This window comes from Anabas testudineus, chromosome 23 (assembly GCF_900324465.2).
Source record: "Anabas testudineus chromosome 23, fAnaTes1.2, whole genome shotgun sequence".
Classification (NCBI taxonomy): domain Eukaryota; kingdom Metazoa; phylum Chordata; class Actinopteri; order Anabantiformes; family Anabantidae; genus Anabas; species Anabas testudineus.
The window spans coordinates 14,870,853-15,012,884 of NC_046631.1; the positions used below are offsets into that span (position 1 = coordinate 14,870,853).

At 43.3% G+C, this 142,032-nt stretch overlaps 8 protein-coding genes across 25 annotated transcripts in view; 4 read left to right on the forward strand and 4 right to left on the reverse strand.

Moving 5' to 3' along the window:
* The window catches only part of ptpro (protein tyrosine phosphatase receptor type O), a 29,322-nt gene extending 21,190 nt beyond the window's left edge, over positions 1-8,132 (reverse strand). For 3 of the 4 annotated variants that reach the window (XM_026363117.2, XM_026363116.2, XM_026363115.2), the window contains exon 1: positions 7,806-8,132. In XM_026363117.2, coding sequence (XP_026218902.1) covers positions 7,806-7,856 — 51 coding nt within the window. In that variant the 5' untranslated portion in view covers positions 7,857-8,132. The remainder of the gene's footprint in view (positions 1-7,805) is intronic. The other variant, XM_026363118.2, reaches the window with a different exon arrangement.
* A 2,469-nt stretch (positions 8,133-10,601) lies between these two features.
* cradd (CASP2 and RIPK1 domain containing adaptor with death domain) lies at positions 10,602-15,639 on the reverse strand. The gene is made up of 2 exons (XM_026361342.1): positions 15,185-15,639; positions 10,602-11,452 (listed from the first exon to the last, which is right to left on the reverse strand). Exons 1-2 carry the CDS (start codon positions 15,480-15,482, stop codon positions 11,157-11,159), a joined length of 594 nt encoding a protein of 197 aa, XP_026217127.1. The 5' UTR covers positions 15,483-15,639; the 3' UTR covers positions 10,602-11,156.
* A 3,552-nt stretch (positions 15,640-19,191) lies between these two features.
* Positions 19,192-22,650, reverse strand: socs2 (suppressor of cytokine signaling 2). 2 transcript variants are annotated; one of them, XM_026361529.1, is made up of 4 exons: positions 22,229-22,650; positions 21,397-21,505; positions 20,401-20,653; positions 19,192-20,216 (listed from the first exon to the last, which is right to left on the reverse strand). In XM_026361529.1, exons 3-4 carry the CDS (start codon positions 20,525-20,527, stop codon positions 19,744-19,746), a joined length of 600 nt encoding a protein of 199 aa, XP_026217314.1. In that variant the 5' UTR covers positions 20,528-20,653; positions 21,397-21,505; positions 22,229-22,650; the 3' UTR covers positions 19,192-19,743. The 2 variants fall into 2 exon arrangements, with proteins under 2 accessions (XP_026217314.1, XP_026217315.1); XM_026361530.1 differs by having other exon boundaries at positions 20,401-20,761.
* Positions 22,651-24,041: 1,391 nt separating this feature from the next.
* Positions 24,042-31,630, forward strand: ncaph2 (non-SMC condensin II complex, subunit H2). 2 transcript variants are annotated; one of them, XM_026361524.1, is made up of 20 exons: positions 24,042-24,256; positions 25,001-25,121; positions 25,473-25,574; positions 25,650-25,711; positions 25,821-25,905; positions 26,038-26,094; positions 26,451-26,530; positions 26,654-26,814; positions 27,383-27,510; positions 27,726-27,803; positions 28,006-28,069; positions 28,142-28,243; positions 28,330-28,374; positions 29,050-29,120; positions 29,617-29,722; positions 29,883-29,975; positions 30,421-30,470; positions 30,693-30,794; positions 30,879-31,028; positions 31,344-31,630. In XM_026361524.1, the coding sequence occupies exons 2-20, from the start codon at positions 25,014-25,016 to the stop codon at positions 31,470-31,472; spliced, it is 1,773 nt and encodes a 590-aa protein (XP_026217309.1). In that variant the 5' UTR covers positions 24,042-24,256; positions 25,001-25,013; the 3' UTR covers positions 31,473-31,630. The 2 variants fall into 2 exon arrangements, with proteins under 2 accessions (XP_026217309.1, XP_026217307.1); XM_026361522.1 differs by having other exon boundaries at positions 25,004-25,121.
* On the reverse strand, positions 30,953-34,026 carry LOC113163161 (protein SCO2 homolog, mitochondrial). 2 transcript variants are annotated; one of them, XR_003298879.1, is made up of 4 exons: positions 33,910-34,026; positions 32,763-33,142; positions 31,929-32,567; positions 30,953-31,082 (listed from the first exon to the last, which is right to left on the reverse strand). XR_003298879.1 is itself a non-coding variant. In XM_026361528.1 (3 exons), the coding sequence occupies exons 1-3, from the start codon at positions 33,994-33,996 to the stop codon at positions 32,102-32,104; spliced, it is 933 nt and encodes a 310-aa protein (XP_026217313.1). In that variant the 5' UTR covers positions 33,997-34,026; the 3' UTR covers positions 31,627-32,101. The 2 variants fall into 2 exon arrangements, 1 of the variants encoding a protein (XP_026217313.1); XM_026361528.1 differs by lacking the exon at positions 30,953-31,082 and having other exon boundaries at positions 31,627-32,567.
* On the forward strand, positions 33,112-52,409 carry LOC113163160 (coiled-coil domain-containing protein 136-like). 3 transcript variants are annotated; one of them, XM_026361525.1, is made up of 11 exons: positions 33,112-33,177; positions 39,398-39,525; positions 40,680-40,927; positions 41,332-41,640; positions 42,034-42,108; positions 42,280-42,579; positions 42,977-43,094; positions 43,523-43,742; positions 44,370-44,504; positions 46,167-46,281; positions 47,261-52,409. In XM_026361525.1, exons 3-10 carry the CDS (start codon positions 40,876-40,878, stop codon positions 46,269-46,271), a joined length of 1,314 nt encoding a protein of 437 aa, XP_026217310.1. In that variant the 5' UTR covers positions 33,112-33,177; positions 39,398-39,525; positions 40,680-40,875; the 3' UTR covers positions 46,272-46,281; positions 47,261-52,409. The 3 variants fall into 3 exon arrangements, with proteins under 3 accessions (XP_026217310.1, XP_026217312.1, XP_026217311.1); XM_026361527.1 differs by lacking the exon at positions 46,167-46,281; XM_026361526.1 differs by lacking the exons at positions 33,112-33,177; positions 39,398-39,525 and adding an exon at positions 39,712-39,866.
* Positions 52,410-53,519: 1,110 nt separating this feature from the next.
* On the forward strand, positions 53,520-93,124 carry flncb (filamin C, gamma b (actin binding protein 280)). Of its 9 annotated transcripts, none has more exons than XM_026362670.1 (49): positions 53,520-54,416; positions 62,942-63,190; positions 63,450-63,547; positions 64,706-64,856; positions 65,131-65,249; positions 65,337-65,414; positions 65,599-65,761; positions 65,888-66,088; positions 66,984-67,106; positions 68,474-68,611; positions 68,687-68,813; positions 69,138-69,274; positions 69,519-69,712; positions 69,796-69,909; positions 70,003-70,146; positions 70,350-70,473; positions 70,656-70,816; positions 70,907-70,997; positions 71,179-71,348; positions 71,432-71,549; positions 71,684-71,946; positions 72,472-73,069; positions 77,495-77,668; positions 78,367-78,529; positions 78,613-78,773; positions 78,868-79,035; positions 79,227-79,350; positions 79,657-79,813; positions 81,775-81,964; positions 82,055-82,078; positions 82,642-82,889; positions 83,174-83,266; positions 83,892-83,991; positions 84,589-84,729; positions 84,803-84,931; positions 85,125-85,298; positions 85,648-85,809; positions 86,071-86,274; positions 86,546-86,698; positions 87,102-87,224; positions 87,333-87,578; positions 88,485-88,754; positions 88,907-89,044; positions 89,308-89,423; positions 89,794-89,926; positions 90,776-90,952; positions 91,037-91,255; positions 91,586-91,792; positions 91,884-93,124. In XM_026362670.1, the coding sequence occupies exons 1-49, from the start codon at positions 54,035-54,037 to the stop codon at positions 92,069-92,071; spliced, it is 8,325 nt and encodes a 2,774-aa protein (XP_026218455.1). In that variant the 5' UTR covers positions 53,520-54,034; the 3' UTR covers positions 92,072-93,124. The 9 variants fall into 9 exon arrangements, with proteins under 9 accessions (XP_026218455.1, XP_026218464.1, XP_026218463.1 ...); XM_026362671.1 differs by having other exon boundaries at positions 54,035-54,416; positions 87,333-87,515; XM_026362672.1 differs by lacking the exon at positions 83,174-83,266 and having other exon boundaries at positions 54,035-54,416.
* Positions 93,125-141,516: 48,392 nt separating this feature from the next.
* kcnd2 (potassium voltage-gated channel, Shal-related subfamily, member 2) overlaps positions 141,517-142,032 on the forward strand; it is a 43,423-nt gene continuing 42,907 nt past the window's right edge. The window contains exon 1 of one of the 2 annotated variants that reach the window (XM_026363948.1): positions 141,517-142,032. This exon is cut by the window's right edge and continues 1,355 nt beyond it. The gene's annotated coding sequence lies outside the window, so the exon portion shown is untranslated. The other variant, XM_026363947.1, reaches the window with a different exon arrangement.

The following is a 142,032-nucleotide window of genomic DNA, read 5'->3' on the forward strand; positions in this document are numbered from 1 at the left end:
GGGTCCTGTCCTTAAATCCATTTAAAAGTCAGCTGAATATTAATCCTGACAGTTCACTTGAGTTTACAGTCAATTCGTTTTTCTGGGGCCTGTTATTTGGTGTTGTTAACATGTGACGTACGAAGCAGATTGACGGGACATAAAGACGCCGCTAAAGCAAACAAAGAGTTTCTATCAACTCGTACTCTGCTCACCAGCAGATAATCCATCTGCTGAGATTCTGACCCACATTTCTAATCTGAGCGTCCTAGAGTCACCAAACCCGTGCTGCAGGGAGGGAGGACGGCGTGACCCCCACACTGTTCGATGTCTCTTCAGAAACGGAGAAAATATACTCATTTCACTGAATTTCCAGAGGACATCATGAAAACGGAGGCTTCTCTAACAAATGTGTTACAGTGATAATAACCGAAGGCACAAACAAGACACGCTCTTTGTTCGGCACAGAAAATACACTGTTGCATGAGTTGATCTGATAAAGAAATATATTTCAGCTCTGTCAACAGAGCAGCTGAATTCGTCTTTTTGTGAATGTAGTTCTGTATCTGGAACACGAGCAAAAGACCAGAAACAGATGGTTTGGAAGCAAAGAAACGTTTAAAGTATCTTCCCAATCCATTCATCTGTGATTTCCTTTGACATATTGGACTATTTTTACCACAGTGATCTTGTTATTATTAACACACACACACACGGTGCTGGACATGTGTGTGTCACAGGCCCATCTGGGTCTGCTCCCTGACGGTCTCACAGGTCCTGTAGTAAACAAGCTCATCACAACGATATCACACGATTCCCGTCAACGTCAGAACAACTCAAACAGCTGTTCCAGTAAAATGAAGGAGCAGAGACCAGAGCAAGCGTCATCTCACTGAAACACACGGAAACCTCCTCTGATGACGGCACACGTCAGTATGATCGATGCTGGTGAAGTTTGTGTCTGAAATCATCTTTTCAGCTCCAGTAAAATGAAATGATTTGTCAGGACATAAAGGGTAAAGATCAGCTCTACTTTAATAACCAATAGTTAGAACGTAACCTTAATAATATGAAGTCATAATATCGTCATCTGTAAATAAGGAATCCTGATTTATAAGGATTCCTTTTGTGTGTCTTGAGCTCACTGTGTCGCCTCCTTCTCTCAACAAGATGCCTCCATATTTGATTTTTGCTGGATTTTATACTTTTTTATACTTTTTAGTATAAAAGATGGATCATCTCCTCTTTGGCCTTTTAAAATGACGTGTGACCACTCTGCTGGTTTAATATCAGAGTGGTGGCATCTGGAGGGAAGAGGTCGTGAAACGGGAAGTGTGGAAGGAGATCAGGGTCGTCTACAGACGTATTACTGGATTTACAGGCTGGAATGAAACCAACGGCCGTGATGGTTCGTTTACAGGGAGAACGACTGCACATTTTCTCCACACGGCTCAGAAGAATGGTTTCCAACCATTTGATTTAAAAGTCAGACGTTGGTATACGTTGACTTATTTCCCAAATCTACAATCCACAGATGAAAAATGCAAATGACAACAAACGTATTGGAGAAAGAAAGAAATGATTCCATTTAGAATGAAAATACAAAGTTCTGTTAAGCTCTATTAACTAACCTAAACCATTTAACCTACATGAACCTGGAAGTAGGGAACTATATGATGACGTATCTGAAATCATTCCATCGGAATGGAGCTGTAGGGTAGAACTGAGCCAGGCTGCGAGCAGGAGTTCAAAACACTAACGAGTCATGTCCTTTATTATCTATTTCTCTTATTTGTTCGTTAGTTTGTTTTACATTTGATTTACCATTATTCAACCATTTAAAATGCTGAATGATGGACCAGCGTGTTTATGACCAGCGTTTAAATGCATTTTCCTGAAAAGTCAAACAGCAGAAAGGTCAGGAGAAGTAGAGACATGCTAACATCAGCTGTTCAGACTGGTCATAAACAAAAGCACAGGGCACATTAAATGTTGACCTGATGAAAATAATCCAATCCAACCATCCTCAGTAATACACCTGACAGTAACACACAGGTGGAATATGTTGGGAACTATTTGCAACAGCGGATCAATCAAAGTACCAGCATCACGGCGCCCTCTCGGTAAAAAAGATACCGACGGACGTGAACACCTTTATTCCAATAAGCAACAGGTCAAACAGACTCAGCAGCAGCAGGCTGTCGCTCACACATCATCCTGGGGGGGGTCACATATCCATACCGAGTCATTCAATTGGTTCCTGTTCGGTAGTCACCATGGCAACAGAGATGAAAGGAGAGACACATTTGGGGTGGGAGGAGATGCTCATTATGTCTGAATCCAGGATTACCATGGACACGGTGCAGAGCCTCAAGGGCAGCACAGACTGAATGCTAATGTTCTCCTGCACCATGCACCGTTTATTTACAGAAGCTGCACACGGCTGATTCGCCGCACCGGAAATATCCACACAGACTGAAATGACCCGAATACAGGAGTGGAACTAGAACAAGGTTAGACCACAGTAAAGAAACATCTTTTATTTTTGTTTCACGTTGACCTGAAATTCCAACTTTTACTTCTAGGATAAAAAAAACTAGACCTCACCTAACCTGAGCTGCTTTTGAGTCATTTTAATTCGACTTGACAAACGTTTTAATCTTTCATTTGTGCATCCTATAAAAAAGCTTTATTGATGCACATGGTATTGAGATTAATGTGATGAACACAATCAATAGATATTGATATTGATATTGTGAAGTGGTCTTAGTGAGGCTCACCCGTCTAACCAATCAGACGATTTGAAAGCATCTTCTTACTTAGTGTAATTACATGAAGACGACGAGCAGCGCAGCAGCTTTTACTGTAGCTTAACGTGAAAATCTGAGGACCTGAAGTTTGTTCTCTCATCAAATCAATCAAACTGTGCTGAAACCGACCGGTTTCATGTTTATTAGGATCAAAGCTGCCACTTAATGTTCTGTACTTGTCTTAGCGAATAAAAAACAGGAGAGAAACTGTGGGACAGAAAATCATGTAAGTCCGGCTGTGTTAATATGTCAACGTCAGACTTTATCTCATCATGAAGAAATTTCAGTCCTGACACAGGAACAAGAGGAGAGACGCACACTACTACATACTACTACACACTACTACACACTACTATGGACACACCAGAAGCACGCAGCCGTTCTTCCGTGAAAGACTCGAGTGTGTGACCTGTGAATGAGCAGTGAACGCTGGGGTCAGGAGCCGTCACCCTCGGGCAGCTGCCACCATTATCATGCAAACCTCCAGAGTTTTTGTGTCTTCTTCTGTGTGGGAGGGTTTGCGGGGGCTGCAGGACCTCTGACAGCTCCAACCAGGACTGGACCCCGACGCCCAGAGTCCATTAGACTATGAATGAGAGTGAAGAGATCCACACCGATGGCATTTCACAAAGTTCCTGTCCTGCTTTTAGGCTCAGTGGCAGCAGAGCTAAATGTTCTCTTTTCTCAATGAAGTCTGGTGAGATGGGCCTCACGCATTATCCTTTACAACTCATGAGTGACAGCTCTCTCTGGAATTTAGACAACAGGAACAGATCACTTACTGCATCCTTCTTATGCAGAGATCTCAGATCCCAGCTGTGAATTAGACCCATAGATAGTTAATTATTTCACTAGAGTCTGACTCAGTACTTCCTCCATTTACCTGAATTTCCTTTCGAATTAAATTTATCTTATTATTATTCAGACAAATAACGTGACACGACTTTCTAGAAGAGTCTGTTCCTAAACAACCTTAACTCAACATCTACTCACTTTTTTTTAGAATCACAGTTTTTGAACCAGACTTCAGTTTGGAACGATCAATTTTTAACTTTAGTCTTCACAGAATCACAGATTCGTTGCACGTGCGCGTTTTCGTTTCACAGACTAAAAGATAAGAAATGAAAAGATCCCTCGTCTCTATCTCACATCAATAGTCAACACATTGCTTCTCAGTGGCAGTGCAGCAAACAAAGAAATCCCCAAAGTTGTGGGTGTTTCTGTGGTGAAACAATAGCTGCTGCAACATCTGTAATGTAAAGGGAGTCCGTCATCGTCCTAATCCTGCTCTAAGCCTCTTAACACTGTAGCATATAAAGTGGAAAATCTGTCTGAACAACAGCGTGACACTCTGTGGACAGTGTTCAAATGTACAGACAAGCTGATTCCACAATGCTGCGATACATGTGAGGACAACAGCAGCAGTTCAAAGTGCTGCTGGGATTATCAGTGTCAGGCCTGATCCCCATATGTGAAAGTGCACTAATAATCTGAGGCGTGAGTTCACGGAGCCGAGTTTAATCGGAGCGAATCAGACGCACAGACAAAAACACAGCGGTTCTCCTGAGGATCCAAACTGAGAGACGAGCACAAGAACAAAACCAGAGCAGCAGCGACATCAACACAGTTTAAAGCAACGACGTGCAGAGAGAGCGCTCGTTCGTTCCATGACACAGAAATGAACCAAAGGTGAAGGAGGAATCTGATTGGTGCATTTATAGTAAGCAGGAGAATGGGTTCCCTGAGAGACCGGTAATCCGGTAAGGGCATGAAGACACGGACCTTATACCAGGACCACTGAGGACGAAAGTGTCCGACACCCCACAGGATTCATTCATGTTGAGGTTTGGGAACAGAGCAGGACCTCGAGCCCCCGGGGAAACCGGAGCCCGGGTTCTTCGGTAGGTGCTGGTTCTGGTTCTGCACATTTTCTACATTTGTCCTCGTCAGGACGAAACAGGAACAAACAGCCTTAATGAATGAAAACAGGGAGAGAATTAAAGGGAAAACACTGCTGTGATGACCCCCCCTGGCATTTAATCAAAGTAAACAAAGAGCAGCCAGCAGCAGCTGGGGGGGCCACCTGCTGGCCCACCAACCCAACGGGGGCAGGAACAACGGCTGCTTATCCAACCCCCCCATAGTGGAAAGAAATGAGGAACAGGAGACGGAGCCTTAAAGGACCACAGCAGGAAGCCGGGAGCCAATCAACCCCTACAGAACGGTCCGGCTCCAGGTCCAGGTCCCTCGAGGTGTCGGGCTGCGGGTCAGAAAATGTGCAGCAGCAGAGAGGAACCAGGAAACGGCTCCTTTCATCTAGCTGTGAATCAACACTGATGATGTCTGAACGTAGTTTTGTTCAGAACCAGAGAGCTTCACGGTTAATGGTACCAACCAGCTCTGAGCTTGGCCCACGTCGGACACCTTCAATATGCCAGGCGGGATAATGAGCCCAGAACATGAAGCTGGGAGAGAACATGCTTTATACACAGAACCCAGCAGAACCCGACGTGTCACCCTGCACCTTTCCGCCTCTGTTCTAGCTGACGCCCAAACGTTCCTGCTCAGGCTCAGATTTTCCATCTCATCGTCTCGTCCTCAGAAATGTGCTGAGAGGCGTTTAATGGCCTTCTGTATTTTCCACATGCAGATGGAAAGCCTGCAGCACTAATCAGCTCGCATGATGTCACTCAGGTCATGATCACACTGATCACCACGAACAGAACCTCAACAAACCCGACACGACCGCCTTTCAAATCCCTCTTGTTTAAAACTGCACAAGCACAGAGTCTAGGTCAGATCAGGATGACCTGGACCCACTTCAGTCCTCCGGTCCAAGGTCAACTCAACACGGCAGAGCTCCTGCTTCAGGTAGAGTGACAGGTGGGGAGGGAGGGATGGTTCTGGTCAAACCGCCTCGTTAAGCTCCACACCAACTTTTACTGAAGCTTTTATTCTCAGCACTATCTCCTCAGAAAAGACACACAGAAACTCAGTAGACCGGACCTGACAGAACCGGACTGGTCCAGACACATCTGAGACCAAGTGATGAGGTCACAGGCACAGTAACGGTAAAGTTACTGCAAAATTGGAGAAAACTGAGGAAACTGGGAGAAAACTGAGAGGAAACTGGGAGAAAACTGAGGAAACTGGGAGAAAACTGAGAGAAAACTGAGGAAACTGGGAGAAAACTGAGGAAACTGAGAGAAAACTGAGGAAACTGAGAGAAAACTGAGGAAACTGAGAGAAAACTGAGGAAACTGAGAGAAAACTGAGAGAAAACTGAGGAAACTGGGAGAAAACTGAGAGAAAACTGAGGAAACTGAGAGAAAACTGAGAGAAAACTGAGGAAACTGAGAGAAAACTGAGGAAACTGAGAGAAAACTGAGGAAACTGGGAGAAAACTGAGGAAACTGGGAGAAAACTGAGAGAAAACTCAGGAAACTGGGAGAAAACTCAGGAAACTGGGAGAAAACTGAGAGAAAACTGAGGAAACTGGGAGAAAACTGAGGAAACTGGGAGAAAACTGAGAGAAAACTGAGGAAACTGGGAGAAAACTGAGGAAACTGGGAGAAAACTGAGGAAACTGGGAGAAAACTGAGGAAACTGGGAGAAAACTGAGAGAAAACTGAGGAAACTGAGAGAAAACTGAGAGAAAACTGAGGAAACTGGGAGAAAACTGAGGAAACTGGGAGAAAACTGAGGAAACTGGGAGAAAACTGAGAGAAAACTGAGAGAAAACTGAGGAAACTGGGAGAAAACTGAGGAAACTGGGAGAAAACTGAGGAAACTGGGAGAAAACTGAGAGAAAACTGAGGAAACTGAGAGAAAACTGAGAGAAAACTGAGGAAACTGGGAGAAAACTGAGGAAACTGGGAGAAAACTGAGGAAACTGGGAGGTAAACTGGGAGAAAACTGAGGAAACTGGGAGAAAACTGAGGAAACTGGGAGGTAAACTGGGAGAAAACTGGGAGAAAACTGAGGAAACTGGGAGAAAACTGAGGAAACTGGGAGGTAAACTGGGAGAAAACTGGGAGAAAACTGAGGAAACTGGGAGAAAACTGAGGAAACTGGGAGGTAAACTGGGAGAAAACTGAGAGAAAACTGAGGAAACTGGGAGAAAACTGAGGAAACTGGGAGGTAAACTGGGAGGACAGTGATTGGAAAGAAACTCGTTCTCCAGTCCTGTGGGGCTCTTGAAGAGCAGCAGATCCTCAGTTTCACCAAGTCCCAGACGCTGCAGCCGATACCGTGAACAGGAAATTGAAACTGGAAGCATCAGATAAAGTGAACAGAGCTCAGACTGAAGATTCATCAAACTTTATTAATCCCACAGGGAAACAGTTTAAAGGTCGTCTGTCGTCACAGGTGACGGTGAAACCTGCAGCCAGACTCACATCCACCGAGCTGAATCTCTGACTGAGGTTTGGACCCGTGAACCAGGTTCAGATCTGAGTCTGTGAGATCCCTCAGGGGGTCCCGAGCCCCATGTTGAGAACCATCCGGGCTACATGAGCCACTGAAAGTCATCTGAGAAGCTGGAACCTTGATTCTGATCATTTATTACAGGTTTATTATTATGGGATGTTTCAATGCTGCAGATGGACTGAAGCAGATCAGGGCGGCGCACCTGTGCAGGTAATGAAACCTTCGTGAGGCCATGCAGATGAGCCGCAGCTGTGTGTGCGTGTGTGCGTGCGTGCGTGCGTGTTGTGCAGACATGCAGGGAACCAGTGAGGCTGCAGCCGACTGACCCACTTTCTGCAGGACACAACGAGCTGCTCGCCGCCTCACAGCCCGAGCTGCGCTGCCACAGCGCGTCCATCTCACGGCTCCAGCACCGACACATGCTCCTGTGAGCAGCAGCCGCCTCCTGCAGAACTTCTCCGGTCCACTAAACCCGGTCTCTGCGGGTTTCACCGAACAAAGCCACACAAGCTGCTGTTCCCCACATCCAGACAGGCGGCAGCGGCGGCGCCGAACACTCAACATTTAGCCGAAAAAACGGCTCCTTACCTGGATAAAGCAGTGCACACAGACCGCCAGGAGAAGCAGCGGTGTGGACATGGTGTCTCTCAGCCCAACACGATCACTAAAGTCCGGGTTTTTCCTCTCAGGCTGCTGCGCATCCAAACAATGGCGATTTTCTGCTGCATCGGAGCGCGATGCTCCCGCTCCGCGCACGGTTCGTTTCCGCTCCGCAGCTCTAGCTGCACACCACCATCATCTTCATCTTCATCACCGTCACCCGAATGGACCGCAGCTCGAACCGCACCCGCTGTGATTCAGAGGAAACAGGCCGGGCTCCGGGCTCCATGCCGCGGCCTGGAGACGAGCAGGAGGTCGGTGTCGGTGAGCGGTGATGAAGCTGCTGCTGCGCGGCGTCGCCCCGCCCTGCGCTCCGGAGGCTGCATGGAGACACACACAGCCCCCCGCCCCCTTCGTCCTCCTCCTCCTCCTCCTCCTCCCCATGTTCCTCAGCATTACAGCATGTGCTCACAGGGTCCAGGTGTTTTCATCTGAGCTGCACCTGAAGAAAACACAGCACCTGGTTCAGCCTCTGGAACCATGCTGAACCATGCTGAACCATGCTGAACCAGGCTGAACCAGGCTGAACCAGGCTGAACCAGGCCTCTGGGCACTGAGATGATGTTGTTTGCAGATTCGTGTGATGAGTGGTGCAGCTGATGGAGTTTGGAGGTGTTTCTATGTTGGACACGAGCCGGTTCCCAGTAGCCTACTAAATAAAGCAGGTGGTCTGGTCATGGCTGCTGGTTTCTGCCCCAGGGCTCCTGGAGTCCAGAGTCTGAGCCACTTCTGATTCTGCTCATGTGACCTGTGCCTCAGAGAAAGGATCTCAGGACAGATGATTTAGTTGATCATGCAGCACCGTGAGGTACGGTGGATCCGGGTCTTTGCTGCCTCTGGACCCGGACTGAAAAAGACTTCCTCAGGGACTCGTACTCGACGGCGTCTGACTGTGAGCTGGAGCTGAGAAGAAGCTGGTGATGAATAAATCTACCACACAACAGAAGCTCTGAGTCTGATCCACAGCTGCAGGAAGCTGCTTCACGTGTTGTTTCACACATACGTGAACATGTTGTATTTAGTAACAACGGTTTCTGAGTCACTCCGCGTCCAGGCTCGTGGGTGAACCTGCAGATTCTCTGTTTGCTCAGGACGTTCCTGAGCCTGTGACCCCCCCTGCTGTTAAAGCTGCTGCTGCAACACAGATTTTCTCTGTTTTCTCAATCAGTCAAAGAAAATTCAGTTTAAACTCAAAACACAGACGACAAAGACGTTGCCAACACATCTGGAATTCAAATGACTTCTATTTATCCCTCATGTCCCAGACTGGTGTGTACACACAAGTTTACTACATGAAGCTGACACCACCCGTGTACTTTGACTCCATATAAGGAGTTTCCTGTCCCCTCACCATCTGACCTCATGACCTCACACGTGTCCATGTGGTTAAACCACAGATGTGTTTACTCCAACGTCACATGATCCACACAAACACAAGCGAAGTGAAATCAAAATGTGGAGTCCAACCCAGGTGAACCCAGAGGGTTTTCAGCCGCTTCACTGCTGCGACTGTTGAAAATCAGTTCTGAGAAACAAGCAGGACGTTTTTCTCTTTGAGTCTCTTTGAGTCACAGACACTTTAACATCAGGGTCTGAACAAGCCGACGTCTGCCTCTTCTTTAAGGGTAGAGACACTGAGAGAAGAACCCTCCCTGGTTCCGTCCACTTTCTCCAGTAGTCGGCAGCTGCAGCTTTAAATGTTTCCGGGTTCCTGGAAGGAGTGATGACGTGAAGCTCCGGCTTTCTGAGAAACTCACAGGACTCACATGAGGACCAGAGTCTTTGTCAGAAACCCTGAATTTCTTCACTACGGCAACTTTAACTCTTTAAAAGTCTGAGAACGAAAGACGAAACCCCAAGTTCTTATTTGTTCTTTCTTTATATCGTTCCAGTCAGAACTAAAATCATCTAATGACTCCAACCAAAACTCAGCTGACAACATTTCCAATCAGAAAATGATTTTATGCTATTTTAGTTTTACAGTCAACTTCTGCTTCTTGTTTTTAACTGAAGGATCAAACTTTTAGTTCCGGATTTCAGACCTTTAATCTCTAAATTCACACTTTTAATCCCAGATTTTTAATCTAAGATAACAGTCATACATCCGTCACCACAGTGCTGGAACAACCTAAAACCTTTTATTCTAACTTTGCTGACATTTTTCTCTAAATTCACACTTTTAATCCCAGATTTCTGAGAATATCTCAGAAAACATGTAGGCTGAATATAAATCAGCTCATTTTTTAACCTCTGTCTGAAGAAGAAACGCTGAAATAGTGAAATAATAATAAATAATTCAATAATAAAACTTTTTCACACTGAAAACATTTCTGATCAGATCTGACAACATGACTAAAATGATCAATTCTGATTTCAAATCACATGTTTAGACAACAGGCGGCGCAGGGAACCCATCCTACTTCTAGTCAGTCCACCTTAAATCACAGAGCGAACAGACACAGTTCTGCAGACTGTTGAGGAATTAACAGCAGAGCAGTGAGAGCAGCCTTTGTTTGTGTGTTTCTGTGTATTTAGTGGTTTCCAGGCACAAACGGCTCGTTGAAGGTGTTTCTCTGACAAACACTAATCACTGTGCTCAAAAGAAATTCAGGACGTTCCAGGAAAATGTGGGAAAATCGGCTCAGGCCTCAGTTGAGGAGTGAACATGTGGAGGAGCTCAACACAAAAAATAAAGTGATAAAAAGGAGAAACTCGAGTGAAAGTTGGTCTTAAAGAACTAATACGACAAAATAAAAGTTGATATTTAATCGTTTTTAATAGACGTCCAAAATGTTATCTATCAACATTCAGCTTTTAATGTGAAAAATCTGATTTCAGCATCTGAATTCAGAATCCTTTCACCCTGAACTTTGTCACATGAAATCCTGTTGATTGTTGATTTACTTTCTCAAGTTTCCAAATTTATTTCCCCAGAACCGCAGTTTAATCTCTGCTTAATCTCAAAATTGCCTTTTAATCTGAAAGTTTTATCTCAAATCTCTATTCTAAAAATATTTTTGTCTCTAAAACTCAAACTAATTCTAATCTCATCTTCTTGCTTTTTGATTTACATTTCTTGCGTTTGAATCTGAATTTGAAAGCATCTGACAAATACAGGTTTAAGAGAGTTTCATCAAGCTGCCACTGTCGAGGTGTAGTTTCTGAGTGTAACTGGTCCTGGACCAAAGTCTCAGTGTGGGACTCAGGATTAATGCTTTGTTGTTTGGGATATGTGTTGATCATTTGCTGGTTCTGTACATTTGAACTTAAATCTGCTCGTCACGTCAGGACGTCGTCGAGTACAGATGGGTGGATGCCAGCAGCCTGCAGACTCTGCATCAGTCTCTGCACGGTGGCTTTCTTCCCTTCAGAGCGTCTCCACTGAACCAGACCGGCCAGCACCGCTCCGTGAGTACTGAGAGAGTGATCGGACCGGCAGCGAAACAAAGCCTCCGCAGACAAACCCAGATCCATCAACACCGACTCCCATTCAGAACCGAGACGAGATGCCAACCGGGACAACTCCCGATCTGACGGAACCCTCTGGAGAATTGAGTCGGGAAGCGTGCAGACGTCTGCAAAAATACAGAGGTGGAAGAACGGAGTTTAATGTTGGCTCCAAAATCAGAGCTTAAAATGAAATTAAATTACGTCTTTATGTCAAAACTATTATTTATTGAACAGAACATTAATTAATCAAATAACGTGTAGAATTGATCTTTTATTTAAAATGTCTTGATTTTATTTGTACAATTTTTATTTCTGTGTTTTCAAACTGAGTCCCTAATATTTATCTCTTCAGTGAGAGGTTTTTATCCTCAGTGACTTTTGAGCTGAGTCTTAATTCCTGACTGTTAACTCACTTTTTATCTGTTTTCTTTTATCCACATTTTGATGTCGACATTCTTCCAGAATCTCAGGATTATGACATGATCATAAAGACCAGTCCTTCATCTTGAATGTTCAATGTTAACCTTTACCTCCTCGGTCAGATTTCAATCCTGTTTCTATCCCACTGTTCGGATTTCTGTTTGACAGGTTTTCAGGTTGTTTCTCTGAACAGGTCGGAATAACAACCGGACGTGATCCCTCTCTGCTGTATTCTCAGTATCTGGGAGTTGTACTGTTTGGTGTCTGTTCATTGGACGGCAGCATCAACACAAACAACAGAAAAAAATTACTACCAGTTCTTCTAAAGTCAACATGTGTTGAAATCAGTTTGCTCTCATTCTGTTTTCTTTTAGGTCACTGTGACACAGGAAACTGCGCTCGCTCATCGTTTGTAACCTTGCTCGGTGTTTTTGTTCTGCAGCATGTGGACGCTCACGTTAACTGGACTTTTACTAAAAACTCAGTGACCTGCAGGTTGAGTAACAACACAACACAGACAGAGGTGGTACAAGTACACAAAGCCAATACTTCAAATACTAAACAATGAAGTACCACTCAAATGAAGTTCAAAAGCTGTAGCCGTACTGCAGTAACAGAGATTTCAGATCAAAATAATACTTTAATAGCACAGTTAAAAATAACATGATAACATGAATGTCTGAGTCTGGTCCAGATTTGTTCCACATGTGTCTCATAAATCAGGTTCTTGTCCAGTTTAATTCATGAACAGATTCAAGCGGAGCGTTTGTGTCCTCACATAAACGTACAGTTTCTAATAACTGCTGTAAGGTGGTGCTTTCGACTCTGAACCAGGTTTACAGATCTGGGATTTAACTGGTCTCTTGTCAGGACCTAACTCTGTATTTACTGCCCATCATCCAACTCTATAAAGCCTCAGTGATTTCTTATGTGATGTTTTTGCATGTTGTAATATTTGGTTTGAACACTAAGCCGTGTCTGGAGCCACAGTTGCTCTTGTTGGATGGAAAACTGTGATTTAACATCAGGACTGAGGTTTGTGTTGTGGTCAGGAGAGTCATTGAAAGCAGATGGACTCTGAAACACTGCTCCGTGTCTCAGAACAGCTGAATTCCTGCTCATTTCAGGAGAAAAACAAACTCTGCTGAGGTGTGTGCAGGCGGGGGTGTTAGTATGGATTGGGAGCATGTGATGAATGTGAAGGCAAACATCTGCCACTGCAGCTTTAACACACAGACTGCTGCTGCTGCAGGTTTCCTGGAAAGCAGGAGGCAGACAATAAAAGACTGAGGAGGAGGAGGAGGAGTGGAAAACCACCACCCACTTCTCCACCTCCATCAGCAGCTCAAAGCTTTGTGAAACCCAACGTTTCCCGCTGCTCCCTCAGAAAACCTCCACCCCCTTCACTTTTGACTGAGCTGTGAATTTCATTCAACATGATTCCAATTCCTAATTTAATTTAATTTAATTTAATTTAATTTCCTAATTTACTTCTGTGTAGACCACCAAGTCGCCCCCGGTGAGTCAGGTCAGCTGCAGCAGCGCTGCCATCGCTGTGTGAATGTGTGTGTGCTTGTGTGTGTGAATGGGTGAATGAGACGCAGTGTAACGCGCTTTGAGTACCAACTAGGTAAAAAAGCGCTATTTAAGTGCAGAACATTTACCATTTACCAAATGATTCCAGCTCAGAGGCATCTTGGTTTTGCCTTCTACAGGATTTGAGCAGTTTAACACAGTCCTCGTCCCACAACCTCCCAGAACCTCCAGACTGGATCTTCAGGTCTCTGCACAGATGTTCTGTGCAGTTTAAGTCTGGACTTTGTTTGGGCCACTTGAGGACAATAGGAGATTTGTCCTGAAAGATGAACCAGATGGTCTGAGACCTGGTCTCAGGTCTCTCACGCGCTGCGTTCTCGACAACTTTTACTGTGTGAATGTGAGCGATGATCTGGTTTGTGGGTGGAAAATGTCCACAGAGCAGCTCAGAACATCGACCCATGTTAATTCAATTAGAACTGAAACGTGCTGCTGTCAGACTTCATCTGTAGCCAAAGATTGGAGATGGAGCTGAGAGGTATCACTCTGTCACACCTCTACGGGAGAGAGGGTCTGCCTGAAACACCACCTGCATTTTCTACCACCCCTGCCAGAGCGCACGTATCCTTTAGTACAGGTGTAAACTCCACCTGTAAGCTGAACGGTTTTATTGCTGCAGGAATCTCACGTTACTGTTGCAGCCTGAGATTCAGCAGCTGCTTCCAGGAACCACCAGTGTGACTCTGCTCTCTGTTTACACTGAGACATTTAACTTTCCCTCCTGCATAAAAACGTCTCTGCAGGATGTTATTTAATCGTTTCGTGAGTCTCCGACTCTTATTTTCTTAAAACAAACCAGACTTTTTCCAAGAATTTACACACTGCAGTGATTCTGTGTCTTGTTTAAAGATGCTGACACAGTTTTCCAAGAAAATGTGTGAAACTCTGAAGCAGTTCTGGGAAATGCTCAGATAATAGGTGCGAAGTTTCTGCCCAGCTGCTGTAAATCTGATTATTCTCCTCATGTCTCTAACTTCAACTTAATCTCAACACGTTGGTCTCAAACACTTCAGTCCAAAAATGTTCAATCAATTTTGATTCATCATTTTATTGCGTTTCTGAATATTGAGACTCTTCCATTCATTGTGGTTTATTTGTCTTGTTTCTTCCAGGAAAATCTTAAACTCTCGTCCGTTCTGAGAATCTTCAGACCCCACTCGTATGTTTTTGTAGTCACTCCCTTTTATGGCTGCAGATTATCGAGCCCTGTGTTAAAGCTCCAAAATCCTCCTACAGAGGAGACTGGACACGACACGGTTGTGTTGGTTGGACTGAGTTTTGTGGTCACTTTGCGGCTCTGGTTGGTGGTTTCCTGTCTCTCTGTGGTCGCTTCACGTCTCTTTGACCAGTCAAAGCGTCTCGTTTCATTTTCCATCTGTTTTGTGTCATTTCTGATTCTTTCTACAGTTGTTTGATTGAACCTTAATTCACTTCAATCTGGGGACTGGACTCCAGGTCACAAATAAAACAGGTCTCCGTGATCTCTGTCGGACCACATAAGACTACAACGTAAAGTGGTTCTACAGCTACACCCAGTCTTATGTGGTCTAATGGTAATAATAGAATAGTATATTTTATTGATCCCCTTGGGGAAGTTGTGGTTTGGAGATCATCAGCAGCACAGGCGCTACTGTGGGGTGTCGGAGACATGTAGTCAGGAGGAACCAGGAATCGAACCAGCAACCCTGGGGTTTAGAGACGACTGCTCTGAGGTGGGGGTTTTAGAGACGGACCTGAGCCTTTGTCTGCTTTTACTCACAGAACAACATCGGACATGGATTTTAAACTTGTGGTTTTACATGTTTTAAAACTTTAGGTGAGTCTTTCCTCCCTGTTCTCACCTGTGGACCCGGGTCCAGGTGGACTCTGGAGTTCCTGCTGCAGTCGGTCTCTGACCCAGCTGAAGTCCTCCAGAGAGCGCAGGAACGAGTCGAAGGCCCGGGGCCCGCGGCTCGGCAGGATGTCGAGCAGCTTCAGGGTTTTCTGTGTGTCTGTGGGCTGAGAGTCGACGTCCTCCACCTGAGCGTCCGTCAACACGTCCTCCTGGTACAGGAACGGAACGATGGTGTCGCTGACCAGCAGCTGCCCGGACAGGTACAGCCGGAGCTTCCGCAGCACAGCTTTATGCGCCGGCTCCATTTTCCCTGGTCGCCACGACTGTTTCTATAAATCATAGTATTTCATTCAAACCTCATTAAAGTCTTCATCTAATTATTTCTCGGGGAAATTAGCCGCGCTACAGCTACTGTCCCGGGCGACGACGTTTTGCGCAATGTTATTGTGTCCGACTGGAAACATGAAGGCGGAACCAACGTTTTGCTAACTGCAACCATTCCGTTTGTCGTTTCTACAAATCTTTGAAGTTATCTAAGAAAAACCTTTAAGAATTGTTCAGCTCATTTCATTATTAATGTATTATTGACCCACTTTAACTTAGGCATTCATCTAATTACCAAGCAACACTAACTTTATGAAATGATCAAAGTTTTTAGCAAACAGCTGTTTTATTAGAAAGATGCTCGTTTAACTTATAACGTTTACTGAAATATGAACAACTGAAATTTTACATCTTTATTCTGGAAATTACAACTAAACCTAGACCTCTTTCTGTGTGATGGACTCTTGAAATTAATGTTTAATGAATTCATGAAGAATTCACGGAGTAAGGTTTTGTTCAATTAGTTAGTTTCATGTAGATATGGTGTAAGTCAGAGATATTATCAGCCAATAAATGAAATTATAAAATGAGGAAACAGATAAGCGCTGAGTAAACAGAGAGATGAGCTGTGCAATAGTAAAAACACATGACAAAGCACCATATAAAGGTTTTATTGATGGTTTATAACATTACAGAGGCAGAAGTGCTGCACTGGAACAACACATGCTTTCAGAGGCTGTGCAGCTTCTTTACAAACACAATGTACCAGAAAACACAGCGTGACACAATTAATAAATATGCTTTAAAAAAAATCAAGCAGGCTGAGAGCTGCAGGGCTCCGTCCCACAGCCGTGATATGTACAAACTGCAGAGTCACTGTGGTTCATGTTCAGTAATCAAGATTCATGTAAAGAGAGGAGCAGAACAGAGCAGGAGACTGGTGTTAGACATCAAACCTGAAGGAAACTAATTGCCCTCCATACAAAAATAAATACAAAAAGCAATAAGAAATTTACAGAAACCTCACGTAGAGGCGACAGCATCAAGCTGTGCACAAACGTGTGTCTAGTCCCATTTACCTGAGTGACCACGTCACCATTTATTCAAACGGCGACCTCAACAGTCACTCTTAACCTGATTAACACTGGAAGTGTAACATCAAGCTTTAATGAGTCAGAGAGAAATCAACAAGGTAAATTATGAAGAGCAGTGTGCTGCAATGTGGCTGAATTTTAGAGGAAAACAATCAGAATTATTTGACTAGTTGAAGAAATCAAACAAGGCTGATACAAATAAGTTTTCACAGACCTATTTATTTATTTATTTCATGTTGCACCAGGAGTTTGTAGCTAATAACCAACAAGGAATCTTCAAAATGTAAGATTCTTAAGTAGAGTTTGGTTAAATGGGAACGAAAAAAGGGAAGTAAATGAATGAAGCAGAAGTTATTTTTAAATTAAAATGTTTTCTTGAAATTTGGGGCCATTTAATTAATCAAATATTAAATTCATTTCAATTTTAAATGTGTCACAAGGATTTCTAAAATAAGATTTTTAAGTAGAGTATGATGAGTCAGCGTAACTGGTTACAATATTTCTGTACTGATAATGTGATGGATTCATAGAACTGTAGTAACGCTGTGTTTCCTCAATTGAAAACAGAACCAGTTTTATTTAATGGATTAAATAGAAGCTAAATTAACTAAAAGACCAGAGGTTTTCTAAGAGACTTGTTTATGTTCCTGCTTTTGCAGATTAAAACAATGATTCAAATTTAGTTTAGTTTTTGAGGACATATTCACAACCAGGTAAATTTACCTGTTTTTGTTTTTACTGGTTTAATAAAAAAAAAAAAAAAAAAAAAAGCTGTGGTGCAGCTGGACCAGCAGGTCCTGAGTGATCCCGGTCTTTGTTTTTTAGAGCTGCAGCGGGTCCAAAGTCTAACAAAGCTCAAACAGCAACTTATTAAAGTCTGACGTGTGTTCAGATGGAAACGATCAACAACAGAGGACGTGTTTGTTTTCTGCTCATCGATCAGGAAGCTGAGAGTGTTTGGTGGTGAATCGGCCAATCAGACGGCTTCATTTCCTGTGGTTAAAGGTGGGAACAACAAGAAAGACTGATGCTTCTGAAAGTGAAATTTTCTGGGTCGATAACGAGCTAGTTTCTGTCAGTTTTTGGTTCATTTCCACTTAATTCATGTTTGGGCAACAAGTCATTGTGCAGTCACTTTCTAAGAACTCTGAAAATGAACTCCATTCAAAAATGTGTCGATTTAAGACAATTTTGTTCATTACGAAGAATACAGACCTCAGTTTGTGTATAAAATATTGTGGAAGAAGTACTCACATACTTTACTTAAGTGAAAGTATTAATACCACAGTGGAGAAATGCTCTGCCACAAGTGCAAGTTACTTACATGAAGTACAAAAGAATTAGCATCAAAATGTACTTGAAGTATGTGAATTGAAAGTATTTACTGTGCATTATCAAGTACTGAAGCTTTCTTACTTTATACACTGCTGTAACTAAACTTTCTAAATCTTTTCACTGCTGATATTTAATATGAATCCTCTTCTTTAGTAACACGTTATGAAGGCTACATAAATTATCATCAGTTCATCATGTAATACATCCAGGACTTAACTGTATGTCGTGTGTTGATACAGCAGCACGTTACCGATGTCTGATGTCCACCAGCTGCTGCTGATGTTATTAGTTAAATACCGTTATTAATTTGCTGAACTCAACAAACCTGTGGAGTATTACATGATGAAGTAACTTAAGTTATCAAATAAATATAGTGCAAACAAATATAGTGCAGTAAAAAGTACAAGTACCTCAGTAAATGTACTACTGCAGTAAACTAAATGTCTGAGTTTTGGACATTTACAGTCAAAATGAAAATGGGGACCAGCTCCAGTTCTTTGTTGAGATGAAACTGAATTAAGGTGAAGAAAAAGTTGGATGTCTTATTTTAACCTGGTCAACGATCTTTAGATTCGACTCCTGGTCAGGGTCCTGATCCTCGGCTTGGGAAACTCTGAAGTGAATGAAGTAGCTTTGTGGGGTTTGGAGATTAGCGATGGCTGTAAAGACATTTTACTTTTGGTTCAAACACAAGCAGCATGAAAACGTTTCTCCTGCTTCAAAGACTATAATCTGAGGAAGCCGTTCGTCGCAGCTCTACACGAGCTGCTGCTGCTGCCTCTTTGTGTTTATCACAGCAGCTAAAACTGACACTGGCGTCTGGGGGATAATGACAAATGACATTTTCCTCACTGGGCAGTTAAGAAGAAGACAACTAGTAACAGGTGAACAGGGATCAGATGTGGTTTAACTGATAATGCAGTTTTCTTATTAGTGTGTGTAAAGCACCTTAACAACATTTGTTTTCCCAGTGGACCCGGTCTCTGTGTCTCCACAGCTTCTGCCTTTCAACCACTCACATGTGCAGACATCTGTATTTTACGACGTTCACATTTCATGTTGGCGTCTCAGTCGTTCTGACTTCACTGTGGATTCACTCTGTCTGCAACGCGTTGAAATGAAAATAAAGCTTCTTGAGTAATGAAATGTTTCTAAAATCTCTTCGGCAACGATTCAGTTTGAGTTGAGTTCCGCATGTTCTGGTTCTGCTGGACTACAACAGTCAGGTTATTCTGACTAGAATCTGCATTGGCTTTCTGGATTTTTACAGTGCAAACCTTTATTATGTTTCACATTGTCTAACGTTAAAATCAACAGGTCATAACGTTTCTCTAACCTGCAGGTTCTGATCCACAGTCACAAATAATTCAACACTGTTTCTTTAGGAACATTTACCTTTTGTTTCTGAAGACCGGTTCATGTCTGTCTCACCCTGAAACGTCCTGATTCCTGATCCGTACTGTAATTACAGATAAACTTTAAAGATCCAGACTGAACAATCTGACCTGAAGAACTCCTTGATCTACATACAAAGAACAGAGCCCAGGATGGAGACGTGTTCCAGCACCATAGTGTGAACAGGTGTACGTACAAACTGTCTTAGGGACTGGTTTCTGCGATCAGGAACCGGACTCTGATCCAAACATCCTGCTGTGATTTCTTCCTCCAGCTGAGACACAAGTGGACTCAGGTCTTGGACTCACCGCTGGTTACTGCGTGTCGGTTACCTTCTGTGGACCAGTCGGAGCAGGGCATTATGGGACAGATGAGTGGTCAGGTGGGGGCTGCACACAGCTCCTCCCTGGTTTGAGTCCTACACATTGTAGACGTAGTCCATCAGGTAGTCCTTCAGCCTGCCGGGCAGAGGCAGATCCTGGACCCGGTGCGTCGTCCTGTTGATTGCGATGCGACACAGGTGCTGCAGCGGCGGTGTGGCCGTGTACACAGGTTTGGTGAGCAGCAGCTGCACCGTGCCATTGGGCGCCGCTGCCGACGGCTGAGAGTTCGACACCTTGTCGCTGGTCCTGGACAGGTGGACATAGTGCTCCACCAGGTGGACCACGCTGTCGAACTGCTTCAGCTTCGGCTTCACCAGGACCACCGAGTCCAGCTTGAATTTACCGTGTTTGTACTCGATCCTCAGGTTGGTGGGACCGGCCGACGTCATGGCGGAGATGGTGAACAGGTAATCCCTCTGAGAGCTGTCCCGGACCAGGAAGGTGCCCTCTGACGCATCCTGAAGGATCTCTTTGGCTTCATTAGCGGTCAGACTGCCCCAGTACCAGCCTGACACCACAGGGAGATTAAAAAGACATCAGTACCTCAAATACAGTCTCTGTAGTCCAGCATGTTACAGCAGGATCCCCTCCCCTCCACTCCACTCCCCTCCCCTCCCCTCCCCAGCCCCTCAAACTTTCGGATTATTTTATTCTATTATATAAGAATAGTATAATGGCCTTTATGGGCACACCTGTGTTTTTCAGGTCCTTCATGGCTAAGGCGATGCGGCTCTCATCCGATTCCACAGCCCTGGAGGTGTTGTCGGCTCGTCTGTCGCTCTGGATGCTTTCTGTGGACTCGGAGGACTGGCAGGTCATTGGACAGATCCAACATTCAGCCTAGTTTTAGGCCTGCACCTCAGACATGGACCAGTTGTTCAGCAGCCAGACAACAGGAGAGCAAGACTCTGCTCGCCTCGGAGATCAGTACCAGTTTCTGAAGTCCTAGAATGAACCAAAACCATCAGACTGATCCAAGACGACTACAGCTGGACAAAACTGCAGCCAATCATCATCATCATCATCTTCTTGACAGGAAGAGAAGCTATTTCACTAGAAAATAAAATACGGACCTCATTCAAAAAGTGTCAATATAAGGAAAAGTTGTTGATGAATAAAACTCAAGACCTACAAGAGGAATTTACAGGGTTTTCTATTTAATTCAGCACATTGTTTGGATAAGTGATTCACTGTCTTTTCTATCAACATAACCTGTGTGTATTTGGTCTAAACAAGACATCTGAAGTTGTCACATGTAATAATAAAGACATGACCTGTCACAGCTCAACACAGGTTTGGACTTAGCTTAGTTTCTAAAGGAAGAGTCATGAAATGATGTTGGAAGTGTTGGAAAACAGGGATGCTACCGAATCAATCTCATTACAAGTTGTAGTTTTAAAACTGGACCCGACAGGTCATTTTTAATACACGTTTATAACATTGACATGTAAATAACACTATTTTTACTGGTTCACTGTCGTGCAGGTTTGTATTCTGACCCACGAACAAGGCACAATTAAATCTCTAAACTTGGACTGGAATTTGCAACAAACATGGAGAACTACTGTTTTACACCAATTTCTAGAAAGTAGGAGAGTTTGGCTTAAAATGAATTTATAACCAGAGATCAAAGTAAATACTAATGTGTGACTTATTTTCTGAGTGAACAATAAAGAACAAAAACTCACCGAAGGTCCAACGTTTCTTAGAGTCGATCATAACGTGATGGACTAAATCTGAACTGGGATCTGGATCGATGTGGTTTAAAACGAAGTCTGCAGAATTTAACAGTGAGCGCTAAAACACACAAATTAAAGAAAACGTCAAGGTGAGAAAAGCCTGAATTATTTGGTAACATGTAAATCACAGGTTTCTCCTATTAACTATTCAGTTGTGTTAAATCTACCCACTGTGCCGTTCACAGCTGATCTAACAGCTGATCTAACTTTTTGAACTGAATTTGGCGAAATGTGGCTGTTTATTAATCTGACTGTTGAGCTTAACTAAGAATTCGATGTTTTTAAATAAATGCTGCTTTTTAAGTTTATTCCGGTTTAATAACGAACAGTAATAAAAATGAAAAAAGGATTTAGTTTTATGCAAGTTTGTTAGCCAGATTCCATAAGGAAAAGGTGAAAATTTAAAATTATAATTGAGTTGGCCTCACGCGTTAATTACAATATATAGGTTTTTGAAACGAGCTTCATAATAAATCCCTGCCGGGTGCGTTTATTTGTGTTTGCAGAATTTAACGATGAACTGTCAAAAAACGACCGACACATGGTTATTTTATTTCAAGCACATGTGGCGCCAGGCTCTGTGAACACAAGTAAAAATGGTAAAAAACTGAATAGAATCTGGCGTAAGATGACATGTTTTTAGTGTCTCGACAGAAAATCGGACAACCCGAAGACGAACCGAGGGGCACGTCTTTTACCGACCGAGCTCCCTGGAACCACCTCACCTGTCCGGCACAGGTGTGGGTAACGAGCTCTCGTCGTTTAATCAGATAGCACGCACCTGAGAGTCGGTGTGCGAGCGAGCGAGCGAGCTAGCTGCTAGCTAGCCGAGCCGAGCCGAGCCGAGCCCGTCAGAGTCCGCGGTGCCGCGGTGTCGTCCTCCACATTTCAGCGGGGAGAGAAGCAGCAGAAACCCGCAGAACCGAGCCGCAGACGGAGGCTCCGCTCTCTGTCCGCTTGTTCCTGCTTTAGCCCACAAACGGCGGACGGAGCTCCGGTCCAACCGTGCACAAAAACAAGCTTCGGCTCCGCCGCGTCCGTGTGTCCGTCCGAGCCGGAACGGAACACCCAATTATTCCCGTTTGGTCCAGAACCACAGACGGAACCGTGCGCGTCCAGCGAGCCGCCTAATAACCGGGACCAGCACGAACACACACGAGCCGTTTCCAGGAACTTTCCAGGAACACGGTCACGTGGTGCCGGCCGCCGATTTAAGGTGGACCGACACACGGCGGCTCGTCTTCCTGTGTTTGTGGGGACCCGCTCAGGTGAGGAACGCCCCCCAACAGGTGTCATTAAAAACAAACTACAACAGTGTTTAGCTGCTCACCTGAGACGTCAGGTGAGCAATCACATAATCTCACCTGAGACGTCAGGTACAGGCACATAATTAGCTCTGATTACGGTTTGTGAGCTGAGGGTTCCTGCTCTGGATCAGCGCAGATACGTTATATATATTATATATGAGTAGAGGAGATAGATATTATATAGATAGATGATAGAAGAGAAGCGTAGCATATAGAATAATAGAGAGATGAAATAATGAGAGATGTATATTAATGATTACTATATGATGAATTATATTATATTATCTATTATTATAATTATTATATTATATTATATCATATAATATAATATTATATTATATTATATGACATATGAAATTATATGACATTATAATTATATATTATATTATATTATATTATAATTACATATTATATTATATTATAATTATATATTATATTATATTATATCATATAATATAATATAATATTATATTATATTATATATTATAATTATATTATATTATATTATATTATATTATATTATATTATATTATAATTATATATTATATTATATTATATTTATATATTATATTATATTATATTATATCATATTATATTATATTATATTATATTTTATTATATTTTATTACATATTATATTTTATTATATATTATATTATAATTATATATTATATTATATCATATTATATTATATGACATTATAATTATATATTATATTATATTATATTATAATTACATATTATATGACATTATAATTATATATTATATTATATTATATTATAATTACATATTATATGACATTATAATTATATTATATTATATTATATTAGCTTATATTATATTAGCTTATATTAGCTTATATAAACTAAAAAACCCAAGTTGATCTCCGATGTGAACAGGATCTAGGACTAGTGGCCCAGACCTGGTGTGGGTTGTTCACATTTGCATGATAAAAAACGACACAGCCTGTGGATAAAGTAAGGGTTAATATTTCAGCTCAGTTAAAAGATGCTATGACCACACAAAAACATGAGAAGTATTTACACAAGTAGACATTGAATGCAATGATCTTATTTGTAATTAATTCTTTTAACTGGTGTGCTGGTACTTTTATTTGTACTTGGGTAAAGTATCTGAGTACTTCTTGCACCACTGTCGGTGTTAATGTCTGTCTTGTGATTGTTTTTACTTTATTTAAAGTATTTCTGCGCCATCTCTATGTTGCATTAATATTATTACCTGTCTATGTGTTACACAGGTTGTTATATTGGTCTATTTAAAACAGGTAAACACGTCTAAACACCTGAGAACAGAAAATCCCCGCGGACGAATAACTGCAGTGTGGCGGTCACACTGTGGCGCCGACAGGTGGCAGCACCTCAAACTTTAACCAACAGAAATCTGAACGCAGAAGAAGAAATTTAGCGCGGGTCGTTTGACTGTTTGCTAATTGCTACATAACATTTAGCATTAGCCGCGGGTCTGTTGCAGCTCATCTGTCCGGTGAGTTTTTAGTCTTTTCTCTTCAAACAGCTTTCAAACTTACCTGTACCGTCACTTCAGTAATCCTATGTTTTAGTTTTTCCACGGCCGGGACATTTAACAGTTAAATTCAACTTATCGCACTGTTTCCGTTTGTATTGAGGAGCCGAACATCATAGAACATTTCTTCCTTTTCTTTCGGTTTTACGTTGATTTTCATTTGATAGACGATTGGTTAAAAATATTATTTAAAAATAATACTATTATTATAATGTTGTATTCGTCACATGATACAATACGTTAAGCATCCAATTTTTCCACATTGTTTCACATTTTATACCGTTAGCGTTATTTAGTCAGTGCACAACTCCAACATTATGAGAAACAACATTTACATTTTGTTACGGATTCAGACACACCATACATAGACACTGGTCGATAAAACAATGCACAAAGTTGATGCTTTGCCGTTTAATGTACGTTTACGCACGTTACGGGTATTAGCTGTAATCGACTTGAATTGTCAGATTTGTAAGTGGAGTTTGGTCCAAAGGTTTTTCGAAGAAGTTAATAACCTGACAAAAGTGAATAGTCACGACTACTTCTTGCTAATATATCCAGGAGATTGATTATATTTTTATACATACGAATATTCTGCTGATAACACCTCAGTACGATTCACCAAAGTGACTCCTGAAATACCTCTACTGATTCAGTCAGTAATTATTGTTGTATTTGAAGTAATGGATGTGAGTACTTGTTTAGCAGTAGTGAGGTCATGGAGTCCACAGAGAACAGGTTCGCTCACCTACTGCAGCCGATTCGAGAACTCACCAAGAACTGGGAGATCGACGTGGCTTCCGAGTTAAACGACTATTTAGAGGAGGTAATCTGCTGCTTTCTCACTGACGACTAACTTTTGTATACTTTGTTTATGCAATTCGGAACTAAACCTGCACACTTCAGAATAAAAAGTAAATGTACACAATAGGTGGAATGAATGGACTGCTGATGATTCATGAGAACTGTCAGTTTGTAACAAAAGTCAAACTTTCATATTTTAGGAAGTGTCTGATTTTTGTTTGATGTATACAAAATGATGTGTTTCTGGTCATTTTAAGGCAGAAATGTACTTTCCCACCCCAACTGAGGAATAATCTGACACATTTCTGTGGCGGTCTCTTTAAAGTTATCTTGGTTATTGCTGCCTTTCCTGTGTTTCTTCTGGTTGTTGCAGTTGGACGAGATGTGCATCACATTCGATGGTGGAAAAACCAGACTAAACTTTGCAGAAGCCGCATTGCTGATCCAGGGCTCAGCCTGCATTTACAGCAAGAAGGTACAAAGACTGCAAACTCAAACGTCGCCAGTTTAATGGAATGGAGACACTCAACTCATGCTGGATGTGTTTCAGGTGGAGCTGCTACACAGCCTAGTTTACCAAACTCTGGAGTACATCAATGACAGAAACAAGAAGTAAGTCTGGGCTTCACAGTAAAAGAACACATTTAGTTTGTGTTAATTGTTGTACATTTGACAGACACAATGGGGATGATGGAGATTTTCTGATGTCTTGTGCTGACAGACGCAACAAACAGGCACCAGAGTCTCAGGAAGACAACGCGGACGCAGGAGCGAGCAACTATGTCGCTGACGACGATGAAGCTGTGGTAAGAAAAGATGTGATTTTTTCTGATAGGAGATTTCTGTACCTACTACACATGAGCAGATGAGGTGACGAGGTCTTCTGGGTAATGTAGGAAATCACAGACAGTCTCCTGTTTGTCTCTTTGTCTTTTTAGTTCACTCCTTTGGACATTGACGTGTTGGAGAACTCGCAGAAAGAGGATGCCAACACGGTCGGTTTGCTCCCCCCAAACACAGTTAATCTGTAGTTTAAAAAGATCTGTGGACCTGTGGACACAGATGGGTAAAAGGCCCCCTAACCTCTAACTGAGGACACCTGGTTATTTAAGTATTATTTATTTATAATATAAATAAGTCTCAGCAGTTGATCTATTAAACATGTTTACTGAAGCCCATCATTTTAGGTGGTGGAAGAAGTACCAAAAGGAAAAACAAATTTTGTACAATGACTCATTTTAAGAATAATGTATTTTAAATTGAAATACTCAGTACTTGAGTATATGTACTCAGTTACATTTCACTAGATTATGTAAAGTAGCTTTGAAGATTGACTGAGATGTCTGTGCAGACTGTGAACGTGGATCCTCTCCCTCCCGAGTCTCTGATTCCTCCTGAAACCCACGAGAAGCACAAACTCCCGCTCATCAGGTCAGAAAACATCAAGCTTTATTCTCACCTGAAACAAACCTAAATATTACTTATTAGTCTTTAAATGATCTTACATACAATTATCTTACATAGTGTTTATTACTTTTCATTTACACACATCAGTCTGAAAGGGGAGATCCTGTGCAGTCAGAAGGACTTCAGGATCAACCTGTTCATCCCAGGCGACGAGGATCTTATTCTACTCACAGTCAGATCAGCTGCTTCCAGGTTGGATAATGATCAACATCCTGCAGATTCTCTGCACCTGCAGCAGCAGCACACAGGTACATCTGCACAAACTTTAATATGATGAAACAAACCTGCAGCAGGAGAACAGAAAAACATGGATTCATCAATAAAATCTAAAGTCAGGGTCTGAGCTTAAATCAGGGAAATAACAATGAGGGAAATAACAATAAGCTCAATATGTACAAACAGCTTAAAACTTGTAAAGAAATTATAATAATATTAATAACAATGTTTTAATTTTCTGAGGAAAAATGTATGGCGAGGATAAAACAGCTTTTTTTTATTCCCCAGAAGTTTATCGTCAAACTATTTAGACTAATTTTTAAAGTAAAATCAGGACTTTATCTTTTGATTTGATAACATCTTGTAAATAAAAACTTTAATGTTGAAATGTTGAAAACTTCTAGAATTTCTTTTCTAATTTAAATATTCTTAATATTACAATAGTTTTACTGTTAAATTACAGTTTTATTATTTCAATACATAACCACTGTAACATTTCTAACTTTCAGACTTTTCCTCATAAAATTCCAGATTTAATCTTAAAACATGGAACAGTTCATATTTTGCTGGCAGCAGTTGTTGACTTTGTCCTTCCTGCAGATGCTGTGTTGGGTCAAGCTGATGCTGAATATGGAGGAGATGATGCTGCTGCAGAGAACTTCCTTCCTTTAGAGGATAACAACATGGAGCTGGACCAGCAGCTGGAGGAGCATGTCGACAGACACCAGGTCTCATTACTGGTTTTTATTTGTTCTGGATCATTTTCAGGACTTGTCAAATCCATTTTTTTGTTTTTGTTGTTGTTAATAAGAAAGGAAGTCTAAGTTATGTTATTTTTTCCAAAATGTACATTGTTTGAGAAGTTTGTAAAAATGATGTATTTAAAGTTAGGATTGATTGCAGTTTCTTTACTTGTGGTAAAGTCTGAATGTTTTTGTCTCAGGCTCCAAGCGAAGGCCGGGTGGTTCAAGAGAGACGACAAGTGGACAAACCAAGGAGAGAGGAGGAGGCACCACCTGCTGTACTTAACCTTTTTTTATATAGTGTCTGAGAAATTGCAGCTTTATTATAGAATTATTACAACATAATTTTTATTTTTTTCCATGATATCTAAAAACATAAAATATAAATAATGATACATAATTATCTTTTTCTAATGTGAACATCAGACAGTGGAGAATCACTCAGGGTTAAAAGTCTTCGCGGTTGAATTTCTGTTTCAGGTAAACGTGTGGCGGTGCCACGACCTGTACGCTGTTCTGGGGGAAGATAAACCCTTTAAGTCAGGTAAACATCAAGACTCACAGGTGATTCACAGAGGCCGAGCTTAGTGCTGACAGAGTTTTGTTTCCTGTTTAGGAAAATGCTACAAGGTTCCTGACGGTCTAGACGACGGAGGAAAGAGGAAAAGAAAGCGACCTGCTTCAGTCCAGGACTTCAGGAGCTGGTTCAGAGGAACCTGTGAGAACCAACCGTTTTTAATCTGAAACGTTTCACAGCTGTGTATTTCTGTTGCGCATAAACAAAACAGTTTGTTTGTGTTGCAGTTGATCCTCCTGAGCACAAGTTAAAAAACGGACCAACGTTTTCAGGTTTGTTCATCATGTGTTTCGTTACATTCACTGATACTAAACATGTCAATAAGAATTCATACGTGTTTAAACATAAGAATCTGAATCTATCAAACATTTATTTAACAACTTACGATGCCACAGAAATGTATGTCTATGAAAAAAGCTGGTAAAATTCAAGGCCCAACCTAACCTCACTAACAAAATGGCACATATTTTAGATAGCACATAAGTTATGTACGGTAGGAAGAGCAACAGGAAGCTGTGCTTCATTTTTCACCTGCTTAATGCAGTTTGAAGTTTGTTATCTACAACAATTTGTACTTTAATAATATATGTTTTCAGCCTTTTTAATAAGGTTTTGTAAATTTTTGTCTACACTGCCATTGTGCTCTATTAGCGTTTCAGTTAACCTCATCAACTAAATCAATCAAATCAGTGATTGAAGCCATCCCACGTGGTTTTACCATAATACTTATTATTATACATTCTTTATTAATACAGATCCAGTTCAAACCAGAGACATAATAATTTTGGATTGAGAAAATTCTAATCCAAGTGTAAAAGTGTGATATTAGAAGCTTTAAGAGCATAAATTCAGGGAATCCCAACAGTTGCACATTAAAACAGTAAAGCTGGTGAAAAATAAACATTTTTGTTTCATCTGTATTTTTCTCTGTGGACTTTTATTTTTAGACCTGAACTACATTTATTTGAGCACAGTGAAAGACAAACTGAAGACTCGAAAGAGGATCTATAGAAAAGCGGTAAGAGCTTTGGACCGGCCCCTTTACACTAGTCTCATGTAGAATGTCAAACACCTAGAGCTCCTGTCTTTTCTCATGAACACACACATAAGTAACATCTACTAACGAGTAATCTCAGTAATTTTCTTAATGAATCTAGTGACATCTTCAGATTACTTCAGGTTCGTGTTGTGTCTGACAGACGCGTCACATTCTGACATTTGAGTAGCTGGAAACGGCACATGGTTGGAACACTTACTAAAAATGACTTGAGTAAAATAGTTATTTTCTGACTAACAGACTAATTGTTACAGCTCTGATGAAAATCAGATAAACCAGCAGCTTAGTTTTAGTAAAATCCACTGAAACTATTGATAGTTGCTGTGTTTACCTACACTGTAATAACTTGGTCACTGTAAATCCACATGTACATGCAGCACAGGAATTGGACAAATTAGTGCACATAATCACTGTCAGACATAGTAAAGATCCTCATGGGTTGTGTGACATCTCCCAGGGTGTGGTGGTTTCTGACGAGGATCTGAGGAGGACCTTCCTGCAGCCCGAGGAGCCGCAGCAGGAGGAGGATCCTGTGGATGAATTCAGACACCCTGACTTTCTGGGTAATAGACAAACATCCATGTGCTCAGACTAGAGATCTGGACCTGAAAGGGAACCAGCGGAAAACCTGGACGAATACATACCCACACCACATTACAAACATGTGTCTGATTTATTTAGCAGTTTCAATTGTTCCACTGAGTTTTAAAATGTTATTAAAAGGTGGAGACGACGATCACTCGGACAACGAACATGAAGCTTTTCCTGACGACGTTCCAGCTGAGTTTGGAGGAGGACCAGACTTTATATCACCAGGTACTAACACCTGACACTCCCACATCCAGCAACTCACATTAGAACTACTGGTTCTCACAAAATGTTTTAAATGGAATCTGAGCTGACATGTTTTGTCCAACCAAGACGTAAAAGCAGAAGAAAAACAACAACAAAAGTTACTGATTGTTTGTTAATCGAGTTACTGTTCAGATGTACAATATGTTAAATGTGAAAAGGTTGTTCATGACAACAAATCAGAGTTTCAGCTGGCTGAGGAGGCGTCTAGGTGACAACATTTCTGTGGGTGTGTCTTCGCTGGCTGGATCAGTAACATAAGAGTTTGTCTTATTAGTTTTTTTTGGTTAAGTTAAGGGGGGGGGGAAGTTTGTCTCTGACTTTAGAATGATTGTCAAAAATGGTTTTATTTTATCTGGACGTTAGAGTCAAAGTGTGATTTATCGTCACCTCCTGCGTCTGTTTACAGAGGATCAGAAAGATGAACTGAGTTATGAAGATCTTGTGAAGCTGCGTGTGGTAAGTGATCAATAATAATGTCTGTGATTCACCAGTGAAACAGAGAGATGAGTGAGCATCAGTTACACTTTAGCTCCCCTGTTTATCCAGTAAAACCAGTCTATAATGATACACTGACCAGTAATTAATGAAACCAGTAAAAAATGAAAAGAATCATCAATAAAGTGAAGTAAAAGCTCAAACTACAGATTCTCAGCTTGGATTGTTTCTGCTCTGGTCCAGGATCAGCTGGTGGTGAACTGTCGCGGTTACACTCAGGAAACTGCTTTGTCTCGAAGAGTCAAAGACTGGGAGGACAAGATCCGACCTGAACTGGTTCTGCAGGTAAAACGCTGGAAACCGGTCCAGAGGTAGTTGTGGGCTGATCGCAGCTTCTGAGCTACAACCGTCGCATGTTTTGTTTTTCAGGAGGAGCGTCCTGCGTTTGACATCCACGATTACGGAGACAGGATCGTTGGAGCGTTGAACGGCGTTGGCCAGCGTAGACCTTTTTCCTCCATCGTTCACAGCCTGGATAACTTTGAAGCCTGCAAATATCTGCTGGCTTCACTGCAGCTGGTAAATAACACGTCTGTGAAGGCCTCATGTCAACCAGGAAATAATCAGAACGTTCTGTAAAAGAGATAATCAGTTAGACGGGTTCCAAGCTGAATAGGGCCCATTAACAGCACAGATGTAGAATAAAACCTGGATGTTGACAGAATAAAGCAGGAACATTTAAAGCTGATGTGCCCTGAACCTCACACAGTCATTTTTTTTCTATTCCTTTTAAACGTTTTTGTCAGTATGGATGTGAACTTGGTCTCACAGGATCTTAAGAGTCACACCGACTGTTCTGTCTGTAGCTTTAACACCTACGTGTGTTTCCTTCAGGCCAATGACTACACGGTGGAGATCGACAGCGTGGACGGTCTGGAGGAGAGTCTGGACTCGATGGGACTCACGCTGCTCAGCACTAACAGAGCTACAGACAGATTCAAAAGTCTGACAGCGTCGACCTGAAATGGCGAGTTCAGATTAAATCTGACACGAGCTTGTTTACCTGAGGTTTCTATTCTCCACTCTGTGTTTTAAGGGACTTTTTTTTACGTCTTTATATTGAGAAGACTGCAACAAACACTTCAGTGCCACATTAATAAAATGAAAAACTGTCATGTTAATGATGCATTTATTTATTTTTCAGAATATTTCAAGTTTAATCTGAAAATGATTCAACTTTATTCAGAGAATATTGGACTTTTTGTTGTTGATGGCACAAAAACTGAAGCTGAAAAGATTTAAATCCTTCACAAACTGGCAGGGTGTCGACTGTTCAATTTTTTTTATCTCTTAACTGAATTATGATCAGTCTCTGTGCATATTACTCACATTAGAAAATAAGTATTTCTTCCCTCAAACACAGATTTGAATATTTATAATATAATAAATGTCCATAGCATGAATTTGTCATTTACACACCAGAGAACAACCGGTCTACATGATGTGTTGGGACATCTCAGTTAACTGGGGGTCTGTGGAACTGGAACAGTGGAGGGTTCATTCAGCCTTTTGGTTGTGTGGTTGGTGTAATGATTTTAAATTTGTTCCCTGCACAAACTTAGGTTTAAAGTCCCGATGCTGCAGATGTTTGGTCAGAGTCTGACGTAGGTCTTGATGTGCTTTCTGACATTCTCTGTGATCTGTTCCTGGGTCTTTGCCCTGTTGTAATAATCCAGAAACAACCCGTCAGGACTGATCAGATAGATCAGGGTGGTGTGATCCACAATGTAGTCTCCGTCCTCGTCCTTGGGACCGGCTCTTGCGTACACTCTGTAATCCCGCCCCGCGTTTGTCACCTCCTCTGATGTACCCGTCAGTCCTATTATACGGGGATGGAAGTCTTTGACGTACTGTGCCAACGCCGGCACGTCATCCCTCTCTGGGTCCACGGTGATGAAGAGGGGCTGGATCTGCGGCAGAGAGGTGTCCTGGTCCAGAGTTGACACCACGGCGCTCAGCTTTTCCAGCTCATCGGGACAGATGTCGGGACAGTGTGTGAAGCCGAAGTACAGCAGCACCCAGCTGCCCAGGAAGTCCTGCTTGGTCCTGTGCTTCCCCCTGTGGACAAGGGCCATCACACACTACACTGAGACACACTTTCACAGCTTTTCACAGGTATACTGTGAACTTAATCTACCTAAACTGTGACTAGTTCAGTAATTCATGAATTAGTGAAACACTACTTCAGTATGTGATTTGTACCCTTGTTGTACAGCGTCGCCTGTTCCACTAAACTAACCACTCTTTCCGTACCTGTGGTCCAACAGGCTGAAGTTGCCCTGACCGAGAGCCACTTTCTGCAGCTGCTCCACACGCTGCTGACGCAGCTTCTGCTGCTTCTCCAAGTGCACGAACCACCACGTGGCCATCAGACCCCCACCGAAAAGCACTGTCACCAACAACCGAGTCCTCAGCTTTAGTTTTGCTGACGAACCAGACGAGCCCTGACCCCGAGAGAAGAAACACCCCTGAGTCTGCAGAGGGGGGCGGGGCCGAGGAGCAGCCGGCAGAGGTGCAAACAGGCTTACAGGTCGACTCTGAGAGGATACAAACACCTTCTGCATGTGATGAAGACCTCTGTGAAGCCTTCCTCCTCCACACAGATCACCTGCAGCACACCTCAGCCCCAACATCTGTAAGACAAACGCTGTGGTGGTGAGAAGTGCAGGTAAAAAGACAAAATAAAAAAAAAAAAAGGCAGATTGAAAAAGAGTAGAAATATCTGGATCAAAACATTACAGAGAAAATGTGACTTATTTTGCATATGAAGATGGGATTATGAGGTAATTTTAATTATTTCTCTTCAGTAAAACGAAATCAAAACTAAATTGTGATCTTCAAATATGAGGATTTGTGACACACGTAGTTATTTTGTGCAGTTGAAGCTATAAAACCTGATTGATATATTTGAATCTCGGTATTTTCCTCTGAACCGTAGTAATAGATGTGTTGAAACTGAATCTAGTAATGTAGAACTAGTAGCTCTGGTTCATTTACTGCAGCAGTTCATTTTTACATTTACATTTAGTCATTTAGCTCATTTTTGTTCCTTTCAATCCGCCTCTCGACCACACGATCACCTGTTCTCAGGTACATTCATGTCCATGTGATCCGCCACGAAGTGAGAACGTGAACGGGGCCGTGGGAGCAGGTTAAAGAGCGGCTCCTGAATCTGCTGCTCCTGGTTCAAACGACAACAGCCTCTCGTTTCTTTAATTAGTTCCCTGTCACTGACCCTGACCTTTATTAGCCTTTGACCTTCACTGATAAAGATAAAAGGCTAATGAAGGGTAAACGGAGCAGCCTCGTTAGCACCCCGTGCTAACGGCGTTAGCTTCATGCTCTATCGGTAAATGTCCAACCTGCGTTAAGGTTCAGGTAGAAAATGAACTTTACTCACTTTTCCAGCCTCCAAACGACACAAACGTGAGATCAGGTCGATCCACCGAACATGTTCCGACCCGGTAGTGAAACACGTGAAGTGCATTTACTTAAAACGGGCCTGGATTCACAGGAGCACATTCGGAGTAAAGTTCTAAAGTGGAATAAAATAAAACAAGTAGAGGTTTGATTGGTAAATATAAGACCTGGTACTAATTAGACTAATTAGGACTTTACTAGACTTTACTGAATTGATCACTTTAAACGATCCAAATCAGCACATTCGTGAATTTTCCAGCAGTAAGACCAGAAGTTTCCACTAGATGGCGCCGTTTAACCGAAAAATATAAAACTGGGATTTAAACTAAAGATTTAAACTAAAGATTTAAACTAAAGATTTAAACTAAAGAGATTTAAACTAAAGTGATTTAAACTAAAGAGATTTAAACTAAAGATTTAAACTAAAGATTTAAACTAAAGATTTAAACTAAAGAGATTTAAACTAAAGTGATTTAAACTAAAGATTTAAACTAAAGATTTAAACTAAAGATTTAAACTAAAGATTTAAACTAAAGAGATTTAAACTAAAGATTTAAACTAAAGATTTAAACTAAAGATTTAAACTAAAGATTTAAACTAAAGAGATTTAAACTAAAGATTTAAACTAAAGATTTAAACTAAAGATTTAAACTAAAGAGATTTAAACTAAAGATTTAAACTAAAGAGATTTAAACTAAAGATTTAAACTAAAGTGTTTTAAACTAAAGTGTTTTAAACTAAAGTGATTTAAACTAAAGTGATTTAAACTAAAGAGTTTTAAACTAAAGTGTTTTAAACTAAAGAGTTTTAAACTAAAGTGATTTAAACTAAAGTGTTTTAAACTAAAGAGTTTTAAACTAAAGTGTTTTAAACTAAAGTGATTTAAACTAAAGAGATTTAAACTAAAGAGTTTTAAACTAAAGTGTTTTAAACTAAAGTGATTTAAACTAAAGTGTTTTAAACTAAAGAGTTTTAAACTAAAGTGTTTTAAACTAAAGATTTAAACTAAAGATTTAAACTAAAGTGATTTAAACTAAAGATTTAAACTAAAGATTTAAACTAAAGATTTAAACTAAAGATTTAAACTAAAGATTTAAACTAAAGTGATTTAAACTAAAGATTTAAACTAAAGATTTAAACTAAAGATTTAAACTAAAGTGTTTTAAACTAAAGATTTAAACTAAAGAGATTTAAACTAAAGAGATTTAAACTAAAGATTTAAACTAAAGATTAAAACTAAAGATTAAAACTAAAGATTAAAACTAAAGATTTAAACTAAAGATTTAAACTAAAGATTTAAACTAAAGATTTAAACTAAATATTTAAACTAAAGTGTTTTAAACTAAAGATTTAAACTAAAGTGATTTAAACTAAAGAGATTTAAACTAAAGAGATTTAAACTAAAGAGATTTAAACTAAAGATTTAAACTAAAGAGATTTAAACTAAAGTGATTTAAACTAAAGATTTAAACTAAAGATTTAAACTAAAGAGATTTAAACTAAAGAGATTTAAACTAAAGATTTAAACTAAAGAGATTTAAACTAAAGATTTAAACTAAAGTGATTTAAACTAAAGATTTAAACTAAAGTGTTTTAAACTAAAGAGTTTTAAACTAAAGTGTTTTAAACTAAAGTGATTTAAACTAAAGATTTAAACTAAAGTGATTTAAACTAAAGTGTTTTAAACTAAAGATTTAAACTAAAGTGATTTAAACTAAAGATTTAAACTAAAGTGTTTTAAACTAAAGTGATTTAAACTAAAGTGATTTAAACTAAAGTGATTTAAACTAAAGATTTAAACTAAAGATTTAAACTAAAGTGTTTTAAACTAAAGAGTTTTAAACTAAAGTGATTTAAACTAAAGTGATTTAAACTAAAGTGTTTTAAACTAAAGTGTTTTAAACTAAAGATTTAAACTAAAGTGTTTTAAACTAAAGTGTTTTAAACTAAAGAGATTTAAACTAAAGTGTTTTAAACTAAAGAGATTTAAACTAAAGTGTTTTAAACTAAAGTGTTTTAAACTAAAGTGATTTAAACTAAAGAGATTTAAACTAAAGAGATTTAAACTAAAGTGTTTTAAACTAAAGTGTTTTAAACTAAAGTGATTTAAACTAAAGAGATTTAAACTAAAGAGATTTAAACTAAAGTGTTTTAAACTAAAGTGATTTAAACTAAAGAGTTTTAAACTAAAGTGATTTAAACTAAAGTGATTTAAACTAAAGTGTTTTAAACTAAAGTGTTTTAAACTAAAGTGTTTTAAACTAAAGTGTTTTAAACTAAAGTGATTTAAACTAAAGTGTTTTAAACTAAAGATTTAAACTAAAGTGTTTTAAACTAAAGAGATTTAAACTAAAGAGATTTAAACTAAAGATTTAAACTAAAGATTTAAACTAAAGTGATTTAAACTAAAGAGATTTAAACTAAAGTGTTTTAAACTAAAGATTTAAACTAAAGTGTTTTAAACTAAAGAGATTTAAACTAAAGTGATTTAAACTAAAGATTTTAACTAAAGAGATTTAAACTAAAGTGATTTAAACTAAAGATTTAAACTAAAGATTTAAACTAAAGATTTAAACTAAAGAGATTTAAACTAAAGAGATTTAAACTAAAGATTTAAACTAAAGTGATTTAAACTAAAGATTTAAACTAAAGTGTTTTAAACTAAAGTGTTTTAAACTAAAGTGTTTTAAACTAAAGTGTTTTAAACTAAAGTGTTTTAAACTAAAGTGTTTTAAACTAAAGTGTTTTAAACTAAAGATTTAAACTAAAGAGATTTAAACTAAAGTGATTTAAACTAGAGATTTAAACTAAAGATTTAAACTAAAGATTTAAACTAAAGATTTAAACTAAAGATTTAAACTAAAGATTTAAACTAAAGTGATTTAAACTAAAGTGTTTTAAACTAAAGTGATTTAAACTAAAGATTTAAACTAAAGAGATTTAAACTAAAGTGATTTAAACTAGAGATTTAAACTAAAGATTTAAACTAAAGATTTAAACTAAAGATTTAAACTAAAGAGATTTAAACTAAAGAGATTTAAACTAAAGAGATTTAAACTAAAGTTTTAAACTAAAGAGATTTAAACTAAAGTGATTTAAACTAAAGTGTTTTAAACTAAAGATTTAAACTAAAGATTTAAACTAAAGTGTTTTAAACTAAAGTGTTTTAAACTAAAGTGATTTAAACTAAAGTGATTTAAACTAAAGAGATTTAAACTAAAGAGATTTAAACTAAAGATTTAAACTAAAGTGATTTAAACTAAAGATTTAAACTAAAGATTTAAACTAAAGTGATTTAAACTAAAGTGATTTAAACTAAAGATTTAAACTAAAGAGATTTAAACTAAAGAGATTTAAACTAAAGTTTTAAACTAAAGAGATTTAAACTAAAGTGATTTAAACTAAAGTGTTTTAAACTAAAGTGTTTTAAACTAAAGTGTTTTAAACTAAAGATTTAAACTAAAGATTTAAACTAAAGTGTTTTAAACTAAAGTGATTTAAACTAAAGTGATTTAAACTAAAGAGATTTAAACTAAAGAGATTTAAACTAAAGATTTAAACTAAAGTGTTTTAAACTAAAGTGTTTTAAACTAAAGATTTAAACTAAAGAGATTTAAACTAAAGAGATTTAAACTAAAGAGATTTAAACTAAAGAGATTTAAACTAAAGATTTAAACTAAAGTGTTTTAAACTAAAGTGATTTAAACTAAAGTGTTTTAAACTAAAGTGATTTAAACTAAAGAGATTTAAACTAAAGAGATTTAAACTAAAGAGTTTTAAACTAAAGTGTTTTAAACTAAAGATTTAAACTAAAGAGATTTAAACTAAAGAGATTTAAACTAAAGATTTAAACTAAAGTGTTTTAAACTAAAGTGATTTAAACTAAAGATTTAAATCTTTAAACATTTTAGTTTAAATCTTTGAAGATTTTAAACTGAAGTGTTTCAACCCTGACGTTTTTCTTCTTCAGAGTTCGGAACCGCGTGGGTAAAAAAAGTCATGTTGTTGGCTGTAAATTTCAGATTTTCAGTATCATCTGTAGCTTTATATTTATTTCTTTATTTTTCTTTATTTTGTGTTTGATTGTTGATTTAAACTCTCTCTCTCTCTGTAGTTCAGTTAAACCTTCCTCGTCCTCTGACCAGTGCTCTGCTGGATTCTACATCTTATTCCTCTGAAAACCAGGTCATATCACAGTATTATAACACAAACATACTGAAAAGTCGTGTAGTAATACACACAGTTTCATATAGTATAGCTTTCTGTTAATTTAGTGACGGAATCTTTAGGATGATTATACCATGTCTTTTTATCAGACCACTGAGGTTCCAAACTTAAACTGTATTTAAGACCATACACATGTATGAAGCATTAAACCTCGTGTGGATCAGCTTCACAGTGAAGCTGCAGGATCTGTTCACACCGTCTCCTTATGTAACTTCTGCAGAACAAAGTGAAGCTGAGAGTTTGTCTGGGCCTCGTCGAGCGTTCGATGAGTCTCTGTTGGCCTGTTTGAGGCTCTTATATAACCCGCTGCAGCTCTGCTGGTTTTAGTTTCTCAGACCTGAACCTCTGAGTTTCTCCAAACGAAAGTTGAAAAGAATCCGTTTAGTTCGAGAGAAAACAACATTTGAGAAGCGTTTTCCTTCAAATATTAGAATGAATTATGAAAAAGCTGCTTATTGATATTTAATTACTGTGCACTGCTGTGTTACAGTAGTGCAAACGTTCTTACCAGTTTAGTTATTAGTTTTCTCTCTTATCCTGCCACAAGAAATATAAACAAACGTGGATAAATGATGTTGATTCAGTTTAAACCAGACATTCCTATCTATTTATTTAAATTGATGAAATATAAATGCTGATTCGAGATTTGAAGAACTCTTTTATCCGTTTTGTTGATGTACCAAATCTGAAATTTGTTCAAATCTTTCCCAAAACCTGAACAAGAATATGAATCTGAGTCCAAACTGTGAAACTAGTGATGCTGAACCAGGACCAGTTCTCTGCTTCCTGTGACCTGCTCAAGATTTCTGTTACCTAGCAACAAGGAGAAGTGAGAGCACCTCCATTTTTATCGGCAACAGTTTTTGAAGTGCCTGCCTGTCTGTCTGTTTGTGTCTGTCTGTCTGTCTGCCTGTCTGTTTGTGTCTCTGTTAAGTCACACCTGAGATGTCACCTGGGTCATTTCTGATAAATGTAGAGACACAGCCGACACGTGTGCTGCACCAACACCATTCAACAAACAAAAACAGCTCAGGATTTTTCAAGCTGCTCTTAAAATATTAAGATATAAAAGTTAAAATTCTGACACGTTAACTGACAAATGAACCCTTTAATTCAGATTAACCGACAGGTTGCAGCCTCACTGCAGTAACACGCTCGTCCTCAGGCAGGAAATGGTTAATAATTGACATCACGGAGGGTGATTGTGAATTCACGTCATGGCCTATGTGTCTGTATTGCAGTGACGTCGCTCTGCATCACGCTGAGAGCCGAGCTGATGCTCAGGAACAAATATAGGACAGGAGGAGGAGGAGGTCTGCAGCTAACAGAGAGGAAACAGAGCTGCAGCCGCAAACTGCATCAACAGCAGGTATTTAATCTTAGTGTGTGTTGTTTGGTGTCTGCAGCAGTCACGGAGGACAGCAGAGGAGAGTAAACATGATCTGTGAGCTGGTTTCATGTGGGAGGAGGAGCATGGAGGAAGGTCACTCAGAGGGGAAGAGAGCTGCACAGTGAGCAGACACCGAGGCGGACTCAGCAGCTGATTTTAGCTTAAAGGGAGAGTTCAGCATTTTTAGCTTTTAGTTTAGCAGACTGGCTGCAGGGATCGCGTCATCGGGGAGTCCAACATTTGATGTCGACAGCTTGTGGACTGGACTGGATGTGGTCCAGACAGTTAAGGTGCCCAGAGGACGATGACTCAGATGAAAGGTTTAGTTTCAATTCAAGTATTTGATTTCAGGTAATTACTAAATATCTTAGACACAGAGGGACATCATAATCCGGGGTGGACCGTGGTTTCTAGTGGCCCACGGGGGCCTTACAGGCAGAAACAATAATAATATGCTGATCGGAAATCCAGTCACATTTTTTCCTGTGGGCATTCCCTCTGTGCCTGATGGACGGGGGACTGTGGTCCTGGAGGAGACTAAAGGTGATCACTGAGTCCGAACAGTGAGCCCCCTCTGAGGGGACGAGTGGACCAGAACCGTGCCATTAAAATGCCTCTGTGCACCGTGAAAACACGGTGACCTTATGTTTTCCACGTCTTCGGAGACCAGTGCTGATCTCTGCTGCAGACGGACTGACACAGACTGACCTCCGACCTCCTCGCCGACCTTTTGTCTTCACAGGTCACACTGACGGACGACTGTCCTGAATCTCTTCACAGTGGAAACGTGAAAATAAGTAGATATTCAGTCCAGTGTATGATACTGTTGAAAACTGGATTATTGGTGCTTTATTGTGAAGGGACGTCAGACGCGATGCTAAACCACTAACACCTGCACACACCTGTCTACCTGTGTCACCCCCCACAGGCTCATGTTAGAAACTGCTCCCAGTGAATGTTTCCTGCTCCGTTTTAGACACAGCTCCACTTTTTAAACCTTTGTTCTCGTCTCCGTTTGTCTTGAACCTCCTGTCAAACTATGGATTTGTGTAGATCCAGTATCTGTGGTGATGTCACAGTTCACTCTGACTGCTCCCTCCTCCTCCCCTCTCCTCCCCTCTGCTCCCCCCCAGTCTCTCTCTCCGCTCCAGGAAGATGAAGGAGCTGCAGCGACTCGCTCTGCCCGGAGCGTGAGGAGGCTTCCTGGGCTCCGTCTGTCTTATCCTCCCCCCTCCTCACCCCTCTCTCTGCTTCCCCCTGATCCTGCCTCCCCCCCTCCGTCTCTCTGCGGCAGCAGCAGCTTCTCTTCCTCCTCCATCAGCTAAAAACATGGACGGATTCCGGCTGCCCCCAGTCATAGAGGAGGTCCTCGACTCTTCTGGTCAGTGTTTCTGTGCAGTTACTGTCACTTCAGCAGTTTGATGCTTCTGAATTAAACCAAAGACTGTTGAACACGAATTAAATGAGATTATTTAGTTTGATTAAAAAACAAATAAAAGCTCAAAACTAGTAAAACATGGACAAAACCACCAAAGTGTTTCTTCATAATTAGTGAATGTCTTCAGCTTATTTAGATTTAATTTAATCTTTTATTTATTTACATAAAACCTCAAATTGAAGATGTGTTAAAACTCCAGACTGGGCCTGAATGTGAATGTGTGTTCTGCAGGTTCCTAATTAACTGGAGTGTAGTCTGTTTCTCCGGGTCCAGAGGTGGAGAACCGGTTCTGTCCAGCTTCAAGGTTTAATGGAAATGTTTCCCTCTGTTGTTCTGTGTTTGTGTAGACGAGCTGTGTGAGCTGAAGGTGGAGAAGCCGATGGTGTTGGCCGACACGCTGACGGCCAAAGAGAGGGAGTCCCTGGAGGAAGTCTACGACAAGGAGGAGACGGTGGGAGACGGAGAGAAAGGACAGCAGGACGAGGAGAAGGAGGTGAAGGAGGAGAAGGAGGACGATGAAGAACGAGGAGGAGAAGCAGTGGGGAAGGATATGGAGGTGGAGGAGCTGAGAGCTCAGGTGTTGCAGCTGCTGCTGGAGCTGGAGGAGACCAGAGAAGTTTCCCAGCAACATGAGGAGAGCTTCGTGGAGCTGCAGGGTCAGAACACGTTTGTAGAAACACGTCTTACAGACGGATCATGGCAGATTTAACAAAGGACACATGCAAATATTTCTAAATACAGTATGTTCAGTACCCACAGTACCCACAGTACTCACAGTATTACAGTACCTACTACCTACAGTACGTACAGTACCTACTACCTACAGTACGTACAGTACGTACAGTACCTACTACCTACAGTACGTACAGTATGTACAGTACCTACTACCTACAGTACCTACTACCTACAGTACATACAGTATGTACAGTACCTACAGTACTCACAGTACTCGCAGTACCCACAGTACCCACAGTATTCACAGTACCTCTACACATCATTCCACTGACAGAACAAGTGAAACGTCTTCACTTTGCGTTTGTTGTTCTCAGGTCTGTTAGAAGAAGAGCGACTGGCGAGCGCCAACCAGGCCGAGAGTTTCACCAGACAGATCCAGAAACTTCAGGGTACCGACACGTGACGGATTCAGATCATCAGAGTAGAAACAACTCCACCGTCCTTTTTTCCAATTTACTCGCATCCCAACAAATTTTTTTCCACAGATTTCCACACTTTTCCAACATGGAGAGAAACGTCCTCACTTTTACTGAGGCACTGTTTTCTCCTGTCTCCTGCAGCCCAACTCCGGTCAGTGCAGGAGGAGATGGACAGTCTGGAGGAGGAGAAGGAGAGCGAGTTTGCCGAGGTGCAGGAGGAGCTCCGCTCGGCTCAGGAGGAGGTGCTGGTGCTGCAGCAGGCGGCCGAGGAGGCCGTGGCAGAGAGGGAGAACGACATCGCCTCCCTGCAGGAGGAGCTGTGCCGGCTGAGGGCGGAGCTGCAGCGTCTCCACGTCACGGCGCAGGAGTACGAGCTGGAGATCACCACGCTGAGAGCCGAGATCAGCATGAAGTGCCAGAACACAGAGACTCTCAGACACGGTAGAGAGAAGCTCCTCTGGATCTTTTATGGTTTGTTGTGATAAATGTGGAGGGTGGACTTGGCCTGAATCCGCCTGTGTAGAAATGGTAGATTTAAAGGACTAGTTCCTTCTCATGTCTGTGTGCGAGCTGAGGTACCAGCTCTCCTGGTTCTAGTTTTGGTTTGAACTTGACTTCCACAGTCGACTCAAGAATCATCAGTGTAAAGGTCGGTATGAGAAGCTGAGGGCCAGCACGTCTTTGTTTCTCCTCGTTATTCAGAATCAGACTCGGCTTTTTAACACACGCAACTTCTCAGTCGTGACCTAATGAATCTCAGTCTCAGTGTTGAAGTCAAAAACAACCAGCGCAGTGTCTGAACGTGATGGGATTCACTTCCTGATGTTTGTGTGTCCAGGTGAAGTGAGTCAGCTGAAGGAGGAGCTCGTCTCCCTCACAGACGAACGTCGGTCTCTAACTAGCAACAACAAAGAGCTGAGCAACAAAGTGGAGCAACTGCAGCAGCAACGGAACGTGTAAGTGGTGCAACCAGCTGTCCATACACTCAGCCTGATCCCACCTCCAGTTGAGACTAAAGCCCAGTCCCAGCTCATATTTACAGAGGATGTGATGTAGAAGCTCTTTCATTTCAGTTTGTTGTATGAAAATACAGATGAAATGCTGAAACCTTTTTAATAAACATATATTTATTCAGTCCTCTCAGTTTTCAGTCCCACACTGTGGACCAGGACCCTCCACTGCCATACATAAACATGCAGACCTTGGCCTGAGGATTATAGACCAGTATATAGACTCACTACCTTTTAATTTGTGACGAGAACTAACTCATCGCAGTTACACCCAAACTCATTAGCTGTATGTGGCCTGGGGGCGACTCTGAAAACCACAACACTAGTTTACTTCGACCTCTGACACCTCCTGTTTGTTTCCTCCTCTTCGACAGGTGTGACGACGTGTACCTGGCAGTCAGGGTGGAGGGCAACGCTGAGTGTGACAACGACGAGCGGGTGAAGACCGACTCATACATCACCCTGTCTCAGCCAGGTTTTGAACATCAGGACCGACTCCCAGAGGATCTGGACTCGTTTTCAGTCCGGGAGATCGACACCCTGAAGGCTCAACTGAGAGAAGCTGAGGAGACGGCTCAGAGAGTTCAGAGAGAGGTAACATCAGAGTGGCTACAAACCAAACTTCCCCTCACATTATAATAAAGTTGAATTTAAAATCATCCCTGACCACGGGCTTCAGACTGTTTGTGTCTTCTATTACAGTGAGACTTTAAATCAAACCACACAAAGACAAACAGTGGAGTTAGTGTTTAACCAACCAGTTAAACTTTGTCAAACAGCTCTGCACAACTTGCAGCGTCACTGGAGAACAAACGTGCTAAACATTTTGTATTTACTGCAGCACAGGAAATGTCCAACCTCACAAAGACACTTTTGTTCCTTTCATGCCATGGAGGTTTGTTCATTTTTATAATTTGTGCAGCCTGTACAGGTGATCACCTTCCCTTTAACAACACATCAACCAATAAACAATGTGAGACACGTTTTGTCACAGGATAATGTGTTTTTAACTATGTAACAGTACTTGTTACTTATTAACTGATATAAATGGATTTGCTATGAGCTTTTACAATATATGCCATGTCAAGTCCACATTCTTCACTGACTGAGGCTGATATCAATGGTTTTAGAAAATATAAAGCCATACCGTACCCAGTACATGTGCCGTAAGCTAACCTGAGGTGCAGAGAGATTCCACGTTTGTCCGTGTCTTCCTGTCAGTGCGATGGCCTGAAGGACGAGCTGGTGGAGCTGCAGCAGCTCTACGACAGCAGCCAGAAGGAGCGATCGGCGCTCGAGCAGGAGCTGCAGCGCTGCAAGGCCGAGCTGCAGAAGCTGGTGGGCAGGAAGTCACAGGTGAGAGGTCAAAGGTCAAAGCTGGTGAGTCTCGTGTGTCTGGGCCCTCACTGGGCCCTCACTATAGTACACACTTGGCTCTAGTTCGTTAGAGCAGCCTGCAGAACTAATGAGCTGCAGATTTTGGACATTTGAAGGTCTGACTTTTCTCTGGAGCTGCTAAAACGTAAAATATCTCCAACGCTACAACCTGAATGATCCATGCTCTTTCCATGATGTCTGTCTGTCTGCTCTGTGTGCATGTGGATCGATAAAAGCTCTTGATGCCTCACTGGCCAATTTGTTTTCTGGTTTTTTTAGTAGCCGTTTGCAGCTATGCTCGTGTAGCTGGTTTTTGTGTCGCTTCTGGGCAGTTTGTTTGTGTCATCTGTCTGTTTCTACCTCTACTAAACTGATAGACCACCTCCTCCATACAGCCTAGGGGAATCAAAAAAGAGAATGAATGTGTTCACTCCAAATGCACAGAATTTGCTTCTGTTTGACTTCCCTGCTTTTTAAAGGGCTGGACTGTTCTGGGGATCAGTTTGACTTCACTTAGTTACTCAACATGGGAATATTTCACCTGTGTGACTGTTGAGAGAGTTGGGACGTTGCCTTTCTGACATCAAACAAATCGTCTTTGGAACCTTCAACTAGAATTAATGTTGGAACTTAATATTGTTGATGAAGGACTTAACTTAGAACCACCCTCTCTTTATGTGTCTTGACTTTAATCTTGCACTTAGTTTGACTTGGGACTTGACAGAGACCTTGTGCAAGATGTAAACTTCAACACTCAACACTAGATGTTTGCCTAAGACTTCAATAGATTTGGAATTTTAATGTCAGAGCCTCCAACTAAACTTAAGACTTGATTGTCTTTACTTGGAACTTGACTGGGACTTAGGACATCAGGATCATGAGTCTACATGTGCGACTTGTCTGTCTGAAATTTTCGGGACTTGATTAGTTTAGTCTTGTTTTGGGACTTGAGTGAAAACGTGAGACTGGAGCTGCAACTTCTGTGACATGACTTGGGATTTCATTTTCCAGAATTGAGACCAGACTGTCATTGAAACTGAATGACTGTAGCCTAAACGTGGAGTTTACCTGTCTTACCTAGGGCATTGCATCTCACAGACTTTGACATTCTTGATTTGTGACCTCGCTCCTCTCATCGGATTACACTCTCGTACTGCATAGTTTACGTCAGTTAAACTCTGCAGAGCTGCTGATGCTCCTGAGTAAACTGTGAAAGCAGCACATCTGAGTGTCAGCAGAGATCTTTAAATGACATGATGCAGATGTTTTCTGTTACTGCTGCCAAAGCTCTTCATCTCGTCTTTAACCATCTTTGGTGTCCTTCTCTAATCGCCTGCTCTTTGTTTCCTCCCTCTTCTTCTTCATCTGCTCGTCTTCACCTTTATTTTATGAACTTTACTTAAACTTGATCAAATTCTCTGTAAATTTGATGGTTTTGATGCTCAACACACCTGATTCTCTATTCACTCCATTGTTTTACACCTTTTTATATCAAATCACTTGTCTTTCTTTGCTCCTTGCTTGTCGTTCTCCCTCACACCTCCTGATCTTCTTCGTATTTGGATTATTTTATGATTTTATTTCCTCTTACACACTCTTCTCTCCAAACCCCCACACTCCTTCCTTTTGTCTTCTTCCCAGAACTGCACTCGTCCGTCTGAGCCCCCTGTCCTCTCCATCCCCTTCATAGGAATGATTGTAATAGTGGCCTTGATTTGGTGCTGGTGGGAGGAGCTGGCGTCCTAGAGAGGACCAGGTATGGCCATGTCCAAATCATTTGAATACAGAACTGTTTCTGTACCAGCCTAGATGTTTTTTCTGTGGGCCCTATTCCTTCAGTGGAATAGTGTGAAACCAAAAGCATGACAGTGTATAGTGACACCAAAGTGCAAGCTCCTGCTTATTCATGAGATATAAAGTGGAACCCAGCACTGGTCTGTGGTGCTACAGGTTTTCACAGGTTTCATGTTTTAAAAGCATGAAACAGAAACGGACATATTAAATACTTGTATGAAGTTACAAGCTCTCAGCACTGATTTTATAGTTTGTGTCTCTGATCACAAACATGTAGCTCAGGTTTCCAGGTTTGCCAGTGTTGTGGCGCAAGGATTGAGCTTGTTCTTGTTACTGTGGTAATGAGGAGGTCTGTTATTACTAAAGGTCAACTAGTGATGGGACCTGTTTACAGGACTAAGGCCAGTTCACGAGCTCACACGTCCATTAAGGTGTGTGATAGAAAATTTGGCGTGACCTTATGTATGTATGATCTCGGCTGTGTCAACTGACAAACGAGGAGCATCATGGTGTTTAATGCCGTCTCATTTTGTCACTCGCCTCCAACAGACAGACATGTGAAAGTGTATAAAAAACAGCGGGCTGCTTATTCATGGATTTTAGGTTGTAGAATGAAATGTGACAATCTGTTGACCCGATGTTGACCACAGACCTTTTTTCAATCTAGTGAAAAATATTGGGATGAGGGAAGTGAAGGTGATAAAACACCAACTCATCTCTGGACTCTGCTGCAGAACTCTGAAATCTGTTTTCTTCATCGTGGCACACTGACTTTCTGTAACTGTGTCGTGTTAAAGACTTTGTGTTGTGGAAAAGATAAAAAATAAGCTTTGCGGTGGATTAGGGTGACACTGGAATCTATTTTCTATTTCAAATTTAGAAAATATTACTTACTGAAAGAGTCATAGTAGCAGCTCTTTAATGCTCCTGACTCTCCGCAGACTGACACTAAAGGCTGGAACCTGGTGGTGGCAGCAGTCGCTGTGGCAGCCATCGTAGTTCTGGTCGTCCCCAGCTTCACCAGGACCTGAGAACTACAGGAAGGGACCCCGTTGGAAACTCTGGAATTGCTGTCACCCATCCAGCGCTGCCCTCATACATGTTGCTGCATCGCTGTGTTTAGTGTGACAGCACCGCCAAAACCTGGACTCTGCAGACAACAGTGAGTGCTGGAGGGAAAAGCAATAAGTTGAGTTCACATCATCATAAAGGCTTTTAACTCCTCCTGCAGGTTGTCGTTGTACAGTAAGTCAGCAGATTTATTTAATGTGCTTATAGAACATCTTCCATCATAATTGAAAAGTTCAACCAAGTTGTATTTTCTTTTAAGGTTAGAAACATTGATCAATGAAAAGGGATTTTTCACCTCAAACAAGTCAGAAATTGTAATGTTCATGATTCATCTGTTCAATCAGCTCAGTGGTGGAAAATGTGTTAGGATCCTTGTACTTGAGTAGGAGCAGTAATAGAACAGTAAAAGTACATAGTAATCATGAGTAAAATATGCTCAGTGTATCGAAAACAAAAGTTCTCAAATGCAGAGTAACCACTTCAAGACTTCATCATTCATCATTATATATCATAGTGTTAAATTAATACTGATGCATTAATGCAGCATTTTACTGTTAAAGCAGGTAACAGTAAAATGCTTTTGTTTGTTAAATGCTGCTTCATCTATAAAAATGCATCTTAGTTCAACTGCTTAAATGTTTTGCATGAAAACCAACCAGTAACAAAGTACACATTTACTTACTTACAAAGTAAGTAAATGTAGTGGAGTAAAAAGTACAGTATTTCATTGAGTAGAAGTACGAAGTAGCATGTCACAAGTAGAATATGAAGAGCTAAAACACACAGAGCTGTTAATGATGCTGCAGATCGTTTGTTACACACAATATAAATATCAGAAACTTCATGTTTTTGTTTCTGATCAAAAAGCTGAATCACACTTTAGTGTCATCACAGGAGGTGTCCGACAATCACCAGATTTACAATGTATGGTATATTTAATAAAATGTCAAAATAATGAATTTCGATTTACTCAAAAGTTCAAAAACTCAACAGCTATTTCATTTATTAATATATTATTTAGGCAAACGGTAGCAAACACTTAAAAAATAATCCTGAGCTATGTTTTGTGAAGTTTAGTCTTGGTACTAAAATTCTTGGCCTTATTTTTCCAAACTGCATAAAAACATATTTTGCACTTGGTGACTTACACTGATGTCAGAGGAAATGGTAGCATATCAAACTTACTGCGGTGTTCTTAATACATAATCACCCTGCTTTCCTCCTGCAGAAAAGTATATTACCTTATTGTGTTTGTCCAACAATTATTTGTTTACCAAATTTTGTAGCATGATCGGAAAACTGCAGATTTAAGAAATTTCCAATGTATAGAAGAATTACAAATGTCTATTTGTATGTTTATAGTGCAACTAGGTGGCGTCTACAGAAGTAAAAAGCACTTTTTTAAACCTTAGAAAGATATGGTTGTAACTTCTGAGAGAAAGTATTTGTATCGACTGATTTCACTGTGCCAGAGCTGCTTGATATTATTTAAGTTAGTTTACGTTATTTCAGGGAAAGGTGTTTCTCATTACTGTTTTGTTTTGGGAAACATCTCAGAGTGAATAAAGTGGTGTTTATGCTACTATTATTAAAAATGTAAAGAGGACCAAGAACAGAGCCTTGTGGGACATCAGTTGTAAACTGAAGTGAGGATAAGTACAGTAGCAACTGTATCTTCTAAATGTAAATCCATGTTAAATTTGCTTTTCTTCATCATCAGAAGAACAGACTGAGCCAAAATGTTGCATCAGAAGCACAACAGCTTTTGTAAAAGTTCAGTTTATTGATGATTGATTAAGTGTGGATGTTGTCAGTTATCTTCACTGAGATAAAGATTCAACAGGAGATAAGAAAAATATGGAGAAGCTGATAATTTACATCATCTTTGTAAATGTAGGTGGACTAAGACTGGAGCCTTGAGGTACCTTTACTTTTCATTTCTTAATTTGGAGCCACTAAACAACTGATGCCTGCTTTTTCCTTAAAGATGTCGTGCAGCTATTTACCAGACTGTATTTTATCTACTCCTAAAATGAACAGTCTTGTGTGTGGAGATTTGTCTGTGGGCTGTAGAGATCAGTGAAGGTCAGATTTCAAACTCTAGTCCAAAACTGAACAAAAATATTTCTCATATCTTCTTTTTCTGTGACAGACCAAAATTAACACTTTTTATTCTGGTTTTATAGCTTTGTTTTATCATTCTCTCTTATTTGAACATTGACAAGTTTCAGTTTTTAAGTGGATCCTGATGGTTTGTGTTTACATTGAAGTGGTGACCAAATAATGAAATCGTAAGAAATATGATCAGATTTATAACTAATGAGTCTAACCTTTGCGTGCAGGTTGGAATCAGGCGTTTAAAACTGTCTTGATTTTTATTGATCTTTACCAAATAAACAATAGCATTCCAGTTTGTTTACACCATAAATCACTGTTAAATAAAAAAAAAAAAAAGAAAGAAAATCCTCTATGTTACTTATAAAATATCTACAACACTGTACTGAATGATAAAAACCACAGCTAAATGAAGTGGCATTAACACGACGAGGCTACGGCCTATAAAAGGATGTAGGAATTACAATTGAATCATGTTATAATTAATATTACAACACTGATTAGAATGAACTGGCTTTGCATTGTTCCACATGATAAACGGCATGTACATGTATTATTAAGACCTTTCGGTGTAGTTCTCGCATGACAATTAGACGTGTGCTTACTTTAATGAGATTATTACTAAAGGGCAATCAGACAAATAGTTATATAGAATGTATTTATGTGAGTCAAAATGATTACACAAGTCCTTCTAACTAAAGTAAAATTATGATGCATTATAATTCAGTCTCAGTATCTGAGATTATCATAATCTCAGATACTGAATTATAATACAAAAGTTTCAGTTAATGTGATAGGAAGCCAAATAGTTGACTTACATACTATCACATGATTTTGCTTTAGTAAATCTCATAAAGTGAGCTAACAGTTGTACCTACTATTTAAATTCAGTAATTTTGTCTCTCTCAGAACTCAGAAATCTTAAAAACGTAATATATTTAAAGACATATGTGTCTTTGGGTGTTTCATGTCTTTCCTGACATTTAATCTCTTTAGTATTTGTGGTGTATCTGGGCTTCCATAGAGCTGACACTACAGCTTCATGTACTGTGTGTCTCAGTGCGTCAGTAGTGTGTCAACACGTGCAACCTTTTTTTTATACCTCTAACACTAATGTGAATATGAGCATAACAAGTGACAGGATTTAGTAGAAAGTCCAAATCTTCCTGGAAGCTGCATGTAAATGTTACTGTACTTTATTTTTATGACTCCTAATGGTTTCTACTGTATTGTACACAGTTGGTGCTTGTTTAAAGATTGAAGTTATTTTTCATTCAGCTGATTAGTTTTTGCAGTATTGTAGCAGTAAAAACTGAGTCTGGGGATGGACTGATTATTGGTTTACTGATGTTCAATTCTGATGCACAACTAGTATGAAAATGTTCCGATTTTTTATTTTAACCACACAACTCCAGATGTTTATCCTGCTGCACAAAGTGACATCTTTAGGATTTTATACTGAATTGGATTTGTTGCACCAGGAAACCACATCACTCCATCCTTAGTGGCGTAGTGACAAATGTTAGCGGACTGTCCACAGCTCAGTGTTGCATGTTGGATTTAATGAATTTGCATGAAGATAGATGAGTAGATTTAGATTCAGCTTCAGAGTTCGACTCCGCTCGCTGAATGTGACAGTGGTAGCATGAGCGCTGTAATCCAATTCTTCCATTAGTTACTTCAGACTGTTCATTTTTGTGGTGAAGTAAATAAAAATAGCATCCTTTAATAAACGTCTTGTCTTCCCCAGAGTCAGATGTTTCAGCTCAGCAGGTTTCATCCAGGGCGTGTTTAGCCTAGCTTAGCACAACGACTGGAAACAAGGAAACTGCTAAAAACAACTTCATCTTTTTTAGATTTGCATGTTGTGAGTGGCAAAGTGAGTGGAGTCCAGTGGAAATATGTTATATTAATTTGAGAGGTTAACGTAACGTTAGCTGTTTAATATTATCTGCTAGTTGTCTGTAGCTACACAATCTACACAATAGTCTTTTCTGTTCATAGCTAATTGGTGTTATAGCAAGTATTTAGTTTATTTCAGCACAAAAACATGAATACACACCGCCTTAAAAAATAACATTAAAATAACTGAAACTGAAAGAATTCTACATTTACATATTTACCCTAGCTTAGCAAAAACATTGTTGGCTAGCAACAGAGCGCTACCTAAAATTCTAGCTACAACTTCTGGCACCTGATGTTTAGTTGGTATTATCACAATGTGTTTAGCTTAGCTTAGCATAAAGACTAAAATCAATGAGAAACTGTTTTACTAGTTAGCCGCTGTTGAGCGTACTTGATAATCAACAATCAACCAACAATAGCACATGACTAAGGTAGTGTTTGGGTACCTGTTTTTATTTTAAGTGGTTTTATAACTGGATGGGTTTAGCCTAGCTTAGCTTTGCCTGTCATCTTATTTGGCGCTGTTGGTTAATAACTTCCCTAACATCATGCTAGCTGTTTGTAGCTAATGTAACGGATTGATAGGTAGAAAAACACAGCCTAGCCTCACCTAAAACCATCCACCTTTCAACAACTCGCTTTGTCTGATTTCAAACGTTAAATGTAGGAAACGGTGAAAAAGAGAATTAGTGGTTTTAGCAGCTGGTGTCGAAGCTGTTTGTTTAGCATCTCCTGCTGCTACGCTAACAGTTTCCCTGTCTCCAGTTGAAATGTGTCCTGGACACAGAAACAAATATAAAATGCACCTGAAAGATCTGATTTTAGAGAAGATCATCAGACACAAGATGAATTGTCGTCGGTGTGTGTTTCCATCTGTTAGTGACCGTCAGGTACCAGGTGACTTCTGTAAAGGACCAGTGTTTGTCTGAGTTGTATTTTCATGGCTTTGTTAAATGAACCTGTACATTTTGTAAATGAACTGACAAATAAAAAGCAGTTTATCTTGTCTTTAATGTGCATTTGCATATCATTGAATTCATTTCTCTGGAATGGGCCGTTGATAAAATGCACTCTTCCATGTTTTGCCATGTTAAATCATGTTGTTTTACCTTTTTATGTAACGCTCCCCACCTTAGGTTACATCACGTTATGTGTCTAACTTTTCACCATGTTACGTCAAGATATACGACGTGACGTCAAGTTTAGTTTAGACATTAACTAGTTGTTTTTCACAGGACACACTCGGTTTGTTTGTTACTGCAGCTCTTGGTGTGTTTGGCCTCCTCTTACCTACATATATCACGTCCTAACCTGATCATTACTGCACAAAACATTACCCCTCGTTACATTTCTATTACTATATCACTTCAGTATTACCCTGTTGTTACTGAAATGTACGTTTCTGGCATGTCTCTTTTGAATTTCACCGTAAATTCAGTAATTAACAAATTAGTTGGTGAAAACTGTCCCTAGTTCTACTCCGGTGTGTCCAGCCCTGGTCCTCGATCCACTGGACCATGGTTGGACACCCCCCATCTACTCTAATTCATGGTGGTTATTAATATTAGCAGTGTCCCTGTCAGAGGCCTTTAACCGCACACTGTATTTGAACCGTGTGAGAGCATCACGACTGAATCACAGGAACTCCACTTTAAATTAGGTTTGTCTCTATATTTACCATCAGATCTGTGGCCCAGAGCTTTTTACTCCCCTGATGACAGACACCTGAGGTTAACCAGCTGACGGAGACGTGTCAGACTGTGAATTTAGAGTGAACCTATGAATGGACTCATTTTCAGCAACATCAGAGTTAAAGATGTCAGTAAATGTGTTCATGGAATAGAAACCCCCGTCAGTCTGTTACAACATGTTGAAGATGGGCTCTGTCAGCTGTTTGTTCCTCACTCATCAGGATTCAGCTTCAACAGCTGGAATCCGTTTCAAATCCAAACAGCTGATTTCATGATCTCTTTATTCCTGGAGACTCTGGGATCTGATTGGTCGCCCGTGTTTTCAGGAGCAGCTTTTTACAAACGGGCCTCCGGTGTCTGTCTCCGGCGTGGAGCCTCTAAAAATACCCGGAGGTGTCACCGTGGCTGCGGAGCCCCGGGTCCAGTGGAGGTGGGGGTCCGGGCTGTCCCCGCCCCGCGGCCCGGCCGCCGCCCAATGAGCTGCGGGCTCCGTATCGCGGTCGGATTAGTGGATGCCCGGGCTGCAGTTGTATATGGTCATGGCAGGGGCATTCCTGGGAGTCCAGCTGAGTGACGCCGAGCTTTTTAAACCTCCGATTCACTTCTCCTCCACCCGTAGTCCCTGCTCTTTCCAGGCCTCCGCCTGCGCCTCAGGACCCGGACCTAGACCCCGTGCAGTCCGTGCGGAGGAAAAACCACTTTTGTCTACTTTTGCTTCGTTTTGACCTTGTTGAGCTCCTTTCTGTCCACAGGAGCCCATGTGTCCAGCAGGCTGGATTCACTGATTCTGGATCTGCTCTGTGATCGAGTGAAGGGTGTCACTCCCCGCAGGCTTGGCACTGCCCCTCCAGCTCCACTTCTCCCTCGTCTTTTCTCTTTTTTCTGACTTTTCTTCTCTTCCCACTCGTCTTTGTGCTATAAAAAGGGGGCACCATGATGAACAACAGCGGCTACTTGGAGCCGCAGCTGCTGCCTGCGCACTTCTACCAGAGCACCGCGGACATCGGCGAAGAGGAGGAGGAGATGCCCGCCACCGAGAAGGACCTAGCCGAGGACGCTCCGTGGAAGAAGATCCAGCAGAACACCTTCACTAGGTGGTGCAATGAGCACCTGAAGGTCGTCAATAAGCGGATCAACGACCTGCAGAAGGACCTGAGCGATGGGTTGAAGCTGATCGGGCTGCTGGAGGTGCTGAGCCAGAAGAAGATGTACAGGAAGTATCACAGCCGACCCAACTTCAGGCAGATGAAGCTGGAGAATGTTTCTGTGGCGCTGGAGTTCCTGGAGAGAGAACACATCAAGCTGGTCTCCATCGGTAAGTGGATCAGTTGCACATGTGGCTTGTCTGGAGAGGTTTTACGCAAAGTTTACGCACCACAACTGCATCAGAGACGGCTGCTCAGGTGTGTTTGAGTTCAGTCTGAGCTCCAGGTGTGACGGTAGTTTGTAGAAGCTCATCACATCAGCCGTTTGACCCCCCCCCCCCGATATTTACCATGTACCTCATCATCACTACTTTTCTGTTTAAAGGTGGAACTCCAGGTTTCAATTGTAATTTGTCAACAAGCTGAAATTCCCACAATCTTCTGGGATGAACTCCAAATCAGACCTAACTATTCCATTTCTGTTTTTAAGCCATATTGCCCCTATAGAGTACAGTAGAGTAGAACTTCATTTTAACTTTGGCCAAATAAGAAAATCACCCAAGTTCAGAGATGTTGTTTGATATTTGTTGTACTTTGAAAACAGCCTAATCAAACCACTAAATCCCTTCAAAACACTGTAATTCATGTCGACACCCCTTTAAGGTCAAGTTGTTAATGAAAATTTAGGTTTTAGGGTTAAATCACGGTTGAGTTTCCGATTTTTCCTGAACGTTAAGCTGCAGCTGGAGAAACAAATGTCTTTTCTGCTGTGTGGAAGCAACAGTTGAATTTCTGTGAAACATAAAACGAGAAAAGCATCTTTTCATTTCATAATTTGTGGTGTTAACGGTGATGACGACCATTCCTGTGGTTTGGTCACACACTGATGTTTGTTTCAGTCTGAGAGTCTCAGCTGTTACATGCTGACCGCTCATGTTAGTGGTTCTGCAGGGACGAGGGCTGACGAGGTGGATCTTTCCAGAAGGGTTACCCCCAGCAGATCAGATAACAGACAGACCTGAACTGTTATCCTGAGCTCTGACTCACTAATGCTGAGCAGCAGCAGAATCTGAAGACTCATATATTCAGTGGTGCTGTCATTCTCTTTGACATTTACTGAGTAACTACACACAACAGGACACGTATGAAATAATTCTGTTCATACGTTAAATTCCAGTATGACTTTTAAAAGAAGTAACTAGTTACTTCTCTACATGTCTCTAAAACATTGTGCGTTAATACTAAAACCGTCCAAACAACAATAAAATAACACATATTGAGTTATGTAGTAAAAGTGTGTTTCATATTTCTCCTTCTTGGAAGTGTCTTCCTACTGCGGGCCTTCTCTCTGTGAGCCTCATGTGGTCGTCACCTGGTTTCCCAAAGGCGTTGAGAACTGATTGGCTGCTTTTCCTTCACTCTGCAGTCCAACTCATCCTAAACCATCTCAGTTGTATTTAGATCAGGTGATTGTGGGGGCCGGGTTACATGGCCTAAGGTGTGTTTGGGGTCATTGTCCTGATGTGATGGCATGTCCCTGTAAAATGCTGTGGTAGCTCTGCTGGTTAAGTGTGCCCTCAGTTTGGACTAAATCACCAACAGTGTCAGCAGCAACCTCCTCCCCCACTCACACACACCATCACACCTCCTCGTCCAGGCTTCACAGTGGGAACCACACATTCAGGAACTGTCCTGAACAACGATGTAGATTTGTACAGTAGCTCTAAAGCAAACAGGGACAAACCAAAAACCACAAAACCACTTCAGGTGACGACTCACGAGTCTGATGGGAGAATGCCATGAGTGTGCCAAAGCTAAATGTAACTACTCTGGACAATGTGAAATATGATGATTAAAATATAAAACATATCAGGGATGATTTACATGTTATTGTTGACTACGTGGTTCCAAGTAAAAAATAAAAATAAAGAAAAACCACTGAAGGCAGCTAGTAGTCACCCAATATAGTCAATACTGTTTTACTGTGCACTACATATTTAATACTAAATACTTTTGCAATAGTAATACTCCTAAGATAAGTTTTGTAAACACACTGTAAATGATGTAAAATTGATGTTAATCACACTTAGGTTAAACTGTAATTTGTATCATTAACTTTAACATTTCAATTTAATTTGACATTTTACTGGACCACATGACCTTTTTACTGTAAAGTGATCGGTTCTGTGTTTTTGTGTAAAGTTTATAAATGATGTGTTAAAGTAAATGATGTATAAAGGAGGCGACACCGTTTGAACCAGATGTTAGAAATCTCAAAAGATTTGTGTTATGACTGTAAGTGGAGACGTAAAAGAATCAGAAAGTGATTCAGGAAAGTAGAAGCTGCAGAGATGGACTCTAAGGGTCTCTATCGGACCAATATTTTGAAAATCATCTGAAGCTCACAGACATCAAACCTGTAACCTGTAACTGAGCTGCTGGTGGTTCACATGCTGCTACTCTACAGCCACAGGACGGTCGTCGAGGGTCTGTGAGGCCTGGAAGGGGGACGGTGTCTCGTAGGGGGGGTGGAGGAGGTGATTGATGGCAGGACAGCTGAGCTCTGCGGTCCCTCCACCAACAGCTGCTGAAAATAGACCAGAGAAAGGAAACGAGCAGAGATCCAGCGAGAAGGATTCAGTTCAGACCAGTCTGTGACAGAAACGGAGTCACAGCAGAACTCGGGGAATCCTGGAAGTAAAGTCCATTTGATCACTGTGTTCAATTCGATTAGTGCACAAACATCCAGACATCAAACAGTCGTGTTTCTAAAGTTAAGGAAGAGAGATGAACTCTGGAACTGGAAAAGTTTGGTAAAGAATCCGGTGGTGATCCGGCTGCTGACGAGGATCCAGCAAAACATGATAAAACGTGACCCTGAGACAAAGCCCCTCGTTCAGATTCGACTTTTCAGATGATTCATGACTCTGGTTGTGTGAGATTTAGTAGACTGCAGTAGTCTTACTGTGTTTCAGCAGCAGATTTACTGTGTTTCTGCAGTATATTTACTGTGTTTCTGCAGTAGACTTACTGTGTTTCTGCAGTAGATTTACTGTGTTTCTGCAGTAGATTTACTGTGTTTCTGCAGCAGATTTACTGTGTTTCTGCAGTAGATTTACTGTGTTTCTGCAGTAGACTTACTGTGTTTCTGCAGTAGACTTACTGTGTTTCTGCAGTAGATTTACTGTGTTTCTGCAGTAGATTTACTGTGTTTCTGCAGCAGATTTACTGTGTTTCTGCAGTAGATTTACTGTGTTTCTGCAGCAGATTTACTGTGTTTCTGCAGTAGACTTACTGTGTTTCTGCAGTATATTTACTGTGTTTCTGCAGTAGTCTTACTGTGTTTCTGCAGTAGTCTTACTGTGTTTCTGCAGTAGATTTACTGTGTTTCTGCAGTAGATTTACTCTGTTTCTGCAGTAGATGTACTGTGTTTCTGCAGTAGACTTACTGTGTTTCTGCAGCAGATTTACTGTGTTTCTGCAGTAGACTTACTGTGTTTCTGCAGTAGATTTACTCTGTTTCTGCAGTAGACTTACTGTGTTTCTGCAGTAGATTTACTCTGTTTCTGCAGTAGATGTACTGTGTTTCTGTGTTTTACTCTCACATGTGAGCAGCTTCTTCCTGCTGTTGTCGATGTGGACTGTTTTGATTATATAGATATAGATATAGATATATAGAGATAGAGATATATATAGAGATATATATATAGATATATATATATATATATATATATATATATATATAGATATATATATATATATATATATAGTACATACACGTACAAGTACTGTCGATTTGAACTTAATTGCAGTAGTTAGGTAAAAGTACTTGTAGTGTACCGAGTGTGAACACGGGAACATGTTCTGGGTCATTGTGTCAGACTCTCTTTCTGTAATGGTTTCCATGTGTTGGAGCAGTCACAGCACAGGAATGTTAAACTGAAGCCAGGACCCCCCCCCCCCACACACACACACACACACACCCCACCACCCCCCAACACACATACGCGATTCAGAGCCGTGCGCCTGTGTGTTTGTCACAGACTGAGCTCAGGTCCGGCAGCACTTGGAACACGAAACAAGACCAGGACCACAAACCTGCAGACCCTGGTTTAACTCCAGAGACTAGTCTGGAGCGGCCCGTAGACCAGATCAGCCCGTCCCCCGTCTTTCTCTCTGAGCCATGACGAGCTCAGGTTTCCTTCAGGAGAAACCACGTGGTTCTGAGAACGACCCAGTTGTCAGAAATCAGGATTAACAAAACACAGTTTTACAATAGAACAGTTCTAACAAGACATCTGGAACTGGCTCAGTGAAAACTGTTTGATGCACGTGCGTTACTCAGACCCTACACTTGGTTAAAGGCCATGCACTTTAGAGCCTCCCTGGTCTGGTACAAATCTGTCATACCCCAATTCCTCTGGTGTGTAATGCAGACTGTCATCTGATGACAACACCATGACATCATCAGGCCACAGATGACATCACACAAATTTTCTTTTCTCTCTTTAATCTTTAAAAACAGCGTCTCGGCTCAGAGGCTGCTTCCCTGTTTGTGCTTCCTTCAGATGCAGCTGGTTCCTTCAGCCACGTTCAAACTCGTGTTTCTGTGGATTTCTAAAGAGCAGCATCGCTGAGCAGGACTCTGTAAAATCAGCAGTTTTTCCTATGGACTTCTGATATGAAACGTTCTCACTGAAGCAGTGTGATCTGCTGACTGTCACTAATGTTCACTACAAAGGTTCACTTCAGTTACTGTCAGGACCCCCCACCCCCCTCCTCGGTCCAACAAACCTCATGACCAGGATGTAGGGCTGTGGGGCGGGGGGGGGGGGGGGGGGGGGGGGGGTGATGAATGCTGCCTGTGTGTGGGAGTCAACAGGAGAAGAGCATGGTGTGTGTGTGTGTGTGTGTGTGTGTGTGTGTCTGTCAGCTGTCGTCACAGTTGGTCTGAGTCTGTCAACCAACAGCTGGAGGGGGGGCAGCAAATCCTCGACAGACACACACACACACACACACACACACACACACACACACACACACACACACACACACACCAGTCAGTGTTGTCGTGTTTCCAAACATTAACTCCTTCTCCGTGTTTTCTGATGGATGTCACACGCACCACAGGTTCGAGTCCTCGACCAGGTCATCGGGTCAAACTGAAGGAGGACCTGAAGGGGTTAAAGTGACCAGGTTGCCCCCCCCCTCCCAGCTGTTGGTTGGAAATGCTCACCTAAGGTTTTTATAAGTCCCAGGTGTGTGTTTAAATAGCTGCTCTCCGGCTTCTTTAGGACAAACAACATTTGTCCAGCTGCCGTCCACCTGCTCCTCTGTTACAGGACAGATCAGGACACGTGTTTCTGTCTGAACCTGACCTGGGTTTTGTTCTTGACTCTGAGGGAGACCTACAGGTCCAGGGCTGCTGAACGTGAACATGTTTCTACATTTCTGTCCAAACCAGACATAAACCCTCAGGTACCAGCAGGTGCCATTAGTACTCTGTACTTTTCTGCAGGTATCCTCGGCCTGGAGCTGTACATCTCCAGAATCAAGTTCATCTGCCCAATGTTCTTGATGCTTGTTGTTGTCTTATTGCCTGCTGTTCTTTTCTCTCTTCTCTTTCCACTCACCCCAACCGGTCGAGGCAGATGGCCGCCCACTATGAGCCTGGTTCTGCTGGAGGTTTCTTTCTCTAAAGGGAGTTTTTCCTCTCCACTGTTGCCTAAAGCTTGCTCAAATGGGATTGTTGGGTTTCTCTATAATTTTTTGTATAAATATTTTCTGTAAGGTCTTAAACCTTAAACACTGTAAAGTGCCTTGAGATAACTTCTGTTGTAAATTGGCGCTATACAAATAAAACTGAATTGAATTGAATTGAATTGAATTAGGTTTGGCGTCATCATCGTCTCTGAATCTCTCTGTCCGGCCCGCCTCAGTCCTCGGACTGTTTCACCTGTTGCTCGCTGATGAACCAGAGTCTGTATTCAGACCAGTTTTACCTCGTCCCCTTTGCTGGATCATCTACAGCTGCAGGATGTGGATAATCTGCTGCGCCTTGTCTCTGCCTGCTTGCCGTCTGTCCTGTCTAGATTTGTTTTTGGACGTCTCAGACCTCTCTGGTGTCGATCATGTTGTGCAGCTTGATTTTGCCTCCTGATCGTTCCTGTCTGGACTTTCCAGTAAACCTCCTCTTACTTAAATTTGGGTTTTTCAAATAACAAAGAGGGAGTTCTCCTCTGTAACAATTCTACAAGTCATTTATCAATAAGAGGTGTGAAACCGACATACATGGTCTCAAACAGAACAAACCAACAGAACTGTTTTTTCAGAGGCACCAGCTTCTCAGACGGAGACAGACTCCAGACAGGTGAGGAAGGACTGAACAGGGAGTAGAGGAGGATCGGAATAAAGAGACTAACGGGCAACACGTCACTGCTCACATGGTCGGAGGATAGGTGTGACATCAAATTCATGTTAAGTCTGCGGTCAGTGTTTTGACGGGAGCAGGACAGCACGGTGTGACTGACGGTTTGAGGTACCGTAAGAAGATCATCAGCGTGCTGTTTGTTCTGTCTCCCAGCTTCCTGTTTGTGTCTGTAACGAACATTTCCTTCTGCAGAGAAACACCAACACGGCTTCATCTGCTAATCTGGTTTTGATTCTTTCCCTCCGTCGTCATCTTTTCTGCTTCCTCTCTCCCACAGACTCCTCTCTCCTCCATCTCTTCCTAACTCGGCTCTGCAGCCTCATAAAGTCTTTCTTTCTAAATGTCACATTACACAGTTTCTCCGCCTGTGCAGACAAAGGGGGGGCTGTTTTCCTCAGGCACTCTGCAGCCTCTCTGTCAGGACTCCATTGTTTCAGCAGGGCGACCTTTAGCTTGTTTGTTTGGTAACCATTGACAACCAGCGGATGTTAATCAGGACGGGTTCAAACAGATGAGCTGCGCCAAAACGCACCAGAATAAATTAAGGTCACTTACTTACTCCAGGTGTGATCCAGGTGTTGACGGGTTGATTTTGCAGACAAATCTCAGCCCTGCTGAAAATCTCGACTTATGTGATTTGTAATCTGTTTTTTCTTTTTGTCTCCCTGCAGTTATTTTGTGTCTCTTTGTGGTTGTTTTCTGTCTCTGTGGATATTTTAACTGAGTTCTGCAGCTTTTGGATCATAGTGTGGTCCAGGATCTGTTCAGAGTCCAGAACCTAAAAGACAAACTGCAGCAGCTCCTGTTTCCTGGGGAGGGATTACAGCGTCGCTTCGATCACAACATTTCCTGTCTGAACACTGGACCTGACTAATCTCTGGACACTGAGCTTCCTGAGTGCGTGTGTCGAATAACAGTCATCTGAGCTCACAGAAGGAAAATATGATTTCATGATTGTGTCCACGAGACAAGGGAAAAAAATTCACTCCCAGTTTTTCCACAGTGATTCCCAAAGTCCACTTCAAATATGAACACACACAAACTGCAGCAGACTTCCCACTGTCACTGATTTTGAAACAGCAGAAAGAGCTGAAGACTATATATTCACTAAAAGGAGTTAAAGTAGCAGGTGAATTCAACCGTTCAGAGCGAGTGCCGACACTGATGTTCACCGCTGGTGCTGCTGTTCCTGTTCAACCAGCTCATGTCGCGCATGCATCTGCCTGTAAGATGTGTAAACAGTGAGTGAAGTGAAAGTGAAAACACTGAAAGGACCCGAAGTGTTTCAAGTTTCAAACTGAATGAGCAGATGGCTCTGTGTTCTGCAGGAACTGACGTCGCCCTGCAGCCAGAAACATGATTTATGAACCAGCGCTTTGCTGTGAAGTTTCCTGATTGGACGATCCATCACAAAATTGAACTGGCTCCATTTCACTCACATCACAGGAGGAACACGAGGTTTTCATTGAGCTGGTGAAAACGTGACGACTTCCGTCCACAGCTCAAATAAAGCAGAGAGATTTGTTCTAAATCAGTTTTCAGTTTACTCCCTCAGATTCCTGGACGTGTGTGCGTGTGCGTGTGCGTGTGCGTGTGTGCGCGCATGTGTTTCCGATTTAAACTGACCTCATTCCTCAGACCTGTGACCATGACATCATCCTACAGCAGATCTCTTCTCTGCAGTTGATGGATGAAGCTTTTCACATTACTGCAGCTGAAAGACACTCACTGCTATGCCTGAACTCTTATTTTGGCGAGGAGGTCTAGGGGACGTACTGGAACTGCTCCACAACTTCGTGATCGTAGAGTCACAATCAGTTCCCTCAGAAAGTCTGTAAGCACACAGAGATCGTGAGGGATAACTGTTGAATTCTAACATCTTTTTATTTCCATCTTAACTTCACTTTGTGTCGGTTGATGTCTGCAGACAAACACCAGTGTTTCACCCTCAGCACCATCTGTGCTTCATCACATGTTTTACTGTAAATGTTGATGTTGTTTTGCGCTCAGTTATGTTTAAATGACTGAAAAGCACATTTTTTTATTTACCTGCATAAACAAATCAAACTGTTTTAATATAATATTCTGTCCACATGGATCAGACCAACATAAATCATCTGCAAAGATTCTGGATCCTGAACAAACTGTAGGAGACTCTGCTTGATGTCTTTTTCATCCAGTCCAGTAGAATCAGTAGTTGTACCGTCTCCACACTAGAGCTACAGCAGGTTATTCACAGCAGCCTACGCCCTCTCTGTCCCTTAGACTCGAAAGCCATCGTGGATGGGAACCTGAAACTAATCCTGGGTCTTATCTGGACCCTGATCCTCCACTACTCAATCTCCATGCCCATGTGGGAAGATGAGGATGACAGAGATGCCAAGAAGCTGACCCCCAAACAGCGTCTGCTGGGCTGGATTCAGAACAAGGTGCCCCAGCTCCCCATTACCAACTTCCACAGAGACTGGAGGGACGGCAAAGCACTGGGAGCTCTAGTGGACAACTGCGCCCCTGGTAAGTCCTGGACCTTTGCGTCTTTTCTTAGCTGTTTTTAGTCATTTGTGTTTGTAATTAAACCCTAAAATTCTACATAGGAAATCTGCTTAAACCTGATTATTTGTGCTCGGACGAGAACTTTAAGAAAAGTTCAAGTCGTTGCAGCAAATGAGTGAAAGTTTCAGTTGCTTCAAGGAAAATGTATTTGGACAGAACTGACTGGAAAAGGAGAAAAGGAGATTCCTGCTGACCTAAACTGTACCTGTGCTGCCTTCAGGTCTGTGTCCAGACTGGGAAACTTGGGATCCCAGTCAGCCGGTGGAAAACGCCCGGGAGGCCATGCAGCAGGCTGACGACTGGCTCGGAGTGCCCCAGGTAACGTCCACCTGTCAGGAGTCCTGTGACAAATCTAAACCTCTCCACACCTCCGACACGTGGAGCTAATGACACAGGTGTTTACCAGCCAACAACCCTGAAGTGAGAGAAACTAGAAAATTCTCATTTTAAAAATATTCAGTTCTTTGATTTCCTAACATGACAACTTTTTTTTAAGAGTCAAAATCTTTTCTCTTGTCTACGCTTTGTGTTTTTGTTTCTCAATCCTCAGACGTTCTTGGTTCACTTTCTCTTCACTTTATCTGTAAATGTGGAACTGAACTTTACTCAGGTTGTTAAACCTGCACAGAGACGAATGCGACAACCAGGAGAAAGTGTGTTTCTCTGCAGACCTGCCGGAGTTCTGCTGTGATCATACATGTTAAACATGTTAAACGTGGCTCTGCTCAGTTCAAAGACATCGACAAAGTGAACACAAACGGTCCAATCAGAAGATGGACGATTGTTAACTGTCCCCTCATTAGTTAAAGACAAAAAGTCACATTTTCCGTCTCTGCTGAATGTTCCAGTTTAAACTGTGAGTGGAACAAATGATGAGAAATGTTTTTCCAGTTCATGAGAACAGCAGCATTTGTGGAAACTTTACTAAACCTCTGGTAGATTGTGTCCTCCAGCTGTTCCCATGTGTCATCATCTCTTCTCTGAACACAGAATCTGTTGCAATCGCATGTTTCCTGTGAACATCTCAGCTCGTACGTACAAATTACAGACAGGAACTCATTAAAGAACCAGTGATTTAACCATCGTACTATCACGGGTGAAAGAACCGAGGCGACAGATGATAGAAAACCTGTTGCCTGTGTACATTTGATTGGCATGTTAAGTATTATCATATTTGCGACTTGTCATTGACATTATCTGTGAACATTCGATCGTTAGGTTAACTGAAATCCAGTTGACATGACAATGTGTGTGTGATTCCAGTTAACAGGATTTATTATAGCTGCAGTTATTTACATGTGTCCAACAGGTCAAACTCACGACTGTTCCTCCAGTAGTCAGTCTTCACTTTCTTTTCCATCAGTGATTTTGGACTCAGCAAAGTCACATCTGTCTGACAGCTTTTTGCAGATGGACGTTTGTTAAAGCAAGATTACCTGCAGCTGTCAATGAATTAATTTCCTCATTTCTCTCCAGGTGATTGCTCCAGAGGAGATCGTCGACCCGAACGTGGACGAGCACTCTGTGATGACTTACCTGTCTCAGTTCCCCAAAGCTAAACTGAAGCCCGGAGCCCCTCTAAGGGCAAAGACGCTGCACCCGAAGAGAGCCAAAGCCTACGGACCAGGTGAGGAATCACAAACAACACAGCACCAGACCTCATCCAAAAACTAACATATTTTAAGCCCATTTTATTAGCTCCAAGTGAAAACCAGATGTGTACTGTTTCCATTCAGCTGGGATCGTTCTACCTGGACATTTTAGTAAATGAACTCAAATGAACTCATACTAGGAAACCGGAGTCTGGTGTGATGGACAGAATACAGTTTTTATCTGAATCCTTGATATAGTTTCTCATTTCTACATCATCTAACATCACCCTCCTCTCATCTGGATCTCAGGTATCGAGCCTCAGGGTAACATAGTTCTGAAACCGGCAGAGTTTCTGGTGGAGACGGTGGAGGCTGGACTGGGTGAGGTTCTGGTTTATGTGGAAGATCCGGAGGGACACACAGAGGAGGTGGGAGTAAGCCCTCTTGGATTTGTGGAAACCCCCAAGAATGAAATGTAACTGAAATGAGTCACGTCATTTTTCTGTTTCCTTCAGGCGCGAGTGATCCCGAACAACGACAAGAACAGAACCTACTCCGTGGTCTACCTGCCCAAAGTCGAGGGCCTTCATAGGGTGAGAGCTCTGACGAGGACTCACCCGTTATCAGATGTTTCAAAAATGTCTTTGAGAGTCTAGTTTCTACATCATGTTTCTGAACACTAATTCAGACTCGATGCACTTTAACACTGCAGAACGTTCTGGTGTAGGTGACCAGTCAGGAACCGTGTCAGACCTGTGTGTTTCCTCCTCCTTCCAGGTGAAGGTGCTGTTTGCTGGGCAGGACATCGACAGAAGTCCCTTCATGGTTCAGGTTTCGAAAGCCATGGGTGACTCGTCCAGAGTTCAGGCCCGTGGGCCGGGACTGCAGGCAATGGGAAACGTGGCAAACAAACCTACATACTTTGACATCTACACAGCAGGTAACAGCTCCAACTGAATCTCACCATTACTGTTCACGTACTGTAAAAGACACATCAAACCGTTTGGACGGAGCAGTCTGGATAAGAACTAACAGGGAAAAGCTGTCGTCTGCCTGTGTCCACCAGGAGCCGGTGCCGGAGACGTGTGCGTCGTCATTGTGGATTCAAACGGTCGCAGGGACACAGTGGAGATTGTGTTGGAGAACAAAGGCGACAGTGTTTTCCGCTGCACCTATGTTCCCGTCCTGGAGGGCCCTCACACCATCTATGTGACATTTGCTGGACAGCAGATTCCCAGAAGCCCTTTCACTGTCCACATCTCTGAGGGTAGGTCACACAGTGGAACGGGGCCCTCTTTTTGCTCCGGTTGTTATATTTAAATCTAATCCAGAACTTTTTCCTGAGTAAGATCTTGGTATAATTTGTCTTTTTGACAAAGAAGCATCTACTTCCAATCTGAGTGAGCGTCACACTGAGCCCTGACATCAGACTGTTCTGTAGCAGTATGAAACCTGCAGTTCAGTCTGGGTACACGGCTGATGGGACACTGGGGACAAGTCCTCCTCTGGGGTCAAACTATGAGTGTCTTGGTTTTGTGTTTTATGTAGGCAGCTTATCTAAATTAGACTTTGGACTTGACCTCTTTGTGATCCAGCCCTTCTTTCAGTCTGGACTTAGGACAGGACCTGTGACTTGTATTTGGTTGTGAATTGGGTCTTGCTGCTTTGTTTTGGGATTGATTCAACTTAGAATTTAACCTTGACTGTTGGCTTTTAGAAATTAAAGTGGATCTAGTCTGTTTTTGACTTGGGACTTAACTTTAGCTACTGCCCTCGTTTTGGGAACTGTTTTTGGGAACTGGCTCGGAATCTTATAGAGCTAAGTCAATAGACTTGACTCTCTTGATGCAGGCTTGCTGTCTTGATTTTGGACTTGACACTAGATGGTTCTGACTTGACTTTTATTAGAAGTGCAGTAGAGACTTATCCGTCCTTGACCTGGGTTAGGGTTAGGGATCTGAACTTGACTCTGGACTTGCCCATCTTAATTTGACTTAGAACCTGACTTGGGTCTTGCATATCTTGAGTCAGTAATTCTTAACGTAATCCCATCCCTGTCTGCTCTTCTGATGGCCTAGCGGTCTGCTGGTCTGAAGGTCTCTGTCCTCTGTCCTCTCTCTGCATATGTACAAATGCATCATCACTGTTGTTCACTCCTTCAGTTTCACAGAGCGTCCCACCCCCTGGGTCTCCGGTGCAGGTTGTACCTCAGTCCGTATGCACCCCACCCTCAGACAAGGCCAGAAGAGCTCCCCCTCCAACACCACCCAAACCCAGGCGACCAAGTTAGTACAGGCTGGGGGGGGTTGGGGGTGTGACTGGAGCCTGCCTGCGCTAGCCTGGTTTCCTTCCACTTCAACTGAAAGTCACCCCCGCCTCTGAGTGCTCTGGACAGTTTCCAGCTTTTCAGCATGTGCAGCATCTGCTTCATCCTCTTCTACAACCAGAATCAGTGAATGTGGGCCCCTCTCTGGGTGGTGTCAGGACCACAGCCTAGTACTTCAGGCGCATTAATTCTAGTGTCGTAGGGCGAGTTCTCACCCAAGTTTTTGGGCAGCTTTAAACGCACGGCAGACTCAGACTCTCAGGGTGAATAATATCATGAACATTTGTAGCTGCGTTACCAAAAACCCAGGAACACACAGGACACTGACTGAGCAGTAGCAGAATAATTTCTGTGGCCAGCCTTAAACTTACACGAATGCACCAGTAGTAAAGTTCAATGACACCCAGAGAGGGGTTTTGAGCGTATGGAGGGTCACAGCGGATTCCTGCCTCGGCCCGCAAAAGGCTCCCGGAGCAGTGTCTGTGTACGACTGAGGGGAAATAATAGCAATTAAAATATATATTAATAAATTAGAAAACTAAGCAGCTGATTTTCAGGTTCCTTATTTACAGCCCTGATATGTGTGATGCTTGAATTTAGATGTTTATTACACAACTGCCTTCATCATCACATGCTCGACCCTTACTTCCTGTTCTTTCTTTCTCCAGCTACTCACACTGTCTGATGTCATCTGCCACACTCTTTCAGAAAGGTTTCCACTGTCGTTGTGACGCGTTGAAGTCATGAGCCTGCAGCTCTTTGTCTCGACTCTTAACTCTGGTTTCATCTCTTCCTCATCTTTGCTGCTTTTCCCTTCCAGCCTCAACCTCAGCTTTTCTCAGCGCTGGTCAGCTGACTAACAGATCCGCACGTGTGTGTGATTATTTATGTTTTAGACTGATGATATTTTCTGACGTCAGCTCACATTTACAGATGGTTGAAGTAGAACCAGGTTCTGTATGTTTCACCGGCCTTCTCCTTTAAGATTAGTGAAAGATGCTAAACCAGCAGGTTGTGTCTAAACCTTTCTGTATGAAACCAGAACCAGCAACTTCCAACAAAACAGGTTTGCTGTTGCAGTAATATTTAGGTCATAGGGCTGTTATACTGAGGCCATGGGCCCAAATTCTCCTGGTTCAACTCTACAGACCTGTCAAGAAGGTTCAGATGAGACAGAAATCAGGTTTAGTTTAAGGATGAATGTAGTCAGCAGCTGAAAAATAGAAGAGTGTGTGTGTTATTCTGTGAGCACTTGTTGGACTCCTTCATCACTGATCTCCCAATCTAACCAGTGTCCTCTGTCTCTTTTCTGATTGGTCCTCGCAGCCTGTAACCCGAACACCTGCAGAGCGTCGGGCAGAGGTCTGCAGCCGAAGGGTCTGAGAGTGAAAGAAGTGGCTGATTTCAAAGTTTACACTAAAGGAGCCGGCAGCGGAGAGCTCAAAGTCACCGTGAAGGGACCAAGTACATGACTTTGAATACTCTCATTAACTTCAAATGAAACATGATGAACGTCACTGAAATGTGTTTCCACTGCAGAGGGTCAGGAGGAGCCGGTGAAGGTTCTGGAGATGGAAAACGGTCTGTATGAGTGTAATTACTACCCCATCAAGACAGGGAAGTACACCATAAGCGTCACCTGGGGAGGACACAGCATCCCACGCAGGTGAGACTGTCAGCTGCTGGTTTTCAATGGGTTTTCTTGTTAGAAGTGATGATGGACCGAGCTGCTCCACACATTCACATGTGTGTATGTGCTGTAGTTTTACATGGAGGTCTGAACTTGTGATGCAGTAAGATCAGTTTCTGCTCACGTGTATTAACTCTGATGTCTGAGTGAATGAAATCTGAACTTCTACTTTTATTATTTTAGTTTTTAGCTTAAAATACGTTTTTTTTTTCTTCTGGTAAAAAAATTAAATCAAATGTTTCGCTGCATCAGTTGAATAAGTGTGTGTGTGTGTGTGTGTGTGTGTGTGTGTGTTTTCAGCCCATTTGAGGTGCAGGTGAGTGAGGAGGTGGGGTCTCAGAAGGTGAGGGCCTGGGGTCCAGGTCTGGAGACCGGCACGGTGGGGAAGAGTGCTGACTTTGTAGTAGAGGCCATCGGGACGGAGGTGGGAACTCTGGGTACGTGGGAACAAAATACACAACACTGTTTGTCCTTAGACACTAAAAATCTGTTAACAGAGAAAAGTAGAAACCTGAAGAGGAGCAGCAGAGGACAGATCCCACTCCCAGATTAGACAAAAACCAAAAACTGAACAGGTGGTTGGAGTCACGTCTAAGGATAGAACACAGTTTGGGTTTGAGTGACCTGTGACCTTTTACTGTTGCACCAGTCATACATATTGATTAATGGGTTTGTCCGCAGGTTTCTCCATCGAGGGTCCCTCTCAGGCGAAGATCGAGTGCGATGATAAAGGGGACGGATCATGTGATGTTCGATACTGGCCGACTGAACCGGGCAACTACGCTGTCCACGTCATATGTGATGATGAGGACATCAAGGACAGTCCCTTCATGGCTCATATCCTCCCTGCTGCCAATGACGTGTTCCCCGAGGAGGTAACACACTGTCTCTGTGTAGTCGTTTGTCTCGTCTCTTGCTAATATGTGGCTGATTTTACCTTGAATATTCGTCTCTGCAGGTGAAATGTTACGGTCCGGGTCTGGAGCCTCTGGGCTGCATCGTCAACAAACCTGCTGATTTCACCATCGATACGCAGGGAGCCGGCAGAGGAGAGCTGAAGATTTACGCTCAGGTCAGACTACAGCAGTTCTATTACATAATGTTCTTTTCTGTGATGATGGCACCGGGACGGCAGCCTAAGTGAAAACGGTACTTCTGCTTTCAGGATGCAGAAGGTTTCCCCATCGACATCCAGATGACCGATAACGGAGACAGCACCTACCTCTGTGTTTACATTCCCACTAAACCTATCAAGCACACCATCATCATCACCTGGGGTGAAGTCAACGTCCCCAACAGCCCCTTCAGGGTAAAAAACTGAATCTAACGGTCTAACGAGGCAAATTCAACAGTTTCTGCTCCACATCAAAGATCAGATCAAACTAAGACAAAACACTAAAGAACTTCAGATTTTAATTGAGCTGCGTTCACGTCAACACATTAAACAATTGTGTCGGTGCATTAATGTTTTAAGTGTTTGTCTGTACTTACGTTACGTGTGTTGTGGATCAGGTGACTATTGGAGAAGGCAGTCATCCAGAGAACGTGAAGGTTTATGGTCCAGGTGTGGAGAACACAGGACTGAAGGCCAATGAGCCGACGTACTTCACTGTGGACTGCAGCGAAGCCGGACAGGGTGAGACATGGTCCAAAATAGTCCCTGCTTCTGTCGCTCTGTCATTTTTTATTATATCACTTTAATTAGGTCCTTTTTCCATATTGTTCGTCAAAGTGCTAAGGTCCTGGAGCTGTCGTGGAGCTGATCCCTGGGCTTCAGGCGTTAAAAGTCAATTTTACTGTGGCTGTGTTCTCTCCCAGGTGACGTGAGCATTGGGATCAAGTGTGCTCCAGGTGTGGTCGGACCTGCGGAGGCCGACATCGACTTCGACATCATCAAGAACGATAATGACACGTTCACAGTGAAGTACATGCCTCCAGGTCCCGGTCAGTACACCATCATGGTGCTGTTCGCTGACCAGGTGAGAGCAGATACTGGAGGACGTCTTCTGAAAACATGTCCTGTTGAAACTACATGCTAAACAAACTTCTCACCTTTAATGCTGAAACAGGAAATCCCCGTCAGCCCCTTCAGAATAAAGGTGGATCCTTCACATGATGCAGCTAAAGTCAGAGCAGAGGGACCTGGACTCAACAAGACAGGTGAGCTGTGGGGGGATCGAACAAAGTAGAAAAAGTCAGGAGACTGTGTAAAATTTTAATGAAACCAGTACTAGTGCAAAGTCTCTGGGTTTGTACTCGTACACATGGGATGATGCAACTCGAGATGATAAACGTTCTCACTTCCTGTCTGACCTGTTTCCCTTTATACTGATATTTGCAGGTGTTGAAGTGGGCAAACCGACGCACTTCACCATTTACACCAAGGGAGCCGGTAAAGCCAAACCCGAGGTTCATTTCACTGCAGCAGCTAAAGGTGAAGCTGTCAGAGACTTCGAGATCATCGACAACCACGACTACTCCTACACCGTCCGCTACACGGCCGTGCAACAGGTAGAAGTCTGCCTTTGTTTTTAGGTTTTTAGTGTTGAGCTATTCGAGAAACCTGAGTCAGCTGTAGTTTGTTCCTTCATCAGGGGAACATGTCCATAACGGTGTGTCACGGAGGAGACCCCATCCCTAAAAGTCCATTTCATGTCAGTGTGGCCCCCCCACTGGACCTCAACAAGGTCAAAGTTCAGGGGCTGAACAACAGTGAGTACATCTGACTTTATACTGGCGATTTGGTTTTGGTAGCAGAGAGAAACAAGAAAACGTTCCTCAGTATCTCAGTCTGAGGTCAGACAGTCATTTTAAAACATCCTTCTGTGTTTTTGTGAAAATCGAAGAGGTGGATGTTGGGAAGGATCAGGAGTTCACCGTCAGTACTCAAGGAGCTGGAGGCCAGGGAAAACTGGACGTAAAGATCATCTCCCCGTCACGTCGACCCATCCCCTGCAAGCTGGAGTCGGGCACAGCTACCGAGGTTCACACGGTGAAGTACATTCCTCCTGAGGAGGGACCGTACAGAGTGGACATCAGCTACGACGGAAACCCTGTCCCAGGAAGTCCTTTAACTGTGGACGGCGTCATGCCCCCCGACCCGTCAAAGGTAAGTTACCGTAAATAGGCGCTTTTATTGACGCCTTGTTCCTCAGATTTACTTTGAAAAGCTCCTCTGCAGAGAATGAAGACTCATCCTTGAAGTCTGTCTGTTGAGTTTAGAGTAGGGCTGCTGGTTGACCAATCCACCAGAACTGGTTAAAACACCCAAAAGAACCTTCTTGATCCAAATACAGTGTGCTATGTGTCCGGGTGCTGCGTCGGTGTCTGAAACTCACAGATTCACTAGATGTTGGGAAATCTTCAGAGACATTTGAAGAAGGAGTTGATGTTAAACTGAATACAGGAGATGTAAAAGATGCTGCAGGATTTCTTGTTCAGGAGACGTGTAGCAGATGATTCAGTAAAAAATAATGAAGACATGCGTCTGTCCCAGTAAACAAATGAGCTCTGTCTTGTTCTAGGTGAATCTGTTTTGTGGTTATGAAGAAAGGCTCCACCTGTTCCTGTCTGACTAAAACTGCTAGATTTTGAAATGCAGACTTGTCTCATCTCTTTTACCTGAACCCTCCAGGTGCGAGCTTATGGTCCAGGACTTCAGGGTGGTGTTGTGGGTAAACCAGCCCCCTTTGCCATCGACACAAAGGGAGCTGGTACTGGTGGTCTGGGCCTGACAGTGGAGGGGCCCTGTGAGGCCAAGATAGAATGTCAGGACAACGGTGACGGATCTTGCTCCGTGTCGTACCTGCCCACTGAGCCTGGTGAGTACGCCATCAACATCCTGTTTGCCGACCAGCACATCCCCGGGTCGCCCTTCAAAGCCGTAGTCCAGTCCATGTTCGACCCCAACAAGGTGACGGCCAGTGGCCCCGGTCTGGAGCGAGGCAAAGTCAATGAGGCCGGGTCCTTCACGGTGGACTGCTCCAAAGCTGGCGAAGCCGAGCTCACCATCGAGATCATCTCTGACTCCGGAGCCAAAGCCGAAGTTCACGTCCAGAACAACAGTGACGGAACTTACTCCATCACCTACATCCCCCAGTTCCACGGCATGTACACCATCACCATCAACTACGGAGGACACACGGTGCCGAAGTTCCCCTCCCGACTCCAGGTGGACCCAGCTGTTGACACCAGCGGGGTCAAAGTCTATGGACCAGGAATTGAACCTAGAGGTGAGCTCCAGGTTTACGCAGGTAAAGCTGCTTCTCAAATTGGAATCAAATTGATTTAATTTGATAAATTTTATTTACTGAGGTTTAAGAACTAAAACAAGATTACTCGGGTTTTGTTCTGTAGCTTCATTAAGGAAAACAAAAACTAATATGAATGAAAGAATGACTTTGTTAGATTCTTAAAGATTAAATATCCAAAATGGTGTACAAACAGTGTCTGAATAAAGTGCGTTTGTGGCGATGGGACGTGGTCCAGTGTGATTGTGCAACGTGGTTTGGCGTCAGCACTCGCTGCTTCATTTATTGGGCTCCTGGACTGTTAATAAACTCTTAGCAGTACAGTTTTATAGGCTGAACTTTCCTCATGATAATTCTCTGTGGTTTCTGTTCTGGGTCTGGTTGATTGGAGACATTAAGCCAAACATCTCATCAGATTACACTTTAAATCCTGACAGCTGTGGCCTACATAAATAACTCTGCTTTACCTGTTTATGTACAAAACTTAATTCATACTGACTCAAACAGAGTTAAACTAAAGGAAAACAACAATGTTACTACACTAGTGGGAGGCAGCACCTACTGTGCACATGCTCAGTCAAAAATGTGGGCCTGAGCATGCTCCGTGGGCAATTCTCAGGTCTACTGGAGGAAAAATAACATGCATATAGGTGAACTTTGAACTGTGTTACTGCTGTGATTTATGCTGTGTAACTGGACGTGTGCACAAGAATTTTTTATTTTTTTTTTTTGATTTTAGAACATAAACAGAAATACCAACACACTCGCTGCTCCCATAAACCTTCACATCAGCCTCCCAAGTATCAGTAAGGGGCTGCTGGTTATTGCAGAATTAGTTGCTGTCCTGAAACAGCCTCTGTGTGCAACAGTGAAAACTTAAGCTGCCAGGTGTCAGACTGATGTTGTTTAGTCAGTGGTCCTCTTACATCTGGATTATTGCCCAGTAACTTGGTCAAGTCCTGTTCAGAAGCATCAATAAAACAATGCAAACTGCAGTTGGCAGCCTTATTTCTACGCCTGTGTGTGTGTGTGTGTGTGTGTGTGTGTGTGTGTGTGTGTGTGTGTGTGTGTGTGTGTGTGTGTGTGTGTGTGCGCGCCATCCATCCAGCCATCCATCCAGCCATCCATCCAGCCATCCATTTTCTTCCGCTTATCCGGGGCCGGGTCGCGGGGGGAGCAGCTTAAGCAGAGATGCCCAGACTTCCCTCTCCCTAGACACCTCCTCCAGCTCTTCCGGGGGGACACCGAGGCGTTCCCAGGCCAGCCGAGAGACATAGTCCCTCCAACGTGTCCTGGGTCTTCCCCGGGGCCTCCTCCCGGTGGGACAGGACCGAAAAACCTCCCCTACGAGGCGTCCCGGGGGCATCCGAAACAGATGCCCAAGCCACCTCAACTGGCCCCTCTCGATGCAGAGGAGCAGCGGCTCTACTCCGAGCTCCTCCCGGGTGACTGAGCTCCTCACCCTATCTCTAAGGGTGCACCCAGCCACCCTACGGAGGAAACTCATTTCGGCCGCTTGTATCCGCGACCTTGTCCTTTCGGTCATGACCCAAAGCTCATGACCATAGGTGAGGGTAGGAACGTAGACTGACCGGTAAATCGAGAGCTTTGCCTTTCGGCTCAGCTCCTTTTTCACCACGACGGACCGGTACACCGACCGCATTACTGCTGCCGATGCACCAATCCGTCTGTCAATCTCACGCTCCCTATTTCTCTCACTCGTGAACAAGACCCCAAGATACTTAAACTCCTCCACTTGAGGGAGGATCTCCCCCCCAACCTGGAGGGTGCAAGCCACCTTTTTCCGGTTGAGAACCATGGCCTCGGACATGGAGGTGCTGATTCTCATCCCAGCCCCTTCACACTCGGCTGCAAACCGCCCCAGTGCCTGCTGGAGGTCCCAGTCTGATGAGGCCAACAGGACAACATCATCTGCAAAAAGCAGAGATGAAATCCTGTGATTCCCAAACCGGATTCCCTCCGACCCCTGGCTGCGCCTAGAAATCCTGTCCATAAAGGTAATGAACAGGATCGGTGACAAAGGGCAGCCCTGTCGGAGTCCAACATGCACCGGGAACAAGTCTGACTTACTACCGGCAATGCGAACCAAGCTCCTACTCCGGTCATACAAGGACCAAATGGCCCTTAACAAAGGGTCCCGAATCCCGTATTCCCGGAGTACCCCCCACAGGATGCCACGAGGGACACGGTCAAACGCCTTCTCCAAGTCTACAAAACACATGTAGACTGGATGGGCGAACTCCCATGAACCCTCGAGCACCCTAGCAAGAGTATGGAGCTGGTCCAGTGTTCCACGGCCAGGACGAAAACCGCATTGTTCCTCCTGGATCCGAGGTTCGACTAGCGGCCTAACTCTCCTCTCCAGCACTCTGGAATAGACTTTCCCAGGGAGGCTGAGGAGTGTGATCCCCCAATAGTTGGAACACACCCTCCGGTCCCCCTTTTTAAAAAGAGGAACCACCACCCCGGTCTGCCAGTCCAGAGGTACTGTCCCCGATCTCCACGCGATGCTGCAAAGGCGTGTCAACCAAGACAGCCCTACAACATCCAGAGACTTAAGGTACTCGGGGCGAATTTCATCCACCCCTGGTGCCTTGCCACCGAGGAGCTTACTGACTACCTCGGTGACTTCGACCAGGGAAATGGACGAATCAACCTCCGAGTCCCCAGCCTCTGCTTCCTCAACAGAAGGCGTGACGACGGGGTTGAGGAGATCCTCAAAGTATTCCTTCCACCGTCCTACAACGTCCCCAGTCGAAGTCAGCAACTCCCCACCTCCACTGTAAACAGTGTTGGCAGGAAACTGCTTTCCCCTTCTGAGGCGCCGGACGGTTTGCCAGAATTTCCTTGAGGCAGACCGATAGTCCTCCTCCATGGCCTCGCCGAACTTTTCCCAGGTTTGAGTTTTTGCCTCTGTGACCACGCGGGCTGTGGCACGTTTGGCCTGCCGATACCCATCAGCTGCCTCAGGAGTCCCACTGGCCAACCAGGCCTGATAAGACTCCTTCTTCAGCTTGACGGCTTCCCTTACTTCCGGTGTCCACCACCGAGTTCGGGGATTGCCGCCGCGACAGGCACCAGAGACCCTACGGCCACAGCTCCGAACAGCCGCATTGACAATGCAGGTGGAAAACATGGTCCACTCGGACTCAATGTCTCCAGGCTCCCTCGGGACCTGATTGTAGCTCTCCCGGAGGTGGGAGTTGAAGACCTTTCTGACAGAGGGTTCCACCAGACGTTCCCAACAGACCCTCACAATACGTTTGGGTCTGCCAGGTCTATCCAGCTCCCTCCTCCGCCATCGGATCCAACTTACCACCAGGTGGTGATCAGTTGACAGCTCAGCCCCTCTCTTCACCCGAGTGTCCAAGACATATGGTCGGAGGTCAGATGACACAACCACAAAGTCGATCATAGACCTCCGACCTAGGGTGTCCTGGTGCCACGTGCACTGATGGACACCCTTATGCTTGAACATGGTGTTCGTTATGGACAAGCTGTGACTAGCACAGAAGTCCAATAACAAAACACCGCTCGGGTTCAGATCAGGGAGGCCGTTCCTCCCAATCACGCCCCTCCAGGTATCACTGTCATTGCCCACGTGGGCGTTGAAATCCCCCAGTAGGACGACAGTCCCCAGTCGAAGCACCTTCCAGTACCCCTTCCAGAGACCCTATGAAAGCTGGGTACTCTACACCGCTATTTGGCCCGTAGGCACAAACAACGGTGAGAGACCTATCCCCTACCCGAAGGCGCAGGGAAACAACTCTCTCGTCCACCGGGGAAAACTCCAACACATGGCAGCTGAGCTGGGGGGCTATAAGCAAGCCCACCCCTGCCCGCCGCCTCTCACCATGGGCAACTCCAGAGTAGAAGAGAGTCCAACCTCTCTCAAGGAGTTGTGTTCCAGAGCCCAGACTGTGTGTGGAAGTGAGCCCGACTATCTCTAGCCGGTACCGCTCAACCTCCAGCACAAGTTCAGGCTCCTTTCCACCCAGTGAGGTGACATTCCATGTCCCAATTGCCAGATTCTTTGTCCAGGGATTGGGTTGTCGAGGCACCTCCACACAGCTGCCACCCAATCCACACTGCACCGACCCCTTATGCGCCTTCCTGCGGGTGGTGGGCCTACGGGAAGGTGTGTGTGTATGCATAAACATATAATACACAACAATAATACACAAACTGTTAAACAAGCAAAAAAGTCCTGAGGCCTTACAGGTAAAGACATGAGGGCAAAATAAAGAACAAATCACTGATGTGAAGAAACACTGGAGAAAACAAGCTGATATAGAAATATGGAAAAAGCAGGGTTAGTTTTGTCTTGTTTCAGTCTCTGACTGAATCTGTTCTGTCCATAAAAAATGTCTCACGTGTTTCCCTTAGGTGTCCTGAGGGAAGTGACCACACATTTCACTGTGGATGCACGAGCTCTCTACAAGAGCGGTGGCAGCCACATCAAAACCTGCATCTCCAATCCGTCCGGCACCAATACTGACGCCTACATCACTGATAAAGGAGACGGGACCTACAGAGTGGAGTACACGCCGTACGAGGACGGTGAGGAGCTGGACCTCATCAGACACGTAGCAGTACTTGTTTCGGCGTCAGCTTGTCAACACAGAAACGGTTCAGGCAGTGGGAGAGTTAGCTGCTGGTTTCTGTTTTTCCAAAGCAACACACCATAATTGTGAAATAAATTGCCTTGTGGTTTTCATAAAGCTTCTGTTTTCCCTGTGCCACAGTAAAGAGAAGGAAATAAACAAAGAATCTGCGGCTTTACCAATTAAACTGCAGAATGATTTCATCATGTTCAGGACTGTGTGGTCAGTCACAGAATGGAATTGGAGGCACAATTAAATGTAAACAGAAACTTTTCAGTCCTAGTATTTTTATTTACAGTCAATTAAAAAACATTACATGATACAAATCAGAAGTTTAACAACAGTGAATACTCACGTGTCGTTGCCTATTAGACATAAGGAGGTGTAGAGTTACTGGGCAGGAGTTAAACAGAAGAACTGTGACTGTGGTTTCTTTATCAGACATGTGAGCAGCCAGTATTAATGCAGTCTGTCTGCACATGTTGGAGCTCGAGGTGCTGTGGGCAGAAATACTGAGGATCCTTCAGTCACACTAAGACTCTAATATTCAACACACACTTTTCTTGGCTTTTGTTGAAACTGAACCTGAGGTAGTAGCACCAACACTCCACTGTGTTTCATGTTTACCTTGTCTGTCTCTGTGTCTTTGTGCAGGTCTGCATCTGATCGAAGTGTTGTTTGATGAGGTCTCTGTGCCGAAGAGTCCTTTCAGGGTGTCGGTGACCGAGGGCTGTGATCCCAGTCGAGTCCGAGCCTACGGTCCAGGTCTGGAGGAAGGACTGGTCAACAAACCGAACCGCTTCACTGTGGAGACCAGGTGGTTCCTTACGCTACAATTTTGTCCCAGTTCTGTCAGCCTGGACCTGTGACTTACTTCTTGTCACTCTTGTGTTTTGTCAGGGGTGCTGGCACCGGGGGTCTTGGCCTGGCCATTGAGGGTCCATCTGAAGCAAAAATGTCATGTAAGGACAACAAAGATGGCAGCTGCAGTGTGGAGTACATCCCCTTTACTCCTGGAGAGTACGACGTCAACATTACCTTCGGAGGATTACCTATCCCAGGTAATGGGCCCAGATTATCTAAATCCAGTACTGCAGTAGGCCTGTGGGACTGGACATGGTGCAGTTTTTAATTACCAGAGTATATGTGTTGCAGGGAGCCCATTCCGCGTCCCAGTACGGGAGCTGGTCGATCCCAGTAAGGTGAGATGTGCAGGCCCCGGCTTGGGAAGCGGAGTCCGAGCTCATGTCCCTCAGACCTTCACTGTAGACAGCAGTAAGGCTGGAGTGGCGCCCCTGGAGGTCCAGCTCTATGGGCCCACAGGTGAGTCCAACTACACAGGGACAGTGATGGTTTCCTTGACTGGGACTTAACTTCCACTCCAGTGCTGTAGAAGCAGAGCAGCACTCTGTGATCGTTTTTACCCGTTATCCAGCAACATCTCAAGTCTTCGAAGGAGCTCCACATAGTCTGATCCACCAGAGATACATTTTTTATGTCCGGTTGTTCTTCAGGTGTGGCCGAGCCGATCAGCATCACCGACAATGGTGACGGTACTCACACTGTCAACTACACCCCTGCCAGCGATGGACCGTACACGGTGTGTGTGAAGTACGCCGAGCAGGAGGTCCCTCGCAGGTCAGTGAATATTAAATCCCAATTTTCAAAATGAAAAAGCAATAAGGCAACAAATCAACCCAACAACAATAAAATGATCTGTCTTTGTAAAAATGATTCAGAAGATTCAGGGTGTCAGGTGTCTGAGAGGTCCTGACAGGGAAAAAACAGTGTGGTGCCAGTTTAGCTTTGATCCACCCAGAAGAACCTGCAGACCTGCAGAAATCCAGAGTTCAGTCTTCTCAGACCAACTTGTAACCAGTGACGAGGCTCAAACTGTCACTGTCTTACTGGTTTGGGTCTCACCACTCAGATTTTCTCCTTCAGTCCCTTCAAGATCAAGACGTTACCGGCTCATGACGCCAGTAAAGTTCGAGCCAGTGGTCCAGGTCTGAACGCGTCCGGGGTTCCTGCCAGTCTGCCGGTTGAGTTCACCATCGACGCCCGAGATGCTGGAGAAGGACTCCTCACGGTTCAGATTCTGGTAAGTCCCAGCTTAGACCAGGTACTGGAGGTTCACAGATACGAAGGGGGTCTGTGTAATGGACTGTAGGCCTACTGTGTGAGGAGTTCTGAACCAGGAGATGTTCAGTTTTGGATCAGATGATTCTGTGTCACTGAGTCTTTCCCTGTTCCATTGTTGGGGGCTTGTTGCTGTTGCTGCAGGGTCCGGATGGGTGCAGGCGAGAGGCCTCTGTGTTTGTGGAGGACTGGGCCAGGAGGGTTTGGGAGACTCATATTGTAAAGAAAACCATCCCCTTCAGTATTCTTAAGAGAGGCTGTGTAAGGCCTGCACTCCGTCTTTCTCCTCGTCTCGTGTTCTCCTCCTAACCCCCCCCCCCCACCCCGTCTCCTTTTTTTATTTGTATTATTTTTAGATAAACCACAATCAATATTTCATCAGTCGATGTCTCACTGACTTCATCGTAATAAAGACATTAACGTTATTCAGCATTCACACACTAATGGCAGCAGGATGCAGATGCACATCTTGATCTTGATTCCTGATCTATAGATAGTATTTGGCCAATTTAAAGATGTAAACTCTGTGTTTGGGATGAAATCTTTCCATGCCATAAACCAAAAATAAACCAGTGAAATGAATTTGAACATGAACTGTTTGATTGGAGCAACATGAGTGAGATGAAGCCTTCAAGTAAAAAGACAAAAAACATTCCTAAACACAACGAGGTTAAAGGTACCGTAGAAAACCAGTTCCAGCCTGTTTCCATAATCTCTGATATTAAACCGGAATCTCTAGATAAAAGAAAATCAGCTGGTAAATATCACAACCCCCCACCCCTCTCTCTGTAGTCTCCATGTGGACTCACCTCTTTTCAGTTTTCTGTTGTGCTAACAGACAGATGTGGTTTTCAGTTCTCCACTAACCGGAGTGCTTCGTAAACCTGCCTCCACCCGTCCCTCCAACCCTCTTGTGCTGCTTCATAGAATTCCAGCCTGTGTGATGTGGAACAGGTAAAAACTAAAGGTGAGTAACTAACCCTAACCCAAACACCACTGGTCTCAAACTATCAGGAGCCATCAAGTCCAGCTGCTACTGGAACCTCATCATGTCAGGCCCGTGGACACCGGACACGCTAAGTTAGATAAAAAACCCGTCAGCAGCTTTTTCCTGTTCAACACGAAGTATGAAAATGAAACGTGACAGAAGCTCAACAGGCTGAAACCACAGCACCTGATAAAAGTTTGAATTCCACTCCATGATGGATGTGGGTGCTGTTTAAGTCCAGTACATCGGAAACTCTGCTCTTCAGCTGGTCTCTCACCGTGCGCGTCTGCTGGCAGCAGCTTCTTCATCAGCTGCAGGATGTTGTCAGACGTTAGATGTTGCTCTGGAATAAGGTTCATCAAGTCAGCATCCACAGAAACTGGTCTTAAACGATCCCAACTCAAAATAGAGGCTGTGTGATCATATCATTATACAACATTAGTAAAAGCACATGAAGTGACTGCTGGGTGAAGTTTGACTGAAATATGTCTGCTTCCCTCTGATCAGCCATCCTTACGTTTACACTAAGAATCCAGGATCACTCAGTAAATACTCTTTACCTTAGTAAACCTTGAAAACTGACTCCCATCCTGTCCTGTGATGGCAGATGGTAGGAGGCCACTGATGGCCAGTACGTCACAGTAGCTTTACTGTCATGGATCTTTGTTGTACATGTATAAAAATAAAGATCCACATAACATCCAACATATGGAAGTTATTCCAGAGTGGGCAGAGGTTATGGATCATCACAAACCTCATAATCTAGTTGTCATTCATCACCTGAAGTGTTTTTGCTCTCAGCAGACATGATGACTGATGATGATTTACAGTAAAACCAAGCTGCCAACACGCCTCTGTCCTGTTTGGGGTAACTTTACTCTTATCTTAAACACGTCTACACAAACGGTGCTGACGCCCTGTCTGCGTGTCTCCAGGACCCGGAAGGAAAACCCAAGAAGGCAAACATCCGAGACAACCGAGACGGGACGTACACGGTGTCCTACGTGCCGGATATGACGGGGCGTTACACCATCACTATCAAGTACGGAGGAGACGAGATCCCGTACTCACCGTACCGTATCCACGCCCTCCCCACTGGAGATGCCAGCAAGTGTCTGGTCACAGGTAGGTCACAGTCCTACCGCTACTGAAAACCAATCAGATTTCACCACCTGACCTTTTAACAGTGACCCTCACTCTGTCGCTTTTCTGCAGTGTCCATCGGAGGACACGGACTGGGTGAGTAAACGTGCAGCAGCTGAGGTTCTGCTCCACATGTGTTGGTCTGTAAGTAACAGTTTCCCCTCCTGTGGGGGAGCACGTTGTGATTTTACCCTTTAACTGTGTCATGAAGTCAGACGTAGCAGAGGACCGGGCAGTGATGGATTATTGAGCGTTCTGTGCTGAAACATAAGCAGCCAGAGGCAGAACCAACAACAGAACAGAGCTGATGAAGACAGGAAATTGACAGCAGCTCGGGACAGAGCAGTTAAAAACTGCCCCTGTTAGCAACCACAGATTTGGGCAGCTCTGCCCTAGATATTGAACCAGACTAACTTCAGATCAGTCAGTGCTGTGTCTGTGTAGAAGGGACGAGACAACCGGTACCGGTCCGGTGGCTGTTGATTCACCAGGTTATTCAAAGTTACAATAAGTTCAATCTTATTTCACTAAAACCTTGAACTGATAAACTGAGTTGTTAAATTCGTGTATTTAGATTTTGTTCGTCAGTCGATAGTCAGGATGTTTTTCCGAGACTGTCCTGATTCTGTTCTGTTGTGATTCGTCCTCCGTCTCGTCAGGATCAGGCATCGGCCCGACCATCCAGATCGGAGAGGAGACGGTCATCACGGTTGACGCAAAGGCTGCTGGGAAAGGTAAAGTCACCTGTAAGGTGTCGACTCCTGACGGAGCAGAACTGGACGTAGACGTGGTGGAGAACGCAGACGGGACCTTTGATATTTACTACACGGCTCCGGAGCCTGGGAAATATGTCATAACAATCCGGTTCGGAGGGGAACACATTCCCAACAGCCCCTTCCACGTGGTGGTGAGTAACAGTCCTCGGAGAACAACACGGGCCGGGTTTGTGTGGTGTGTTAGACCTGGGGTTCCCAGTCTGGAAGTCCTGGTGGACCCGCATGTGGCCCAGATGATGGTCACAGATCCAGTGGCTGGAGCCACAGATGTTCTGTAGCATGACACGAAAAAGCCTCATTAATAACATGATGTTGGTTTTGTGTGTGTGTGTGTGTGTGTGTGTGTGTGTGTGTGTGTGTGTGTGTGTGTGTGTGTGTGTGTGTTCCCTAAAGCTTGTACCTTGTTCCCCGTTAGGCGACTGACACCGTCCCGGTAATAGAGGAACCGTGTGACAAGCTTCAGTTACAGCAGCCGTGCGCGCCCTATGTGGGCTTCTCCCCTCAATGGGTACACAACATCACACAGTGGCTCTGCTGTCAGATCATCTCTGCTCCCAAACTGCTCGGTTCACTTTCTGTCAGACCTGCACGCTCAATAACGACCCGCATGCCCTCATAGATTGGACTCGGCATGGTTCTGCATGTTTCATCTGTGACGTCCTGCTAACACACACAGACAGCTGCAGCTCCCAACTCGTTCACTTCACTTCGCTTAATTAGTCTTTATTATTTTTAATGTTTTAGTCTGATTCATTTTTTTCTTAATTTTATCAGTTGTGTTTTCATTTATTTCAATCTGATTTATTCAGGTTTTAATTTAGGTCAGTTTAAATGTATTTTTACTTTCTGATGGTTTGTTATTCAATATAAGCTTTAATTTAATTTAATTATTATTTAGAAAATATAATGTTTACATTAGTAAATTAAATGCGTTAGATTTATTTATTTTCTTTTTTATTTAATAGTTTTTATTTCATTTATGTTTCAACTGGTTTCAGACCAGTCTCAGACTAAACTGGTCTGCCTACAGCCCAGTCCCTCCCCACTGTTCGCCTTCCCTCCTTTCTCTGGCTTATCTCCCACAGTTCCCAGTGTACTGACACTAACTGCCCCCCACTCTGGCTCCGGTTTAGGCCACCGAGGACCCCGTCAGGCCCATGGATGGGATGGAGCCCTTGCTAAGGCCCTTCAGTCTGGTTATTCCCTTCACGGTGCAGAAAGGAGAGATCTCTGGTAAGAACTGGGTTAGTTTGTGTCCGGGGAGACGGCAGCTTCAGGGTTTTGGTTTTAATACAGGACAAAGTGATTTGGTTTAGTGTCCCACATCCAAATACCTGATTTCTGTCTTAATGTTACACAGAAATTAGCTTTATTTCTGCTCGTCTTAATGATTGTTCTGTGTTTTTTATGTGCAGATCTAAACCAAGGAGAGAATCCATCTCTCAATATCCTAATATCCACACACTGAGCAGGCGGATCACTCACGATCTGACAGACTAACAACATGTCATTTTAGCCAGTATTTGATAATGAGCTGTTACATCTGAGTCTCCCCGGTCATCACTACGGTGATAATATCCATCTGTCACACAGAAATGTCTTAGATGGACCTTTCCAACCTGGATCTCAGCCTCCTCCACACTAATAGGCACAGTTCTTGTTAGGACACATTGATTTTAAGAAAAACATTTAGTAAAAATAGCTAAAAATAACATGTTTTGCAGGTTTTGTTTCTCTTTTATTGATTTAAAAAAAAGATGGTGACAGCAGTAACACATTCACTAAATGTCAACAGTCGGGATCATCGAACCTTTTTGTTGTCTTCTCCAGGTGAAGTGCGGATGCCCTCTGGTCGAACCGCCTGTCCTCACATCACCGACAACAAGGACGGCACCGTGACTGTGAAATACTCCCCAACTGAGCGAGGTCTGCATGAGATGGACATCAAATACGACAGCAACCACATCCCAGGTACCATCACCACTTATAATAATGACAATGAAAGTAAAACTTGAATAAAACTGCATTTCTTTCTCCTTTGCAGGAAGTCCACTTCAGTTCTATGTTGATGCCATTAACAGTGGTCACGTGACTGCGTATGGTCCCGGTCTGAGCCACGGGACCGTGAACAGACTAGCTACCTTCACTATTGTCACTAAAGATGCTGGAGAAGGTATTAATACCAGAATACACATTCAGTTCCATTTCATCTAGATGTATTATCACATTTCCAGTCAAAAACCTGCAGTAAATAGGTCCAATTTAATAATAAATACACCAGACGTGTACATGCTGATACACAGTACACAGAGGGAAGGAAGTAAGAAGGAACATCAGCAGTTATATGTTCTCCATCTCTCTGCAAGGCGGACTGTCTCTGGCGGTTGAAGGTCCATCTAAAGCAGAGATCAGCTGTAAAGACAACAAAGACGGGACATGCACTGTGTCCTACCTGCCCACTGCACCTGGAGACTACAACATTATCGTGAAATTCGATGACAAACACATCCCTGGCAGCCCCTTTTCCGCTAAGATTACAGGTAATCACATTACAGGTAGTCAAATTCTCCGAATGCAAAGTCTTGTTTCCATGCTGTTGTGTTGTCAGACCTTAATTTGAACTTGAGCATTTCAGTCATTGCTAATACGGCTGATTTCACAATAAAAGTCTTAAAGATAACACAAACAGGAAATGAAAATATTGGCATTAGTATTTTCTACAACATATTACGAAATAAAATCCTACATTCAACATGCACATATGCTGTAATATGTCAGCATATACAGACACATGTCCCCAAGTTTACTGCTGTGTCATCAGAGTTCATAATTACACCACCAAATAACAGGATTACTGGAACCCTAATTCTGATTCTGTTCGTTTTCCAGGTGACCACTCGGTGAGGACGTCCCAGCTCAATGTCGGCACAGCCACCGACGTTTCACTAAAGATCACAGAGACAGACCTGAGCAGCCTGACGGCGACCATCAGAGCGCCGTCGGGAAACGAGGAGCCATGTCTGCTAAAGAGACTGCCCAACAGGCACATCGGTCGGTGTCAAAGTTCGGGTTTAATGCTTCACACTGAGAAACCCCCACCAAAACAGAGTTATTATTTCTATTCTTACTTACAACAGATTTATGGGCAGTTCCAGTCTGACAACGTGACACTGACTCAGTTCAGTTACAACGTACTTTAGGAAACAATTTCAGCTCTGTGTAAATTACCATTCAGCCCTACAACCACAAACGGGCTCAAAGTGCAGTTTGGCAGTCGAGGCCGCACAAAGTTCACGTTTCTCCCGTCTGCAGGTATCTCGTTCACGCCCAAGGAAGTGGGTGAACACGTGGTTAGTGTGAAGAAGAGTGGGAAACATGTGACCAACAGTCCTTTTAAGATCATGGTGGGTCAGTCGGAGATCGGAGACGCCAGTAAGGTGAAGGTGTACGGTCAGGGGCTGGTGGAGGGACACACCTTCGAGGTGGCCGAGTTTATCGTGGACACCAGGAACGCAGGTATGATTTAGACCTACTGTTAGTTCATGACACGAAGTTAAAGTTGTGTTTGAAATGACCGGAGGTCAAAGCTGCTGAAAAGTACAGACACTGTTTTAACATTAAAACAATCAGTCAAAGCCACTTCTGTTGTAATATTTTCTATTCATTCACTTCAGCTGTAAGAAAACCTTCAAAGGTTAAATTAAATTAATTTAACTGGGAAAAAGAGATTTCCAGTGAGAGAGGGTCAGTGTCAAAATGTGCAGCACACGGCTTCTCCCTGGTTCAGGTTACGGAGGTCTGGGTCTGTCCATCGAGGGTCCCAGCAAAGTGGACATTAACTGTGAGGACGTGGAGGACGGGACGTGTAAAGTCACCTACTGCCCAACTGAACCTGGAAACTACATCATCAACATCAAGTTTGCCGACCAGCATGTTCCAGGTATGAACCACTGACTTAGTTAGGAAATCATCATTGTTTTTATTATTATCTATGTATATGTGTCATAATACACTTTTTTATTTAAAGTTATTATGAATCCGTGATTCTCAGAAAGAAGCACTGGCACACGATCATCTTACAGCTGCTGTGGCTCAAACATACGTTGTGACCCCATCCTGCCTTTTTCCTAAATCCCTGAATCACCAATCCATTTGTTTGAGCCTTAAATATTCACTGTTACTGAAAGTACAGGAAATTCAAATAAAATCTCCGTCTGTGTTTTTCATCCTCAAACTAAACGTTCTGGTAAAATCTTTTATTTTAGTTCATCTGTAAGTCAACCAGATCGAACTTCAGAGAGTGTCCAGTACCAATGCTGACGTTGACATTTCTGTCCCAACAGGAAGTCCGTTCACAGTGAAGGTGTTTGGCGAAGGTCGTATGAAGGAGAGCATCACCAGGAAACGTCAGGCTCCCTCCATCGCTACTGTGGGCAGCACCTGTGACCTCAACCTCAAAATACCAGGTGAGCTGTGACACCTTGTCTCCTCCACCCGTCTGCACCTGTCCCCTCTGCTTCCTACTCTTCACCTGCTCTTTGTCCCTCGCTTCCTTGCTGCCCTCCTGCTTTTAGGGAACTGGTTTCAGATGGTTTCGGCTCAGGAGCGTCTGACTCGGACGTTCACCCGCAGCAGCCACACCTACACTCGCACTGAGAGGACGGAGATCAGTAAAACTCGAGGCGGAGAGACCAAGAGGGAGGTCCGGGTGGAGGAGAGCACGCAGGTCGGAGGAGACCCCTTCAGAGACGTGTTCGGTGATTTTCTGGGACGAGAGAGTCTGAGCGGGTTCAGCGGCAGCCGGCCGCCGCTGCAGGACGGTGTGTGTGTGTGTGTGTGTGTGTGTGTGTGCGTATGCGTGTCTGTGTGCGTGTGCGTGTCTGTGTGCGTGTGTGTACGTGTGTTTGTGTGTTTCTACATGTGTCTGAGTGTTGGACTGGCTACAACAGAATTTAACAGGAACCTTCTTCTGATGCTGGAGTTATTGTATTTTTAAGTCAGCACTCTTGACCTGTGACCTTTCTGATGCAGTCTTCCGGTCTGTGAATTAGAAGATGTTGAACTGAAAATCTACTCACGATCGTGGGGATTAATTTATCTGTGATCCAAGTCCCATGTTTGTGGGGTGGTGTTCCTTTTCTTTTTCTTTTTCTAAAACGAAACATACACAGGTAACCCCTTAACCACTGGAGCAGCTACAGGTAAACAGGTCGTCAACCTCACACTGTTTGCACATCATCTGTAATCCTTCAGACACATTTAAAAAGCCTGATATCTGGAGGATCCCAGGTTGAAAAAGTAAGAAACTATGACATCATTAGCAGCAGAATCCATCTGGACGCAGACTTGGTTCCTCTGCCATCAACTCAGAAAGCTGCTGTGTGCACAGTTCTACAACTTGTACATTTTTAAATACACCTTGCTCAGTGCATCCTGTTTGGATTTGTGACACCGTGGAAATGTTTTCACCCAGGAATTTATGCTGAGTACCACTGACCTAGACAGGTCCTGTAAGTTTGTCGATGTGGTACCAAGATATAAGTCAGTTTGATGAGTTCTGACAGGTTGCGTTCGTTCCATCAGGCTTCATGAGAACTGAATTAAAGCACTAAACTGAATGATTGTCCTGATTTCTTGGCGCACGGTCAGACCTCAGCCAGGGACAAACCATCAGATCCCTCTTTGCTTCCTTGCTCCTGACCTCCCCTCTCCTCCCTTTCTCTCAGGTGAGGCAAGTAACCAGGAGATGACTGCTCAAGTGACGAGTCCCAGAGGAAAGACGGAGGACGCAGAGATCATCAAAGGAGAGGAAAGCACCTACAGTGTCCGCTTCATCCCTCAGGAGATGGGACCTCACACTGTTAATGTGAAATACCGGGGTCAGCACGTCCCTGGAAGCCCCTTCCAGTTCACTGTGGGGCCCCTGGGAGAAGGAGGGGCCCACAAAGTCAGAGCAGGAGGAACTGGACTGGACCGAGGAGTGGCAGGGATCCCAGGTGGGTTGGACAAATGAGACTTTAAGTTGTTCTTTTCATTTCTTTTACACGTGATTTTTTTCACAGTTTAAACACTGAGGGTGAAAATAGTCCCAATCGAATGTCTTCATGTATGATGCAGCATAAACATAATTGTATTTGTGGTTTTTCAGCTGAGTTCAGTATCTGGACCAGAGAAGCTGGAGCCGGAGGTCTCTCCATCGCTGTGGAGGGACCTAGCAAGGCTGAGATCACCTTTGAAGACAGGAAAGATGGATCCTGTGGAGTTGCCTATGTGGTCCAGGAGCCTGGTGAGATGAGATTAACAGACCTAAGATCAGATTTCGCATTTCCTGCTACGGTTTTATGTAACAACAGAAAAGTCTGTAAAGTACTAAAAGGCTCAAATGTGGATGTGCTATTGTTCATTTTTATGACTGAGAATAATATCCGGCATGTGTCACGATGAAGACGTGGCTGCCCAGTGTGTGATGTTAGTGAGACAGACGAGCATCAGACTCACTTTTGTTAGAGAAATAAAGTTGTTTTATTCCCTGTTGTGTCTTCTCAATAGGTGATTATGAGGTTTCCATTAAATTTAATGATGAACACATCCCTGACTCTCCGTTCATCGTCCCCGTCGCCACCCTATCTGACGATGCTCGCCGGCTCACCATCACCAGCCTGCAGGTGAGAAACGTCTTTGAAACCGTGTCAAATCCTCTCACATGCTTTGCTGTGAATAGACTTATTCTAATTGATTTATTTGTAGGTTTTAGTGTATTATTATTATTATATCTCTGCTACTTCCCTGTTGTAACTGCAGCTTTGTACATTTAACCTCTGACGATCGTGAACTTTGATCAGTGGATATAAATTTCTTCTTTATTGACACGTAACACAACAGTTTCACTGCAGCAGCCCAAGAATCACTGTCACATTTGATTAACTTCCTACTCGTGAGAATCAGACAATGCTCATATTCATCTGCAAGCTTATTTAGGGCAAACAGAAAAAAGCCAACCAGTATAACCCTCCTTCCTCTTCTGGTATTCATTAGGAGATGGGACTGAAAGTGGGGCAGGAGGCCTCCTTTGCTGTACAGCTGAACGGAGCGAGAGGTCTGATTGATGCAAAGATCCACACACCATCAGGAGCCATAGAGGAGTGTTACATCTCTGAACTGGACAGTGGTAGGAACTCAACAAGTATCGCTGAGTGTTAGAACTACCCAGAGATTCATGTTAAATATTTATATTCATTTAATTCTGTTAACATGAACTCCGACCAGGACCACTAGCTGCTACAGGACCCTCCATCATGGTGACTACACTCTAAAATAGTTCTTAACCAAACCTACTGACACCACAGTCGACACCAACCAGTCCAAACACTGACTGAACAACTAGAACCTACAGACTAACAGAACCATCAGTTCTCACAGCACAAATCATCAGGTCAGAGCAGCAGCTTCTCTCAGATCATCACAAGTAGTTTTTAACCAAACACAGCTTTACAACAATGTGTCGTCCCTAACAACGGGGTCAAGGCCTTTGTTCTTTCCTAGACCAGAGTCGCTCTGAGAAGTTTCCTAAATCCCTCTTAGACCAGGACTCTGAGCTGGGACTGTTTGGACTCAGCAAGGAGAGTTTTCTAAGGATGTGTGTGAACACGGCCCCTGAACCTCCTTTACTGCCCTGAAAACTGAAACTGTCATGCACAGTTAAGAGAAATCGGACACTAGCTGTTTAAAGAGAAAAACATGGTGGATCTCTACTACTGCACACTGAACCGTTGATGAAGTGTTTCAGCATGTGGCACAGCTTAGGTTCCATTAAATCACTCATATCAGAGCTGTTTTAAAATGTGTCCATTAAAGGATAGATTCAGTCTTACAGAACAAAAACCCCACAAATACAAAAGCCCCTTCACTAAATAACTTTACTCTTCAGTTGTTTGTTTCTCTGGCGACAGTCCAGTAGACTAAGTAAATCCCATCTCTTTTCCATTTAACGTGCTCTGTTGTCTTTGTGTTTCTTCAGATCAGTATGCTATCCGATTTGTCCCTCGAGAGAACGGCGTTCATTCCATCCATGTTCGCTTCAATGGGAGCCATGTTCCTGGCAGCCCCTTTAAGATCAGAGTGGGTGAACCAGGACAAGTGGGAGATCCTGGAATGGTTTCTGCCTTTGGAGCAGGACTGGAGGGAGGAACAACAGGTATACAAACACCTTATCTTTAAAGCCTTCAATGGAAACAGGAAGTACATTTTAACGGGTGTTCAACCTGTCCATCTCCTTCAGGTGTGGCATCAGAGTTTATCGTGAACACCTGCAATGCTGGCTCGGGAGCTCTTTCTATGACCATCGACGGGCCGTCAAAAGTGAAAATGGACTGTCAGGAGTGTCCCGAGGGCTACAAGGTCTCCTACACACCCATGGCTCCCGGAAACTATCTGATCTCGATCAAGTATGGAGGACCCCAGCACGTCGTGGGCAGCCCTTTCAAGGCCAAGGTCTCAGGTGGGACAGCGGGACTTCAACACCACACTCGCACATTAGGGTTTTAATAGAATGTTTGCAAAGTCCCGACCTGTGACCTTAATACCTGTGACCTTAATCCCACCTACATTCTCTTTAAATTAAACCAGTGCAGCTGGGATTAATGCCTTATTCCAGGGCATCACAGGGCTGTTGATGTGGACGGGCAAACGCAGCAAATCACTGGTTCCACAGGTGTTCGGGCCTAATCCCACCAGACTGTCTGAGACATGCTGTGTGTTGGTGCAGTAAACCTCTGCAGGGTCATTGCAACCGATTTCAGCTGATGTTTAAATATTTAAATCTCTGCAGGACCTCGTCTGTCTGGGGGCCACAGTCTGCATGAAACGTCATCTGTTCTCGTGGAAACTGTCTCCAAGTCATCATCGATGGGTGGGGCGTTCGCCTCTTTACCCAAATTCTCCTCAGATGCCAGTAAAGTCATCTCCAGAGGTGCTGGTCTGTCGAAGGCTTTCATAGGTCAGAAGAACATGTTCACAGTTGACTGCAGCAAAGCAGGTGAGGAGCAACCTAAAATCCACTTAGAGACGTGAAGACATGAACATATTTTCACCGCTGACTCTCTGTTTCTCCACTCGCAACTCTGCAGGTACCAACATGTTGATGGTTGGCGTCCATGGGCCGAAGACGCCCTGCGAGGAGGTCTATGTGAAACACTTGGGTAACAGGATGTACAACGTAACGTACACCGTGAAAGAACAGGGCAGCTACATCCTGATCGTCAAATGGGGGGATGAGAACGTCCCAGGCAGTCCTTTCCATGTCACTGTCCCTTAAACTGAGCTCTTCATCTTCACGCTGGTCTCTGTGTGAAGCACTGAAGACTCCACCTCCGTTTTCATACTTTGTGCCAAAGATCTCGTTTTTATCGTCCTGTTTCTGTCAGACACCTCCACCAGAGTCAACAAGAGTTTGATCTTCATCCGTAGTTACACAGTATTGGTTCATGGTTCAAAGCAGTTTTTCATTTAGTCAGTTCGTGTGTGCAAGTCTTTCTGAGAAACCACATGGGAATGAAGAACCACCTCTGATCTGATCAGACCACGTGACCTGATGGCAAACTGTAAATGGATGTTGTTCTGTTACGCCAATGTTTGGACTAAAAATAATTTGTTATTTGTTCAGGGAAGCTGGAATTTTGTCTGAAAATATGTTAGCATGTTAAAACCATCTTTAGGACCTCTGTTAAAAGTGCTGATAAAGGGCTACTTCACCAATTTTGAACTTCCTTTCCATGGTTGCTCCAGATGTTGGAACAAGTTTCAGTTCAGTTTTTCAGAAGGAGGTGCACATTTGATTTGAACATTAGGAATCAAAATTCAAATTGTCAGTCGACCTTATATTTGCTCTTGAACTCAGAATCTCATCTGTTTCCGAATAACTACACAGATTCAGAAAAGACTTCTCTTTCCTTCATGATGAATTCAATCTTTTGGATAAAAGTGATATCCGAGGATCACGATGTACCACGCTGTGACTTTAACTTTGCTTTTGATTTTATTTATTCTCAGACCTTTTTTCCTCCTTTTATTTTCTTTGACAGAAAATGGTCTTATTGTTAAGAGCATGTGACGGAGTGGATGTTTCGTCCTGCAGTGTTTTAGAGAAAGGTTCCAAACCACAGGAAGGAGGTGCAGCGGGGCAATCACTTTAATTTGTGAATGTTAAAACACGGCTGATGTTGAAAAGACACAATTTAATAGAGTGACATTTTATAGTGATTTTGTATGTATCGAGAACTGATGAATGAAATAAATTTGAACTGTTTGATATGCTAACCTTCAATTTGACAAGATTGTGCAGGCATAATAAAAGTTCATTGGCTCACTTGCCATAAAGAACAGCTGCAGCTACTGCGTGTGGTGTCGAGAGATGTAAGTGAAACTGGCTCCGCCCGGAGGCATTGGTGTTTGTTACAGCCACAGTATGTGTGGAGTTTGTTGCTGTGTGGTGTGGGGACCAGACGCTGATCTCTGGCAGAGAGATAGGTAGACATCAGGTGAGACAGTAGAGTCATCCAGTGCAAAAGACAGAAAGGGTTTTCATTTACATTTACATTTAGTCATTTAGCAGACGCTTTTTAAGTGCAAAGGAAGATGATGAAGAGTTCTGTTTTCAGCTGTTTTTTAAATATTAAAGTGAGGTGGCTGAGTGTGCAGAGTTCTGCAGCTCATTCCACCATCGTGGGATCACTGAGCTGAAGGGTTTTCCTTGGTGTCGACTGTGTGGTGCTGGTACCACTAGATGACGTTCATTGGTCGAGCGCAGTGGACGGGAGGGGATGTAGACCTGAATGATTAAACTGGGATAAGATGGCGATTTGTGTGCCTTTGTTAGGTCAAAGGTGTGAATGCTTAGTGATTACTAAGCTGAAACTACCACCAACAACAGACCAAAATTCTCTAACTACAGTTCTTACTGTAGCACCAAACATTGACAAAGCAATGACCGAAACACTGTGTGAGTGGATGATAGAAGAGAGGGATGTATAGATGGAGAAGAGAAGAGGTCTGACAACAGAGCCATGTTGCACACCTGTGCAGAGGCATTGACAGTTGGATACTTGTCCCTGCCAAGACAGCTTGAAGGTTTGCCCAGATAGCTCAGACCTGAGCCAGCAGAGCTGTTTCTGAGATTCCCAAAAAAGAGAGTGCAGACAAGAGGGTGTGGTGATTTACAACGGCAGGAGTCACCCCTTATATACTGCTGCCAGGTTTCTCTAGCACTGAGGTGACAGAGCTGAATCACGGCTGTCTGGAAGTCAAACCACAGACGTTCCAACAATTGGATAGAAGCCGATAACCACATGAATGTCGTAGATCTGGTTCTATCTCCATCGTGCTGTTCTGTCATTCAGATAAATCTTTAACACGTTCTCAGCAGGTTGCAAGAAGAAATCAAACTTGTAAAGAAAGGGGACCAGAACAGAAACTACTTCCAGTTCTACAGGAAAGTGAGACCAATCTAATGTGCTAAACTCTGAAAGGAAGAGGACTTCTTTATGTGTGATGACAGTTCATCGTTCTGTCCATCTGCAGTGAGATGCTGCAGGAGACCAGCAGGTGGCTGCAGAGACTCTTCAAACTGACGCCGAGTGTTTCGCTGGTGAACGTGAAGACAGAGTCTGTTCAGTGAAACATTTAAACATGAACAAGATGCAACAGAGAGATGAAGTTTAATCAGAGTGAATCTGTAGAAACAACAGTTCAACTGAATCCTGAACATAAGAATAGGTCTAATCAGAAAAGTTGGTGAACATCTGCTCTTCTCTTTTTTTCCATGTTAGTTTGTCTCCTCAAAAACGTGTTAATCACCAGTCAGAGGGTCGATGAACGTGAAACCTTCTCTATTGTTCTCTATGTAAACTGGGAAAACTGCTGGTTTTAAATCCTGCAGCTGATCTCTGATGACGAGCAGCTACTCAGTCAGGACGAGACCTGACCCTTGGGGTGACAGTAGCTCAGGTGGTAGAGCAGTCGTCCACGAGCCCCAGGGTGAGTGGTTCGATTCCTGCAACTCTGTAGTAGTGCCCATGTGTAATGTCTGGTATTACCACAGTTTCCCCAAAGTATCAATAAAGTATTTCATTATCAGACGAGGTAATGAGCGGGGTGAGGAAACCTGCTTTCTCTGCCACTTTACATGTAGCCAGGTTTTCATCACAAGCCTGACGTCATTTTATCTGCAGCCAAACTCCAGTTTTCCTCCTGCTGCACGTATCATCTGACTTTTATAAATAACTTTATTCAGCTCTTCTGGCTGAGAACGAAGCAACGTCACGGCCACGTCTCTGCTCTGGGACTGTTTCAACTGTGAGGAATCGTTTCTTTGGGATTTAAAATATAACATAAGACAAATAAAAGCCTGTTGGAGGAGGAGGACGACGACGATGATGATGATGATGATGATTCATACTGTTTCAGGATGTCCCTCCTGCTCCTTCTCCAACGGCAGCATTAGTGAGGGTATTATTAGTCTGAGCGGACGGCTGTAATTAATGCCTCTGAGGGGGGAGGAGGGGGGAGAGAGGAGGGCAGCGGGAGCTAAAAATACTCCTCCTAATTTAACCAGCCAGATTTCTAATCCAGGAGACGACAACACCCTCCTCCTCCTCCTTCTCTTTTCTTGGCGTCACCCGAGTAGCATGGGCACGGCTGCTTTCATCTTTCTGCAGCCTCGTGTCTGCCGAGTTTCCACAGTTTACGTGTTCTGTCGATCAAACACTGGAGCACAGAATCCATTCGTTGAGGTTTCCAGAGAAAACCTGAACTGGGGGGTTCAGTCTAGTTACCAGAGAGTTACAGTTCCAAAATGCTGGAGGATCGGACTCAGTGAACGCTCAGGAAAAAGCTGGTTGTTAAGTGCTCTGTGAAGGGAGGTTGGACTCAACCAGCGGTTTATTGCTCCTTCATCAGCAACTGTTTCCAAAGGATTTTCTAATGATCAAACTGCCATTGGCAACAATACAATATGTCAGACCAAGTGGAAGAGGTGTCCACCTTTCTCTGGTAACGTGGTAGAGTCAGATAAGCTGCTGTTTACTGGATTTCTATTATGTGATGTCAGAGACCAACACAGTGAACACGGTGTGAAACAACACGTACAGGAAAAATTTAATTATTAACCAGTGTGGTAGGAGGTAGAAACTTGGTTTTGTCCTGAAGGAAAAAGAAAAACATGTTAAAATATAAATGACTGACAGAAATTTGCAGCTGTTGTTCTGTCAAACAACGAAGCTGCAGAGAGCAGAGATCCTCTCGGTGAGCGGACGGCAAACAAACGGTGGAAATCAGCCAGAACAGGATAAAACAACACATCTCAGGGTTTACTTCTCCACCATTAACACGGGTTCACAGCAACAGCAGCTGCTGCAGAGGTCCGAGGAACCCCTGAAGCTACGTCCTGTCCCCAGTAGACCGGACTGTGGAGTCGTGCAGACCCGGTGCCAAAGACGTTTTTCTTCAGGCGAGTTTGTGTCTATGCACGATTCCGTGTGTTTTTAGCATTTTGACTTTTCAAAACTGAATCCTCAGCGGTTCAGTCGACTCCACCCGTCAATACAAGACTTAATCAGACACATAACTAACCCAAACGCTCTCCATGGCAAGAATGAAATGTAGTGGAACACTCTGGTAGTGCACTTGTTCATTTGTGTTTCTGTTCAAAACCCAAAATCCATTGTTTCAGTCTCACGATGACGTCCCACAACTTACTGTTAGTGAATACTGAGGGAGGGGTCAGCTGTCCTTAAATCTACTGATTCACTCGCTGTGGAGCTGTGACTGTGTTCGTAGTTGTTGAGTGTTTACAGGTGGAACGGTTTTCTTCAGCATCTTCGTCCCACTTAACAAGAACCAGCTCTGAGCATGGTTCTGATGTCGTAGAGGAAAGTAAAGCTCATCTGGCTTAGAAATGAACAACCTCTTCCTTACCCACACGGTGAGTGGATCTGATTAGAGCCAGCTGATCTGTGCAGCTTCACAACACGGAGGTCAGTGATGAAAGGAAAGAGATAAGAGGGGGAAAGTCCTGCCTGTTGTTAATCGTCACTGTAGGTGTCAGGTCTGTGTTAGTGATGTGTTTGACTGACTGGTGGTGACTGAAGCATCGTTCAGGTGACGTCCTGAGTGAGAACTGCTTCATCTGCAGCTTGTTTATTCCAGCGTGCAGACAGCCTTTCATTTGCTGTTGCAGTTGAGTTGTACAGCAGCGAAGTCCTTAGGTGACAGAGCCGATTTATCACGTGTGCTGTGAGAAAATGGTTTTCATAAAAACAAAGCAGAGGTCTTCTTTGAGCGGCACATTGAGACTGAAATCAGCCTGTCGGGTGGATAAAAGGTCCAAACTGAGCACGTGCAGATGAATAACAGAACACTAAGGCTGTGACCTGCTGCTGGACACTGATTGGTTTAGAAAAACCTGCGTTCGTCGCCGCTAAACCTGAATAATGTCACACACACACACACACACACACACACACACACTGCTCTTTCTTTCACCCCAATTTTCCAGCTCTCAGTCAGGAGCCGAGTGATTGGACGAGGGGGTGGTGAGGGTGGAGGGGCCTGGGGGGACTCCTCCATCTCATTCTGAACATGGCTGACTGGTTTTCTCCCCGTTCCAGCTCCCAGATCCTACTGGGAGCAGCGTTAATGGATTATGAAACGACCATTAACTCACTGAGGAAACTTGTTCCTTAGTAAAAGTCGAGTGAAGAGTTTCAGACTGACGAGTGAAAGTAGTGAAGTCGAAGCACCCCCCCGCACACACACATACACACACATTTACTTGGACTGAGAGCAGCTTCATACAAACATGTCAGCAGCACAGAGTCGTGTTTTAATGACCAGGCGTTGTCTGATTCTCCTTTCATGGTGACTTCAGGCTCATGAGGAAGCAGGAACCAGCTTCACTCAATGATGTTGTTTCTTTGCATTTCAGAAAAAGCCTGAACTTTTCTGCAGATTAATTGTCTTATTACTTGTTTTTAAATTGTTTTATTAGCAGCAGAATGTCCTGAAATGTTTAATATTCTGGATTCAAATGTACGATTGTAGAAGAAAAATGTCCAAGTAAAATGAGTCGTTATGCAGAGTCGGGGCTACTTCCACCAACAAACTCAGTTCACTGAGAAACGGACCTAAACCTTGTGGATCACAGCTCAGATTCTTTTTTGTAAGTCTCTCCCTCATCACCCCCCCTGCGGTGGTACATTCCAGTAATCACCTGCTCAAGGTTTTCACCTGTGTCCTGGTCCACAGGTCTCCTGTGGGTTTCTTTTTCTCCAGCCTGTGAACGGGTTCTGCTCTGCCTCGCTCTGTAAGTTCTACTTCGCCTGTTTCTGGATTTTGTTCTGTGGATCTTGTGAATTGTTACTGGCTTTTGGAGAATGAATTGTGGACCGGTTGAGTTGGACTTAGTGTGGCTCTGTTCCTAGACCTGCTCAGGTTTTCCATCTTCTCATCTCCCTGCATTCAACCGGTCAGAGCTGCCATCACATGACACTCACCTTTACAACTTACCTGTGGTTCTGGCTGCATTTCTGGGTCCAAGAAACCCCTCAGTACTGTTGACGAGGTGTTGGTGTGGTTTTAATCAGCCACAGACTGGCTGTGTGTTGATTCCCACTAAGGACCAGTTCAGTTTAAGGCTCAACAATGCGTCAACACCCACCAGTACACCTCTACGTTAGTCAGTGGACACAGCCGAAGTGTATTTTAAAGCTTCAAGTCCGTTTCTTTGTGTGTGTCATCACAAAAATCACCAAACCACAGTAGATAAATCAATGAACCCAGGTCAGTACCTACCTACCTACCTCAAACCTGAGTTTTCAGATGCTCCACTCGTCCACCTGCTTCTCTGCTGCTCACACATTTCAGCTCATTAGCCAGTTAGCCCTGCCCCTTAGGTTTATTTACCTGCCCTCTGGCCCCTCTCCCTCAGCTGCCATCACTGTACACAGACAGGATTTGATTAGCTCGGTGTCATCGACACAACCTGCTGCAGCTCTGTTTGAACCTGGGGGGTGGGGATCCCACAGAAGAATTACTCACTGTAACATCCATTCATCTTTGTATCATGAATAGTTTTACTGATGAAAACTCCTGAAACTCTAACATTGCATGTTCTCAGGTAACCTCACGTAGACTGAGTACCGTTATGAGTAGTTTGTTGCTTTGTGTACTTTTACTTGAGGAAAGAATATTTGTACACGGTAACAATGATGCAGCTGAAGTAGAAGGTCTGAGTCTTCTAAAAAACCAGCTGAAGACCAAGTGGTAAACCTACTTTCAAAAACTGCTCTGCTGTGTGGAGCCCAGAAACACTAGGACGGGTATGTGGAAGAAGAGTTGATCCTGAACTAAGGTGGAGTTTAAGGTAGAGTCCCCTCCTCACCTCTGACCTCTGTCTCTGGGGGGAACGTTAGAAATAATGAGCTCAGGTGTGTGTGTGTGTTATAATTAGTGTTTATAGGTGCAGCTCTGTCCTCTCCGCTCTGTCCACTGGACGTAATGGATGATGGTTGTTTAGGTGCGTCCTCTCTCTCCGTTACGTCCTCTGTCGATACCTTTCTTCTTTTCGTCCCTGCATTGTTCTGACTTTACACTTTTACTCTGTGTACTTTCTGACCTCATCTCCCCCTCTACAATATCAGAACAGTCAGACCCCTTGTCTCTTCTGTCCAGCTCCTTCCCACCTCCCCACACAGAGAAAAGTAGTCCCACAATGGTGGAACGATCTCCTAACTCCTGAAGCTGCACTCACGTCATCAGATCAGATGTATGTTGGAGTCTGTCCCTACTAGGTAAAATGGAGTCAGCGTCTTCCCTGCTTCTGGTAGTAGTGAAAGTGAAAGATGATGAAGAGAGAAGTGCGACCTTTCTTCAGGGTGAAGAATGGACGAGAGGATGAAGGGGTCATTCCCTCTCCAACGAGCCACAGCCAGGCAGGACAAATTAGAGCTGTCCCAGAAAACTGCTCCACCACCGTCGACAAACAAAAGGAGCAAAGAGTTGAGTCATCCAGAGTTAAGCTGAACTTTATTATGGTGGTTCTGTATCCAGCAGTCAAACAGACTCTTCCTGTTGTTTGGTTTAATTTCATCTCTAACAGCAGTTCTCTGAACTGTGAAGTCAGCTCCTGTCTTCTCACAGAACCACCTCTGTAACATGTGAAGACTGGCGCTAAATGTCATGTTTGACACACTTTGAGACACGATTCGACTTGTTTGAGACATTTTTTTAAAAAGCCGATGACCCGACTTCCTCCTACAGGACTTATGACTGGATTTGGACCCAAACACTTCATCAGAGATCTGAGACGTGATCTGGACTCGAGGCCGGACTAACACTGGTTCTGACAGAGTTAACATCAGATAATCAGGAAGACACTTGATAATGATAATGACGATAATGTGAAAGTTTGTCAGATAACTATTGAAAAACTTTGTGTGCAAACAGAGGACGTATATTTTAGTTCCGTCTCATCAGCTGCAGTAATGACCCGTCCTCGCTGCTGCCTCCACGTCCCTGTCCCTCATTTGTAAATGTTGTTCCTCGGCCTGCTGCCTGTCAGCTCAGCTCCCACAGTCCCCTGTTCCTCTTTGTGTCGGTTGTTTGGACCTGATTAGACGTCTTCGCTCGTTTGTTTCAGGCTGTTGGACCTGGACTTCTGTCCGATGAACCCACAGCAGTCAGCCTCACTGTTACACTGAGAACCTTTAAACCGCATTGATAATTATATATAATTATGATAGTTGAATACCCAAAGTAAAAGTACTCACTACACAGGATGATTTGTACTTTAGCTTGCGTCACGAATGAACTGAGCAACTTTCTACTTGTGTCTAAATCTAGCCTGAGTCACAAAAAGGTGAATCTGTTTCCTGTGTTTGCTTTGGGACTTCCAGCTGCTCTGAAACTGTCCTGACTGCAGGTAAAACACACACACACACACACACACACACACACACACACACACACACACACACACACACACACGCTCACCTTGGTGTCACCTGCTGTAGCTCTGACCACTCTGATGGCCAGGTAATTGGTTTCCATTAGACCGCACCGTTCCTTCTTTCCCATCGGGCTGTGCAGGAGGGGCCGTGGCCTCAATTCCCCGCAGCCAGACATACTCACCCCCCCCCCACTGTCCGATAACCTCTGACAGAGACGGAGGAGGGTCAGAGTGATAATGAGGAGCGTCCATCATAACGAGGACACAGCGTTCTACCTTCAGAGGCAATGTCGACCTCTGAACTTCGATCAGCCTCTGACTGCAGCTCGTCACACTCTGCACATCCACTCGTTACCTGATCTGACATTTCTCCATCTGCACGTTTGGTTCGAACGTCAGAGAACAAACACATCAAGGTCAACAGGTCACACTTGTGAATGTTAAATCTGACAGCGTGACACCATCAGGTGAATTCTGCAACCCGTCATATATTCAGCTATTCCATGGCCAGGTGAGTTATTCACCTGTGGGTTCGGTGTCAGTAAACAGACCAAAGAGCTGTCGCTGCAGAGGATCAGCAGGGAAGAAACCAGCTCTGTGGGCTCCAGACGTCAGGCAGTCACCGACTGCAGACGACGTACAACCAACGTATTAAAGCTGACGACGGAATTCATCATTAATGAAACTGAAACTGGGGGCTGGTGTGTGAAAGCGGTTTATCCAGAGTTAAAGAAATGACGCTCTGCATATTAAGTGTGGTGGTCCCTGACTGTCCCTGTGTGCTCTGCCTCTTAATTCCTGTTACCTGCAGAAACAGACAGTCTCTCCCACACTGAGAGCCTTGTCGCTGCTGCCCACCTCCCTGACACAGCCTCTGTCATGTTAACTTTGGAAAGTGTCCCTGCTGCAGCTGCCTGCACCATGTGAACCCTCTTCACTGCTGCACGATGCCACGAAAGACAAACGTGTCGTTCCTGCTCTTCAGAGGATGAACCCTGTCATCAGGAGACAAACTTTACAATTTTACCTCGAGCACTGCTGGACTACGACGACGACGATGTTTGGATACCACGGTGAAAATGGGGGTGTCCACACTACTACACACTGCTGCTGACAACAGAACCCTGGAGTTTCACCTCCAGCACGTCCACAGTTCTCTGCAGTGAAATGTGTTGTCACATGTTTCTGGAATTTAATTTGACCTACATGAGGGAGGTGAAAGCATGTTGGCATGTGGGAGTCATCACATGACAACGTCATGACTGCAGCCTGTAGGGGGTGACACGCGGACATGCAGCTCCTCCTCATCATCATTCAACAAGGTGCTTTTTAAAACCACTCGCTAATAACTGAGCTGTGTTCAGTGTCTGCTCATTTCATTGGGAGTGAGGACGACGTTTCTGAGACCTCTGTGGGCCTGAAAACACAGAGGTGGTTAGTTTTCTCTTGGGAACTCTGAACGAGACAAACTCAATTAAAAAAATCTAATGAGATAAAATTCTGCTTTTGTCCTTTATTTTGTCAGGTAAGGTGGACTTCCTGTCTGTGTTCTGCTGCATGAAGTTGAGTAACATTACTCAAAGGAGTTTTATCCCGACCTCTGATGAAACACGAGCTGCAGGTTTCATCAGATCTGTTGTGTTTGTACCTCAAACTCTTCTCTGCACAAACAGACGCATCATCAAGTTAAGTCCCCGAGGTGAACCTGCCCGTGAGAAGCAGAGCAGGAGCTCAGCTGTCCCAGAGGTCTCCCCCACATCTGGATCAGCAGCATCCTTATGCAAGTCTGATAATCTGTCAGTCAGGTCTAATCCCAAACAGCTGCAGTTCAGAACCTCCGACGTGGCCGATTCTTCATCTGCCTCCAGCTCTACGTCTCTTCTCCTCGCTGTCATTCATCACCCATAAGGTCGCATTTGAACTCATGCATGACTTCCTCTACCCTTGCCCCCCACAGAGGAAACGTTGTGATGAATATTTATGTGCAAACAGAGTCTGATTTGAAAGGTCCCAGCAGAGGAGGTTAATGTGCAGCGAGTCCAACACGTGGTCTCAATAAAACACTTCCTGATTTTTTGGGAATCTACAAGGGTCTCATAAAACGCTGACAGTTTGTTCTTCAGTCTGGTTTTCTCTCAGCTCCAGGTTCTCTGGCTCCGACTGAAGATGTGAAACCTTTGAAATGCACAGTTGGTTTTAAAACCTCAGTAATTTGGTAACGCAGATGCTCGCTGCAGTTCTGTTACATCCACTGTCACACTTGCATCAGGCGTAATACAGTCCTACCAGGACCTGCCTGGGTGTGTGAGACCCAGAAACCACCGCTGGAGAAAAAACGCCTACAGGCTGTGAGACTGCTGCAGGTGAAGGTAAAGTCTCTACGTTTGTGCTCACTGATCCTTCTACAGAGGAGCTTCACTTACTTATTAATCAGATCTAAGAGTCAAACAGCGCTAGATGTGGATTAATCCGCCGCTGAAAATAGTCCGTTTAAAAGCTGCACTGAAGTCTCAGAGGAGTTTCTCCAGACCAGCTGATGTCAGACCAGACTGACTGATACTACAACAGTTACAAACTGGGAGCTTGTATGAAGTTCTCAAGAGTTGATTGAAGATTTAAAACTTCAGCGGCTACTTGATCAAATCAGAGGATGACGTTTGTCTCTGTTCCTGCAGCATTAACAGAACCTCCCTGATTCATGTCGCTCCGACTTCTCCATCTGTTCCTTCAGGTCCTGTGGAGGTTTGACAGTCTCCGCTCAGCCTCAGGTGACACACAGACAAGCGACAGGTGAGAGTTTCACCTGCCGAGGAAAGAAAGCGGAGCGACACGCGTCTTCCCTCCAGCATAAAAAACTGACAGATTGTGGATTTAAAGCAGAACAGCAGGACAAACAGGAGGGAATGCTGCTCTGCTTTGTGCACAGTAAACCTGTGTATGTGTGTTAATACATTCATGATGCCCTGAAGCAAGGCACCGACCTGCAGCTGCTGCAGTGAACCTGCTCAATGCAGCAGATCCAGGAACAATGTGGATATGAAATGAAACGGAACAGATGGAAAAGTTCACCAACAGTGTTCGGGCAGCTTCACGTTAGAGGAGAAAAACCTGAACATTTACATTAAATTCAGTGTTGACATGATTTTACTTGTTTAAGGGTGTAAAAATACTATTATTGTAGTGGGGGGGGGGGCTTGACCACTGAGGATTCAGCTGCTGCTGATGAGGACGCTGAGACTGACACAGCCGGTCAGAGTGGATCTGCACCAACTGAATTCATTAACAGTGCTGGGAAGTAACGGGATACAGAGGATTCCTGATCCTGTTGAATGATGAGGAGCTACTTTGATCTGCCAGCAGGAGTTTTAATCCACATATGAGATTATTTTAATATTCAGATCAGCTGTAGTTTAATTACATATGTATCTCACATATGTTATGATTGTCTTTTGCAGAGTGCTGCAGACACACACACAAGCTGTACAGTGAATGAATGCTGATGTTTACATCTGCTGCAGCTTTCAGCCATGATGGATTCAGTGCTGATGGGAGAGGAGAGGCTTCGAAACTCATCAGTCACACACACACACACGTAATCTGATGCAAACTGTGGAAATGCATCACTAGTAGAAAACTGTAATTTATGGTTTTGCTGAGATCCAGACTGGTCCCAGTCAGACAAACCAGTTTGGATTAACCACCACTGAGGGGAGTCTCCAAAAAATCACGGAACATGTTGAGACCGTCTAGTGCCATAAGTCAAACACCAGGTTTTATTTTGAACATCTGTCCCAGCAAGTCTCCTCACATCAGTTCTCTCTGGCCCGTTTACTGAGGCGTGATCTCCACCGACAGCTGTTCACTGGTACTTGTAAAGATGGATCAGCCTCTGTGAGTTTCCTGCGTCTTCCTTTGCCGTGGACGGAGGACATCAGTGAAACCAGTGATCTTAAACATGAAAACCGTTTCTTCCCCTTGAGCCTAAATTTCTGTTGTCAGCCTGATGAAGAAAGTTCTGAATCCAAAAGCAGGACCAAGAAGTCCCAGATAAAAAGCATCCCGTGTCTCACCTAAGTCCAAGAAATCCAGAACCAAGTCCCAAATCAGCCCTGTGTCCCAAATCCATATTTAGGAGTCCCAGGACGAGTCGAGCTGAAGACGACACTGAAAAAACAAAAAAATACCAAACTCCATCATTTCAGTGTAAAAGCTGCATTCTTCTGCTAATTTGACTCCAAACTTCATTTTAATATAGCAGCACGCTTGCTTACATTCCACATGGACTCTGGATAGACGGCACAGGCCCAGATGTTTCTGGACGGTAGAGAGGTCTGTAAAGATATTTATTTGTAAAATAAAATACAATGAGTAGTAATGTCCGGTTCCGTCTCTGAGCAGCTTCCCTGACCCGATACCTGTTTGTAGAAGTGGTAACAAATTGAGGACCACCAGGCCAGGTCTTGGAGGAGAACCGCAGGGACTTGACGGTTTTCAGTGTCTCTTTGAGATTCAGATGGTACTTCTCAGTCCAGGATCCCTGTCAGACTGGAAGTGTGTCTCCTTGTGGTGGTTTCGTCTCTGTGGGATCCAGCTCTCACAGTGATGGTGTGAAATGAAACCGTGACACTCCGTGTTCCACGAGGACTGGGATCCTGGACTGTGCTGAGACTTGTGATAAAACTGACAGGATGATGAAAGTGTCTCGAAGCTGCAGGTGCCTCATCGTGCCGCTGTTTTTCCCACTAGCACTGTTTTAAATGGGTAAAGAAAACTCATGAATGAATAATGCAACACATCCTCAGATCAGACAAACTACAGCAACGCCCCCCACCACCCCCAGCCCCCAGCTGAGGGGAGCGGAGGCTGCTCCCTGATGTCTGGCTGTAATGAATCAGCTCTGACTGATATTACCATTATGAGGCCTGGGGAGAGCGGCTGTCGCAGTGCTGCAGTGCTGCTGCACAGGAACAACACGAGCATCTCACAGGCTGTTATTCACACAGAGACAGACGGGGACAGACGGACAGCTGAGGTCTGACTCTGCAGCGCCACGGCTGATTAATGTTTTGACCTTTGCAGCAGCCGCAGAGATTTCCAACACGTTTATGATCATTACTTCCAGCCTCCTGCAGCCGAGGTCCGAGCCCGAGACACAAACTATTTTCATCTGGACGGAGACGACAAAAGTTTTAGACAGGAGCCTGATTCTGTCTTTAAGACCCAAAACCGAACCGACTTATTGTTGCTGGTCTAGATCTGTGGTGCTGGTAACCGCAGAAACACTGAATGCTGTGATAACAGCCTTGGGATAAAGCAGGACACACTCCTGCTGGGCACAACCTGAGGGTCCAATGTCCCGTCCCAAGGAAGCCCGGGTCCATCCCGTATCACGTGTCATCATTTTGTCTCTATCTAGTTGTTTGGTCGACTTCCTGAGCTCCAGTTCAGAGGTCCAAACTGACAGTTGGCCCCAGAACCAGAGGCCCGTTTCCACGTTGTTCTGTGAGTTCGAGGAGTTCCACCCACTGATCAACACAATAATGTGAAGAAAGATTAAAGGAAGCATGTTTGAAGTCTGACGCAGAGGAAATCAGCTGAATCCTCTGTGAACAGTCGCTGTTGAACAGTGTGTGATGGACACAGTCGAACAGCGTAATTCAGTGGAGAGGCATTAGAAGAGGCCCAGCTCTCTTACTTAATTAGGTCGGTCTCTTTTAATTACCTCTCAGTCCACAGAGCAAATTAAACCTCCTCCAACGGCCACCTTTATCTCCCATCATCCATTTCTGCTTTTTCTACCTCCCTGCAAATCATCAGGCTCAGAGTATCGACGACGCGGCTCAGTTTTAATGTCTCCATTACAGTTTTACTGCCACATTAAAGGCTCCAAGGTCAGAGGTGACAGAGCTGACCTCACAGTTCACCTGTATAGAAAAGACCTGGAACTCAGTAAATATGAATATGAGCTGATCTGAGGATTAAAGAGAAGGAAGTTAATCTCATGTTGAGGCCTGACGTGCTGCAGTGTGCACGTCAAGCTCGGTTACAGGACGATGTTTTTCCTCACTGAGAAAAATCACAGTGAACACAGGTCAGAGCTGGATTAAAAAGAACAATGAGCTCAGTTTGTCTCCACCTGAAACACTGAATTCGGTTTTCTCTAAAAACCTTCGAAGAAGGTCCGTGTTGTCCTAACACTGTCACCTGACTCCCAACACCTGTCTCTCGCTCCCTTATCACCTGTTTCCATCCCACTAATCAGCCTCAGTGCACAAATACTAGTCTTTAAATGTCGACCTGTGCCTTTAAAGAATATGGTTGTACATGAGTGTTTCATAGGAAAAGAGCGACGACACAACAGATAAGTTTGTAAAGCTCCACTGAACCTGAATCCTTCAACATAATTAACAGCAGAAATGGATGCAATTAAAAACCAGTGCTGAAAACAAATGGTTCTGAGGTGAATCTGCAGTGTGACATCCACCGTTTCAAATCTATAAGAACAGATCGTTCACGTATTGTTATTATTAATATCAACTGCAGTTTGTGCTAAGACGCAGTCAGTGACTTCCCGAAGAGATCATCTCCTCTGATTTGAAGTCTCCTTAAGTCCACTGGGGAAACAGAGGCTGCAGAACTTTTGAGGTTATCTGAACTTCTCCGGCTCCGTCACCGACGATCAGACACATTTACAAATACATTTCTGCCTCATACATTTACAAAATACAATCATTCAATTCTAATGATCTTTGTTGTACTTGATTAGGATCCGCCCCTGATTAATACATTGATTCAGCATTGACAGTGTTTAGGTCTCTCGGCTCAGGAAAGATGAGGTCTCTGGTTAAATATTGTCCACGCTAACAACAAACCAGCATCAAATCGAGTTGTATCATAAACCAACAGCAGAGCTGGAATCGGTGACTGGTTAAAGGAGAACAGATCAAATCGTGTCCGTGTGAGGTTTCTTAATGAGGTATCACCGGTTCAGCCACTGAAACCAGCTCCAGGTCCAAATTCATTATCTCTTATTTTAAAAAAGAAACTTTAGTTTGTGTTGTGTTTGACGTCACAGCTGAGTTTCAAACTATTCTGCAGCTAATGTGTGATCTGACCAAACATCAGCAGAACTAAGAGGGAACTTCTGCTGCCTGTTTAAAGAGGGAATGAAAGTCCAGGAGAGGAAGCATTAAAACACACGGGTGCACAGACGACGACAGGAGACGCTTAATAAACTGCAGACTGACGCTGACATTTCTAAAACAAACAGGTGATTTTCAGAAACTCTGTGTGCAGCACACGCTGTGCTGATGTTGTCAGCTTATTTTCTCCTCCTGACCTTTGTGTCTGTGTGAGCTCATATGAGCCGCTGTGACCTCTGAAACTCTCCTGCTGTTTTAAAAGTACCGACTGAGGTCGTCTGACAGCAGCTCGCAGGGAAACAACAGCATGTGAAGGTGGAAGAGGATGTGTTGGAAAAACATCTCGGGACCGGCTCGTCTTTTAAATATCACTCTGCAAACCACTGAGAATAAAGAGGAAAAAAGACCTGAGGCGTTTCTTTCATTACCTTCCTCCAACTTCACCATGACTCTATCCCCAAAGCTTCTCCACCCCACCCCCCCACCCCTCCACCATCGTACAGGCAGAGGGCAAAGTAGGAGTAAGAAAAACATCAGTTTGAAATTTAAGGGCAGGTAACAACAAAATCTCACAGTTGACAGCTGCAGAAAGTTTTTTTCTCTCTACACATGAAACAACTGTCGACATGAATGTAGACAGATCAATCACGTCATGTAGAACTCTGGTTCTGATCTGGGCGTCAGTGTAAAGGACACAGGAGGCTGCGGTTGGTGGGTAATCTGTCTCCTAACAAATCTGTTTCATGTCCCAATGAGTGTGATCTGTGATCCAGCTGCAGGAACTCACTGATGAGCTACAGTTTAGACTCCATCACACAGCACGGTGGTTTGGAACTCGCAGACAGAACTGCACGACATGGTTACGTCTGCGGTCGTGATGGGGCGAACAGCAGGAACACAGTGTTATCTTACTAAATGATAATGTACGTGACTGATCAGCACCGCGTCATGCTGCAGAAAGTTGAACCAGATCAGACTCCCACAAATGGGATTCTATCTGCGGCCTCAGGACTAAGAAGGGGAAACTTCTTTGAGAACCTAAAGTCCAGATGCCCTAGAATCTGTCTTTCCATGACACTGTGGTTTTTCTGGAGCTTCCTGTGCTGCTCCAGGTTTTCTTCGAACAAAGAATCAACAGGAACACGAGGATAAGTGTTTGCTCGTCGAACACAAAGAGCTGTGTTCCATTTCTTTCCTCTTTTCACAGTTTCATTAAATCATCTACAGAGGAAAAAAAATCACTCATTAGAAGAGACAGACACTTCCTTTACTTTGTCTTCTTCCTGTGTGAAGGCACTGGACTGACGTGGGGATAATTCTACAGTTGTTTAGCTACGTTCTGTAAGATCTGTCCCTTTTAAAGCAGCTGGATTCTCAGTGATCTGCTCCAGTTTGTACTGTCTCACATTTTACTGTGAAGCTGAAGTAAAAACCAGGAAAATTGTAGTGTCTGTTTTCTCTGAGTCAGGATTTCTGGATGTTTCTTAGAGATGAGCGTCACGCTGACTCGTGTTAATGTATTTGCTGTCTGTGTCTTCACGTCTCACTGAGAAGACTCTGCTGCAGCAGCCTGACACCTTCTCAAGCACCTTAATCTTCCCGGCCTGTGTTGCAGCCACTGCTGCAGCTCGCAGCAGAACGTGTTGGTGAACGATCAGTATTTTTCATCATTAACCAGAGAGCCTGACATTGTTTTGTTGACGCTGCGTCGTCACCATCCATCAGCAGCTTCTGAAGAAGAAGAGGTCAGAGATTCTGCAGCAGGAGGCAGAAAACAGCTGAGTGAGAGGCTGAAGTAGGTTGTGTTCATATTTATCTCACTTTGTGTGTTCAGGGAGAAAATAGAGCGACAGCAGGAATCGGAGTTTGACCTCTAACCATCAGACAGAGATTCATTCTGTGTGCAGTTAAACTTCAGCTGAGAGGAGTGAAAGGTCATCACTTTCCTCTCCATCATCCCCAAACCTTCAGTCACAGAGGAGGAGGGAGTGAAACACAAATCAATACTGTGGCTGCAGGTTTCAATTCATTCCAAAACAACACGCATGATTTCATCCTTATTTCCAGCTCATATTGCCTTTCTGCACGCCTGCTCCCGCAAATCCCTCGGCATGCCGGCAGCGCTGCGAGGACCGAGGCTCCGTCACGTCGCAGATGAAGGAGATGGAGGTTTGACTCAGGTTTTCTGCTGCAGTGAAACTGTCAGGACATGAATGTGTAAAGCTGCAGTGAGGATGAGTTTGGTTCATCTGCAGTAAAGAGAAATGAGCTGTGACTCAGTGACCAGCTGTCATCAGCAGGAGGACGACAGAGCCTCTGATCCATGTGATTCTTTATCAAACTGTCCGCTCGTGTTCAGCTGAAACGTCGCACTGTGACTGACAGCTCTCTGCTGCACGTCTCCATGTTACACTGCACCGGCCACCCAGGAAAAGTGGACGCCGGTTTCCTGCAATGTGGGTCTTCCACAGGCCGATACTGGTCCTGGTCCTGGTCCTAAACACAAACCACTGTAGAGATCCAGTAGGGTGTGGAAGTTTCCACTGGGCACTTTCTGGGTACATGCAACTAGTAGGACCAAGAGCAGCTAGAAAACACTGCTAGGAAGTGAAACATCTGGATTTTGAACACCTGTGTCAGAAACCTGAGGATTATCAATCTATTGATGTCATGTTACATCATCAGTAACCACCTTCTGTTCTCAGACCACACGCTTTCTTTGTACTCTTTTTAGTTTTAGAGCTTCCTCATCTCTGTGGTCGTCTTTTTTTAGTCATTTAGAGTCTCTTCCGCCCCCCAAACCCTTTGGACCCTGGGCCTGTGTCCACATCAGTAATCTGTCCATGAATCCAGTCAGCACCTGTTACTGTAAGGACTCAAATGTCTGGGGAGGATGACGGTATGATTGAACCACTGCAGAGCACACATTCAGAGAGAGAATCGAACAGGAACGAATGTAGGATTTACAAAATGAAAGAAGAAGCCTGAGAGGTTAACAGAGTGATGGAGGATAAATGTGAAGTGGCCACAGTGTGGAGTGGATCAGTGCCGACAGAAACACTCATTATTTTTAATCAGCTCACTTTCGGCAGGATGATGAGGCTTTAATGAGACCTGCCCCACTGTCTGTCCACTGCTCAGACTCGGATACATCATTATCTTCATCAGATGAACAAACCTCCATCCTCAGCTGCAGCTACCTGTTCATCCCTCTGCCCTCAGCTTTTCTCCATGATGCCTTTCTGAGCCTGTTCTTTAATTACTGTCCGTTTGTCCACAAACCTTCAGGACATTTACAGTCTGGTATCCATGTGTTGGTGATGTCTCACAGAGGTAAACTGTTAGTACATGATAAACAGATGTTCAAACTGAAATGTCACAATGACACATTGTGTTTGTGTCTAAGAGAAGATTTGTCTTTGCACATAGAAAAAAATCCTTAATTTTATGCTTCACTTTATTCAAACGATGGTATAAAAATATCGAATGAGAGATTTTAGAAGTTGCTGTAACTAAAGGACTGGAGGCCAAGCTGGACGTGACATCGTGGATTTAGCAAAAGCTTTTATTTTGAAGGGTCCAAAGGTCTTTGCAGCTATAGTGTTGGGAGTTTGGATCCTTCTCCCCTGTGAAGCAGACTTCTAAAATGTGTCAGTATGTTTTGTTTTCCAGCGTTGAGTGCTGAATGTGCTATATGCTAATTCTGAGTGGAAATTGAGCAATATAAACATAATCCTGCAACGATATTAAACAATCAGCAGTAATTAGAGTAAGGGCATTTATTAACGTAGGAAGTTTTGTCAGGATCAACCTCTTGAGATGAATAATCTACTTTTCAAGACAGTTCAGATCGAGTTTGTAACATATTAAAGTCAGATTGCAAAGACTCCTGAATAATCATTTATAGACAGAGAACTAAATTGGTCCTAATATAAAACCCTGAGGGACGCCACAGTTTGCAGCAGCAGATCTGATTTACGTCCACACAACACAACTCTATAAAGTTTTCACTTACTGTGCTGAGGGTGTTGTTGCTTGTTTGTATTTTGCAATAAATAATTACAAATATATTAACCTATATGTATAAATCAGTTTTTAACTAACGTGGACATAAAGTTGTGCACCTTAATCAAACCACAAGCAGCAGCAGCAGCCAGAAATTCCACAGGCTCCGAGTTTAGTCTGAGACTCTGATACACGAACCATTGAGATGAGCCCGAACTAGTTTGTTTGAGGTCAGCACATTTAGCATTCATACTCTCTAATGTCTTTCCAAGTATGATGTTGGTATGCTTTAAACAGTTTCTGCATACAGGATAGAGACCTGCCCAGAGTGTAAATATATATACTGATGATTAAAACTGGTTTCACTCATCCTCCCCAGAGAATTACTGTTCAAGTGAAACATTACATTTTATATTTGTGGAACAAGATCTGACCAAACTACATTCAAATTTTGAACAAACTTCCTCTTTCCTCCCCTCCTCTGTGGAGGAGGAGGAGGAGGAGGATTAGATAAATGAGTTGAGCTTAGTGAGGTGGAACTCCCTCCTGCGTCTCCTCCCTCCAGTTCTCTCCACCCCAGCGTGCAGAATGGTGCTTGGCCTGCTGACAGTGATGAAACACAGCATTACTCCCCTCCTACCCCCTCAGTGTTTCCTCTTTATTCTCCTCTTCTCCCCCTGCTGCCTCTGTCTGCTCTCTCTCCTTCCAGCTGTGATTTACGTTTTCTGCATTCGCTCTTATCAGACTTATTGCATAAGAAGCTCGACTGCAAACACGATAAGAAAACAGCTTCTGACTGAGATCAACTGAAATATTTCTCTTTTAAGGTTTCTGGGTGTACAGCTGCCTGAAGGAAAGTGTTTTCTGTGTTCTGCTCCATCACTTCATCCTTGAAATGTTCCAAGGGAACCTAGAAAATCCTACATTTGTCTCTAAGATCTCTAAACGTGTCCTCTGACAGCCCAGCTGCTAAAATCCAGAAGAGAAGAGAGAAGACGCCGATACAAAAATCCAAACACCTGTTTTAATTTTCACACCAAAATGTCTGAGTGGAACCTCGGAAATTAAAGTAAAAGCTGCTTTTTTTTTTTTGAGCGGCGGCCAGAAACGTCTGAATGTTTTTTGGCTGCTCTATGATTTATGGATCATACTGAAGCCACATGCAGACAGTAAATCAGCAGGAAATACAAAAATAAATACCCAGAATATTTTACAGCCATCCAGTGGGATCATGAGACTAGAGAGACAACAAGTAGAAATGAAGCTGTCGCAGAGCTTTCAGTCTGTTTTGTTTGTCTGGAATCATTTTATGTCCATGTTTGTCCTTTTCTCTGTAACATGAGCTCGGTTCAAACTAGAAATACTAACAGTGCCTTCAAACAGAGGCTCCGTTCACTGTGAACCCGCTGCAGAGCTCAGTGATGCACTGAATGAATTAAAGAGTAAAAGTGAATTTAAAGTTTTCAACACAACCTGACTCCAGAGGAAATCATGTTGTCGTTGTGCTGCAGTGTGTTGAATTAATGTTTAGAAAGTATTGATCTACTGTCTGTTAGCTACTGAAACATTTCAGCCCAGATCTCTTTACTGGAGTTCCGTGTCTCAAAAAGTTACACAGAAGCAATAAAAGAACTCATTTATTAGCGTTTTTAACCCAGATAGCTGCAACTGAAATATTTAAACACGTGGATTAATGTGGTTTTAATGGATTTCCATGATAATACTGCGCAGATTACAGATTACTGTAAGATTAAGTTAATTTGAATTAATTGACTAGCTCCATTTTCCAGATATTATTACCAAACTCAGACGTCTCTCCAGGAATAATCAGGACACTAAAAATGTGAGTTTTCTGAAACCTGAGTGAAGCCGAAGCTTTTCTTTTCTTCAGCCTTGAAATTGTTGATGATGAACTCAGACCCTGAACTTGCGTCTTTCAGCCCAACTGGGTCATTTCACTCCATCCTCCCTCTTCTACTCCCCATCCATCAACTAAATCAGCGCTTTACTGCAGCCAATCCTCTGGATCTGTGCTCTGCGCTCACACTGACATCAGCTTTTTCTTCTTGTCTTGTTTCTTTCTCTTTAATGTCTCATTAAGATAACCGTGCCAGCAGCAAAAAGTGGAGGAAGAAGAATCTAAAGAGAATAAAAGAAACATGGAGACAGAGGCGTTAGAACATTTACAGTAACCTATGGAGGAAAATGAAGAGGAAACACAAAGGAAACGAAAGAAGAGAAGATAGAAACACTGAGGAGGAAAACGAAGGAATGAACGTGAAAAGAAACAGCGTTCACAGAGAGGGAACGTGGAGGAGTGTGTGTGTAAATGGTAAATGTTCTGCACTTATATAGCGCTTTTCTACCTAGCTGGTACTCAAAGCGCTTTACACTGCATCTCATTCAACCATTCACACACACATTCACACACAGATGGCAGAGCTGCTGCAGCCCAAGGACACTTTGGCATGTGACGTGGCAGCCGGGAATCGAACCACCAATCCTGTAATTGGCTGTCAACTGCTCTACCTATTGAGCCACAGCCACCCCCACTGTCTGTGTGTGTGTGTGTGTGTGTGTGTGTGTGCGCTTGTGTGTGTGTCTCTGTGTGTCTGTCTGTGTGTGTCTGTATGTGTGCGCGCTGCATGTCAAACTGCACTACTACTACTACTACTACTACTACTACTATTACTAACTACTACTGCTGCTGCTGCTGCTACTACTACTACTACTACTACTACTACTGCTACTACTACTACTACCTACTACTACTACTACTACTACTACTACTACTAACTACTACTACTGCTGCTACTACTGCTACCTACTACTACTACTACTACTACTACTACTATACTAACTACTACTGCTGCTGCTGCTGCTGCTGCTGCTGCTGCTGCTGCTGCTGCTGCTACTACTACTACTAACTACTACTACTACTACTACTAACTACTACTACTACTACTGCTGCTACTACTGCTACCTACTACTACTGCTACTACTACTACTACTAACTACTAGTACTACTACTACTACTAACTACTAGTACTACTACTGCTACTACTACTACTACTACTACTAACTACTACTACTACTAACTACTACTACTACTACTACTACTAACTACTACTACTACTACTACTACTACTACTACTACTAACTACTACTACTACTACTACTACTAACTACTACTACTACTACTACTACTACTAACTACTACTACTACTACTACTACTAACTACTACTACTACTACTACTAACTACTACTACTAACTACTACTACTACTACTACTAACTACTACTACTACTACTACTAACTACTACTGCTGCTGCTGCTGCTGCTGCTTGAATCTCTCCAACACTACCACCTAATCCTGCTCAGTTGGTTTGCAGCAGACCCCCCGAGTCCGCTCTCTGAGACTGGTTCTCTGGATGAGAGGAAGACATCTTCCAGACCTTCCATCCATTCAGCACAGTGTCGTCAGCTCCGGGTCTTCCGCGTGTGTCCCCATAAACTTTTACTGTCCACATGTCCTTCATCTCTCAGGCAGCACATTCACCCTCTACAGAACCTCAGACCTGAGTTCTACCCAGACACTTGTCATCCCTCATCCTGACCACTGCAGTTTCCGGCTGACAGGACGACCAGCTGATCGAATCATGTGGGACTGGACACTGGTCATGTCTCTGCTCTGACTTCCTGTTGCTGCTGCATCAGGTTCTGACTCTCGCCTCAACAGAACCTTCCTCCCTGAACCAAATGACCAATAAACACCTTGGAATTGGTAGTACTAGTACTAGTTCTAGTTCTAGTACTAGTACGTACACTAGTAAGTGTAGAAAACGTCCTTGTCCCGTTCAAAGTACCATGTTGTTGCTCTGTGTGTGTGAGAGACTAATGAGACTAAACCACTGAAGGATCCGTCTACGTACCGGTTCGTTCTTCATGTGTTTGTTCTCCAGCTGCTGTGAAAGATTTAAACATCCTTCAGAATCAGAACCTCTACCACAATCATTACTTTTTCTTTGGGAAGGAAACTGTGTGTGTGTGTGTGTGTGTGTGTGTGTGTGTGTGTGTGTTGACATCAGTATTCCACTCGGCTGCTGACTTTCATTAAAACCAATGAAAACCAGCGAGAAGCCGATCGATAGAGTTCAGCTGCTCGACTCCCTGCTGAGAGAAATACAGCTCTGTAAAATATATAAATATTTAACAGGAGTCTGGCAGAGCCTCTCAGGTGGACTCTGGTGATACTGTTGTTCTGAGGATTTGAGTTGATCTGCTGGAACAGCGACAGCTCTGGATGTAGGAGCAAAAGCACAAGAGGTTTCTCTGTTGGTGGTTTTTACACGTCACCAAACAGCTGCTTTAACCACGTTGTCAGAACACACGTTATGATCATTGATCTGTCGTCGTGAAAAGCTTTCAGGCTCGTGCAGATACATCACGTCAGCTTTATTATGTTGTACAAAAGCAGGAAATCACTTATGAAGCCTGTGTCCTAAACAGCACGTTGCTGTACAGCAGCTCTTCCACCAGAACATCTGATCTCACAGAGCGTGCACTTCAACTCTCGCAGCTTCTTAGCTGGCGAGGTCCACCTGCCCGAGACACCAGACTTATCAAAAATAGATTCAATTTTAGAACAGAATCCAGCCAGTGACCATGTTTCCTGTAAACACGTTTGTGAAATGTCCTTCCTGAAAATCTGAATAAAAACACAACTGGTCTGAAACATTAGGTACTAAGTGGGTTTCGAAGAAGTAGTTCACAGAGAACACCTCATAGGTGACATTCATCCTCACACTCCCCCTGTCCTGGTCTCAAAGAGTCTCTGCGATCAGGTTTTTCCCGGAGGAGATTCATGTGAACATGTTGTTGATTTCAACATATTGTCCACTTGATGAGTTTTTGTCAACATTGAATTGATCAATTCTTTGGAAACTTTGGAATCAACTCTTTCGACCAGGAAACTTCTGTGTCTGTGTCTTCGCTTTCTTCTGAGACTGTTTTCTCCCGTACACCACCGCTGTGTTTGATTGACAGTCAGGTGGTTGTGTTTGTGAGTCGGGGGGGATTTCTCTCTCTGTCTCTGTGAAATAACATCATAATCCTATTTCCTCCGTTAATCCCCAAATTTAATTTCAGACATTTGGGTGAATGCACAGTGTTGAACTGCATGAGCATCAGTGTTGAGAGAGATAAACATTCGGCTTGTGGCCTGCAGGACTAATTATTCGTGCAGCTGACGGGAGGCTGCAGGAGGAAGCAGCCGGGTCAGAGTTCGATTTCTGTTTCTCTGTCTGACTCACGTTATTTACTGACTCACTGTCAGAACGGTTCTGTATAAATAAAATGCGAGCGACTCGTTCACACCCATCTTCATCTTTGGACCAGACTAACGTCCGATATGTGTGACAGGCCTCGAGTGTGAGCAGATTTTAACCACTGTCCCACGTCTTTATGTGTGAGACTGATCCCAGGTCAGATTTCAGTTTTCAACAGGATTTCACAGCCAAGGTTTCTGAATACAAATGAGCCCTGAATAAAACGTTCTCTGGTGCTGTCCAATCAGGAGCCGACAGTGTTACGGTCAGAACCCGTTGCGTTTTAGTGTGTTGTGAATTTGTTGCAGTTGAAAGTCGAACAGTTCAGTGACAACATTGCATCAGTTTAAATTTAACAAACGCAGTGACTGAGGGGCTCAGTGAAAAGTCTCTGTCCGGACCGGAGACACGGGACGACAGATGCTGCAACAATGATGCAACCTGCTGCAGCAACTGTGTGTTTTCTGTTGCTGAACAGGAAGACAATAAAGAAATAGTATAGAAAGTAGAATGGAATAAAAAACACGAGCTGAGCTTAGAGGAGAAAATGATTGCGTTGCATTGTTGTGTTCCACTGGGATGCTGCATTTCCATTGTTGGTGTTGTGTTGCCATGGTTCAATAAGTGCTGAGTTGCTCATATGCTCAGATTTTGTTTCCATGGTTGCATTAATTTTTGTTCTATGAGCCTAGTTGTTGTCTCTTCAGTTGCTCTACTCACTGCTTTCATTTCGTTGCCATGGTTGCATGTGTGTGTGTTGCTCTAGTTTCTTGTTGGTTGCGTTCCTTCACTGCTTCCATTGCCTTGTATTCAGTTCAGTTGCTTGTTTCACCACGGTTTCAGTGTCTTTGGTGGCACATTGCTCTGTTGCTGTGTGTTGAGTTGCTGTTTGCTGGTGTTGCTCCTTTTTTTTTTTTTTGCATTGATGCTCTAAGTTTTTTGAAGTTTAACGATAAAGAAACCGAGGTGATGTTGATCGGTCCAAATGGCTCCGGTAAACCCTCCCTGGTTGACCTTGGCCCTTTGGCACAGTTTCAGAAGCAGATTGTGTCAAACTTAGGTTCTAAGATGGACTGTGATTTTAGATTGAATCGTCAAATTAGTGCAGTTGTAAAGTCTGTTTTTTTTCCACCTTAGGCAGCCGGCTAAGGTAAAGCCTTTCGTTACACGGCATCACTTTGAAACAGTAATCCATGCCTTTATTACATCTCGGCTGGATTACTGTAATGCACTGTATTTTGGTTTTAATCAATCTTCCATTGCACGTCTCCAACTGGTCCAAAATGCAGCTGCTCGTCTCATGGTTGGGGCACGAAAAAGTGAGCAGATAACTCCCATCCTGGCGTCTCTCCACTGGTTGCCTGTGCATTTTAGAGTTCATTTTAAAATGCTTTTATTTGTGTTTAAATCTTTACACGGTCTTTCCCCCAACTTATCTTGCTGAGCTACTTATCCAATATGCTCCTTCCCGGTCTCTCGGATCAGCTGACCAGCTTCTCCTGACACTACCAAAGTCAAGGCGGAAGCTTAGAGCGGACAAATTATGGAATACCCTACCTCTGCACATTAGTCAGGCACCTTCATTGTCCACTTTTAAAACTTATGACTTATTTTTATTCCCTGGCTTTTAATTCAGCATGAAGTCTCTTTATTCTTTTGTTTTTATTGTCATCCTATTTATTATTTATTAATTGCTTGTTTTTCTTTTGACTAGCTGCGTACAGCACTTTGCTCAGCCAACACTGTTTTACAGAGTTTTATAAATAAAGTTGAGTTGAGTTTTTTAGCTTGTGTTGTGTAGATTGTGTTGATCATGTTGTCACACTGCTCTGGTCATATTTCTCTGGTTGTTGCTGGTTTTGTTTGTTGCCACTGTTGTGTTGTTGCCTGTGTTATCCTCTCTCAGGTCCACCTGTCCCTCCTCCCTGCAGGTCTGGATTGTGTCCTGTCCGCGATGCTGATCCAGTTCCTGCTGAGATCTTTTAATTTGATGCAGAACATTGCTGAGCTGCAGCAAGTTGCCAAACAAACACACACAGTCTGATTACTGTGCCGTAAAGGTTCAGCCAGGTGAACGTGGATCCTCTCAGAGCAGCAGATGAAGAAGAGTCTGAGACAAACGTGGGGCTTCAAACGACGGTGATGATGTGAAGTGGAGATGTTGGACGGATGTTTACCTTCAGCCGTCATCTGTCTTCAGTCTCAAGTCGAAGGTTAGGTCATACGATCTTTTCCTCCTTTGGTTACCACAGATTAGCTGGTTTCTGTGTGTGTGTGTGTGTGTGTGTGTGTGTGTGTCTCTGTCTGTGTGTGTGTGTGTGTGCATTTCCAATTGTAGAATAAACAGAGGTGTGTGTTACCATCTGTGTTTTACCATTTGTTGTAACTGTAGCTGTTTAAACAGTGATTCACATTATAACAGATTCAAGTTCTCTTTAATCACAGAACAGCTTCATGTTTGACAGCAGCAGATAAGATTAACAAGTCAATGTGTGTTCGATCTTTCAGGCTCTCAGGATGAACCCACTCCTTCTCTCTCTGACCCTGGGAATCTTTGTTAAAGTACTTCTGACAAAGAAAACAAGATTCTCAAATCCCAACTGCATCAAATGTGTTTTAGGTTCAGGAATAACTTCTGTTATAGTTCCAGTTTAGTTACCACGTCCTGGGTAACTGTCTAATGTAGTAAATTATAGTCTTGTTAGTGCTACATCACATTCACAGAAAAAGAGAAGACGGCACCAGAGGCTGGAGTGGGGGGGTGGGTGGGGGGGTAATCTTTAATTAACAGAGCAGAAGTGAAGGTGTGACGCTGCTGCTGCTTCTGCTGCAGTCAGATCGACACGTCTTAACGGGCCGAACCCTATGGAAAAACATCAGGACCTTTGCGACCTGTGCGTAAAACCACCATCAGCCTCTTCACTGGCCTGTTCTGTGTGAGCGTGGTTACAGGGCTGACTTCCTGTCATGCTGCTCAAACAACCATCTGGAAGCTTTTGCATCTATCCAACCTCTCGGACCACAGTCTGTTCACCCAGAAATGACAAAGTGTGGAAAACAAAATGACTGTGAAAACTGTTTCCTCTGAACACTGGAGGAGTGAGTGTGGCCGTGGACCCGATGTCAACTGGAGCATCGTCTAAATGAATCCTGAAATAAATGGACGTGTGAGGCGGTGGGACTCCTCGGCTTCCTGTCAGGACTCTCACCTGTGTTAGTCTTTTTCATTTAATGTGCAGCTCTGACTGAGGGGATACAACCTCCCCCCTCCCTCAGCTGTCCTCCTCTCTACCTGCCCCCACCACACTAGCCTTTATCCTCCGCTTTCTATTTATAGTCTCTGCATCCCACACTACCTCACCTCCCTCCTCCATGGAAGTAAAGAATATTTTCTAACATGGTCACAGGAAGAGAAGAAGGTCAGTTGGATTAAAAAGCAGGACTGGGAGCACTGGGAGCACTGGGAGACTGTGGACTGAAAAAAGGCTGCGAGTGATTTGTCAGAACAGGATGGATCATCGGTGAAGCAGCACCCAGGAGGACAGCTCACCTCCCTATTGAAGTACTGGTCTGAGCTCGGATGCTGGACGTCCAGACGAGGTCCAGAAGGATTTGATTTGATTTGATCAGGATTTTTCTTTCTGCACAGAACTTGAATGACATCAGATTTGATCCTTTATGAAAATTAAATTTGCACTTTTCTGAGTGAATTTCTGCAGGTAAAGCTCTGACAGCCATAGCATTTATTCAGCTGTGAGAGAAATGAACTTTATTCAATTTAACGTCTCGCCCTCACTACCCATAATGCACCAGTGAGAGTCCTGCCCCTGCTTTTGTTATGTGAATTATTAAAAATCCACTAGAACCGGCTACATCATTTATTTTTTATTACATTACCACAACGGCATAATTGCAGACATCAGGATGAAAAATGGATGAGATTTACCTTCAGAGCTGCAGCAGCTTCAGAAAATATCTAGACCTCGATTCACTTCCTGAATTTTACTGTGTTGATTTTATTTGAAACTCTCTGCAGCCAAAGTCCTGTCCGATCATTTATTCCAACACTAGAAAACACCTTAGAAGGAGAACTCCTTGAGCTCTGCAGCAACGAGCGGCCGGCTGTTTGTGAGGAACCTGCCGTTTGCTGCCCTGAAAGAGCTGCAAGATTTGCTCCACATCAATCTGATGGTTTCAACTTCTAAACCCGAAAAAGTAAAAAAGGAACTTTGCTGTTTGCTGCATCATCACTGAGTGGATCGACATTTCCTTTTAACTTTGAAAAATCCACACACACACACAGAGTCATTAAGAGGCTGTTTTGGCCTGAGGCAGCAGCTCAGAGAGGATGAGGAGATTCTGACCTTCATCCTTCTCATGCATTTCATATTGATATAAACCCATACACCCACACACACACTGAGGACACTGGTAGTCCCCACCCTAAACCTAAACCCTGTTCTGACCTTAACCCTAAAACCGTTGTTGAAGGACAGAGCACGAGACATGTCCTTGCAGTGATGGTATTTCATTCTATTCTGTCCACGTACTGTAGTTACAGTGGTGGTGATGGAGACGGGGGGTGGAGGCTCCTTCTGCATTATTTACCAACTGATACTGAACGTTGCCTGTCCCCGATCCCTGGATCCGACCCACAGGACCAGCAGCAGGTGACAGGTTTATCAGGTGTCTCTTTTCCCTCTAAACTCCTCGTGTTGTATCAGGGTCCGTGCCTCATCGTGACCTCCTGAATGCTCATCTACAGGTGGTTCATGTGCTGTTTCACTCAGTCCACCACGAACGATGACGGCTGAAGCTCCTTCTGATGCTGAGCGGACCGTGATGGGTTTGGAACGAATAGATGTCGGACAGACACAGAGAGAGAAGACGTCAGGACGTGAACTGTATGATGCTACTGAGTGACGGTGGTCTGTAGCAGAAGTGTACTTGTGAATCGATCGTTCGCCAAGTTTGATCTCTTTGTAGGAACATGTCACATGATCCATACATCATACGTCAACTTCAGACACAAGTTGAGCTGTTGAGAACAGATACTAACATGACAAAGTACTGATGCAGTAAGACTTTATACTTACTCTAACCCAGAGGATGTACTAAAGTGCACCAACAGTGCATACTGTTGTGTTTAAAAACCTTTTTCTACAGATTTAAAGTATATTGTGAGGTACTGTTATGAATTTAAGTAATTAGCATGAATGTATTCAGTATAAAGTTAGTGAGTACAGATACTAAACACACAGTGTGTTGTATGTGCTTATAAAATGATTATGTTTTATTTTTGTTATTATACCAAGTACATGAAGTACTACAGAGTAGGTGCATGTATGTGTAATATATTTCTGAAGTGGTTGTTTAACATGCTTGTAGGATATTAGCAGTACTGTATGTATTTTTCCAAGGACAAGATGACGTTCTAGGTTCAGAGGCTCAGTTACTTTTCATTCTTCTGCAGGAAAATCCTCCAACAGACTGATGAACATGGTTAATCACGCGTCACAGTTGTTCAGGTAATCAGTAATCGGCCAATCAGATGGCAGCCGGAGCAGAAATCAATCAATGCAGGTTTTGTGCGGCTGCTGTCTGCGAATCTCAGCGAGCTCCTGCTCGCGCTCAGTCGCTTCACATAAACTAAGACAGACCATCATCGATCAGCCTCACCGTCACACCGAGTCCTGAAGCAGCACACAGTCTTTTAATTAATCCTCCTCCACCTGCCTCCCTCCTCTGTCATCCCGCCGGAGGAGCAGGATGAGGCCAGAAAGACGGAGGGCAGAGGGGAGAAGAAGAAGAAAGTGAGGAGAGAGGAGCTAATTAGAAATCAGAGCTCTGAGCAGAAAGGAATCAGTCACCTGAGCTCAGATCAGACGACAAATGAGACTGGATCAGCGTGAGGAGGAGGAAGATCACCTGGAGCTTCATCATCGTTCCTCCAGCACATAGATCCTCAGTCCTGCAGGTCCTCAAAATGTGGTCTCAGTTGTTGCCATCTGCCAAACTACAAGCTGAGTAAAGTGACGTCTGTTTTTCCCCTTCAGCTCCTTTTGGTGCGGCTGATAATACAGCAGCAGAACCCAGGTTCTGATCCACGTGTCGGCCAGGTGTCTTTCTCCAATTACTCCGGCTTCCTGCCACTGTTCCAAAGACATGCAGGTTAGGTTATGTCTGTCCAGGTGTACCCCGCTTCTCGCCCAGTGACAGCTGGGATCAGCTCCTGCACCTGTGTGCCACTTAACAGGACAAGCACTTAGGATGATGGATGCACGATACCGTGGATTTCTTTAGGTGGCTGATCCATTAATCCACTGACTAAAGGGATGGGATGGGATGATGGTGTGGCTACCTAACCCTTCACTTCAGAGCTCTCCCCCTGGTAGACCTGTTTGGTTATCCATCCAGCTCTGTTTTTGCCTGCCTGGTTTGAAAATGAAACAGCTGTTTCTAGAGAACATTAAAGTAAAGTTCGTCTCCTTAGCTTAGATATTTTACCTTGTTCCTCATTTGTAGGTCGCTTTGGATAAAAGGGTCTGATAAATGACTAAGTCTAAATGTAAGGAGAAGAAGAAGGAGAAGGAGGAGGAGGTGGAGAAAAGGAGAGGCTTCTGTCACCTCCCCTAATTGAAAACTAACAAAAACCCTGTCGACAACTAACGTATTTATAGTCTGAGAATCCGCTTCTCATCAAGGCGTTACACAACACTGTGTGTGTGTGTGCGCGCGTGTCCGTGTCCCACGTCTCCCCCTGTGTTCCCACAATCCTTTGTTGTTGCTGACAGATGGTGATAATCAGTATTGTCCCCAGGAGACGAGAGGACGTCCCGATTGTTACACAACAACAATAACACGTGACAAGACACAGACACAAAAATACACAGAGAAAAACACGGAGACACAATCAGCTGCAGGTTGTGAATGAGCATCAGATGTTTGTGTGTGACTTTGTTCTATGTCCGGCAGCTTCATCGAACGTGGTTGCGTGTTTTTCTGCAGGTTGTGTTTCTGCCACAGTGGCCTCTGTTGAATTCATCTGATTAATGGGAGTTTTTCTATTTGCACACAATGTAAAATATCCACACAGCCCTGTGGTAATGAGGTTCACTCTGATAACTGACGAGAGGAAAGATGAAAACTAAATCAATTTCAAATGCAAAGCAACACTGAGGACGACACATACTGCAGTTGCTCCCTGCTTTATCCCTACATCACATTTCTATCCGTCACGTCAGGTGTCATGTAAGACGGTTAGCAGCTCGTTAACCATCTCAAAGCTCATGTTCAACAGAAAATGATACAATACTCAATCAGTCACTTCTACATGTCATATTACTTCCTGGAATCAGTTCAATAGACCAGCTGCAGAAAAACGAGTTGTGTCACGTTCGAGTGTTTTAAATTCCATTGTGTAAGTTCCTGTCGAGCTCTTTGTGGAAACCAGCGTCTCTTCACCCCGCTGATAAAAGGTCTGTGTCCAGCAGGATGGAGGCATCTGAATCCTCCAGCTGCAAGGAAATAGAAAAAGATTAAAGGAGGGGGACGGTGACGATGAAATCCACACTCACAGATACACAGACTCCTGTTGATTAGTAAAAGTGCGCTCTGACTGCAGATGGATCTGTGATGACTCCCTCTGAGCTGCTCTGAAGAAAGTCACTTTGTTCTTTTTGTCTCTGTCCTGCACTTCGTCCTCCTCCATCGTCAATCATGTGCAGACAGAACAATTCGAGTCTCGTCACAGCAGCTGATCCAGAAACCGTTTTATTTGACTCACTCACTGTGTGGTTTGTTGTCTTACACATGTGATGTATTACATGTCCCAATCTATGAAGACACAGAACATCTGCCCCCAAACCTCTGCACCTCCACATGTAAAACTAGTTTCCCTGTACACGAAGGTTCTTGGAGCAGCATGTGATCATATTGGTGATTATATGTAATGAATTTTGATGATGGTGTGATGATGCTGCCCTCTCTTTAATCATGTCTTTTCTTTGCAGGCCCCACTTCCTGCTCTGCTGTGAAAGGATTTCCAGCCGCTGTCACGGGACAGATACTAATAATATCTGATTAATTATGAAATGAAGAACCAGAGTGTGAGTGTGAACAGAAAGGTTTGATTAAAGATGAATGAGAACTGATGTGGATTTGGTGGAGTCAACTTTCACTGATCTGAATCATATTTCCACATCTCATTATCTAGCTCAGCCTAATGATGAGATCAGAACTTGGCTTTGTGTATTTGTGTGTTTCTGGACTTTCGTCACATCGTTTGTTTGGCGGCTCGGCTGATCTCACACTCTTGACTCTCATTAACTAAATGTTTGTGGGAGTGTTCAGGGATCAATCTGCTCCTCGTTATGAATTCATGAAATCATTTTGTTGCCTGCATGTTGAACATCACCTGTGACACTTGCACTCATTACACACTTCACACGTAGCTCGTCTAATGGCTCTGCAGCAGCTTCAGAATTAATCAGACTTTTAATGTGGCTCAGTGTGTTTTTGCTCTTACACTAATGTGGGGGAGTCTGAAAGGACAAGCAGAGAATGGAAACCTTTGTTGTTGTCTGCATCACTATGTTTGACGTTGTTGTTGTTTTCTACAACAAAACATGACAAAGTGTGGAAATGTTCAGAGGATCAAGGACTGAGCCTTGGAGAACTCCACACCTTGTGCTGGTCAACACATTTACTGTAAATATGCCTGAAACTTCCCATTTTTCAGATGTCCAGTCCATAGTGCACCCTGCCCAGACCATCCAAGACGTGCGTGACACACCCACCTAGTGCATCTGGTTTTCCAGGAAGACTGGCAGGAGCAGGCAGCATCGAAGACGATGATGTTGAGGATTTCCTGTTAATCATCATCAGAGTGATCCATAAAATAACCATCTACACCTAAATGTTAGCACCATATAAATGTTGTTGTTGAATTTGACTTGACTTACAAGACATTCACTGATCGTTAGGGAATTAAATGGTTTTCTGCTTAACATAGTTACAACATGAATAATTTTGTGAATTGAAGCCACTTGCTTACCTGTAGTGTAAATGAAAATGTGCAGCACCATGTGATACTTTGGCTGGTCTCTGGTAACCTGGTGTTTTGTTGACTGACTGTAAGACTCTCAATCCTTTTCTTTCCACCAGATTTCATTGGTGAATTGTTAACCAGACCTGAGCTGAAAGACGGTTTTGGGATTTGTTGGAGCTGGGGTAAGGCTTGGGGTCTCCAACAGAACCAGGTACTGTGAGTTTTAAATGTTTGATAGACTGAAACAGACACTAACACAATGTTTATGGCCTAATATGGTTGATGTGCGTTTGTGTGAGAATATGAATAAATAAGAGAGAGAGAGTGTGTTAAAAAGCTCCTCAGTGAATCTAATTGTTGCTTCTTCTTCTGCTTTGAATATTCTCCTTTGAATTCCAGAGTCCCAGGGAATGGATGTTAATAAGTTTCTGCTTCTGAAAATTAAAGCTCTAACTCACTTATGACGCACAACAACGAAGATGTTCATTTATTCAGCAGCACATGAAACGCTGTGGTACGACTGAGCGATCCACCTGAGCATTAATTAACAACACAGAGGATGAAATCTGCACGTTCAGGACTTTTCTCAACAATAAAACATGCAAACAACAAAGAGTGCATGAAGAATACATCAACAAAAACTGCTAACTAGTTCCTAGTGATCTACTGTAGGTGATCTGATCTATCAACATTAGTACAGGTGTGACCGATGTGAACTTTAAACATTCCTGTACCAACTCTGAACTGGGACAGACTGGTTTCCAGTACACCTCCCTACTGCAGTGAGCCGCAGCTTGAAAGTAGAGACAGAGGAACTTTAAATCTAATTAGTTTATGTCACCAGTAAAACAGTTTTAATTAGTTCTTCAGTGAAGATTGTTTGGCTGAATTAATTATTTTGTTATGATCCTGTTGCTTTGTCATTTGTTCAATTCAATTCAATTTAATTCAATTTTATTTGTATAGCGCCAATTTACAACAGAAGTTATCTCAAGGCACTTTACAGTTTAAGGTTTAAGACCTTACAGAACATATTTATACAAAAAATTATAGAGAAAACCCAACAATCCCATTTGAGCAAGCTTTAGGCAACAGTGGAGAGGAAAAACTCCCTTTAGAGGAAGAAAGCTCCAGCAGAACCAGGCTCATAGTGGGCGGCCATCTGCCTCGACCGGTTGGGGTGAGTGGAAAGAGAAGAGAGAAAAGAACAGCAGGCAATAAAGACAACAACAAGCAGCAAGAACAGTGGGCAGATGAACTGGATTCTGGAGATGTACAGCTCCAGGCCGAGGATACCTGCAGAAAAGTACAGAGAGAGGGAGACAGAGAGGAGGAAACACAACTACAGGAGAGAGAAGACACAAAGTTAATGACATGAAATGGTGGAATTTGCATTGATACAGGAGAAAGGAGAGAGGAGAGGAGCTCAGTTTATCTGTAGAGGTCCCCCAAGCAGACTAAGCTATATCAGCATAACTAAGAGATGGTTCAGAGTCACCTGATCCATCTCTAACTATAAGCTTTATAAAAAAGGAAAGTTTTAAGTCTAGTCTTAAATGTAGAGAGGGTGTCTGCTTCCAGAACCTGAACTGGGAGCTGGTTCCACAGGAGAGGGGCTTGGTAGCTAAAGGCTCTGCCTCCCATTCTACATTTGGAAACTCTAGGAACCACAAGTAAACCTGCAGTCTGAGAACAGAGAGTTCTGCTTGGAAGATATGGAACTATGAGGTGTTTAAGATAAGATGGAGCCTGATTATTAAGGGATTTATAAGTGAGGAGAAGAATTTTAAATTCAATTCTGGATTTTACAGGGAGCCAATGGAGAGAAGCTAACGTGGGAGAAATATGATCTCTCTTGCTAATTCCAGTCAGAACTCTGGCTGCAGCATTTTGGATTAACTGGAGGCTCTTTAATGAGTTCTCATGTCTCGGAGGAAAACGGCACCTTGTACCTCCAGTGAGGTACAAGGTGCAAACGAAAGTCACGTGACGTAACGTGACACAGCTTAACCCAGTTTAAATGAATGGACAGATTGAATCAACACACTGGGAAATAACACAAAGGGACGTGATGAAAGAACTAAACTAGAATTTCTGTAGTGTGGTCGTACGTCTCCACCTACCAATACAGTTACAGTTCACATCGGTCTCCCCTGCAGCTGTTCATGAGACGCTGATAAAACGCAGTAAAAGGTAAAGTTAAAAAAAGTAAAGTGAAGCTCTATAATGAATGAAAGTCACAGTGTAAAGTAGAACAGTAAAGAGACGCCCCAGTCATTTCTACCTGTAATGCAAGTTAAAGTACTGCAGTGTGAGGTAATGCTCCAAAGTATGACATACAAGTAACTTGTGCTGGTCAGAGTACTGTAATGTTGTACTTCTGTTGTAGTAATGTAAAGTAACAGAGTATCTTTGTGTAATAAAACACACACATGGTCGAACTTCTTATTGAAAAGGAAAAAGGAGAAGTTCCTGTTGCAGGACGATGGGTTCCGCTGTCCAGCTGTGTGCAGATTGGAAATATTAATCATCTAAATTAAATTAAAATCCACAAAGTGAATCTTCTCTGAAGGATCTGAGAGGATGAGGAGTTAATCTGCAGCTGATGAAAAACCAGCTCCAGCTGCTCGGAGCAGCCGAAACACGGGAGAAACTCCATCGGAGCACGTCGACCATCTCTAACATAAAACCGAGAATCGGTAACGTCAGCTGACCAGGTGGATTTCAACTCCTCCTGCAAACAGTGAAATATGAGCCTGTCCCAGAACGAGAAGACAGCTGACGATGAAGCAGACATTTGGAAATAATTCTCAGGTGTTCTGTAGGAACAAACACCAGGAGATGAAAGAACCAGAAAAAACAAAAAATCAGTCCGGACACGGAGAGAGGAGGGAAATGAATGTAGAGCACAGACCGAAAAAAACGTAGAGAACGTACTGAAAAAAATGTACAGAATGTAGAGAACTTGGAGAACATACTGAAAAAACGTGCTGAATTTAGAGAACGGACTGAAAGAAACGTACAGAATTTAGGGAACATGCTAAAAGAACTGAAAAAACGAAGAGAACATACTTAAAAAAACGTACTGAATGTAGAGAACATACTGAACATACTGAAAAACTTACAGAATGTAGAGAACATACTAAAAGAACATACAGAAAAAATTTACCAAATGTAGAGAACTTGGAGAACATACAAAAAAACGTACAGAATCTAGATAACATACTAAAAGAACATACAGAATGTAGAGAACATATTAAACATACTGAAAATCGTACAGAATGTACAGAACTTGGAGAACATACTGAAAAAACGTACAGAACGTAGAGAACTTGGAGAACATACTGAAAAAACGTACAGAATGTAGAGAACTTGGAGAACATACTGAAAAAACATACAGAATGTAGAGAATGTACTGAAAAAATGTACAGAACTTGGAGAACATACTGAAAAAACGTAGAGAACATACTAAAAAACATACAGAATGTAGAGAATGTACTGAACATACTAAAAAACATACAGAACTTGGAGAACATACTAAAAAACGTGGAGAAAAAACATACAGAACGTAGGAAAAAAGTACTGAATTTAGAGAACGGACTGAAAGAAACGTACAGAATTTAGGGAACGGACTGAAAAAAACGTACAGAATGTAGAGAACATACTGAAAAAACGAAGAGAACGTACTAAAAAACATACAGAATGTAGAGAATGTACTGAACATACTAAAAAACATACAGAACTTGGAGAACATACTAAAACGTGGAGAAAAAAACATACAAAACGTAGGAAAAAACGTACTGAATTTAGAGAACGGACTGAAAGAAACGTACAGAATTTAGGGAACGGACTGAAAGAAACGTACAGAATTTAGGGAACGGACTGAAAAAAACGTACAGAATGTAGAGAACGTAATGAAAAAAAGTACAGAACGTAGAGAACTTGGAGAACATACTGAAAAAACTTACAGAATGTAGAGAACATACTGGACATACTGAAAAAACGTAGAGAACATACTGAAAAAAATTTACAGAACGTAGAGAACTTGGAGAACATACTGAAAAAAACGTACAGAATGTAGAGAATGTACTGAAAAAAAAAAAACAGGAATGTAGAGAACGTACTGAAAAAAAATGTACAGAATGTGGAGAACATACTGAAAAAACATACAGAATGCAGAGAACATACTGATAAAACGTACAGAATGTAGAGAATGTACTGAAAAAATGTACAGAACTTGGAGAACATACTGAAAAAACGTAGAGAACATACTAAAAAACATACAGAATGCAGAGAACATACTGATAAAACATACAGAATGTAGAGAATGTACTGAACATACTAAAAAACATACAGAACTTGGAGAACATACTAAAACGTGGAGAAAAAACATACAAAACGTAGGAAAAAACGTACTGAATTTAGAGAACGGACTGAAAGAAACGTACAGAATTTAGGGAACGGACTGAAAGAAACGTAAAGAATTTAGGGAACGGACTGAAAAAAACGTACAGAATGTAGAGAACGTAATGAAAAAAATGTACAGAACGTAGAGAACTTGGAGAACATACTGAAAAAACTTACAGAATGTAGAGAACATACTGGACATACTGAAAAAACGTAGAGAAAATACTGAAAAAAATTTACAGAACGTAGAGAACTTGGAGAACATACTGAAAAAACGTACAGAATGTAGAGAACATACTGAAAAAACGTAGAGAACATACTGAAAAAAATTTACAGAACGTAGAGAACTTGGAGAACATACTGAAAAAACGTATAGAATGTAGAGAACATACTGAAAAAACGTACAGAATGTAGAGAATGTACTGAAAAAAAAATACAGAATGTAGAGAACGTACTGAAAAAAAATGTACAGAATGTGGAGAACATACTGAAAAAACATACAGAATGCAGAGAACATACTAATAAAACGTACAGAATGTAGAGAACATATTGATAAAACGTACAGAATGTAGAGAATGTACTGAAAAAATGTACAGAACTTGGAGAACATACTGAAAAAACGTAGAGAACGTACTAAAAAACATACAGAACTTGGAGAACATACTAAAACGTGGAGAAAAAACATACAGAACGTAGGAAAAAATGTACTGAATTTAGAGAACGGACTGAAAGAAACGTACAGAATTTAGGGAACGGACTGAAAAAAACGTACAGAATGTAGAGAACGTAATGAAAAAAATGTACAGAACGTAGAGAACTTGGAGAACATACTAAAATAAACGTACAGAATGTAGAGAACGTACTAAAAGAACATACTTAAAAAAATGTACAGAACGTAGAGAACATACTGGACATACTGAAAAAACGTAGAGAACATACTGAAAAAAATTTACAGAACGTAGAGAACTTGGAGAACATACTGAAAAAATGTACAGAATGTAGAGAACATACTGAAAAAACGTAGACAACATACTGAAAAAACGTACAGAATGTAGAGAACATACTGGACATACTGAAAAAACGTAGAGAACATACTGAAAAAAATTTACAGAACGTAGAGAACTTGGAGAACATACTGAAAAAACATACAGAATGTAGAGAACATACTGAAAAAACGTAGACAACATACTGAAAAAACGTACAGAATGTAGAGAATGTACTGAAAAAAAAATACAGAATGTAGAGAACGTACTGAAAAAAAATGTACAGAATGTGGAGAACATACTGAAAAAACATACAGAATGCAGAGAACATACTAATAAAACGTACAGAATGTAGAGAACATATTGATAAAACGTACAGAATGTAGAGAATGTACTGAAAAAATGTACAGAACTTGGAGAACATACTGAAAAAACGTAGAGAACGTACTAAAAAACATACAGAATGTAGAGAATGTACTGAACGTACTAAAAAACATACAGAACTTGGAGAACATACTAAAACGTGGAGAAAAAACATACAGAACGTAGGAAAAAACGTACTGAATTTAGGGAACGGACTGAAAGAAACGTACAGAATTTAGGGAACGGACTGAAAAAAACGTACAGAATGTAGAGAACGTAATGAAAAAAATGTACAGAACGTAGAGAACTTGGAGAACATACTGAAAAAACGTACAGAATGTAGAGAACATACTGGACATACTGAAAAAACGTAGAGAACATACTGAAAAAAATTTACAGAACGTAGAGAACTTGGAGAACATACTGAAAAAACGTACAGAATGTAGAGAATGTACTGAACATACAGAAAAAAAGTAGAGAACATACTGAAAAAAATTTACCAAATGTAGAGAATGTACTGAAAAAATGTACAGAACTTAGAGAACTTTAAGAACATACTAAAATAAACGTACAGAATGTAGAGAACGTACTAAAAGAACATACTTAAAAAAACGTACAGAATGTAGAGAACATACTAAAAGAACATACTGAAAAAACGTAGAGAACATACTGAAAAAAATTTACAGAACGTAGAGAACTTGGAGAACATACTGAAAAAACATACAGAATGTGGAGAACATACTAAAAGAACATACTGAAAAAACGTAGAGAACATACTTAAAAAAGGGGGGACTTGTCAGAGTGTCAAATACAAGGCATGGACAAAAGCACGTGGACAAACCTGTCTACTGTCCTTTTGGTCGGGCTCTGTTTCTGTTGGAGCCGCTACATGAATGACACTGTAAATATTTATTGTAAGTCCGAGCTGACATGTTTTATCAACCTCACCGTAAAAACGTGCGATGCGTGATGAGCGTGTAATCTCCCGGTTTCACACAGGGACCACTGTATCAGACTCTAATGTAGCTTGAATCCAGAATCCGGTGGGAAGTGAAGACTGGATTCAAGCAGCTGTTTGTTCATGTCATGTTTCAGTTGTCATATGTTTGAGTTTTGTGACAGACGCAGCGCCGCTGCAGGAACGAGCACGTTAACGTGTTCTTCCAGCTGTGCGCTCAGCAGCTGTGCACAGAGACTCTTTAACGTGAAACGACGCTGAGGCGCTGAGGCAGGCGAATTGTATTTCACTCCTTCTTCTTCACCTCCTCCCTGCAGGTCTGCAGCAGCACAAACAGAGCGGGACTTATCGTGGTTTATATGCACAAATCTATAAGCTGCGGTCCAGTTGACAAACGAGTCTAGTTTGATTTTCTTGGGGGGGGGGGGGGGAGCCAGTGTGTCTGAACCGAATGTGTTGAAATTTTGATCACATAACCAGCCTTCATTTACCCTGACTGAAGATACGATGACAACACCAAGTGTCTGATGGGACGTGAAGCCCGAGGCTGAGATCTGACCAATGTCGGAGAAGCACACGGCGAATTGACATCAAAGCTGTAAAACATCCTCCACACTTTTCTGCATCTCTGTGTGAACATATAAAGCTGGCTGATGTGCCTACTGCTGCGCTGCTCATTTGGAGAAACTCGTGACTGATAGTAGATGACATCAACTAGCTGGTGAACCTGCTGTGTTTGTGACAGATGAGGATGTGAATGTACAGTTGTACATGAGTAGAATCAACCGAGGAGCTTCACTGTGTGTTGATGCTAGTTGGTTTGTTCCCGCACCACAGAGGTTCATATTTGATTTTCCATCGGACGCTACAGATGTTTGTGGCTCCTCTGACCTCTGTTTTCTTTGGGGAGGTGGTTTTTATGAGCTTCTGTGTTTCTACCTGCAGGCAGAGGAAATCAAACCTCCACCACACCGAGAGCTGTGCAGCAGCAGCTCAGCAGATCACAGCTGGGAAAATCAAAAAAGCTGTTAATAAGATGAGCATGTGATTGTTTGTCAGTGTGTGCTGGTTTCAGCTCTGTGACCCTTTGGGAGCCCAAAGCTGAAACCAATCTGCAGAACGCACCAGGCTCAATTCATGAATACTCAATGTAAAAGTGGATTTCCATCTCAGGCTGTGGACCTGCAGGGTCTCTACAGATCTGGACTCTGTAGTCCTGCAGTCGCTCCAACACTGTTCTGCATGTGTTCACACACCACAGTTATTCAGGTTCAGCTCCTGATCCCACTGTTCCTTTGGGAATTTAGTTTGACACAGGACATTTCCAAAAGTGAAATATTCAGGATTCAGAGGTGTAATTGTTCCCCATGACACGTGCATTGAAACCCAGGGTGGAGGAGCAGTGCTGCTGAGGATTTTAGAAGGAGAAAATAACAGATGAGAAATACAGTACAAACCTGTTAGTAACACATTAGAGTGCTGCACAATTTTAACATGTAACATGGTCCAGTGTACATGTAAATCATGAACAGGTCCCAGAGTCCACGTGCTCTGGACCCCGGTATTTCTGGACTGAGCTTTGAATACTCTGGTCTCGTAGCGCTCTGTGCTGAGATTTTATTTTCCAGTCACTTGCACCACAGACTCATTAGAGCTCTGCACTGAGGGTCCAGTAGCTTTCACAGCACATTATTACCTCAGTACAACAAGTGTTTTTCTCCTGGTCTTTGTTAAAGTTGTTTTATTTCATTTATTCTCATCACTTTCCCACTGTTTCTGCAGTCTCACTCTCTTCTCTTCTCTGTAAACCTGTGTGTTTAAACCCCCTCAGCCACGGGGCGTACAGCTTTCAGAGGGAAATAAATTCTGGTGGAGGTAATTACTTGCCGTAAGACTTCACCTCTTCGATTGTTGGAGCTCTAATCGGCTGAATTACCCAGAGTCCTCCTGCTCATTTGGAGGGACAGAGGGGGAGGAGTGGGGGGAGAGTTGCTCTCATTTCTTTGGTTCTGAACTGCTGCACTGTTTTATTAAAACCACATTAAACCACGAGGCAGTCTAACGACCACGGGGAATCATGGGAAACAGAGGCCTAAAGACATTGATCAGCGTGTTCATCGACGCTGCCGCTCTCTGCACAGTCACACATGTGCACAGACCAGTGACTCTGCAGCACCCACAGAATCCTCGTCTGGTGCAGATTTGATCCATCAAATGTGAGGAAGTGAGGATTTGTCATGTGAAGCAGTAAATGCAGCGTCAGCTTTGTATGAGATGAGAAGCTGCTGCCAAACGTTTCTACGCTGACATTTCCTGATAATAAACAGCTGAACATGTTAAAGACAGGTCAGACTCTAATGGGATGTTTTCTAAAGTGAACACTTTCCTTTCCTTTATTTATTGGAAATTGAATCATTTACTGATAACACAGCTTCTATTTTGACTTTTGCTGTGACATGTATGTGAAATGCACTTTATAGACATGATTTCAGTGTCGCCTGTAAAAGTCAGAGGAAAAGGTGTGATGATAAAAAGAATAAATGCCGGAGGGAAAGTTGCCACCCGTCTGTCCTCTGAACATCTGAAGCATCAAGGACACATGAGAGTTTGAAGTGAGCATCAGGGGACAGACTGAAAGGGCAGTGTCCACCCTCAGCCTGGAGGTTTATACAGAACAGCCGATTCAGCACAGGGACCGCAGAGACCGGAGCAACTGTGACCAACTTCCACAGAATCGCCACAGTTCAGTTGAATCCTCCTGACACTGATGCCGACTCCAGCAGCTACTGAAGGCCTTACTGAAAACCTGGATACTTTGACAGTAAGTCACAGGTGGCTGGCTGCCAGTCAAGCTCAGTAAGAGAGCTCAGTAACCAGTCCTGGTTCTGGATGTGGGCAGCTGAAGTTCTGCTGGAAAGGTTTGTCAGCAGAACGAAGCATGACCAGGAAGTAAAGAAGTCCGGGTGCTGTGAGGTCCAGGTAGCAGGGCCACGTCCGACCTTCCTCTGATTTCTGGTTCTGTTCAGACTCTCGCAGCTTATTGGTTCAGGTCAGAGTAAGATGCTGGTTCTGGTTTTATACAGAAACACATCAGACTGATGTGAAGACGACTACTACAGGATTTGAATGTTTGTCTGTCCCGTCCACTGTGTAACAGCAGCTCTTCCTCTACACTCTTCAGCATTGTGGGGCTTTGTCCTTTTCTTTGTCTTCACAGCTCCACATTACACATACACGTTCCCTCCCATTGCTCCTGACTGTTCCACATTCCTCCTACACACTTGCTGCTGAATCTGGTTCAGTCCATTTGTTGGCTCCTATTTTGCCTCAGACCAAAAGCCAGACGGTGACAACACAAAAGCGAGCAGCTAACAAGAGTCCAGTGTCAGTCTGAATAATGGGGGGAAAACAAAATGGTCTCTCTCTCTCAATGTGAACGTGTCTCTAGGGAAACAAACAGCTGAAGAGGCCGGTCGATATTTTCTGTTGGTGTCGGAGAGGTGTGAACGTTTCAGGTCAGAGTCTCAGGAGGGCTGCAGAGAAAGAAGTAGGTCCATATTGATGAGGAAGAGAAAATGTAGGAGCTTCTGGGTAAACAGAGAAGCTGTGACAACGCTCGGCGACTGCTAATCAGCCTCCAACCACAGAGCAAATTCACTTTCATACAGCTGCTCTCTCATTTTGAGCTAACATTTTACAACTTTAATTCAATTCCATTTTATTTGTATTGCGCCAAATCTCAACAGAACTCGTCTCAAGGCGCTCCAATTTGAATGTTTAGCATGTGGAGCATTTTCTTTGTCTTTTTATTTTCCACTCTGAGCAAACATGGTGTTTGTTCTCTTGTAACTGACGTTACATCAACCTTTTCTCTTATGACCCCAGTCGGTCTTTCAGTAACTTTTTCTTTATACAGATCTGATGATCTACAGCAGCACGAGTCAAATACAAGTCAGAGGGGTCCGCAGTGTCACGGGCCCTGACCAAATATGTTTTGGGGACCTATATATCTAAACACTTATTTTTTGACCAAGAATTTGAAGTCACTGCTACAACCACCGATTAGGTTGAACACCAGACACACCTGAACACACCTGTGCTCTTTACAACCTCTGCCTCTCTGACAGTTTGAGCCTGTGGAGTATCGACCAAAGACCAAATTCTAACTGATCCATGTTCACGTTTTACCGCCACCATCCCCACACAAAGTAGAAACTGGATGTTTTAAAGCACACAGATCACAGAGGAGTCATTTCTCTAGCTGCCAGCACCTCTTCGTTATTTCACCCTTCAAAGCTTGGTTTCTTCCAACAGAGCAGAAGTTGCCAGTTGTCAGTGAGGAAAACTGTCAACACTGTGCACTTTGCTTCATCAAAACTTAGTCTTGTTTCAGTCTCAACCATTCACAGCCTCACAACTCCCACTAATCCAACATAAACCACCAATAACATAGATTCTCATCAACAGACCAATCGACCACCGACGTGGACTTCAAACACATCTGCATGTCTGCCAGAGGCGTCACTATAAACACGTGAAAGCAGCTGATCACATTCATTTTCGTGATACTGATGGATGGAGCGAGGATTTCTGATTCCCTTTGATCAAGAATAATCAGCAGTACAACAGCCTCATGAGCTTCATCTTCTGAGTCTCCAGTTTCTCAGAAAGCTCCAATTGGATCAAATAAAACGTTCAGTCAATCAGAGCGTGACGACCTTTAAGGAACGGTCAGAGACAAATGAAGGAATTGAAGTAACGCGCAGCAGCTCAGCGCCCTTCAAACAAAGCTCTGTTTTTACAGTCATCTTCTCCTCAGAAGGCTGCTTATGTTTTCTGTTTGCTCTTCATATAAAAGCTGGCGAAGAACTGAATGTGAAGATTAGAGTCGGCAGTATCGCTGACCTGAAGGAGCTTCACTCTTTGTACTGCAAACATCAAACCTCTCTCTGCCTCTGAAATGTCAGAGATTTCACATTAGACACTGAATTAATGACAGAAGCAGAGAAAATCCATTTTACGTCAGCTAACGGCTGTAATTCTGCTCTTTGAGCACTGATCATTTGCTTTGAGCTGATGACACTAAACTTTGTGTGGTGTGTAGGTTTCATATTTAGGAAGGTGCACACGTAAAGCTGCACTCACAGCTCGGTGGACTAATCACTTCTGTTCCTGCCTGAACTTCCTCCAGGTCCAACTGCATAAGAGCAGAGATAATAATAACAGGAATTTCTCAGTGTAAATAACATCACATCAGTAAAACAGTTTGTATTGTTCTCATTATTATTGTTGTTATCGTTATTATTGTTAGCATGATTATTATTATATTGTTGTTATTGTTGTTTATATTATTATTATGATAGCATGATTATTATTATTGTTGTTGTTATTATTATTATTAAAGTGGTCATTATTACCTTTATTACTGTCATTGTCGTGTGGCGCTGGTGTCTCTGCCTTGAAGATGTGAACATCACGGCGTGTCGGATTCTCAGTTTTCTGTTCAATCATTTCAACCTTCCGGTGTGTGTCAGTGGAAAAACTGTTTGAGTACAGTGTGCCACAGAGTCACAATGTTTCCCTTCTGTTTTTATTATATATTTCGTCCCTCCATCTGTCTTCTGCCCCCTCCCCCTCTCTGTCACACTGTTTTTAGCTGTTTGACCAGAGGGAAGTGTTTCTGCAGAATATTGTCTGGAAACAGAGATAAGGCTGAGAGAAACGAGTGGGACGAGTGCGACACAAGAAACACAGTCCCCCCGTGATGACTGTGAGGACTTCACATATGACTCTATCTTCCTCCTCATCACTCTGTCTTTGTTTTTTTGATGCACGCTGGCTTTATTCATCTTCCAACGTCTCCCGTGTCAGTTATTGTTTGTTAGAAGTCAGTAGTTTTGCACAAGCTTGCAGTCAACCAGTGTCATACTTCATATGCAGAGTCTCCAGCATTAATTACTCATTGAACATCTCATAGTCACCTGTCTGTCATCCCAGATCGCTGCCCCTCCCTCCTGCTTCCCCTTTGCTGCAGTCACCTGAGTCTCCCCACCTCCTTCATTCTACTTCATTCCTTCCTACATCGATTGAGCACCTGAGCAAAACATACAGAGATCCTCCTTCCAGACACCAGAACGTCGAAGTAGCTCTCCATTTCTCCACGAGGCACCAACAGTTTGCCTCAGACCTCAGTGACTGTGACGATGAGGATTTCAGCAAGAAATGAGAACTCTTGCTGCGGTAGCCCCCCATGCTCACTCACATCTCAGCCTGACTGAACTTTGACCTGTGAAACACACAGACTCCCTCATGTTGAGCCAATTAGAGTCAGACTGACTGTCAGTGTGTAGCAGACTGTACCTGCAGACAGCAGGGACTCTTGGTGAAGCTCCCAACCCCCAGATCTGCGCACATTGTACAATGTATGTACTGTAACACAGTTACATAAATTATCTGTGAGCTGCAGTGTTTCAGCCTGTATTAGTTCATTTAGTCTATAAGCAATATCAGAATAAGTGATCAGCTGTAGTTTGCAGTGATTCACAGCTGTCACTGCTGATACTGAAGCTAACCTAAAAACAGGACGATTCTGAATGAAGTTCTGCAGCCTCTGTTGGAGGTTTACTGTGGATCATCAGGTGCAGGAATGTGTCTGGAGGTCGGGTCAGATAGAAGAGGAAATCAGTTCATATAAGCGTGAAATGTGTTATTTACTGAGGCCAGAACTCACCACTGCATCTCTCTGAGTCGACATGCTGCTCAGAAACATGAAGGTCTACAGGAGATTTACAGATGTAGCAGATGAGGGCAGCACAGCTCCAGCAACTGTTGGAGCCACGTGAATTTAAAGAGTCTTGTTATTTGCGTATGGGTTTATTTTTGTCCTTTGTGTTCTTCTTTTCTCGACCTGTTTGTCCAGGATTTACCTATTAGGAGGGATTACCTGCCATGAACCCTGTCTGCCCCTCGCCTGTTCCCTCATTGACGCCTCACTGAATTGTAGATCTGGCCTATTGCTGTGTCCAACATTTTCTACAATAAACTCCTCGTTTTAAAGACGTGATGATCAAATCAACAACGTTATCATATCTTCTTCCTACGACTCAGATTCATCTCTAGTGGGTGTGAACATGCTGAAAATGTGGAGAGTGTGAATGAAACGATCATCTGCGTTTGATTCTGAAAAGATCAGGTGAGTCCTGCCTCCTGAGCAGACACGCACACGCACAATGCTTAGGGTCCCTATTAACTCTGCAGGGAGCCATCAATCAAATGTATTGATTGGCAGCTCGGTGCACACACACACACACACACACACACACACACACAGACTTTCAGTAGATTGTAAAAACGCACACACTCATTGATCTATGCTCCTCTGGGTCTTTTTGTTCAGTGATTTAGGGGCAGAGTGAGACCTCCCACCTCCACTCTGCACCTCCCCTGACAGCCGGTGGACGAGTCAAGCTGCAGCTCAGAGACAATAAACACATCTGGACCGTGTGAGTCACAGACTCGATTCTGTTCTAGAGAACAAACCGGCTTCAGCTTCACTGTGACACTGACTCAAATGTTTCCCAAATTAATCACTGTGAAAGAAGCGGCTGGAAAATGAACTGAACGTGTTTTACTGAACCAGCAAATCAACTTTTTGTTCTAGTTCAGCCGAGCCTCGAGTGTTTTATTCTTGTACAGATATTTATTCTTGTACAGATATTTTGTTCTTTAGTCTTTTATTCTTATTCTCTGTTAAATCTACTTCTACTTCTTTAGTATATTTATTTCCTATAAACAGTCTTTAATAGTCTTTTATTTTTTAAGGTCACAGGCAGTCACCTAAGCATTTCACTGCATATCGTACTGTGTATGACTGTGTGTCAAATAAAATTTGAATTTGAATTTGTGTGCAGATCGGAGTCATGTTCATGCTTTGAAAAGTTTAGAAGCTGATTTTTTCAGAGTGCGTGAGAGAATTTTGGACCAGCTTGTAATCTGGTACCCAGCTCTCCTTCATTCATCCAGTGTCGAAAACAGATGCAGGGCAGTAACCATGGCAACCACCGCATCCTCTCCAAACAGTGCAGAGTCACCACCATGCTGAGCAAATTAGAGTCAGTTAAAAACCTGCAGCTGAGTCTGTTAGGACACATCAAACCTTCCCCGTCAGTTTCTTATTAATATAAATACTGATTCATTAGGAAATCAGTGACTTCAACACAAATTCACATTCGTTTGTTAGATAGAGGTTTGTTGAAACAGGAAAGATTGAAACCCTTTTTACTGAAAAAGAGAAACTCATCAGTTTTCTGTTTAAGTCAGAGATTCAGGATCAGATCTCTCTAATCACTCATCTGATCTGAATCTAAAACTAAAAAATCCGGAAAAAAACAACTACAAAACATTTGGTTTGGAAACCTCTGCGCGCTCCCTGCAGCACCGAACGCGAGCGCGCAGGCCGGTCTGTTGTCACCGCCCGGGGCTCATTACCGAACACACCCGGAACATGATCACCGTGTGTCCAGGAGCACGTTAAGACCGGAGAGCAGCAGGTCTCTCTGTTCTTCTCACGGTGCGTAAAGCGGCTAAGAGAGACTCTGATCCGCGGGGTTTCTCCACCGGCACGCCCCCAACCAGGGAGGGAGAGGGGGGGGGGGGGTGTTTCCCTTTCTCTCTCCAGCAGCACCTGTGTGACCGAGGAACACATCGCTGCCGCTCCGAGTCCACCGAACATCTTGTGTTTTTTCACGTTGCTGTCCTCTTCGGCTCTGTGAGAAGCTCCTCACCGTCAGTCTCAGCAGGGAAACGCTTGTCGCAGCTGCTGCTCTCTGCGGGATCAGTCCAGGAACCGAGAGAGAACCGAGGGGAGCCTGCCTGCAGCGCCTCGGTGCCAGCCTCGTGTCCCGGTGTGGCGCGCGGGATTATTGTGACTCCTGCAGAACTTGTTGCTGCAGAAGGAAATATTCGCTGTACGGAGGGAAAATACAAGAGAGCCACCGGGAGGAACCGGGATTTAACGGGTTTCCGTCTGTGGAGGAGAGTTT

Bases quoted from the DNA above. Each gene is read 5' to 3' on its own strand.
- flncb (XM_026362670.1), top strand. From the start codon at position 54,035: ATGATGAACAACAGCGGCTACTTGGAGCCGCAGCTGCTGCCTGCGCAC. The intron at 69,910-70,002 runs GTCAGACTACAG...TTCTGCTTTCAG, and splicing joins AGCTGAAGATTTACGCTCAG to GATGCAGAAGGTTTCCCCAT. The intron at 71,349-71,431 runs GTAGAAGTCTGC...TTCCTTCATCAG, and splicing joins GCTACACGGCCGTGCAACAG to GGGAACATGTCCATAACGGT.
- LOC113163160 (XM_026361525.1), top strand. From the start codon at position 40,876: ATGGACGGATTCCGGCTGCCCCCAGTCATAGAGGAGGTCCTCGACTCT. The intron at 43,743-44,369 runs GTAACATCAGAG...TCTTCCTGTCAG, and splicing joins CTCAGAGAGTTCAGAGAGAG to TGCGATGGCCTGAAGGACGA. The intron at 44,505-46,166 runs GTGAGAGGTCAA...TCTTCTTCCCAG, and splicing joins TGGTGGGCAGGAAGTCACAG to AACTGCACTCGTCCGTCTGA.
- LOC113163161 (XM_026361528.1), bottom strand. From the start codon at position 33,996: ATGCACTTCACGTGTTTCACTACCGGGTCGGAACATGTTCGGTGGATC. The intron at 33,143-33,909 runs GTGAGTAAAGTT...TTTGTCTTACAG, and splicing joins GTCGTTTGGAGGCTGGAAAA to ATGTTGGGGCTGAGGTGTGC. The intron at 32,568-32,762 runs GTACGGAAAGAG...CCTTGTCCACAG, and splicing joins TTCAGCCTGTTGGACCACAG to GGGGAAGCACAGGACCAAGC.
- ncaph2 (XM_026361524.1), top strand. From the start codon at position 25,014: ATGGAGTCCACAGAGAACAGGTTCGCTCACCTACTGCAGCCGATTCGA. The intron at 28,375-29,049 runs GTTTGTTCATCA...TTTTATTTTTAG, and splicing joins AAACGGACCAACGTTTTCAG to ACCTGAACTACATTTATTTG. The intron at 29,723-29,882 runs GTAATAGACAAA...TGTTATTAAAAG, and splicing joins CAGACACCCTGACTTTCTGG to GTGGAGACGACGATCACTCG.
- socs2 (XM_026361529.1), bottom strand. From the start codon at position 20,527: ATGACCTGCCAGTCCTCCGAGTCCACAGAAAGCATCCAGAGCGACAGA. The intron at 20,217-20,400 runs GTGTGCCCATAA...CTGTGGTGTCAG, and splicing joins GAAGGACCTGAAAAACACAG to GCTGGTACTGGGGCAGTCTG.
- cradd (XM_026361342.1), bottom strand. From the start codon at position 15,482: ATGGAGCCGGCGCATAAAGCTGTGCTGCGGAAGCTCCGGCTGTACCTG. The intron at 11,453-15,184 runs GTGAGAACAGGG...GTATTTTTGCAG, and splicing joins ACCTGGACCCGGGTCCACAG to ACGTCTGCACGCTTCCCGAC.